This window comes from Homo sapiens, chromosome Y, assembly GCF_000001405.40.
Source record: "Homo sapiens chromosome Y, GRCh38.p14 Primary Assembly".
In the NCBI taxonomy this organism is placed as follows: Eukaryota; Metazoa; Chordata; class Mammalia; order Primates; family Hominidae; genus Homo; species Homo sapiens.
This window is the reverse complement of record NC_000024.10, coordinates 23,896,386-24,040,564: the sequence shown is the minus strand read 5'-3', so window position 1 is coordinate 24,040,564 and position 144,179 is coordinate 23,896,386. Positions and strand designations below refer to the sequence as shown.

Here is a 144,179-nt window from a genome sequence, read left to right as displayed (position 1 = left end):
CTGTAGAAAATACTCCATAGATGTGATACTAGTATAGCAGAAGTTTTCTTCTCATTGCAAGGACTTAGACAAAAAAAAATGAAAAAGATAAGCAAATGTCCTCTGATGACCCTGGTGGATATACAGAGATATTTCAAAATCTAACTCAAATGTTCAATCATACCTGAATAGATGATACATTACTGCTAAACCAACCCCTAACTGTTGCCCTAAAGCAGGCAGCTTTACAGAGAGCAGAGTTATCCATGGATGAACCACATGTCTTTTATAAAATCTTGAAAAAGGGAGGGTGAAAAGGAATAAAAAAAGTTGAACTGATAACAGAATTCTTATTCGTAATAGGAAAGGACGGAGTGCTGAAAACTCGATTGGAATCTTATTGGTCCTATAGAGGAGTGAAAAAAAAATTAGTGAGCCTACTGGAAGGCTTATAAGTGAACAGGACAAAACTTCATAATTACTCTAAACTATTCATAATAGGTTAAAATCACAGAAAAATTATAGAGCCTTTTTTAAAATCCTGAGAGAGGCTTTAGTGAAACACATGTTCCTATCTCCCTATTGGGTTAAGATAAAGTTAATCTTAAGAGAAAAGTTTATTACTCAAGCAGACCCTGACATCAAAAGAAAACTGCAAAAATGTGTCATAGGTTCAGATAATATTGTTCTTTTAACAATGCACCAAGACATAACAGCCTTTCTTTCATTTGAGATTACACTAAGAGTCTTTTTTTTACATTTAAGAAGATTAAGGACTGTAGACAAAGGAAACTGTTTGGAGCAAAAGTTTAAATAAGTGGCAAAAGCAGCTCTCTGCCAGCAGAGATAGAAGCTTGAATAAGTTGTCCACTGGGGTTTAAGGTTTTTATGGCCTAAAAAATAAAGATATATACTTAGTTTGCAAGCTGTCTTGGAGAATGGGTGACTTAGCTTTGCCCTGGCCCAGGACCTATTAGACAGCTTAGCCCAGGCACTTTGCCTGGGAGCAGTCTGAGGTGGTAATTTGCAAAGACTGCTTAGCTTGGTACAGGACCTAAAGTAAAAGCTTGTTCTGGGATGCTGGCTCAGGACCAATCAGGGACTGAAGTGATGATTCATATGGGTTGAGCAACCAGTGAAATACAAAAATAAATATTTCATCCAATACCCGCTAGATCGCACTGCGTTTATGCCCACAAAAAACAAAACAAAACAAAACAAAAAACAACTTTATTTTCTGAAAGCCCTCTGAGTATACAGAAAACAACAAGCCTATGCCAGGCATTGGTTCCCCATCTGAATCAGTGGGAGGTTTGTACAAGATTTTATCTGAATGGACTGAAGGTTCTGTTATCTGTGCTGTCAGGCACAACCTTCTGTGTTAAATCTCTTACTGGTACACACACGTTTTTTTTTGGTCTGGTTATTATGTTATGTTGGAATCAGGCCCTTACTTGTTTACTGGAGGTCTTCCAGGAACCCATTCCTTGCTGTTTACATGGGAAAAGCTGGCTAAGTTGTCTTTGTCCTCCCTCAGAAATGAAAACTCTAACTTCTCTTAGGAGATTGGGCATTGGTCTTTCTGGATACTTTCTGCTGGAGAAGAGTGTTGTGTAGAAAACAGTATGTAGGATCTACTGAGGGTTGGTTTAAGTGTTTGTAGAAGAAAGGCCTGTTAATGCATGGTTTTATTTGCATTACATTTTAAAGTGTGATAGACTTTAGGCACAAAAAGAAAACCAGTTTGGATTATTAGAAAAAGCATATCACAACTAGACAAGGAGAGTAAGAACAGCTGAAATACTTCAAGGCTGCTGACGTGCCCGTGTAACTGTGGCTACATTTACACCTGTTAAGATTTTGTTACATGAGACTTGGATTTATTTAGCTTTCTTGATTTGATCCTTTGAAACAAAAATTCTGTTACAGAAACCCTATTTTCTTTTATGACCTGCAAATATTTGTGGAATGAGTTCCCAGAATTAGAATATTGTTCTAGATTTATCTGTTACTCATATCTTTCTGTTTTCCAAGAACGGTAGCTGGACCTCACCAGTTGGTTCACAGAAAAAAAAAAAAAAAAAAAGGTTAATTAATATTGTACAAACATCTTAAAAACAACATATGAGATGAGAAGTTAGTGATAGAGGTGTGATAGGCTGTGAGACATCTATCTTTTTTTTAGTCCTAATTTTTGTTAAGAACGAATTATGACAAAAGTTGGTTGTTGGCAAAACAGACTTGTCCTACACTTAGCCAGAATATTTTTGTACAGTGCTGTGGGAAATACCTTTACATGTGCTTTCCTCATGGGCTTTTATGAATCTCTATTCTACAAGGAATCTTAAATAGGACATTATAAAGCTGAGTCCAACTATAGGTTTGACCCTTAGATACATGTTATTTGGATAAACTCCTCTATTTTTTTGAGATTCCAAGTGCATGTGGTTCCTAGGCCTGATAGAAAGTGGCTTTTTTTTTTTTCCTCTTACCGCAGATTAGAAAACCTGTATTGGGACTGTGTAAACAAAGTATAAGGCTGCGTTTCTTAGGGGGCTTTTATTGGTTCTAGAAGTCAGACGTAAGTCATTAAAGAAGGCACACTCTTCCAGTCAAAGCCTTTGGAAATCAACCAGCTTATTCTATTGGGTTATGTTGCAAATGAAAATACATTTTTGTTGCACTGAGTAAAACAATTATATTGTTGTAAGTTAAGAATAATCACACATACTTTCCGAATTTTAGAGGAACTAGGCACAGAGGAAAAAAGCATGTTTCAAGTTTTGCTAACAGGAGTATACCAATTGACAGTGTTAAAAGCTGTAGCTACTTTAAAAGAAAGTGCGCTTGACTTTAAAAAACAAAACAAGAATTAGAAATGTTCTAAAATAAAGATAAAGAGATTGTTTCATTCTTCTGTTAGTTTAGTCTATTTTAACATTTGTCCTGCTTGACATTTATAAGCATTTTAGCTATTCCTAAGTTCTGTACATTTTCCTGTTATAAAAAAACCTACAGTTGAGAACAGCTGGTACAGTTCTACAGCTAATTATAAGTCGTTATTCTTGATGAAGATTAAATGTCTGTAAATGACAAAATGTCTAGTGTGGTTAGAAACAGCATAGGCAAAGACATTTGGTTACTTCCGTGGTTTACAATAGCTTAACATAATAACTTTAAATAAAAATTGTAGCACGTATTCAGATATTAAGAACCTTAAAAACCTCATGTGGTTTTGAGCCCTGTGTTAATGTTACCCACTAAAATATATTCTGAAAAAAATAAAATATTACCATCAAAATCACATGTATTTAAATGTGCTTTATAATCCTGTTTAACTTTTTCTTTTATGCCCCAGGGGCTCTCTGAGGCATCCAAAATATAGGGTTCAGAAAATACATCCTTGAAGTTAAAATTTTATTCTGGGAAGCCTGCCAAATATTTTAGAGGATTAAGACACTTAATGTTATGAAATCCAATTCCAGATTTCCATAAATCATTTGTTTTGCCAAAATACAGTTGGTAGAAATGTTTGAAAGGGCAGAAACACTTTTATCAGCCTTCAATATTACATGATAATCTCTTTCAGAAGGACAAATTTTCCCCTTGTAGTTGTCTCCTAATGTTAACCCTAAGCTTAATGAAACCTTATGTAAAATTATTTTAACCTTAGAAAGTTTGACAAAGAAGTGAGATTTTCACAAACTTATTACAACATTTTAACAAACTTTTACAAATTTGCTAAAGAGAAGATTAATGTTTCAAGAAATTTTTGTTGTGTTTTCACTTCAATGCTTAATGGCAGAAATAAACATAATACCCTTTTCAATCTAGTTAGTAGGTTCACAGGGTTTTCTTTTGCAAGATTAATTTTTTTGCAGTATTTTTCACAATTTGTGTAAACAGCTTTATTTTAGTTAATTAAAGAAAATTCTTTAACTCTAGGCAAAATGTACATTTCCATGCCTTTCTATAATTTATTCTCACTACAAACACATTTTACTCTTCTACCACACCTGGCAATTAAATTTATATACAGTATTCTCAATTACACATTATAGTAATATCTTTTAACAATTAATAACTTGACTATAAAACCTGGTGAGTTTATAAAATTACAGGCTGGGTGCAGGTAAAGTATGATTTATTACAGCATAGTTAAAGGAGTGGTTATTTTTATACATCTTCAGGCCTTTGGTGGCTTTCGTTTTTCATAAGTTAAAGTCACATGAACTGAGAAGTACAACAGCCTTCATTTCTTTGGAAGCAAAATATTTAGCTCAACTACCTATTCTTCACTAAGTTAATTAATTAGATTTTTAAAATATATACATAACACATATGTAAACACAGAGAAAACAGAAGCTCCAGGAGTCATAAAATTTTATTTTACTAATTTTCCAATTGGATTATTGACCTCTTGCTGTGGCCCTTTAAGAAATGGGCTATGAATAGTTTCCAGGGCCTAATAAAAAAAGTCTCACTGATGCTGGGCATGGTGACTCACACCTGTAATCCCAGCACTTTGGGGGGCCCATGTTTGGGGATCAAGAAGTCAAGAGATCATGGCCAAAATGGTGAAACCCCATCTCTACTAAAAATACAGAAATTAGCTGGGCATGTTTGTGTGCACTTTTAGTCTCATCTAATTGGGGGCTAAGGAAAGGAGAGCCGTTTGAACCCAGGAGGCAGAGGTTGCAATGATTCAAGGGTGTACTGCTGCACTCCAGCCTGGTGACAGAGTGAGACCACGCCTCAAAAAAAAAAAAAAAAAAGCAGAGCTGGAAGAGACAGCCTTTCATTTTCAGAGGTATTATTCACTTCTAATTCCAAGAGCCACATAAGAAATGCAGATTTCTCATAAAAGACGGTCGGTGGTGTCTCTTCTGTTAGCCTCAAGATGTCCCTGACCATCAGCTTTTATCCAAGAACCTTTTATGCATTCACCAAAAGTGTCAAGATAGAGTGGAGAAAGGTAACTTAGTCGACTGAAAGAAAAAACATTTTCAAGGAAACAAGGTTTATGAGGAGAAAATCATGAACGTCTTGAATACATGTATAGCATAAATCTCCATTTTTAATTAATCCAATTGCTTTCTAAGAGTGTTTTCATTAATTTAACTTTACAGAGAATATCAAGAGAAGTGTCTATTATTTATTTCACCGGTTTACACCACTATATGTTCACAATCAGGTTCAACAGCTCAACTTTCCCCTGATAGAAAGCTGCTGGATTCAGGCAAGTACAGGCTTTCAAATGGGCTGCAGATCCCTCCAGTAGCAAAGCTTGATATTTAAGGAGGTGACTGTCAGTTCGCAAGAGACTTTTTTAAGGAAACACAGTACTGCTATGCTATGTGGTGTAGAAACAGATATGTCATTTTCATGGTTAACTTGATGGTTTCTGGCACCAACAATATCACTGATGCAGCTGCTCAGTGGTAAGATGCCCATTTTTTTTTTAGAAACCAAGCTAAATTTCTTCCTTAGGTAAACCACTGGATGTTGATCTGGACCTCGAGCCTCATCTGTAATTTCAACGTCTGCTTTCTCTATTTCTGATACATGGAGATTAAGTGCCTTTACTATGAAAAAACTGACGGCTTCTGCTTTAAGTAAGGTTTGTTTAACTGGTTAAATTTTTTTGAGCACTAGGTTATTAAGTTAAACATGAGTTTTATCTGCTTTAGTTTCTTCTATGAGGTGGTATAAAAGACGAGCTAATTCTCTGTACTGAGGTACCTGCCATCTGAAAAATCAAGTACTGCCCAAGAATATTCTTAACTGTTAAGAAAAATGGGCTGAATTGTTTCATGACCTTGTACATTGGTCTCTTCTGATAAGACCAGATCCAGCTACTGTACTGAAGTCTGAGAGAGCTGAGCTTTAGATGTTGAGACCCAATAGTCTTTTTATTTTTAATTTTTGTCAGATAGTTTAGCAGAGCATTAGCGCATTCCCAGGAAGCCCATCACAATCTTGCTATTATTGTTATCTCACCAGTACACAAACACATAACAGTCTCTACTTATCTAAGGTAATACTGGGGGTTTCTTTTCTATGTCTTAGGAGAATAAAGATAGCAGACACATTTTAAGAAGGCTAAAGAGCACTAAGGTTGAAGAGAAAGTTTAGTAAGTGAAATAAAAAAGCTCGATGCCAGCAGTGATGTGGTCAAAATGGGTTAACCAATGTGAAACTTGGATTTAGGGTTTCTGTGTGTTGTGAATGGTAAGAAATGCACTTCGTCTGTGGGCTGTCTTAAAAAATGTGTGACGTAGTTCGACCTGGGGCCTTAGATCCCAGCCCAATCAGAAAGCTTAGCCTGAGACCTTGGCCCAGTACTTAGTGGCTAAAGTGAATATTCATAGGGGATACTCAGTTTAGACAACCTTTCAGAAGCTGAAGTGAACCTGTGGCCTAGGATTTTATCCAGAACTAATCTGAGGCTGAAGTAACGATTCACAGAGGTGGGGGTCACAATCCAAGAAGAAAAGAAAATTGTTCCCTGGAAGGCACTTGCTCCCACTCTCCCACTCTCTTTATGTTCACCAAAGGAAAAGAAATATTTCTGGATGTCCACTGATTATAAAATGGACAAATGCATTTCTATTTCAGGCCTTGTTTTCACATTTGAGTAATCTTGAAGTTTCTGCAAGTTTCTGAGTGAGCTGGAGGTTCTTTTATTTGTGCAACTGCAGTCATGTCTTCAGACACAACTTTCTGTTCTAGTTCATTTATTGGTGCCTGCTGCTTGAATGTTTCTTTCCAGACTGATTTGTATCTTATGTGGAAATGAAGCACTGATCAGTGGGCTGAGAAATTTCTGGAGACACTTCTCTTTCTGTCTATAGAAGGCAAGCTAGCTAACTCTCTTCACTATTGGAGGAGGAGAACCCTGGATTGGAGAGAAGAAGAGAGAAACAGGCTCTAGAATTTAGAAAAATGTTGTTGTTGTTGTTGTTGTTGTTGTTGTTGTTGTTGTTTAATTTCCATTTTACCTCCAGAATTACTTGAATCCTGTAGATCACAATGGCTTGTAGAGCTGGGGAGCCATTATTCCTGCTGAACAATCTGGGAAATACACACTGGACCTGGTGACCTATGGCTCTGGGAACACTTCTACTTTCACTGGTCTCCCCCACAGGCTGGACAAAGTTGAGATATATTCTTTTTCTGCCTGAGCAATTTATTTGAAAGTGTCCTAGCTTGTCACACTAGTAGAAATCAGCAGGTGCCTCTTGGAGATTCCGGCTCTTGTAGGCCTGTGAAGAGGCCAGTAATGCCTCTTTCATTCTCTTGCGACTCCCCTCTTCTTTCTAGGTCTCCTCTCCCCAGTTCTTGTTTTAAAAGATAAAAGCCACCCCAGAAAGTCTTTCAAAGTGCTATCTGATCCCACAGCCTGCTTCTGTAGTTTTGTTCTGATATTAGAGGATGGCTGAGAAATAAAGTAATATTTTAAAATTGTGTATCCCTTAATTGAATTAGGAGATGGAGACACATGTATTGCTAAAGCTTCTCTCAGCCATTCCAAAGAATCTGTGAGTTTTTTTCTAGTTTGTGATTTCAACAAGAACAGTTCAGAGTAATTAAGAAGTCTTGTTCTGGTTCTTTCGAAGCCTGATAATATGCACAGTAGAAAGTGTTTTTCATTTCTATTCATCTGTAGGTTTACCAAGGCTTCATTTGGGGTTTTCAAACAGCACTGTTTTCCTTTCTATTGGAAATAGTAATTCTGTCTTCTTTACTCATCCATTTTCATCTTTCGCTTCTGTTTATTTTTTGACTGACTATAGGATGTCAGTTGTTCATCTTCAAATTCCTTTGCTGTCTGTACTGCTGCCTGTTTTTCCGCAGTAGTTGAAATGTGGCTTAAAAGTTGCACTGCATTTCTGCACATAAGAGGAAACAGCTGATTTAAATGTTGGAAAGCCTGTGCATGTCTATCAGGTTCATCAGGGAACTGTCTTAAGTCCAGCTTTATGTATATAAGTTTACTGTAATGAGAAGGAAATTTAAACCTTAGTAGCACCATATTCATTGTGCATTTGTTATAGGGGCACCAGTGAAGTTGGAAGTTTCCTGGGCTTGCACAACAAGAGGTGTTTTTATACAACTATTCTGAGTCCCAGTTAAAGGAGTCAGATAGGGCACTCAGAAATTGCATTTGACAGTTCTCTAGAGATTTCTCTCTTTGACTTTGGAAAATTATGTATTGTAGACTTACCTTGTATGGTTCCCAAAGGCACAGGGGTAATTTTACAATGTTTACAAAATCTAGGGTTTTTTTGAAGAGCAAAAGGACCTAGCTGTTAGATATTATTGAAATTATGCTTCTTTGGGAAGGCCTGTCCTCCTGTCAGGAACATGGCCACATGGCCACCTTGTTGCTAGTTGAATATCATTATTATTGTTTATAAATTTAGAGACTCAAGGTCAATGGAGTCCCAGTGCTTCCAAGTGCACTCAAGGGGAGTGCAGTCTACAGATGTTTTGTTGCCATCTAGAGACAGAGGGTAAACAAGGTGTCATTCAGATGACTTCCTCCTTTTGGTGTTACCCAGGATAAATAGAAAGTGTTACAGTATCCTTTTTCATCTTTTTCCTTTGTCTCATCTGTGCCCCCAAAACTGTAATAGGTGCTGCTCAGAAATGCAAGCATAGCTTTTACACATATATCTGGAGGAGCTAGTCAGAAGCACTAGCCACACTCACCTGTGCAAAGCTGTAGCTTTCTGCCCTCCTTTTGTCCTAGACCCACTGAACCCCAAAGGCTTGAAAGTTACCCCAGAGGCCTTGCAAATGTTATGTAGTAGTAAAATTTGTTCTAGACATTTTAATAGAGGAAATGTCTTCATACTAACTTTGGCTTTGGTAACTATGTTCCCAGTGAAACATCAGAATCTCAGAGAATGAGACAGATTGACTTTCAAACATTTTAAATCCAATATTATTGCAATGCAGAACAGGTGGCTTAAAACTGTAGAAACTGAATGGCTGAATGGCCCTTCATTAGATGGTGAAAGCAAAGAGGCTAAAATCTGCTCTTTAACATTGTTTTTCTCCCAATAATTAATAGTGGAGGCTGCCTGTTTAAAGATAGGATATGTGGGCTAATCACTGATGGCAGAATGTAAATGGGGAAAGAATTTCAAAGCTGTAAGTTTTGGACAATGGATTCACAAGGCTCCAGGTAGAAAAGAAATCTTATTTCACTAGGGAGTGATGTAAGGTTAGAAAGGCTAGGTTAAAATTTCTGACACAAAATTCTCTTTATTCAAAAGTTAGAAAGAGAGATTTTGGGTTAGATAGGTTGTCTCCACTAAATGCCCCCCAACAGGCAAAAATTAACTTGTCTCTTGTAACTTTTATGTGAAGGAAAATAATATCTTTGTAAAAAATTCCACATAAAGGAAAGAGTATTTACTTGCAGTCAAATCCCTCCCATACAGTGCCACGATTATCTGTTAGTGAGGGACAAAAAGGCCCTTTTATAGGTAACAATTTATAGTGAAATCTTGAATTCCCCTTGTTTCACAGAAATCACAAAAACAAACCTTTTTAAATTACACTACTAATTACTGAGACAAGGAGTAACTGTGTTAAGCAAACCTGTATACCTAGTATACCGAGGCTGTAAAAATGCCCACAACGCTGCATAGAAAAAAATATGAAAGACATTATAGCTGTGAAAAGAAAAATTTTAAATTCAATAGATAAAAATGCGAAGTCCTTGTGTTAATGGCCTGATGAGTTGTCACAGACCAGAATTAGTCTAACGATAATCAGATAACACTGAGATGTAGCCTCAAGCTGAAACTTTTAGTGTCCCTGGGATCTCCTCTAGATCTCATGTGACTGCCAGGCTCTTTATGAAAAAAGTCTTGAAATAAACAAGACATTTTTGAAATGAATTTGGAAGTTTAAAGTCTATTTTTACCATTCTGATGAATTGTTTCCTTCACAGCCCATGCAGAAACATACGTATAGTCTCACCAATGCACCAATATATGTTGCAGTCTCACCAATGCACCAAGATGTAAGAGTATCCCTTTGTCTGTAATTATACCCAAAGATCTTTCCTTTAATAAAAAAAAAAGAAGCTGAGAAACAAAGTTGAGATTAAAGAAAAAAAAGCACAAGAAGAAAGCTCTCTGCCAATCAAAAGAAGGACTCAAATGTGTTTCCCACTATGAGGTTGGGGTTCAGGGTTATTACAAACTAGCAAGAGAAAGAAGTGTTTTTAGTCAATGGGCTGCTTTGAAGACCATGCAATTTAACTTGGCTCAGGGTCTTGGCCTGAGAATAATTCAAAAGCTTAACCCAAGAAATCTGCCTAGAAATAACCAGGAGGTGTAGTCATAATTTATAGCTGCTGCTCAGCTCATCCCATGACCTATCAGGAGCTGACGTAAAAGCTTGGCTCAAAAATTTGGCCCAGGCTTAATCAGGAACTAAAACAGTAATTTATAAAGGCTGGGCTCACAGTCCAAAAGGAAACAAATGTGCCAACCAGAAGCCACCAGGACCCACTGTGTTTATGCCAAAAAAAATGGACAAGAAACTACTTCCTGGGAGCCAACCGATTATACAAATACAAGGGTATTTTTGAGCCATGGCTGGTTCTCTTATCACAATGAGCCAGAGTTTGCACAAGACTTTTCTCTGAATGGACTGAAGATTCTTCTGTCTGTGACAATACGGATCTTGAGATACAACCCTCTGTGTTAGTTATCTTGTTGGTGTCTGCAGACTGATTTTTTTTAAGGCTGCTTATGTGTTACGTGTAAATGAGAAATGAACCTGCAGAACAGTGGTTTTCCAGGGACACTTTCCTTGCTGCCTCCCTAACTCAAGCTAGCTTTCTTATCTCAGTAACACTGTAAAGAGCCTCCTGAATGTGGGTACTTCAGATTTTACAATAGGAAACATGAGGAGGCACAAAAGAAGAAGAGTAAAGACAAAAGAAGAACAGAGACTCTAGCTAATGCAATACAGTTTTGTAAAAATCCAAGTCCCTGAGTGGCACCTGCTAACTGTTATCAGTGTGGCAAGACAGGACACTTTCCCAAGAAATGCTGAGAAAACAATAGAAAGCCACCTCAACACTCTCCAACCAGTGGTGGTGACCACTGAAGGGTGTGCTGATTAATGAGGCATGCACCACTAAGTCCAGGACCAGTCTCACAAATGGTCCAGCAAGACTGAGAGTTCCTGGAGATCAATTCCCCAGCTCTAACAGCTGCCATAGTCTTCGGGTTCCAAACTCTTCAAAATCCTTGGGTGATTCTGAAGGTGGAAGGGAGGAAAGTAGACTTCCTTCTCAAAACTGGAGTGGGTGTCTTTGTTCTGCTTTTCAATCTAGGCTTTCTCTCCTCCCATAATGTGACAATGATGGATGTGTCAGCAAAAGTCCTTTATGGAATATTTTCTCAGCCCATTAGTTATAGTTGAAACGACCTTCTATTTAGCCATACCAATTTAATAATTCCTGAAAGTCCCACTTTATTACTAGGTAGAGATATTTTGGCCTATATAGAAGCCTCCATATGAATGGCTGCAGGATAAACTCTTTGTCTCCACTAAGTGGAAACTAATATTAACTAAGAAGCATGGGATGTCCAGAGAAATGTTGCTGGGCTACAACCACTGTATGTATCTGTATTTACATTAAGGATTGCACTATTTTTTTTTCTGACCAGAGGCATTATTTCCCAAACCAGAAGGTAGAAAAGGGCTAGAAGTCATTATAAATAAGCTATAAAACAAAGGCCATTTTAGACCCTGCAACAGTCTTTACAAAACCCCAAATATCAAAGAAGGTCATTTTTTAACATGCCCAGAAATCCCATTTGCTTGGACCTGAAGAAGGAAAAAGTTTAACCAACTCATAGGTATTAGGGAACCAACCCCCGATATTTCAACCTCAGTTCTTTTCTATTTTCCATAAGTGTCAGCCAGTCTGAGAAATAAAAGGATAGGTTAGAAAAAAAAGAAAGAAATTTTAAAGCGGTGTGTCTGGCAGAGACATTACATGTCAGCAGGTTCCGTGATGCCCCCTAAGCCAAAAACCAGCAAGTTTTATTAGCAATTTTCAAAGGGGAGGGAGTGTACAAATAGGGTGTGGGAGACAGAGAGCACATGCTTCAGAGGGCAATGAAAGATCACAAGGCAGAAAGGTCACAGCAAAATCACAACATCAGGGTGAACCTAGAATTGCTAATGAAGTTCCATGTCCTGCTGTGCATGCATTGTCATGATAAACATCTTAACAGGGTTCCAGAGCAGAGAACTGATCTTGCTAGAATTCTCCAGGCTGGAATTTCCTAATCCTAGCAATCCTGGGGTTGCTGCAGGAGGCCAGGGTGTGTTTCATCCCTTACCTGCAACTGCATAAGGCAGACACCCCTAGAGCGGCCATTTTAGAGGCCTCCTCCTGGGAATGCATTCTTTTACCAGGGCTGTTAATTACTAATATTCCTTACTGGGGAAAGAATTCAGTGATATTTATCTTACCTGTTTTTGGCAGTAAGACAAATATGGTTCTGTCCTGCCCAGCTCCCAATCAGTCAGACCTAATGGTTATCTCCAATGTTCCCTGAACATCACTGTTATCCTGTTCCTTTTTCAAAGTGCCCAGATTTCATATTGTTCAAACATACATGCTTTACAAACAATTTGTGCAGTTAACACAATCATCACAGGGTCCTGAGGTGACATACATCCTCAGCTTACGAAGATGATCGGATTAAGAGATCAAAGTAAAGACAGGCATAGGAAATTATGAGAGTATTAATCTGGGGAACTAGTGAATGTCCATGAAATCCTCACAATTTATGTTCTTCTACCACAGCTTCAGCAGGTCCCTCTGCTTGGGGTCCCTAATTTCCTGCAACACATCAGTATTTGGAAGTAAAACCCATGGTTGTGCTTGGTTTTAAGAGGTTTTATCAGAGGTTCCTCATGAAGAAAAGTTTCATCAAAACCAGTGTACAAAGCCTATTTAAGAGCAATTATTTGGCCCACAGTTTATGCCAATAGTTATTTTAACTATTAAATTATAGACCATTTTGCTGTCAACCCAGGCCTATTATATTTGTTTTTTACAGAAATGAACAAGGAAAATAGAAAAATTTGCTTCAAATCTTACATTGGCCATTGTCTTCTAGTCTCATTAGTTGTCTTTAGAATTTGCCTGTAGTTTAAACTAGCCCTGTTAATTTCTGTGAGCCAGTCAGAAATCTCCAGCTACAGCTAAGTAGAAAACATAAAAAAGGTTAACATTTTAAAGTATGTAACAATATTTTCTTCTGGGCAATTTATTCTACAAATCGTGCCAGGTCATGAAAGTATAGTGTGGACTCATAGTTAAGGGGTGTTTGTCTTTGTGGGGATAAGACTAAGGACGCTAAGCAAAGCCAAGCCCTATACATCTACAATTCTCTGGCATAATTATAGCCCTCAGTTTTCGGGGCATGTCAGCAGCCTCAGAATTTTTAAGCTGTTTATTGCCTCAGCTCATCTCATTTAAAAACACATATTTTTATAACCCAATTTTTTTCTTCTTACATAGAGGAAATCAAATTCCAAATGGTACTGGAAATGAAACCACTTATGAAAACACCGTGTTTCTGTGAAACCTTATCCTGACCTCAGGCAGAGCTCCAGCTGTTGCGTTTCATTGCACAACCCCTCTCCCTAGCAGGAGGTAGCTAGAAAGATCAATTCTGTCTAACAGCAGTTAGGTAGTAGGGTTGGTCTCTCCCTAACAGCAGAGAAAAGTTAGATAGTTGGGGGGGGCCCTTGGTATAACTTCTAGGAACAAAGATCCAGCTTACTGAAAAATAGGCTACAGACACATATTAGTAAACTCACACAAACCTTCAGCCCACTCACATGAAGAAACGCAGTCCAACATAGACAGAACTTTGTTCTTTGTGCACAAATATATGCTCACAAAGAGACTGATTGAAAAACAAGAACAACAAGAAAACACCCTTGTCTTTTGTATAAGCAATGGACTTCCAAAATTAGTGGCTTTTTTTTCGGTGAGGAAAGTACACGGTGGGCGACAATAAATTTTAGTGGGCACTTTTCTGGACATGCTTTGGAATATAACCTGAAGTGGTATGAATCATCACATCAGCCTCTGATTAGTCATGGGTAGAGGTCGTGAGCCAAGCTTTCACATCAGCACTTGTTTTGTCCCAAGCAAAAGTCCAAAGCCAAGCTGAGTAATGCTTTTTCCGAGATCAATCATCACATTCTTCCATCTCCCAGTACATGAGGACCCCAAACACCAGGGTGACACTGGACAACCAAATTGGGTTTCCACCGTGGAGAGCCATTTTAATTTCCTTCTTAAACTTCAGTGCTAACTTCACTTTGTGTGCACGTTCCTCAAGTTTTTGGACCCCAGATAAATAACTCTTTGTGATGTCACACAGTGAGAATTTGCTACATGTGGTGAATTGGTGAGACTACAATTGAAGCCTGAATTGAGCCCTGGGATGCATAAGTCTTACTTGATTATATAAAATCGGGCCCTGTAATGCAAACTATGTCTCTGCAGGCATTCCACCTTCCAGTGGTCGCCACCACTGGCTGGACAGAGTTGAGGAGGCATTGTTTTCTTTTCTCTGCTGTTCTTCCTGAAGAGTCCTGGAGCTTGCCAAACTTTCAGCAGTTAGAAGGTCCAGCTCAAAACTCCTGGATTTTGTAGACCTGTAATTCCGTCACTAATGCCTCTGTCTATCTCTTGCTTTTTCTGCCTTTCCTGTGCCTCTTTGTGGGCCCTGCTGTAAAAGACCAAGAATGCCACCCACAATTTTTCTACTGTGGTATCTGGGACCATAGTCTGCTTTTGTAGTTATCTTCTGATTTAAAGTTTGAGTAATAAACTTGCCTAACAAGATTACCTGTATTTTATTTAAACCAGGAGATAGAGAAGATTGTTTCAAAAAATCCACAGAATCCTCTCTCAGCCTTTCATTAAGGCTGAAATATTTTGATTTGGTTTTTATTTCAATATGGCCAGTTTTGATTAATTAAGAGCTTTGATTCCAGTTTCTTGGAAGCTTTTTAACACACACATTAGAAACTCTTTTTGTTTCCACTCATCCATAAAATCAGTAGGCCTTTAGTTATGTTTTTTAAGGGGCAATGTCTCCCTTCTTATTGGAAATGGGGCTTCTGTCTCTTTTCCCCTCATTTTTTTTTTGGTCCGGTTTTCTTCTTTGCCTGGCTATATTAAACATGCTATTTGTCTCTGAAACTCTCTGTTGCCTGTGCGGCTTCCTGTTGCTCAGCAGTACTTAACATTTGGCTTAGGAATGACATAACATGTTGCCATGTAAAACCAAACACTTGGGTAACATTTTGGAAAGCCTGTCTGTATTCATCAGAGTTATCAGAATACTTTTCTAGGTCCCAATCTATCTGTTTGAAGTCTTATAATAAAAAGAGAACCAGTAATTTAGATGCACCGTGTTTATTGGGCATTTTCTTTAGGGGTAACAATTTAATGGAGGGTTGCTTGGGAGAAATGAAGAAGAAAAGGATGATAAAGTGACTAGAGGAGTCTGTGGATGGGGGACACAGGAGAAGCTGGAACATCTGGAAGTTTCTTCTGAGGGTTTCCTGGAGGTTTGTTTCTCTGACTTTTGAGAATTGTTCACTATAGACAAGTCTGATATGCTAAGAAGGCATGGTCAACATTACAATGTTTACAAATATCTGGGTTGTTTGCAGGACAAAGAAAATACCTCAGATAATTTACCTTCCCACTTAGAGAAAATATCTAGATGTTGGATAGAATTGAGAGAGAAAATTTAGGTACATAGGATGGATTCTTGCTAAAACTACTTTGAACAAAGAAACAGGCTAAAATACCAGGCTGCAGGCAGATTTTTAAAAAAACCTGAACAAACCTGCAGCCCACTCATATAAAGGAACAAAGCCTAACAAACAAATATTTTTTGCACTTTTTTGTTACCTAAAACATGCCAACAGATAATCTGATAAAAGAAGAATATTCTGCATAAAAATATTTTTCTTCTTAAATAATGCACATACTTCCAGAAAATAGTTTCTATTCCTTTTACACAGGGAGCTTCAGTGTGCTTCAGTGAGCACTTTTCTTCTTCTTCTTCTTCTTCTTCTTCTTCTTCTTCTTCTTCTTCTTCTTCTTCTTCTTCTTCTTCTTCCTCTTCCTCTTCTTCTTCTTCTTCTTCTTCTTCTTCTTCTTCTTCTTCTTCTTCTTCTTCTTCTTCTTCTTCTTCTGCTTCTTCTTCTTCTTCTTCTTCTTCTTTTTTCTGGATATGCTTTCTACTGTGAGCTGAGCCACTATAAATTTTTACTTCAGCTACTTTTCAGTCCTGGGTCAAGTTTCTGAGTCAAGCCAACTAGTACTTTTTCAAGACTAGTGAGCACACTCTTTTCTTAATTCATAAAAACATCAGAACCTGCCGTATAGTGAGAAACACATCTGTCTCCTATCTGTGCTGTGAACAGTCATTTTTTCCCTGTTAAGTAATCAATCTGACTTCATTACAGTGAAGGAAAAAGAAAGCCTGATGATACTTCAAAGTAGCAGACTGATATGTATAGTGGCATGCCCACATGTGCAAAAGTGTGCATCGGAACACACTGAAAACCACTGGGTAAAAGAAATAGAGACTATTTTCTGGAAGAGAAGCATTTTTATGCATACTATTCTTCTTTTATCAGATTATCTGTAGGCATGTTTTAGGCCAAAAAAAGTAATTACAAAAGAGTTTATTTATAAGGCTATGTTCCTTTATATGAGTGGACTGCAGGTTTGTGCAGGATTTTTTTTTTAATCTGCATGAAGCCTGGTATTTCAGTCTGTCTCTTTGCTTAAAGTAGTTGTAGCAAGAATCCATCCTATCTACTTAACTTTTTTCTCTCAATACTATCCAACATCTAGATATTTTCTGCAATTGAGAAGGCAAATTGTCTGAGGTGCCATATATGTCAGATTTCTTTGTCCCGCAAACAACCCAGATGTTTGTAAACATTGTAATGTTGACCATGCCTACTTAGCACATCAGACTTGTCTATAGTGAACAATTCTAAAACATCAGAGAAACAAATCCCCAGGCAACCCTCAGAAGAAACTTCGAGATGTTCCACCTTTTCTTGTGTCCCCCGACAAGGGACTCCTGTAGTCACTTTATCATCCTCAGATTCTTCAATTCTCCCAACCAACCTTCCATTAAACCACTAACCCTAAAGAAAATGACCAAAAAACATGTTGCCTCTAAATTCCTGATTCTCTTTTTATTACAAGACTTAAAACAGATAGATTGGGACCTAGAAAAGTATTATGATACCCGGATGAATAGAGAGAGGCTTTCCAAAATCGTTCCCGAATTTTGATTTTGCATGCTCACATGTTATGTCACTCCTAAGGCAAATCTTAAGTACTGCTGAGCAACAGGAAGCCACACAGGGAACAGAGAGATTCAGAGACAAATAGCAGGTTTAACATAGCCAGGCAAAGAAGAAAACCAGTCCAAAAAAAAAAGTGGAAGACAAACCAAAGCCCCATTTTCAATTTATATATATTTGCTACATGTTCTGAGAAAGCAATATATTAGAATACTCAGTAGGAGTATAGGAGCACTTCTTCAAATTCTTTGCTTTACTTTTATTTCTGAGGATTTTGTCCTAAGTTTATTTTTCCTTTTTGTACTCAAGAGCAAACAACACTGAGCCAGTGTCAGCCAGTTCAAATCAAAAGGATGACTTCCAGCCTTATAAGACTCAGGTGACAGGCCAGATAGAGAGAACTTTGACAATCCCCCAACATCCTCAGTTGATGAAAACTTTGGCTCTGTTCCAACTCACTTTCCTTCACAAAGCAGCTTATGCATGCAGAGACTTACAATCGGTCTTGAGACAATTGAAAGTTTCTGGCCAAGGCTACAGCTCAGTGTTATCTAAAGCCTTCTGAACTAAGGCCAGTCAATGACAGTCCATCAGGGTGATGGCACCAGGAATTCCAGAATTTTCTATTTTATTTTCTTGCCTTTCCGTTTATGGCAATCATGTCTCTTATTTTCTTCTTTTTATGCAATGTTGCAACCAGGAAATATATTCTTATTGGGTGAATTCAGTTGGTGATTTAGTAATCAGGAATATTATTCAAATATTGCTGTTTTGGTGGTGTCTTGGAAACAAACGAAATTCGAGTTTTTAGTCTAACTTTTAACTTGGTAAAAACCTTTTTGGGAACCAGCGATAGACATTTAGAACACTGTAAAAGAAGTTTTCTTACCCCGAGGGAATACTTTCTTCTGCATTTTTTCTTCTCCTTTTTCACTGTCCTATTAATCTAAGAGGCATAGTGTAGGGAACGTTTATCAAGCCCTAACCCTTCTTTTCTAACTTTTGACAGAAAAGTGTTTGTAATCAGAGTTTTCATCTAATATTTCAGATCCTACATTGCCACTTGTTAAGATAGGATTTTTCTCTATATAGAATCTTGTCAGCCCTTTGCCTAAAATGTCTGGTTTCCAACTTTCTCCCCCTGCAATGTCTCAATGACAATTATAAGACTCTATGTCCCATCTCTAAGCAGAAAATCTCCACTTTCAACAGTCAAAAAGAAGCTGCCCTTGACAAATTACAACCTCATTGCTGATGTTTTTATAAAAGAAGGAAAGGAATGGAATCTTTTTTTTTTTTATTTTTTGAGGCAACCGTTCTGCATCCAGCTACATTAATATCTAAATAAGAAGAGAATGTTAAGTTTCAAAGTCAATCCGTCTTATTTATGAGGATGTCAATGTTTTGCTAGGACCATAGTATGGGAAAACAGGGATAATATAAAGACTCAAACTCTATTAAAGACTGTTGCTTCACTGTAACTACCGCATAATCTTTCTTAGGCTTCCCCCACGTACCTGGAACTTTTTGGGTTGAATGGACTTAGGAGACAAAGACGGAATTTTACATATATATATATATATATATATATACATATACACACACATACATGTAATTAGGAATTACACATATACACTCATATACACACATATACATACACACACATATATGTCTATATATGTATGTGTATGTAATATACACACATATGTGTGTATGTGTATATATACACACATATATAGACAGAGCATACATATATACTTATATATACACACACTTATATATGTGTGTGAATGTTTGTATATATATGCACATGTGTAATATATACGCATACATATGTGTGTGTATGTGTATATGTATATACATGCGTATACACGTACCATCTATATACACATACCAGAGTGTATAGATATACATACATAAAGTCTGGGTATTACATATATGTTATTACATACAGATATACACACACATACGTATGTGTGTGTATGTGTATATGTGTATATACACACAACTATATATATATACACACATATACATATATGTGTATGTATACACACAAACTTATATGTATATATATACACACATATACATATGAATGTGTGTACATATATATGAATGTAATACAAACACATATAATACCCAGTTTATGTATGTATACCTATACACGCTGGTATGTGTACATAGATGTATGTATATATACACATATCATATATGTTTATGTGTATATAGATGTATGTATATATACACATATCATATATGTGTATGTGTATATAGATGTGTATGTACATACACACACAGACAATTTAAAATATTAAGTAGCATGAACACAAGTGTAAAGTTTCAGCAAAATTTTAGTATATAAAAACAGACCATTTTGCCTGCAAATTTCTACGTGATCTGAGAGCTATTAATGCACAGATTAAACCAATAGGTGCATTACAGCAAGGTCTGCCATTACTGGCAGCCATTCCAAGTGACTCACCTCTCATAGTAGTAGATCCTAAAGATTATTTCCTTACTACACCCTTACATGAGAAGGATAAGCGAAGTTTTGCCCCAAAGCATGCTCATCGGTCCTACGCTATTTCAGCGTTTTGTAGGACAGTCCTTAAAGGAGCCTCATAATATATTTCCTACTGCCTACATCATTCATTATATGGATGAAATCCTTTTTGCTGCTCCAATGGAAGAGTGATTACACCAAATATTGAGAGAAGCAAAACAGGGGGACATCTCAAAATAGTTCAACAAATGGTAGAAACAACCTCCCCATACCAATACTTAGGCACTATTGTTACTGAAACAAATGTTAGACCTCAGAAAGTAGTCCTCTGTAGGGACAGATCACAAACCTTCAGTGATTTCCAACAACTATTAGGAGACATAAATTGGCTGTGCCCAATCCTAGGCATTGCTACTCATCAATTCAAACACTCAGATCATCCATGGAGATTCTTCACTAGGAGTAATGGGCTTAGGAGACAAACGCGTTGCTCCAGCAACTTACTAAGGAGGCTGAAGTTGAGTTACACCTTGTAGTGCAGATTCTTCAGTAAACACATGCCTCCCAGCCACAGCCACAAAAGCCTTTGGTTCTCTTTGTTCTTTCTATCCCCCATTCTCCAAAAGGACTTTTACGACAGATCATAGAAAAATATGCAATTGTGATAGAATGGCTTTCTTTTGAAATTCAATCAGATAGTAAAATCTCTGCAAGTTTATCTTTCTTTAACTACTCAATTTATAACAAGGGGTAGGGTTAGATCAAAAATGCTTAAGAGATATGATCCAGACAAAATTACTGTTCTCCTTTTAGAGCCAGTCTAAAAGTATGAGGAAAAATATTGGATTCCCAACAATAGTTGCATCATGGGAATTGTTGACTGTGTGTCAAATTGCTCTTTCAGATTATGTAGGAATAATACATAAACTTTATCCATCAGACAAAATTTTGAAATTTTAAAAATTCAACCTTTCATCTTCCCTGTGATTCCTCATCACAAGCCCATTTCAGGCAGCCAGACCTATTTTACTGATGGCTCTTCCAAAGGTCACAAAGCTACTTATAGTACTAACCATGCTCCTACAATAAAAAAAACCCAGAGTTTCAGCTCAACGCTCAGAACTAATGGAACTTAATCAGGTTTTAGAGCTCACTGGTTCATCTCTTATTAACACTCTCTATGATTCAGCCTATGTTGTAAATGTAGCTGGTCATATTGGGACTGCCACTATTAAAAGCACCCTAGCACCAGAGATGTTTAACTTGTTTCTAAGGCTTTAACAAGCTGTTTGCTCTCATGCTCCTTTTTATATCTCTCATATCTGCTCTCCCACACAACTCCCTACACCACTATTTCTAGGTAATAATAGAGCCAATAAATTGATTTGTTCTGCATTTCAGCAAGCTCAACTTTCTCCTATATTACTGCATCAAAACTCTGTCTTTACTCGTATGTTTCATTTGCCTAACAGCCAGGCTGCAGCCTGTACAAGCCCGTCCTACTTGCCAGCATGTCACTGGAGTCACACCCATAGAAGGCTGTAACCCATGAGACTTAGCTTCAAATGAAATCTGACAGATGGATGTTACTCACAAAGCTGTCATTGGCAAGCTCGCCTTTGTTCATGGGACTATAGACACTTATTCTCACATGCGGCATGCTACATGTAAACCAGGTCAAACAGCTGGTTATTTACAATGACATTGTCTGTCATCATGTGCTCATATGGGGGTTCCTAGGCAATTAAAAACTGACAATGGACACGCTTATGTTAGTCATGCTTTTTAAAATTTATTACAGCTATGTTCAATCACTCATAAAACAGGAATTCCTTACAATCCCCAAGGCAAGGAATTATAGAGCAGGCAAATTGAACAGTACAACGCGTGCTGAAAAAAACAGAAAGGGGAAACAGGAGACCAGTTACCACCTCAAACAAAATACATTTACTTTTACTTTAATTTTTTTTTTCACTTCGTTTAAATTTTTTGTCTCCTGGTACAGATAGTAAGACTATGGCAGAATGACACTGGTAAATGTTATAGGGAAAAAGGAAAGTATACCCAAAGATATTATGAAAATCCCCCCAAGGACGATGGAATGGCTCAGTAGATTTACTGATGTAAGGACGAAGGTATGCTTGTGTTTTCACAGAAGATGGATAAACTGTGTGGGTGCCCTCAATGTGTTTGCGACCATGTAAAGGGAGAGTGGAAAGAGCCATGGTTCCCAACTATGGATCCGGCTCCTCCGTTACAAGCCATGAGTCAGTTGAAACTGCTGGAGCACCAGGGTCAGGCAAACAACCCTGACCTCACGTTTATGGCCATGCTACCTGTAACATCCTGGCCAGTAGGTTTTCCTTGTGCAGAGACAAAAACATATTGGGCATATATTTCCAATCCCCCAGTATTATGGAGTGTAATATGGAGTGACACTCCCCCTGATATCTATCATGATCATGGAGGATGGGCACCAGGACCCCAAACACCCCCTGACAAACAGTAATTAGACTCTCAGAACAATGATTATCAATTATGCTGTGCCATTGGAGGGACTTCCTTTATGCATCACCCAGGGTACATCACTCAACTGCAGTGGCCTTGCAAATTAATCCCAAGTACGGTTAAGTTACCATGGAAAAATTATGTACCTATTAGGCCTTAGCTTTATTAACATTACTGGTGTAGATAATAACCACTCACAGCCCCATCCCCAAAATTCTATTAATTATACAGAATGGGCTCCCTTTGATAATTCCTACCCCCCTCATTGGACCCAGTGTCTTGGCACCCTAGCTAGAGAACAACAGTTCATGCTAATGGGAGACATTATTTTCTGGGTCCCTGTGGTCACTTAGATGGGAGAGATGAGACTCCGACCTCATGTCATAAACTTCGCTGACACTGGTTAGCATCTCTTCACTACATTGCACTGGGATTCAATCCCAATCTGCAGCAAGTTTCGCTTGGCCTGGAACAGGCTTTAGCTCAACTTTGCCTCAATGACATTATCAAGGAAAGAAACGTACAATTCAAGAGTCGATAGGGAAGGCAGCACTCCACTATATGAATGGCAGCATTTGTGTTCGAACACTATCTAATTATAGTAATTGTGCTGAATGCAGTTGCAATGTTACCTTTGTAGAAAATATTACCACTCAATTTACATTTTGTGTTTTTAAACTTATGTTTTTCTAGCAGCAAAATGGACTAACTCCAGTTAAACGATGCCCAATTGACTTGTGATTCTTGTCAACTGTATTATTCCCTTAACCATAGCACAGTACAAACATATAGCATATCCACCCTAGTAATTTTAGGTTGCAATCCCAGATTATGGATTCCTGTAAATCTGCCTGAGCCTTGGGTGGCCACTTCTGGTTTCCATTTTGTAAATCTTTTTCTTACTCAGCTTACTCATTGTGCTTGTAGAGCCTTAGGCATGAAAATAATTGTGAAAGTCTCCTTAGGAACACTAATAATTTCTGTTGTGGCATCCTTAGTAGCAATGTAGAGCTCCATTCAGACAGCTCAATATGTAGAAAATTGGATGTGTACAGCCGACCGGGCATGGATGCTTAAAAATAAACTTAACACTGAGATACACACAGAAGCAACAATGTTAAAGACTACAGTTCTGAGGATAGGAAAAGAAGAACAAACTTGTAGTTGCAGCAGCAATTGCATTGTCATTTTAAGCATACTCATATTTGTGTAACTAATTTGGAATAAAACCAAAGTGAATATCCATAGAAACCTGTAAAGGTCCATTTACATGGGGCTTTCACATACAATGTTACTTTTGATATTAATGATTAACAAAGTAAAATTCTTTTTTTTTCTTTTTTTTATTATACATTAAGTTTTAGGGTACATGTGCAATTCTTAACTTGAATAAGCATACTCAAGTATTTCAGCCATCTCTGAAAACTTGCACAGAATTCCAGCAAGGTGTAGAGAGCCTTAACCCTTGGACCTCCTCCAAACATCACCTCAATATCTTTTTTGTGATTATTGGAGTAATGTTATTATGTCTCTGTTTTATGCTCATTGTCAGTAAAAGCAGCTGGACCACCAAACAGCAATTGAGAGCTGCACAGCCTGCAATCACCTGTACTCAGTTAATGCAGAAACAAAATGGAGATGTTGGAGGCCAAAAGAATAAAGGTTGTGACCAACTCAGTAAAGACTGGAGGGTCTATGAGCAGAGAGCAAACTGTTCTCACGAAAGCAGCATTTTGATAACCTGACACACCACGTCTGGTGCCAGAAGGAATACTGAGGGCAGTCATGCCCCAAGCGCAGTATTTCTTGTGGTTATATATAGGAACATCTGAAGTCTGTAGTACAAAGAAAGCAATTATGTGAGCCTGTGATAAATCAAGCAGCTGACCAACAATTGCCTTTCCTCCCTGTTGATTCTGCCTAATAAATATGAAGGCCTGTAGAAGCTCAGGGCCTTTGCTGACTAGAAGAAATGAGCCCCCTGACCCCTCTTTTAAAACAAATATTTTTTGTCTTTGTCTTCATTTCTGTATTCAACCCCCTTTGTTTCATCCCATAGTAACTGACTGCCACACTCTCTCTATTAAAAATACAAAAAAATAAATAAATAAAGTTATGCTTGTTGGCAGGCACATGCAATCCAAGCTACTCAGGAAACTGAGGCAGAAGAATCCCTTCAACCTAGTAGACAAAGGTTGCAGTGGGCTGAAATCACGGCTTTGCACCCAGACTGGGTGACAGTGTGTGACTCCATCTCAAAAAAGGCAAAAAAACAAAAAGAAGAAAAAAAAATATGTTCAGGTTAAGATAATCAAAAAAACAAGGTGCAGGCTGAGAAAAATTTAGGTAACACATCTGAGAAGTGACTTTCAGTTAAAATGTACAAAGAAATAAGATGACCAAATTAATGATAGAGACCTCAGTAGATACTGCACCAAAAAAGATACGAAGATGGAAAATCTGGCACACAAAATACTGCTTGCTGAGCCCCTGTTATTTCTTCTGAAGGCTGAGGCTCCAAGCCATTTCCTGAGGAGCAACAGTGGCTGCCACAGTGACAGTGGCTCCAAAGATCATCCCCACCTACCCCAGCTCTACCCTTCCTCCAGGTTCCAAGGATTCCCCAGACATTGAGCGTGCTCACCGGGAAAGAGCCAGAAGCTGGATATTTTATTTCTCAACTTTTCTTAAAATTCTGGATACCAACAAGTATCCTTTGTTTGGAAATTTTACTTTTATCCTAACAATCTTGAGGCACTGACAAGTATTAGGAAAGATGGCTTTCAACCTACGGTTGTCTTCATAAAGAAATAAAAGAATTGGCATGGCCAGACATGGTGGTTCATACCTGTAATCCCAGCACTTTGAGAGGTAGAGCCAGGTGGATGTCCTTAAGTCAGGTGTTAGAGATCACCCTGATCAACATGATGAACAAGCTCTCTACCAAAAATACAAAAGTTAGCCGGCAGTGGTGGCTGAGTCCTGTAATCCCAGATCCTCAGGAAGCTAAGAGAGGAGAATTGCATGAATCCGGGAAGCTGAGGTTACCAGAGGCGAGATCACGTCATTGCACTCCAGCTATGGGAACAGAGGAAGACTCCATCTTGAAAAAAAAAAAAAGGAAAAGAAAAAAAATGATTCCATTACCCTTTTAGGCAGTTATTTTAGAATGCTTGGTACAATGCACTACTATTTTGGTATTCTCAAGACAGAAAACACAGTAACAGTAGTAAGTAAAAACCAAATAGCAAGTCATTAAAAATTCATGGGATTAATTTCCTCTGTCATTCTTTCTGGCTTTTATTATTTAAAATGTGTAATGTTGAAGTAATCAGACGTTTTACCTGTGATATCCAAACGCAAAAAGAAACAACAGTTAGTAAAACACTATTAAATGAATCTCAGTCTTCAACTTTGATTCTGATGCAGTGGAATGTTTTGTGAAAGATAAAAAACTAACAGACAAAACACAAGTGATTTCAAATTTTGACCTACTTTTGTAGGGGCAGATTTAAGAACCAAAACCTTCATAGTTCTAATTTTTTTTATTTTTGTCAATGATTCAGCATTGCAAGATATGTAGTGAAACTGAGATCAGAGCTTTTTGTCAATTCCAACAGAGACTAGTTTGTACTCTAGACGTTCCTCTTGCTCCCTTGAAATCCGTAAAGAAATCACTTGAGTGAATGGGACTTTTACACAATGAAAAATCACGACAATACACCACATTCTCTTATTAGCTACAGTTCACTCTTTTCTTGTAGTCACCATAAGATAAGAAAAAATAGCAAGATAAACGACTACGTGGACTAGAATAATTTTATTAGTTTTTACCAGGTAAAGCATAGAGTACTTTTTTTAAAAATTGGTTTTCTGTGGCACAACGCATGTATGCTTTTTGGCAGCAATCATAGATTAATGAACAAATGATAACAAAACAATGCTCAACAACACCTTCCATTCAGGGAAGGCAAATTAAAATAAAAGTGAGAGCACTAAACAGCTATACTATATCTAAATTTCTTTTTAAATGTAATCAGAACTGCAACAGGAAATCTCATTCATTGCCGATGGAATGCATAATGGTACAGCAACTTTAAAATATGGTTGTCTTCTTCTGCCACAGTTTGGCAGGTTTTTCCAAAGGCAATCATGGTCTCATCATATAGGCTAACAATTGCACACTTAGGTATTTAGACAACTGATTTGGAAAGTCACATCTAACCCAAAATCACGTGCATTTATGTATAACTGCTCTCTTGACAATGGCAAAATACTTGAAGGAATCAGGATGCCTTTCAATATTAACCAAGCCAGGCAAATTCATAAAATGAAATCCTATTCATCAAAAGAAAAAGAGTGATTTATGAAGTCACACAAAGCCATGGATGAATCAGGCACACATGAAGCTAAGTGATAAAAGCCAGTCTGAGGAGATGACATATTGTATGATTTTGTTTCTATTACATTACAGAGAAGAAATGTTTACAGAGATGGTAAGCAGACAAGGTAATTTACAGTTGTTTTTAGTGGGCAGGTAGTGAGTTGAAAAGGAGAATGTAGTAATGGAAAGGAGCACAAATGAGCCAGATGAGAAGGGACTCACTCTGTTTGATGAGATCATGCTGGGGATGTGGAAGAGTCAGGAGTGTGTATACCAGCATGAATAAATAAATAGGCTTCTACTCATGATAGGAGAAGAGCATCTTCTTTCATGACACATGCAACTATTTTAGGATGATATCTGAGGAAGCTTTAGTGATAATTGGAAAAACATATGTAAACAAATGTACCATTTCAAATATTTTTGAGTGTATAATTTGGAAGCATTAACTATTTAACTATGCTCAAATTGTGCAACCATTGCCACCATTTCACCATCTCACCAGCAATGTACAAGGTTTCCAATTTCTCCACATACTCTCAAAGTTTTCCTTAAAAAATAAAATAAAAAATTCCAATGGAGATAAAGTGGTAATCTTATTCTCATTTAGATATTCATGTATTAAGTGGCTAGTGATTTTGAACATCTTTTCATGTGCTTATTGGCTGTGGATCTGTAAATGATTTCTTGGCTATATCACTGAATGAACACAAAACATAAGAAAATATAGATCAACTGAACTTCATCAAAGCTAAACACTTTTGTGCATTAAAGGACACTGTCAGCATAGTGGAAAGAGAACCAACAGCATAGGACAAAATATTTGCAGGTCATATATATGGTATGTGTTCAAATCAACCACTTGGATCTCTCCCAAGGGCACTCTCCATTTTCTTACTCTAAAACTTTTTAAATAAACATCCATGTCTGCTGGGAAACTTTTCTCAGTCTCCTTTGCTACTTTATTCCCCTCAGTCAAATTCTTTCTTCTGAGGAAGTAAGAGTTTAAGTTACTGCAGACCATGATAGATTTGACACCAGTAACTCAGATAACTTCCACTGGTAACAGGTCGAGGAGCTGCTGGACAGGGTGGCGGGAGTTCATGTCTAGTATGTGGCTGGCCAGGCCCCGGGAAGTTCTGGGCTGTGGATGGACCAGAACCCCATGCTACAAGCACTCTGTGGAAAGAGAGCTCACATTGCTGAGAGAATGCTGAGGAAGAAATTTTCTCTTTTTAGTGAGGCCAATTTCCTTCTCATAATATAAAATTAACTGTTTGTTAATGAATTCCTTAGTGATCTTTAGTACATGCATATTTGTGGGCAACAACCGCATCTTAGTTCCAAATTATTTTCATCATTCCAAAAGGAAATACCCTACTTATTAAGAAGCTCCTACCCAATCTGTCCTCTTTCTGACACCAGCAACAAGTGATCTGCACTTTTTTCTCTATGGATTTACTTATTCTAAATATTTACATAAATAAAATCATACACTATGTGACTTTTGTCTTCACCTTCTTGAGCCAAAATTGCTTTGAAGTTTCCTCACATTGTAGCATTAGAGTTGTCATCCTCTTCACAGCTGAATATTATGCCATTCTATGGGCATACTACATTTTGCTTCTTACATTTTGCTGGTGGACATTTATTTGTTGTGTTTCCAGATTTTAGTTATTGTGAATGCTGCTATGAACATATGTATACAAGTTTTTCTTTGAATACCTCTTTTACATTTTTTGTATATACAGCTTGGAGTGGATGTTGTGGGTCCTATGGTAATTTTATATTTAGCTTTTGCAGAACACCAAACTATTTTCCACAGCAGCTGCAGCATTTTACTTTCACATTTTCCCACTTCCCTTCCTTTGGGCCTTCCAGAGACTACCTCAAAACACCTGCCATTCTCAAACACAAGCTACTGTGGATTTGGTTAGCTCTGGGTTGACATTTAGAAAAGCTGTGGCCTCAGAAGCCAACTTCCTTTGGCTCCTAACCTATGAGGCTGCACAATGAGCATTAAGATGGCCCGGAGCTTAGACCCAGAAAAGTTCTGGGAGAAAGGCTCAGTCCTCCCTTCTACAAAAAAGAGTGATGACTTAATACACTAGCCAGCTGCCCAGTGCCTTCTGTAACCCTAAACTTAATCATAACGTTAACCTTAACTCAGCCTCTACCCCGATCCTAAGCAGGAATCCCTAACACTAACAGCAACTCTAAGCCACAGACTTGACCCCAACATCAACCCTATGCCTAGCCACTCACCAAAACCTAAACCCTAAAACAAATCCCAACTCTAAATCCTAAATCTAACAGCTAAACCTGAATTTGACCCTGACCCTGAAAATAACCCTAATCCAAGTGTAATGCAAACATTACAGAAACCTGAACTTAAGCTCTAAGCCTAAAACCTTAACCCTGAAACACTAACCGTAAGACAAAAACACTAACAGTAAGCAAAAAAACCATCTCTAACCCTCAAAAGCTAATGTTAAGCCTAACACTAACAACAACCCCTAAATCTAACCCTAAATTCTAACTTCTAAACCTGCTTTTTGAGCATGATCATAACATTCACAATAAGTCTAATACTAACCCCTGACCCGAATGCTAAAACTCTTATTACTACCTTAACCCTACACCTACATGACAGTGAAACCTAGCTGTTACATAAAACCTAAACCCTAATCCTAACATTAATCTTTAGGTCAACCCTAACCCTATACCTAATCCTAACCCCTGACCCTAAGCCTGACTACTAACATTAACTCTAACCCTAATGTGTTACTGCAATCTGTATCCTAATGCTCATCCTAACACTAATTCTAACCAATAATTGTAACCTCAACTGTAATCATATTAATAAACATAACCTGAACCCCTTAATCTAAATTTAAACACTCACCATAACTATAACCCTAAAGCTTAATCTACTCTTACCCTAACCCTAAAAATAACATTAAACAATAATTCTAATCTGAATCCTAATTCTAACACGGTGTCCTATCTGTAACACCAACAGACCCACAACCACTAAACTCCAACCCTAATACTAACCCCTAACACTAATTCTATATCCTAAAGCTAACTCTAACCCTGAATTTTAACCTGTAACGCTGTAACCTAAACGCTGTATGCTAAACACTAAACGCATACCCTGTAACACTAAACATAAAAGTTACTCTATCTGATAACCTAAATGTAATTCTTCCCCTAAATACTAACCCTAACACTTAGTCCAAAATCTAACCTTGAAAACATAACCCAAAGCAAACCCCTTATTTTTAAATGTAATCCTAATGTTAACAATAAAACACTGAAAAACTACACCTAACCACAAACTCAACACATAACCCTAACAATAACACTAATCCTAACTGTAAAAGCATGAAACCTGAACTTTAACATTAAAACCAACCTAACTCTAAACCCATTAATAAAAATAAGCCTAAATCATTACTCTAAACCTAAAGCCTAAAACCTAACTATAATCTTAATCCTAAACCATAAACTCTAACTGTAACCTGTAACTGTATCCATAAACCAAAACCCTAACCCTAAATGCTAAACTAAACCTTAGTCCCTAACTGTAACCCTAACTAAAATGCTAATACCCAACACTAATCCTAAACCCTAACACTAACTGAAAACTCTATTCCTAATCCCTACCCCAAATCCTAACCGGAACTTCAACACTAACACCAACCCCAAATGTACGCCCTAACAGTAAGCCTAACACTAAGCCTAACCTTACCACAAATCCTAACCCTTTTACCCTCAACTTAACCCTACCCCTACATGAACACCAACCCCAAACATAAACATAAACCCTACTTTACACTAAACAGAGAATCCTAAGCCCAAATCCTAAACCTAATTATAACACTAACCCTAAACAATGCCCTAACCTTTAGCAAAACCCTAAACCCTAACTCTAACACTAACACCTCATCAAAAGCCCTACTCTAAGCCTAACACTAACCCTCAGCCTAATCTTTAGCCAAACGCTTTGACCATCATCCTAACCCTAACTCAACCACAACCAGGCACCCAATGTTAAACCACAAACTAACACTAAACCCTAATCCTAAATTTTAACAATAAACCAAACATTTTAATTATAACTCTAACACTAAGCATAACACTTGCCCTAATTTTAACCCTCATCCTGAATCCTAAACCTAACCCTCACCCAAACTCTAATCGGAACCCTTACACTACCACATAAAGCTAACCCTAATTCTAACTATAAATCCCCAAATCCCAAAAACACTGAAGGTAGCTTTAACTGCATCCCATAACTCTAAAACTCACACTAACACTAACCCTAATACCTTTATCCTAAGAGTAAAACTAACATAATTCTAACATAATCTTAACCTTAGCACCAAACCTAAAAATAACTCTTATCCTAAACACTGAACCTAATCATAACCTGAACCCTAAATGAGAAAACCTAACCCTTAACACTAACCCTAGTCCTAAAGCAAAATCTGTAACCCTAATTAAAACTAAACCCTTAACCTAAACCTAATCTTAGCCCCTAACTCTACAAAAACCTTAATACTAACACTAACAATAAATGCTAACCCCTAACCTTAACACTAAACAAAACCCTAACACTAAACCCTAACCCTAACCCTAAACTCTAAACTGAACCCTAACTGTTACCCTAATTGTGACCACTAACCTCAACCTCAACACAAACTCAGCCTTAACAGTCATGCTAAACTTAAATCAAAAACCCCAACCATATGCCCAACACTATCACTAACATCTAACCATAAATGTTGATCACTATCATTAACAATATCCCTAAACCCTAACCCAGAACCCTGAACTCTAACCCTACATGTAACCCTAAGCCCTATCCTAATGCTAAACACTAACCCAAATACTGAAATACTCTAACACTTACCCTCACACTAAACCTCAATACTAACACTAACCCCGGCCAGGACCCTGATTCCTAACCTCTAACTGGAAGCCTGTCTTTTTACCCTAAACCTAAGCATAACCCAACCCCAAACCTAACCTCTAACCCTGATTCTGACCCCTAGCCCTAAACTCAACCCTAACCCATAAACCTAATCTTAACCCTAACTGGAACCCTAATCCTACCACAACACTAAATCTTATTTCAAGCCCAGCCCTAACCCTCAATCTAATCCTGAACTTTTTCTGCAATTGTAAACCCTATCCCAATCCTCCGTTTCTATTCTATCCTTAAGGTTACACCATTATGCTTAAAAAACTTTAAATACATCCTGTATGACTCTAACCTCTAGCCCCTTATACCCATAAGAGTACAAGAAGTCATATCTCTTTTTAAGCCCAAATTAGTGTTGAATTAAACAAATGGTATCACTGGGACAAAAAACTAAATGTTACTATATCTGCTAACTATAGACATTATAATCTTTAACCAAATAAGTGAAGACATTATAAACCACGATGTTTAAGATCTTTTCTCAGAAAATCAAGTTTTGTTTTTTTTTTACCATTCTAACGTCATCCCTTTTCAACATATTATGTAAATCAAATGTTGAAATACACCACGTTTGTCTCAACTTTTATAAAAAGTACTTAAAGACAGTCAACACATTTAATAATTAAAAATCCAATAAACTGTATTTCAATTTTTTCCCATGATAAAACATCTTTATGCAAAACCGATAATAATCATCATCTAAATTGTTGGGAATGAAAGCTTTAAGATGAGGAACACAGCATTGATGCTCAACTGTATTAAACCCTGTACTAGAAGTTCCAGAAGAACAATTACATATATATATGCAAACACACACAAAGCTATTCATATGTGGAAGAGAAAAGTAAAACTATTCACAGATCTCATACACAGAAAACCATAAGGAACCATCTAGAAATTATGAAATCTAGGAAACAAATTAAGAAAAATAACAGGACAGAATATCAACACAAAAAACACCTTTTTTTTTTTTTTTCTTTTTGATGGCGTTTTGCTCTTGTTGCCCAGGCTGGAATGCAATGGCACGATCTCGGGTCACCGCAACCTCCGTCTCCTGGGTTCGAGCGATTCTCCTGCCTCAGCCTCCTGTGTTCAAGTGATTCTCCTGCCTCAGCCCCCTGGGTAGCTGGGATTCAGATATGTCCCACCATGCCCGGCTAATTTTGTATTTCTAGTGGACACTGGATTTCTCCGTGTCAGTCAGGCTGGTCTTGAACTCCTGACCTCAGATGGTATGTCCACTTTGGCTTCCTAAATTGCTGAAATTACAGACATGAGCCACTGCACCTGGCCACAAAATCTATTTCTATTCACTAGTAATAAACCCTATAAAAATGAAATTAAGATGACAACTTTATTTCTAAAAAAAAAAGAAGAAGCAGCTGGAATATTTCCCACTGCCCTGAAAGACACAGATATCAGGCAGCCGAGGTCTGGGACAGCCTTTGAGTTGAGGCTGTGCTACTATATTGGGACCTGGCTGGAATCACTGTGGGGCTAACCAGAAACTGTTCAAGTTCCTGAGAAATCAACGTCGAATTCCTTTAAAATATAATGGATGAAGAAAAGAAAATCTCTAGCGGTTTTGAAAACCCTAATGCCATGATGTCAAATAATGTCTTTTGAGTCATAAATTTTTAGAAAAAATCCTGCACAAACATCAGCAATAATGAAACAGTAGTTGAGTGGCCCAGGCCATTTTGCTGAGAAGAAAACCATTGAGGTCAATTTGAGAGACATCCCTTCATGAGCACTGTCAAGAGCATGCACATATTTTACCTACACATTTTACTATACCTACAGCTCCACAGGGATTTTTAAATTCTGATTTCACATAAAACTGCACTAGAATTTCTGACGGCTGTAAACTTTCTAGATTGTATGTAAATACAATTGATTGTGTATCAATACAATAGATTGATATAATAAAATAAATTATAATCACCTGGTAACTCTTTTCAGTGTTTAAGACTTGTAGTTGAGTTTGTATTTTTTCACAGACAGTACATTCCCTGTATGCAATGTAACTATAAAATTAATTGCTATGAAGGTTGTCTTCAGTTTTTCATAACAGAGTTGAAATTTGTTTGCAATGTCAACAAATTAAGGACATTTTCATAACTGAGAAATAAACAAATATGGCAATTCATAGGTGGTTTTGCTTTATCCTATGGATATGACTTTTAAAATGAACAATGATGATCTAGAAAATGCTGGAAACTAGAACTAATAAACATGTTTTTCAGTTAAACAATTGGGCTAAGTGTTTTTATGTGTTTAGTTATTTGTTAATAAAATTCTTCAGTTTGTAGCTGCCCATAGCATTGCTGGAGTTATTCAAATAATTGCATTATAGGTATGCTCATAACTTAGCCAAAACATTGATTTATTTTTACTGACCCTGACACAATAAATGTTGTATTGATGCCTGTAATCTCAGCACTTTGAGAAGTCAAGGCAGGCACATCTCTTGAGCCCAGAGGTTTCAGAAGAGCCCAGGCAACATGGCAAACCATTGTCTCCAAGAAAATAAAAAAGAAAGAAAAAGAAAAATAATTAGCCAGGTATTGCAGTGGAAGCTAAGGCAGACAGATTCAAAGGAGCCCGGGAGTGAGAAGCTGCAGGCTGCAATGAGCCATGATGGCTCATTGTAGTCCACACTTGACAAAAAGTGAGACCCTGTCTGAAAGACAAAGAAAGAAAGAAAGAAAGAAAGAAAGAAAGAAAGAAAGAAAGAAAGAAAGAAAGAAAGAAAGAAAGAAAGAAAGAAGGAAAGGAAGGAAGGAAGGAAGGAAGGAAGGAAGGAAGGAAGGAAGGAAGGAAGGAAGGAAGGAAGGAAGGGAGAGAGAGAGAAAGAAAGAGAGAAAGAAAGAAAGAAAAAAGAAAGGAAGAAAAAGAGAGATATGAGTTGAAATTCCTTAAGTCCTTTGATAAACTTCAGTATTGTTTTAATGTGTCTTGTCATCTCATTTTTTTATTACTACAATTCAAGGAGTTTATTTAAAGACAATTTGGGAAGGTTAACAGCTACAAATTTTTAAGAAGTAATTGAACTTTACCCAGGTGGTTGATAAGTCAACTATACAACTTAGAGTTCTTGTGCATTATGTCTTCTGGCCAATTCAAAGTACTATATTTTCATTGATTATAAAGCAAATTATCCTTTTCAACTTTCAAAACAGAAACCAAAAACAAACAAACAAACAACAACAACAACAACAAAACAGGCTGAATGTTGTGGCTTACACCTGTAATTCCAGTACTTTGGGAGGCCAAGCAGGGAGGATTGCTCAAGCCCAAGTGTTTGAAGCTGCAGTGAGCTATGATTGCACAAGTACGTTCCCACATGGGCCAAAGAATAAGGCCCTGTCTCAAAGAGCAACAACAAAAAGCCAACGATCATAAAGTTTTCAAGACGAACTTTTATCAAGGTGCAAGAATTAGACATGAAAAATTACAAAATACTGCTGAAATAAATTCCAGAAACCCTTCATAAACGTAAAGATACTCAGTGCTTTTGGATTAGAAGATGATTCTTATGTGACAATACTGCACAAAGCAAACTACAAATTCATTGTGATTTCTATGAAAATACCAAAGTCCTTTTGGCAGAAATGGGCAAGCCAATTCTAACATTCATATACATTTCAGGGGATGCTGAATAGCCAAAATATTCTTGAAAACAAAAACAAATATTGCTGCTAAGCAGCAGTCATCAAAACAGCATAATACTGGTGTAAGGACACACACAGAGGTCAATGGAACTGAAGGTTAATTCCAACTGTACCTCTATAGTCAATTGATTTTTGACAGGTAACCAAGATCAGTAAATTCAACAAATGCTGTTATGCAACTGAATACCGCATTCAGACAAAGAAATTGTACTTTTCTCACAACAGAACATAAAATTAACAGAAAATGTTTCAAAGCCTACATATTAGAGGTAAAAAAAGAAACTTTAGAAGAATATATGGGGATAGATCTTCATAATGTTGGATTTAGCAGTGGTTTCTTAGATCTGATACCAAAAGCACAGTCAACTAAAGAAAGAATTTTCTCAAAATTAAACATTTTTGTGCATCAAAAGACACTGTCAAGAAAGTGAAAAGACATGGTACAGAAAGGAAGGCTTGCATTTTATGTATGTAACAACAGTCTGCTATCGACAATGTATGAAGACTTTGCATACCTCAGTAACAAAATAAAAGACAAACAATCCAGGTACAAAACAGAGAAGTAGTTGAATACACACTTCACCAAAAAGACATGCATATGGAATACAAGCACATAAAAAGATGACCAGTAAAATATATAAGTTTTACTCCATCAGGTGTTTCCTAAATAAGCTTTTCTCATAGTCATGTGATTCCGTGTGGGAAAATTAGTCCTATCCAGCTCGACTTAAGGAGCAGCTAAGTTAACAATACTGCTGGGGAGCAAGTTTGCTTGGATGAGAAAATAAATACCTGGCAAGAAATAATATTCTGAAATGAAAACTTTCTTGCTGGACTAAAGTTTCCAGTAGAGCTGATAGTTTGTCCCTCAGCCTCCATGGGCCCAAAATTTATCATCCAGCAGGAAGTAATAAGGGAAGTCATTAAGTTAATGAGGTACATGGGTACACAAATGCCCCAAGTCTCATATCAAAGCTGTGACATAATTACATACCCTCACAGCATTTCAATATTCAAATATTAACAATTCATCTGCTTAAATATCTAAGCTTACTTTATTTACTTTACACTATACAGTTAAGGAGGTTTACAAATATTTATATGAATTGTCATGTCGTGTTCTAGGGCTTTTTTGTCACTTAAATGTATTGATGGACTACGTTACATGTAAGTACTTAAACCTAACATAACTTGGAAATAATAACACACGGTTACGGAAGATAGCAAGGTAACAGTCTGCCCGATAAATTCTTATGTAATTTCAATAATTAATAGTGTCATTAGTCTTCAGCACTGAGATGTTTTATTTACTAATTTCCCCAAACATGAACTTTCATTGCATTAACTATTATTTCCTTGATTTATAAATTGAGAGTGATCTCATCAATTATCTAACAAATAATGAATTTCTTTTTATCTTTAGAAACAGCACATCATTATCTTTTCTACAGTTAAATAGCACAAGCTCTGACTTTATTAGCTGGACAAAGCCTTGGGAAATTAGATAAGTGTGGGCACTAGGTGAATAGATTGAGAGATAGCACATAAAATTCCTGAGACACTCCAGACACTGTGTTACCACAATTAAAATCAGATGAGACTGCAGGTAGTTGAGCAGACTGAGTGGGCACAGGAAACAGGCAGGAGAACTTGGGGTCTGCAGCTATGGTGAGTTCTATGGTTCTTGTTCTAAGGTCAGTGGGAAACCATTGGCAAAATTAAATCAGGAGAGTGACAGGATGAAACTTGTGTTTGTAAGTGAATATTTTGCCATTACCCTTACCAGTACCAACCCTGTATTTCCCGATGTTGTAGTTATGTGGTGGTACCCTTGGAGAATGTCTCCACTTTTTGTAAAACCCACTGGGATATTTTGCATAAAGCTTCAAATCTGGCACAGCAGAAACCACTGGAGATTCTGGGAGAGAGGATTACTCTATACTAATAGCTATTGGAAGTTTCCTAGAAGTATGAAATTATTGAGAAATAAACTACTTTTTAATAAAAACAACCATGTCAATACCTTGTCACTAAAGCAGAGACAACAACATCAAACATCATTATAGAGGCCAAATCCAACCCAAATCCAGCTCAGTGGAAGCTCTGAAAAAAAGTGCCCTGGTAAGAGTAGGAATGTTATGACAGCATTGCAGGTGTTACATCTTTATGTTGAGAGTTACATCAGTAATTATGGGTGTTACATCATATTATGGTTGTTTCATTTGTATTACAAATGTTGTGTTAGTATTATGGGTGTTAGTATTACCGGTGTTACATCAGTATTACAGTTGTTACATCAGTATTACGGTTGCTATATTTGTATTGCAGGATGATATAATGGTATTATGAGTGGTATAATGGTATTATGAGTGTTACAGTTGTATTACAGGTGTCAGGACAGCATTATTACACAAGTGTTATGGATGTTTCATTTGTATTGTGGGTTGTATATTGGTATTATGAGCTTGGCACTTGTATTATGGGTCTTAGATAAGTATTCCGGTTGTTATATTTGTGTTTCAGATGGTATACTGGTATTATGAGTGTTTTATTGCTGTTAATGAGTGTTACAGTGGTAATACGGGTGTTAGATGAGTATTTCAGGTGTTACATTAGTATTACGAATGACACATCTGTATTATGGTTGATATATTTGTTTACAGATGTTATATTTCTATTACAGATGTTATATGATGAATGATACATTTGTGGCACGAGGCCACGGTGTGGACCTGGCATTGTGGCCACCACAAATTGCGTGTGGGGAAGGACGTTGGGGTGCACTTAAAGCCATGGGATATTTTTATGTTTAATTTTCCACAAGAAGCCCTTCTCCTGGGTCCCTGATCCTCAGCAGTCAGAGGGAAATTTTTATTTACCACTCCCTCCAGCTGTCCCACAGCAAGGCGTTGTTGCTCTGGTCTGTGCTGAGAAGAACGCTGCTCTCCCCCTCAAGCAGCATGCGCTGAAAACACCTGCACTCCCAGGGTCAGAAAAGGCAGACTCTTGCGTCCCCTGCTAGCAGCCGGAAGAACTGCAGGACACTCATGGTCAAGGTGAAGCAGCCGCGTGCGTGCGACGCCCCACCTGGCTGGCCTGCGGCACCAAATAAAAGCAGAGGTCAGACTGTTCAAAGCCGTCATTTTAGAAATTCAAATGGAAATGTTGCCTATTATCTTGGTTTCTTTTTTTATTATTATTTTAGTTTCAGGCGTACATGTGAAGGTTTGTTATATAGGTAAACTCCTGTCATGGACGTTCGTTGTACAGATTATTTCATCACCCAGGTATTAAGACTAGAACTCAATAATTATTTTTCCTGCTGGTCTCTCTTTTCCCACCCTCCACCCTCAAGTAGGTCCCATGTCTATTGTTCCCTTCTTTGTGTTCATGAGTTGTCATCATTTAGCTCCCACTTCTAGTGAAAATATGTGGTATTTGGTTTACTGTTCCTACATTACTTTGCTAAAGATAATATCCTCCAGCTCCATCCATGTTCCCTCAAAGGCATAACTGTATTCTTTTTTATGGCGGCATAGTATTTTTTGTGAGTATGTGCCACATTTTCTTTAATCCAAACCATCACTGATGGGCATTTAGATTAATTCCATGTCTTCTGTTGGGAATAGTCCGCATGAACATTTGCATTCATGTGTCTTTATGGTATAATGATTTATATTCCTTTGAGTACATATCCAGTAAAGGGAATGCTGGGTTGAACAGTAGTTCTGCTTTCCAGTCTTTGAGGAATTGCCCTACTGCTTTCCCCAACAGTTGAACTAATTTACATTCCTACCAACAGTGCATAATTTTTCCTTGGTTTCTGTAACCTCGCCTGCATCTGTTATAACTTTTCTTTACAATAATAGCCATTCTGACAGGTATGAGATGGTATCTCACTTTTTTTTTTGCTTTGATTTGCACTTCTTTAATAATCAATAATATCGAGCTTTTAAAAATAAGTTTATTGGCTGCCTGTATGTCCTTTGAAAAGTGTGTGTTCACACTTCTCACAAGAAGACATTTATGCAGCCAACATACGAAAAATGCTCATCATCACTGGCCATTAGAGAAATGCAAACTACCATGCCATGGTGGTTTGCTGCACCCATCAACTCATCACCTACATTAGGTATTTCTCCTAATGTTTTCTCCGCACTATCCCACCACCCGCCACCATGTGATGTTTTTCTCCCTGTGTCCATGTGTTCTCATTGTTCAACTCCCACTTGAAAATGAGAACATGTGGTGTTTGGTTTACTATTTTTCTGATAGATTGCTGAGAATGATGTTTGCCACCTTCTTTCATGTCCCTGCAAAAGACATGAACTCATCCACTTTTACGGCTGCACACTATCCCATGGTGCATATGTGTCACCTTTTCTTTATTCAGTCTATTATCAATGCACATTTGGGTTGTTTCCAAGTGTTTGCTACTGTGAATAGTGCTGCGATAAATGTACATGTGCATGTGTCTTTATAGTAGAATGATTTATAGTCCTTTGGTTATATGCGCAGTAAGGGGATTGCTGGGTCAAATGGTATTTCTCGTTCTAGATCCTAGTCTTCCACAAGGGTTAAATTATTAACAAACCCACCAACACTGTAAAAGCATTTCTATTTCTCCACATTGTCTGCAGCATCTGCAGTTTTCTGCTATTTTAATGATCGCCATTCTAACTGGTTTGAGAGGGTATCTCACTGTGGTTTGGATTTGTGTTTCTCTAATAACGAGTGATAATTTAATGAGCATTTTTTCATATGTTTGTTGGCTGCATCAAAGTCTTCTTTTGAGGAGTGTCTGTTCATATCCTTTGCCCACTGTTTGATGAGGTTGTTTGTTTATTTCTTGTAAACTTGTTTAAGTTCCCTGTAGATTCCTGATATTAGCCTTGTCTCAAGGTAGATAGATTGCAAGATTTTTCACCCATTCTGTAGGTTGTCTGTTCACGTTGTTGATAGTTTATTTTGCTGTGCAGAAGCTCTTTAGTTTAATTAGATCCCATTTGTCAATTTTGGCTTTTATTGCCATCGCTCTTGGTGTTTAAACATGAAGACTTTGCACATGCCCTATGTCCTGAATGGTATTGCCTAGGTTTTCTTCGAGGTATTTTATGGTTTTAATCCTTATGTTTAAGTCTTTAATCCATCTTGAGTTCATTTTTGTGTAAGGTGTAAGGAAGTGGTCCAGTTTCAGTTTTCTGAATAGCTAGCCAGTTTTTTCAACGTCATTCATTAAAGGGAAAATATTTCCCCCATTGCTTGCTTGTTTCGGGTTTGTCAAAGATCAGATGGTAGTAGATGTGTCGTATTATTTCTGAGGCCACTGTGCTGTTCCATTGGTCTATATATCTGTTTTGGTACAAGTACCGTGCTGTTTTGGTTACCGTAGCCTTGTAATATAGTTTGAAGTCAGGTAGTGTGATGCCTCCAGCTTTGTTCTTTTTGCTTAAGATTGTCTTGGCTGTGCAGGCTCTTTTTTGGTTCCATATGAATTTTAAGGTTTTTTTCCAATTCTGTGAAGAAAGTGATTGGTAGCTTGATGGGGATAGCATTGAATCTATAAATTACTTTGGGCAGTATGGCCATTTTTACAATATTGATCTTCCTATCCATGAGCATGGAAGGTTTTTTCATTTCTTTATGCCCTCTATTATTTCCTTGAGCATTGGTCTGAAGTTCTCCTTGAATAGTTTCTTCACATCCCCTGTAAGTTTTATTCATAGGTATTTTATTCACTTAGTAGCAACTGTGAATAGGAGTTTACCCATAATTTCACTGTCTCTCTGTTATTGTGCGTAGGAATGCTTGTGATTTTTGCACATTGATTTTGAATCCTGAGGCTTATCTGAAGGTGCTTACCAGCTCAGGGTGATTTTGCCCTGAGATGGCGGGTTTTCTAAGTTTATAATAATGACCTCTGCAAACAGAGACAATTTGACTTCCTCTCTTCTGATTTGAATACCCTTTATTTCTTCCTCTTGCCTGATTGCCCTGGCCAGAAGTTTCAATACAATTTTGAATAAGAGTGACAACAGAGTGTATCCTTGCATTGTACAGGTTTTCAAAGGGAATGCTTCCAATTTTTGCCCGTTCGCTATGATATTGGCGGTGGCTTTGCCATAAGTAGATCTTATTATTTTGAGATAAGTTCCATCCTTACCTAGTTGATTGAGAGATTTTACATAAAGTGGTGTTGAATTTTGATGAAGGCCTTTTCTGCATCTATGAAGATAATCATGTGGTTTTTGTCGTTTGTTCTGTTTATGTGATGTGTTACATTTATTGATATGCGTATGTTGAACTAGCCTTGTATCCCAGGGATAAGGCTGACGTAATCGTGGTGGATAAGCTTTATGATGTGCTGCTGGATTCAGTTTGCCAGTATTTTATTGAGGATTTTCACAGCAATGTTCATGAGGCATATTGGTCTGAAATTTTCTTTTTTGGTGAGGCTCTGCCAGGTTTTAGCATCAGAATGATGCTGGCCTCATAAAATTATTTAAGGAGGATTTCCTTTTTTTAGTTTGTAATAATATCAGAAGGAATGGTACCAGTTCCTCTTTGTATCTCTGGTAGAATTCGGCTATGAATCTGTCTGGTACAGGATTTTCTTGGTTGGTAGGCTCTCAGTTACTGCCTCAGTTTCAGAACTTGTTAATGGTCTATTCATGAATTTAACGTCTTCCTGGTGTAGACTTGGGAGGGTGTATATGTCAAGGCATTTCTCCATTTCTTTTAGATTTTCTAGTTTATTTGCATAGAGCTGTTTATAGAATTATCTGATGGTAGTTTGTATTTCTGTGGGATCAGTGGTGATATTGCCTATATCACTTTTTATTGCATCTATTTTATTTTTCTCTCCTTTTCTTCTTTATTGCTTTGGCTAGTGGTCTATCTATTTTGTTGATATTCTCAAAAAAACAGTGCGTGGATTTACTGATTTTTGAAAGTTTTTTTTTGGTGTCTCTATCTCCTTTAGTTCTGCTCTGATGTTAGTTATTTCTTGTCTTCTGCTAGCTGTTGAATTGGTTTGCTATTACTTCACTAGTTCTTTTCATTTTGACGTTAGTGTATCTATTTTAGACCTTTCCTGCTTTCTCTTGTGGGCATTTAGTGCTATCCGTTTTTCTCTACACACTGCTTTAAATGTGTCCCAGAGATGGTGATATGTTGTGTTTTCATTATCATTGGTATCAAAGAACATCTTTATTTCTTCCTTATTTTGTTATTTACTCATCAGTGATTTAGGAACAGGCTGTTCAATTTCTATGTTGTTGTGTGGTTTTGAGTGAGTTTCTTAATCTGGGTTCTAATTTGATTGCACTGTGGTCTGGAAGGCTCTTTGTTATAATTTGCATTCTTTGGCATTTGTTGAGGAGTGTTTTACTTCCAATTATGTGGTCAATTTTTGAATACATGTTATGTGACACCGAGAAGAATGTATATTCTGTTGATTGGGGGTGGATAGTTCTGCAGATGTCTATTAGTTTTACTTAGTCCACAGCTGATTTCAAGTCCTGCAAATCCTTGTTAATTTTCTGTCTCATTGATGGCTGCCTGTTCTTTACTCTGGAAGCTTCATCCCCAGGGGGCACCTTCAGATTCCAGCCAGTGCTCTCCTGTATGAGGTGTCTCCCAGTCAGGATACACAGAGGCCATGGATCCACTTGAGAAGGCAGTCTGACCATTAGCAGAGCTCAAACACTGTGATAGGACGTCTGCTGCTCTCTTCACAGCCATCAGGCAGTTATGTTGAAGTCTGTGATGCTGCATCCATGGCTGCCCCTTCCCCCAGATGTACTGTCCCAGGGAGACAGGGGTTTTATTTATAAGCCCCTGACTGGGGATTCTATCATTTTTTCAGAAATGTCTTGCACAGAGAGGAGAAATCTGGCAGCCTAGCCACATCAGCCTTGCTGAGCTGCAGTTGGCTCCAACCAATTCAAACTTTCCTGTGGCTTTATTTACACTACTAAGGTAAAATGGCCTACTCAAGACTCAGCAATGGCGGATGACCCTCCCCCCAGACAAGCTCGAGTATTTCAGGTCGATCTCAGACTGCTGCTGTGCTGGCAGAGAGAATTTCAAGCCAGTGAACCTTAGTTTGTTTGCCTCTGTAGGGGGTGTCACTCCCCAAGCCAGACCACTTGGCTCCTTGGCCTCATCACCTCTCTCCAGGGGAGTGAACGGTTCTGTCTCCTTAACATTCCAGGCACAATTAAGGTATGAAAACAAACAAACAAACAAACAAAAAATTCCTCCAGCTAGTTCAGTGTTTGCTCTAACAGCTGCCCAGTTTTGTGCTTGAAACCCATGGCCTTCATGGGGTAGGCACCAAAGGGAATATCCTGGTCTGTAGGTTGTGAAGACCACGGGAGAAGCACATATCTGGAATAGGGCCCTTGGTTTCTCGGGCTTCCCGGGTGAGGTGATGCCCCACCCTGCTTCATCTCACACTCCATGGGCTGCACCCACTGTCCAACCATTCCCAGTGAGATGAGCAGTGTACCTCAGGTGGAAATGCAGGAATCACTCACCTTCTGCATCGATCTCTTTGGGAGCTGCAATCTGGAGCTGTTTTTATTCAGCAATCTTGCCAGCAATTCCCCTTCATTTTTTTTTTTTTAATGGTGAAGGAGCCATTAACTGGAAATGTAAAACTATGCAAATTCTAGAAGAAAGCACAGACATAAATGTATGTGATCTTGGATTTGGTCATAAGTTTTAACAAATGACAACAAAGCCGATCAGCAATGGTAAAAAAAAAATTAATAATTTAAGGTTTCTCATATTAAAAGCTTATACTCTGAGTAAAATCTTGTTCAGGAAATAGAAAGATAAGCAACACACTGAAAATAAATATCTGCAAAATACAGATCTGGGTAAAAACTTGCACTGAAAATACACCAATCTTGAAACTCAAAAATAAGATATAATACCTAATTAACAATGAGTAAAGAGCTGAACACACCAATGAAAATACGAAGATGGCAAGCAAACAAAAAGATGCTCAAACTCATATATCTTTAAGTGACTGAAAATTACAACAATGAGTTAGCATGGCTCATCTATATTTGTTGGAACTACTAAACCATTTTTAAAACATGACAACTGATTTGCTGCAGGAAAAACAACAATTCATTCATTGTTTGTGGAATGCATGATGGCACAGAAAGAAAAAGAACTCTTTCAAACTCTCATATTAACCTGAAAGCCTGTTTCTATCCTCTATCATACACACAAGGTGCTATTTGGTCTACCTTTTGGTGACAGACTCGAGATCCAATATAATTTGTGCATCTGTAAGAAGTAGCTGGGATCCAGACAGAAGGCAGATGGTCCCCACAGTCAAAGTCATCTAAGAACTTTTTAATAAAGAGGGACTTATTCAGGGTATCTAAAAAAGATGGTGGAGTTCCCTGGGATAGTAACAGGACCATACTCTTTGTACTCCTTGGGAATGGAGAATTAGGGGAGAGAGAAATTCTCAGCACTGGAGAGACAGAGATGGTTCAGAGCACTTGAAAGATGTCATCACAGGCACTATGACCTCTCTGGGACTTGAGATGAAGCAGCCAGTCTAGGGCCACTGTATGTGGAGGCTGGTGTCCCCACTAGCCAAACCCAATCAGCAGGCAGAGAGCAAAAAAATGCCTTGATACCATCTAGAGGCAGGTTAGCAGAGTTTAATCCAGAAATCATAATTTTATAAATCTTTCCAATTTAAGCCTCCTTTACAAGTATAAAACATAGTTTTATACTGACTTAGTATGAATCACTAATACATGCAAGCCATGCACAGTGGCTCATGTCTGTAATCCTGGCTATTTGTGAGGCCCAGGCTAGTGGAACATTTTGGTGAAAAGATTGAGACCAGCCTGGCCAACATGGTGAAACCCTGTCTCTATTAAGCATATAAAAATTAGCTGTGTGTGTGTGGAGCGGGTGGGGGGGGGGGCGGTAAATTCCTGTAGTCTTACCTACTTGAGAGGCAGAGGCAGGAGAATTGCTTGAACATAGGAGGTGGACATATGGTTTAAGAGATGCATGTTTTTATTTTTATTCTCTTCCAGTTTTTCTTCCTTTAGTAGTAAATAGTCACTTATCTCTTGAACACTTTCATTCACAATATATTTGTTTTGTTATTGCCGAAGACTGTGCTTTGACACACATTAACTCAATCTGAAACTTAAAAAGGAAAATTTGCATTTGAATGATGACTTTACAGTGCTGCAAAAGTAAAAGCTGGCAGGCTCCTTTTAGCATAGCGTCACAATTTAACTGAGGTCACTGAACCGATGTCTGAATCTCTGCAATAAGACCCAAACTACAGTAACAAAAATTGTCTTCTGCCCTGCAGTTGGGGCAGAGGAAGTTTTATGGACAACATCCCATGAAGCAAGTCCTTCTAAGTAAGATTATAACCTCATTTTGCATAGGCATTGAAGAACTTAAAACAGTCACTCATCATAGCAATATAGATTTGTTTTAAATATGAAAAGGTAAGGTAAAAATGGCCAGGCATGGTGGCTCCCGCCTGTAACTCCAGCACTTTGGGAGGCCAACATGAGAGGATAGCTTGAGCTCAGAATTTCCAGACTACCTTGGGCAACAAGGAAAAACCCGGTCTCTACTAAAAGTGCAGCCGGACACTGGCTCAAGCCTGTAATCCCAGCACACTGGGAGACCATCATGGACAGATCACTTGAGGTAAAAAATTTGAAACCACCCTAGCCAACATGGTGAAACCCAATCTCTACTAAAACTATAAATATTAGCCAGGCATGGTAGCAGGTGTCTGTATTCCCCGCTACCCAGGAGGTTGAAACAGGAAAAATCACTTGAAAACAAAGGCAGTGGTAGCAGTGAGCCCAGTTTGCATCATTACACTCAAGCCTGGGCAACAGAACGAGACTCCATCTTAAAAAAATTAAAAAGTAAAAAACAAAAACAAAAAAAAGACATAATTTTCTTGGTGTGGTGGGGTATGGCTATAATCCGAGCTTCTCGGGAGGTGGAGACACAAGAATTGCTTTACCCTGGGAGGTGATGATTGCAGTGAGCCGATATAACACTAGTGCACTCCACACTGAATGACATAATGAGGCTCAGTCTCAAAAAAAAAAAAAAAGTAACATTTTGTGTAGAGCTTTTCTTTTCTTAGTATTCTCTATGTCATATTTGAATAAGAAGGCATACAAAGTTCTCACAAAAGTTCAACTTGCAAAAATGTTTTAAGTGCCTAAAATTCCAGCTTCATCTTCAGACAGCAAGCATAAAAATAAACAGAAAATTAAACAAGCAATGGCAGGTGATAAATGCATTGCATTTAGTTTTAATATGTGAGATAACACTATAATGTCAAAAATTTTAGCTGCTGCTGATGAAAGGAAAGAACAGGTTAATGTAGAAACAGAACAATAATAATATTGGCCACCTGCTATGAACTAGGCTCATACGTTAACTCACTGAATTCCCTCAACAACCCTATAATGTGGAAAACATCCTAGGGTTTACAGCTGAGGAATCTGCAATCAAAGGACCTGCCCAAAGGCACACAAGAAATTAGGACACAGATAGGATTCAAGGAGGACTCTAAGAATCAAAGCACTGTCTACACTTTCATATATGATGTTGATTGAAATTAAGAACTGTTGAGTTAACTTTAGTCATCCCCATCTTTGCCGTAGAAATGGCAGTTTAAACATCTCGAGAGAAAAATTTTGGATAAATTATACATGACTAAAATTGTGTATGTTCATTAAAATCTATTTCAAAAAAATATGCTAAACAATTCCTTGAGTTCTTACATAAAACTTACAGATTGATTGAGTTCCTCCTTTTTTGTATTACTAACTGTGAGTTCGTCTTGCAAGTAAACAGCTTTTCCTGAAAGAAATAGCCCTTTAAACACCATAATGTTTTCCTTGTGAATACAAAAGCTATTTAATATTTATGGCCAGTATGTCAGACCTAATGACCATTATTTTATAATATGAAATAGCCTGTGTAGGGGACAAAACTTTCACAGGCAAGTAAGAAATAAGCCCTGTTAGCTAACAGGTGATGTGAAGCTATAACTGTCATCTATGTGGTGAAATTCCACCATCTACACCTGCTAACCAGAGAGGTTTTAAGTTCCTTGAAGAAGAAGATCTGTCTGTTACTATATTGTAAAAGACAATATTGTTATTGTATTGTAGGTATTACTTTGTCATTTTCATTTTATTTAACTTGAATCTATGTAGATATAATATCAAGGCAAAATTTGCTACATAGATGATGGTAGTAATTTATAAAAGAAGGGTTAGTCTCCACAAGATAGTAGTAAAAGCGGAAGCCACACACTGGGTGTCTGGACATCAAATAACCACCCTTGGTGTACTCCCAATAGTCTAATTGAAAATTCCAACAAAACGTCACCTCTCCTAACAGGCAATTTCCTAAAAATATATTGAAATATAAAATATCTGAAGATTGAGACATTACTCATCTTCCAGTTTCAAGTGAAATATACACAAGAAATCAGGAGGTTATATGTAAAGTAAAAATATTATAAATAAAAATATTTTAGAAGGCCACAAAATAAGAAGCTATGTCACAGGAAACAGAGAAGTTAAAGTTTTTCCTTAAGTGGAAAAGAACATATCTCATGCTAAAAGTAATAGGCACCAGAGGCAATAAGTTGCTGCCACCTTGATAATTACAGGTTTTTCAAAATATATTGAAATAAAGCTTATTAAAAATACAGAAACAATCACTGGCCTTTCTGACTATATAAAATATTAAAAATAATGGTTTCTCAAAAGGCAGTGAAGACAATTTTTTTAATTTTACATAATTAAAATTACAAAAAATATGAACTATCGAAGAGACAATGAAACATAAAGTTTTTTTTTTGTTTTTTTAGAATATAAAACAGACCCAAATTGGGAAGCTAATAACCTGTATCAAAACTGAAAACTACAGCTACTTACCCCACCCAAACCTCACCTTTATTCTTCCTTTTCTCTCCAATCAGTCAATTAGTTCTAATGATGGAGTCATCCATTAGTTCAAGTTGTTACCTGATATTTATAATGAGTCAATATAAATTTCATAGTTATCTCTCCAGAAAGATGGTTATCAATGTGGGAGCTTATCTACGGTACAGGTGAACCTGAGGGCACTGAAGACGACATTACGTGAACTTCAATGTCCCTCAGTACTAAAGCCAGGGATAGGAATTTCAAACATAACATGTCCAGTAAAACCCTGCCTTGATGTTATAAAGCACCATCATACGAAATGGAGGGTTATGTTGTCATAAGGTTACTGAAAGCATCACTTTCCAGTTGGTCTCAGGTGACCCAAAGAGCAAGGAAGAAAAATAAATGTACACAGCACACGGCAGACTCAATCCCACATGATAATTAGACAATCACTTTCATCCCACCTGTACTATCTGCCTAGGCCAAACAAATGTAAGGACTTTTGTGCCTAGGGAACAAGCACAGTCTGGGGAACTAGGTGCTAAGAGCATTGTATCTGAATTAGCAGTACCTAAAGGCATATTTTCACAGTTTTACTTTTCTTTCCCAGCTTTTACAAGCTGTCTTTTGATTCCAAAAGGATAAAGAAACACTCCTGTGGTGAACAGTCCCCAAACTCCAACACTTGCCAAAGTCATACGAGAATTCCCAATGCCAGAAAGACACCATGCAGACCATGGAAGCTGTCAAAATGATACCAAATAGTTCAGTAGCTCCATAATGATATAAAATTAACAAACATACTTTAATACATGTATTCCTGAAAATTCAGTAACTACAGAAACTTCATGTTAGCTCTTTTAATGTAGAAACTGACAAAAAAATTGGATAAAATACATCATTTTATAAGTAAAAAATAAAGTTTCTCATGGTTAGGAGTAATATGTACCAGAAGCAGTAAGCTGCTGCCAACTTCTTGACAACTACGGAGTTATCAAAATATATAGAGAATATATTAGGAATTCAGAATCTATAAAAAAACTAGTCTTTTTTTGAAGATAGAATTTGTTTATAGAATAACCTCAAGAAAGCTTTGCAAGTTCTGTGTAATGGAATATTCATGATAAATTATGAGGAAGGCAATAAAAGGAGACCAAATAAATGCCCAGGGCACCTGAGTTGCGTCATTTCCTCCTGATACGTAAACTACAAATATTAGCTAAGAATTTTTTATGTGTTTGATGCTTTCAAACCCACTGAAAAGTGACCACATGGGCATAAGGTCTTAGCACTGAGGTATTACTCACTGATATAAAAGATCAGAGTAGAGAAAAGCCAAAGTAATCATAATTGTCCATATTTTCTTTCCCTCTATCAATTTTTGCCTCAAATAGTTAATTTTACCTCCTTTCTTTTGATTCTGGCTTTGCAGAATCATGAAGGAATACAAGGAACATGTTCACTGACAAACATTTGGACCACTAAGTGTAATTTATACATTGTTAGATATCCCCATCATTGTGGCACTATGAGTGGGGTAGAGGAAAATGTAACTGAAAGTGATTATAATTGAAACTTTACAGCTTATCAACTATGCAACCTGAGTAAATCACAATGTGCACTGCCCTTGATAAGTATTTGAGAAGACACAAGGAAGAAGAACAGAGGACGTGCTTTTCTATACCTTGTCTTTTAAAAACTACTCTAACTCAAATGTGAGAAAGTATAGGCTATTGATAAACATATGTATTTTTTTGAACACTAAAGTTTGCATAAGATGGAAACCTTAGAATACTTCCTTAGTTTTTGTTTTATGTTTCTGCCAATGTAATTTAAACAAATTACTTCTTCAAACGTGCCAAAGCATTATGCTAGAAGTTTGTATTTTAGGTTTCTGTGATAGGTCTCCTCAAGACACTTTGTATTCTGCTCCCATCTACTAAGTCCTCAGTCATGCTTTTATATTTTTCTTCCTGGAGTTTATGGGTTCTGAAATTAGCAGAAACATAAAGTAAATAAACTATAATAGCTGAGTTAACACATTTAGGAAAAGCATCATGTGGCATGTTTTTAGTTCAACAGACTAAAACTAGTACATGACAGTTACTACTGGGACGTAAAACAAAAGAACCAGAAGTCCTCAGTGTATTTTATGAACCGACCTAGTTACAATGTGTTGAAACTAGCAGAAGCAGGGGGCTGTGGCATATGACTGAGAAGAGTGGGAGGGTCTCTTACTGAGGGGAGTGAGAGAGTCTCAATGAAGAAGTGATTTCTCATAGAAGATAATTAACACTTAAACAATAGCTAAAGGTGATAAACGGTCCAAATCAATTCTGGGATGAAAGAATAATACTGTTAGTTACAAAGTCATAAAAGTGCACTTATGGGCTGGGAGCTGTGGCTCATGCCTGTAATCCCAGCACTTTGGGAGGCCAAGGCAGGTGTATCATCTCAGGATAGGAGTTCAAGACCAGCCTGGCCAACATGTTGAAACCCCATCTCTACTAAAAATATAAAATTAGCCAAGCATGATGTCACACAGCTGTAATCCCAGCTATTCAAGAGGCTGAGGAAGGAGAATCACTTGAACTCCGGAGGCAGAGTTCACAGTGAGCTGAGATTGTGCCATTGCACTCCAGCCTGGGTAACAAGAGCAAAACTTTATCTCAAAAATAAAAAAAAAGTGTACTTATGTATTTGAATCTTCTATAATGCTCTTTGTAACTCTGGAATTTAATTAATTATCTCATAGATATGTAAGGTACAATATTTGTTTTTCTCACTTAATAATCTATCAGCTTTAGTCAAGTATGGTAGCCTTCAGCTATAATCCCAGCTTTGCAGAATGCTGAGGCAGGAGAATCACTTGAGCCCAAGAGTTTCAGACCAGCCTGGACAACATAGCATGACCCTGTCTCTTAAAATCAAAACAACACCACCAAATAACCCTACAAAACAAACAAAAAAACCCTATGGATTGAATACTGATCAAGTACCAAAAGAGAGGGCAACAGATAGATGGGTCGTTCCAGGCTTCCAAATACTTAAGAATAAAATAATTTTCATAGTGAGACTTCAAGTCACCCATTGCACTGATTCCTAAGCCAGGGAGGTGGATTTACAGGTGATGAGATTCAGCCATCCTGAGAAGTTCTATAAAACACTGACTAGTCTAAGAACAGTTAAAGGCTCCAGGTATTAGCTCCCTCTGCTGGTAATCTGGAAAGCCATGGAGAGATAAACTACATTGATTTAGTATATATGCTGAGAGAAGGGAAAAGGAGTAGAGAAAATGGAGGTTAAAAAAAGTGGCACACTCTCTCTGCCCAAAAGTTGTTTCTCTTTTTTTTCTCTATCTCGATTAATTTACCTTTTCATTGTTCCCAAAAAGAGAGTAAGGTACACAGCGAGCTGAAATAAAAAAAAAATCAAACCTAGAGAAGTGAGAAAACAACATTAAATAAGATGGAGACAAATTATTTAATGAGCTAAAATCCCTAAATTATCTTTGGGTGTCAATTAACAGCACATTCCCAATAGAAAAGAAGGCTTCTTGTGCAAACCACAGACAGGTGAGATTGCTGTCAATCCCAGATAATATATGAATGATAAAACATTTCTGAGCACTTGGACAATGCGAATAGCATTGAGAAATAGTTTCATCCAGTACAAGTCAAGTCAAACCACAATACTTCCTTTTTTTGAGCACAGAGCTGGTAAAAGACGCAGGCCTGGATATTTGGAATTCAGTCACAATACATAAACACACAAAACTATCAGACCTGAAGGACTGAAGTTAACTTTAAAACATATGATCTGTTCAAGTATTAACAGTGTCTCCAAATTTTCTGTTTGATGTTACTGTAGCCTGGTGATAACACCTCATTCTGCCTTTCATCTTAACAGTTAACATTTCAAAAGCACAGCCTTCGCGTTTGTTTCTCTTAAAGTGTAAATTCTAATGCTGCGTGATACCACCTTTACAAAAAAAGAATTCTACTTGGTAATAAACATGAGAATATTTAGACATATATTTAGTAATTCTTTTTAATCTCATCATTCTGAATATCCAAAATAAACATACATACCTGCAATTCAAAAGCTTCAACTCTCTGCTTCAGCTCTGCTTTTCTTTCTCTTAACAGATACATATCTTTAAGTAAAAGAAGACTTTGAGCATAAAGTTTCTCATTTCAACTGGTAAAAAAGCATTAATTTTGGCCACTTACAGTGGCTCAACACTTTGGGAGGCTGAGGCAGGAAGGTCATGAGGTCAGGAGTTCAAGATCAGCCCAGCCAAGATGGTAAAAACTCCATCTCTACTAAAAATGCAAAAGTTAGATGGGCATGATGGCAGGCTACTCAGGAGGTTGAGGCAGGGAATTGCTTGAACTTGGTAGGCCAAACAGCAATGAGCTGAGATCACGCCAATGCACTCCAGCCTTGGTGACAGAGCAAGACTGTCTCAAAATAAACAACAACAAAAAAAGGCATTACGTTTTAGCAAGCAAGTTAATGAAAGCATAACAAATTTGAGTAAATACTCTCCTTCCTGAATTCCAAAAAACAAAGTACAGAAATAGAGAATAACAATTTCACCTTCAAATGATTGCAACTCAGCTGGGCATGCTGATTCACTCTTATAATCCTAGCCATTTGTGAGACCAAAACAGGCCGATCACCTGAGGTCAAATTTTGAGGCCAGCCTCGCCAATATGGTGAAACCACATCTCAACAAAAATTACAAAAATTAACTTGGTATGGTGGTGGGCACTTCTAATCTCAGCTAATTGGGAGGCTGAGGCAGAAGAATCTCTTGAACCTGGGAGACAGAGGTTGCAATGATCCAAGGTAGTGCCATTGCACTCCAGCCTGGGCAAAAGATTAAAACTTCGTCTCAAAAAAAGAATCCACTTCAATGTATTCCACAACTAGCTATTCCAGCTGCATAAATATTTACTTTTCAATTTCTGTTAAACTACCTTCCCATATATTTTTAACATCCCTTGTGTAATTCATGCTACTTAGTTAACTTCTCTCAGTCCCTTATGTAACTTTTTTTTTTTTTTTTGAGACTGGGTTCTCCTCTGTTGCCCAGGCTTGAATGAAGCATTGTGGTTTTGGATAACTGCAACCTCTGCATCCCAGAATCAAAGGATCCTCCTACCTCAGCCTTCTGAGTAGCCAAGACTACAAACACTGACCACCAAGTTCAGCTACATTTTGTGTAGAGTCGGGGTTGTGCCATGCTTCCCAGGCTGGTGTTGAAGCTGTGATTCAAATGAATCACCATCTCAGCCTCTCAAAGTGCTAAATCTATAGACATGAGCCACACACCTGGCCTCCTTAACTAAAATTTTGTAAGTTCTTCAGGAAAAAATAATTAAAATATACATTCAGAAATAAAGCCCAAAGGAATAAAATCCCCATGGTTTTTAGTGGTGCTGCTGTCTGAATGTTTCAGTTTATGAGTCATCATGACTGAGAGTTAGCAAGCTCATATGAACTTGTAAAAGAATGAGACAACCTTCCACTTATGTCTTCACAGAGTAAGAATTTACTAACTACCTGTCATATATCAAGAAGCATACTGGGAACTAGATATAAAATTTAGACAGATACAGTCCTCATCTCTGAAGACCTCACAGTATAGTCAGGGAGAAACAATCACACTATGATAGGATAAATTTATAACTGAACTTAATAAAGACCGCATGCAGGAATGAGACCTAAATGAGTTGCTCAGTGGCAGTCAGGGAAGGCATCTCAGGGGTGACACCAAAGCTGGGCCTTGAATGACACTATGGTTTTATCAGGGAGAGAAGGAGATTGATATTCCAGGTGAGGAAATACAGGCATGGTGGTTTTTATGAGAAGGACAGTCTTCCTCAAAGACTCAGATCCTCGCAGTTGAATAAACAGAATTCTAGTCGGTCAACTATCTTGAAGCTGAAGTTACTAGTCTAAACACAATCTAATCATCTCTAAGATCTGTGCATCCAAAATTCAACTTTATAGCTGAAGCAAGCCCTAAATTTCCAGAAATTCTATAGAAAATTTTAGAGCCGGTGCCCTTAGTATTAAAGAGCTATGTCTCATTGAGAATTTCCAAGCAAGAGTGGGCACTAGGGGGAAGCCTTCCTACTTTTAACATCTGTCAGTAGCTGTTGTAGATGTATGTTTGAAATACTGCTGTAAATCCTGTCTCTTCTAAAACACACACTTGGAAAAGGAATAAGATTACCTAAAGGAGTATATCCAATCCCACTTGCCAACTAAAACTCCTTGTCATTCCTCATCGTCTTAATCTCCTTTCCAGTTACTTTCCTGGTGATGAGATCAAATGGCCACATTGATGACCCTGGGGACTCTGGTGAATCCTTCACCCCAGGAATATTTACTCTTGCTCATTTCCATGGCTCCATCCAATGACAGCGTACTGCTTTTGATTTCCAGTCTCCACCTGAAACCTCATTCTGCAATTCCGCACTCCTGGACCATCGTTATTCTTGCACCTGTCAGTCTCTTCAGATCTAGTTCCTGATCACTGAGACTACCACTTAACCCTCCCTTTCCCCAAAGGTTACCAGCCACCTGCCCTCTCCTCTGCTTACCCTTGCTACACAGGAGAATGATATAATCTTCAATTAAATTCTCTGACTTTCTCAAGGAAAATGAATTATGTTCTGCAAAGCTCCACTTCCCAAGTATCTCCATCTCTCCACCCTCACTGAAAGGGGCAGCAGAGAGAGACCCTTAAAATTTCTCCCTAGATCTAGAACAGAAAACTCAACTATAAACATGTGGTTTTATCTCTCTCAATCCCAGGTTACTGTAACCAAAGCTGGGCCATCAGTACAGGTAACCACTCTGCTCTGCTTTAAAGAGCTGTTCTTACCTTACCCACATGAGCTACTCTGCACCTCCGAGCTGCTCCTAAAACTCATGACCTATCTTCTTAATTGGCCTGAGACGATGAAGCATTTTTATGGTGTGTTTCTCATAATTACAAGTTGACTGGTCAACTCTGCAATGCTTTCCTTTCCACTAGTCTCGAAGGACACAAATCTATGTATCCTTTTCAAGGTCCATTGTCCTTGTGTTTTTGCACTCTTAGCCACAGTCCGTACCGCTCCTCTGGGGCCTTGTTCCATCAGTTGCAACATCTCATTCCTGGATCTTGAGTCAACCCAGTAATAACTGTAGGAAATAGCCACCCAGTAAAATATTCATAAATACCACCTCTTGGTTCTTTTGATTTCTCTCAAGGATACACTTTTCCTGAAGACTGAGGGCTTCAGATTCTGCTTGACAAGCTCTCTCAGAATCACTTCAGAACATAGCTAATTCCTTCTCATACTCTCTTATCACTTCCATAAAACTTCAACTGCAAATTGATTACAAAAATATAAAAGTCCCAATCATTATACTATTAGAAAAGCAACAGTTCCTCTCTCCACCGCTAGGCTCCATATCAATGCTCTGTCCAAATATGTTATATTTATTTAATCTACAGTTTTATATCATTTACTGTATTTGTAGGACTCAATCAAAAGGGATAAACAAATCTCATAAGAAAAAATTGATATGCGCAACAGTGAAGTACCCTATTTTTTATTAAAAATTCCAGGTATTTTTTTAACATACCTAAGAGTAAATCTTTAGATGACAAACAAAAATATGACTCTTGTTAACTGTAACAAGATACAGATTACGTTTTGACACATTTCTGCCAGAAGTTGTTTTTCTATTTCTCTCTTATATTCATTTAGCTTTACTTCTAAAGACTCAAGCTTTATATGCTGAGGATAAGCATCTGCCAATTGATCAAGAAGCTGAAGGTTCTCAACTATTAAAAAGTAGCAGGCCAAATTAGGACACAGAAGCATGGTCAGGTGTGTAAGAGGCCAGATTTCTGGTTCGAAAGTAAAAAGTATACTTAGGGGAACCTATCGCTGCCTGCAATGTACTTTGAAATACAAAAAAATGTAAGATGAATAGATGCACAGATTAAAATGATAAAGCCTATATAACACAAATGTATTAGTAGAATCTAGGTGGTAGGTGTGTAAGTGTTGACCAGAATTGTTTCAACTTTTCTGTATGTTGAAAATGCCCAGGAATTTACCACCATGCACCAGGCCCAGCTAATTTAATTTTTTTTTTTTTTTTTGGAGACAGAGTCTCGCTATGTTGCCTTCCCAGCTGATTTCAAACTCATGGCCTCAAGTGATCCTCCTTCCTGGGCATCACAGTGTGCTGGGATCACAAGAATGAGCCACTTTGTCTGGTTATAGCTTTTAAGAATAAATCTTTAAAAAGTCTTTCCCAAGCATGATACAAAACCTGAAAGGAATAAGGAGTAATATTTATCAATCTCACTACATGTAAATAAAAAATTTACATATGGCATAAGATAAATATAAATAATACACTGGAAAAGTAGTTGCAATAATATGGAGGCATAACCAGGACTAAAGTGATGACATTTTAATATTGTTAAACAGCTCTTACAAATCAGTTAAAATAAAAAAAGCAAAACTGAAAAATGGGGGAAAACATGGCCAGATTGTAGGAAAAATAAAAAGTAAAATGGCTCGAAGATGAGCAAGATTATCAGATGTTGAATAAACATGAAGAAAATCATAAATGCAAATTAGTAAAAAAGAAACCATTATTTTCCCTGTAACACCACTAAGATTAAAACTTTGTTAACGCTAATGTTGGCAATGGAGTGGAAGTATAACTGTGCTGATACACTTGGAAGAGAAATGTGTCAGTGCTTATATATATTCAAAATGCAGGTGCCTTTTTATCTACTCATTCCAATTCTATGAATTCACACAGCTATATTTGTACAAGCACATAAAGGGTGCACACTGTATATTGGTTACCTCTATTGGGAAAAGGCAAACAAGAAGACAGCTAAATTTCCATCAGTAGGGGGTTAAATATTTACTTTAAAAATAATTAGTCTCAATATACTGCTACAAGTAGATATATTGGTGGATAGAAAAAGCAATCTGCCTACAGAATCTATAATATAATTTTATTCAATGTGTGTTTTAATTAGAAATACATAGAGTTTTAAACACAAACAATTCTACAAAAATAACCAAGAAACAAAATTATTGAAATTCTAGTTATCTCAGATTCTCTTTTTTGGTTGTGTCTCTGCCCGGCTTTGGTATCAGGATGATGTTGGCCTCACAAAATGAGTTAGGGAGGATTCCCTCTTTTTCTGTTGATTGGAATAGTTTCAGAAGGAATGGTATCAGTTCCTCCTTGTACCTTTGGTAGAATTTGGCTGTGAATCCATCTGGTCCTGGACTGTTTTTGGTTGGTAAGCTATTGATTATTGCCACAATTTCAGAGCCTGTTATTCCTTGATGAACATTGATGCAAATATCCCCAATAAAATACTGGAAAATCGAATCCAGCAGCACATCAAAAAGCTTATCCACCATGATCAAGTGGGCTTCATCCCTGGGATGCAAGGCTGGTTCAATATACGCAAATCAATAAATGTAATCCAGCATATAAACAGAACCAAAGACAAAAACTGCATGATTATCTCAATAGATGCAGAAAAGGCCTTTGACAAAATTCAACAATGCTTCATGCTGGAAACTCTCAATAAATTAGGTATTGGTGGGACGTATCTCAAAATAATAAGAGCTATCTATGACAAACCCACAGCCAATATCATACTGAATGGGCAAAAACTGGAAGCATTCCCTTTGAAAACTGGCACAAGGCAGGGATGCCCTCTCTCACCACTCCTATTCAACATAGTGTTGGAAGTTCTGGCCAGGGCAATTAGGCAGGAGAAGGAAATAAAAGGTGTTCAATTAGGAAAAGAGGAAGTGAAATTGTCCCTGTTTGCAGACGACATGATTGTATATCTAGAAAACCCCATTGTCTCAGCCCAACATCTCCTTAAGCTGATAAGCAACTTCAGCAAAGTCTCAGGATACAAAATCAATGTACAAAAATCACAAGCATTCTTATACACCAATAACAGACAAACAGAAAACCAAATCATGAGTGAACTCCCATTCACAATTGCTTCAAAGAGAATAAAATACCGAGGAATCCAACTTACAAGGGACCTGAAGGACCTCTTCAAGGAGAACGACAAACCACTGCTCAAGGAAATAAAAGAGGATACAAAGAAATGGAAGAACATTCCATGCTCATGGGTAGGAAGAATCAATATCGTGAAAATAGCCATGCTGCCCAAGGTAATTTATAGATTCAATGCCATCCCCATCAAGCTACCAGTGACTTTCTTCACAGAATTGGAAAAAAACTACTTTAAAGTTCATATGGAACCAAAAAAGAGCCCGCATTACCAAGTCAATCCTAAGCCAAAAGAACAAAGTGGGAGGCATCATGTTACCTGACTTCAAACTATACTACAAGGCTACAGTAACCAAAACAGCATGGTACTGGTACCAAAACAGACATATAGATCAATGGAACAGAACAGATCCCTCAGAAATAATGCCACATATCTACAACTATCTGATCTTTGACAAACCCAAGAAAAACAAGCAATGGGGAAAGGATTCCCTATTTAATAAATGGTGCTGGGAAAACTGGCTAGCCATATGTAGAAGCCTGAAACTGGATCCCTTCCTTACACCTTATACAAAAATCAATTCAAGGTGGATTAACGACTTAAACGTTAGACCTAAAACCATAAAAACCAGAGAAGAAAACCTAGGCATTACCATTCAGGACATCGGCATGGGCAAGGACTTCATGTCTAAAACACCAAAATCAATGGTAACAAAAACCAAAATTGACAAATGGGATCTAATTAAACTAAAGAGCTTCTGCACAGCAAAAGAAACTACCGTCAGAGTGATCAGGCAACCTACAAAATGGGAGAAAATTTTCACAACCTACTCATCCGACAAAGGGCTAATATCCAGAATCTACAATGAACTCAAACAAATTTACAAGAAAAAAACAAACAACCCCATCAAAAAGTGGGTGAAGGACATGAACAGACACTTCTCAAAAGAAGACATTTGTGTAGTCAAAAAACACATGAAAAAATACTCACCATCACTGGCCATCAGAGAAATGCAAATCAAAACCACAATGAGATACCATCTCACACCAGTTAGAATGGCAATCATTAAAAAGTCAGGAAACAGCAGGTGCTGGAGAGGATGTGGAGAAATAGGAACAGTTCTATACTGTTGGTGAGACTGTAAACTACTTCAAACATTGTGGGAATCAGTGTGGCGTCTTGTGGACAGTGTGGATCTAGAACTAGAAATGCCATTTGACCCAGCCATCCCATTACTGGGTATGTACCCAAAGGACTATAAATCATGCTGCTATAAAGACACATGCACACGTATGTTCATTGAGGCACTATTCACAATAGCAAAGACTTGGAGCCAACCCAAATGTCCAATAATGATAGACTGGATTAAGAAAATGTGGCACATATACACCATGGAATACTATGCAGCCATAGAAATGATGAGTTCATGTCCTTTGTAGGGACATGGATGAAATTGGAAATCATCATTCTCAGTAAACTATCACAAGGACAAAAAATCAACCACCACATTTTCTCATTCATCGGTGGTAATTGAACAATGAGAACACATGGACACAGGAAGGGGAACATCACACTCTGGGGACTGTTGTGGGGTGGGGGAGGGATAGCAGTAGGAGATATACCTAATGCTAAATGACGAGTAATGGGTGCTACACCCCAGCATGGCACATGTATACATATGTAACTAACCTGCACATTGTGTACATGTACCCTAAAACTTAAAGTATAATAATAATAAAATAAAATAAAAAATTCTAGTTATCAGTGGTGAGTGAGATTAGACAAAATGAGCAGAAATTGCTAGTTTCTTTTCACTTTATATCCTTCTGAATAGCCTGAAACTTTGTTTTAAACCGGAAGCATAAATTCTTTAGAAATCTTTAGTTTCTTGAAACTAAAATCATTAGTCAGCTCAACACCTTATCCCCATCCCCATCCTCTAAGTGAGGGGATTACAGTTAGATTGTTTTGTCACAGTCTGCATTCCATGCAGAAATCATCAGACCAAAATTTGTGAACATTAATGTTTACTCTTGGTGATGTAAACTTTATGGGTTTTGACAGTGGGTCACTTTCATTCTCTTAACAGTGTCTTCCAGAGTGATGCTTTTAATTTCAATTAAGCATCTATTTGTTTTTTCATTTATCTTTTATATGTCATATATCACAAAACTCAGGACCACATAGACTTTCTCTTGCTTTTACCTGGAAATTTTATAGTTTTGCAATTTGCATTTAGGCTTATGGTTCATTTCCCTGCGTATGAATATTCAATGGTTCCAGAACCACACTTTGAAAAGACTATCTTTCCTCTATTGAATTGCATTGCTCCATTGTTTGAAAAATCAATTGACAATATTTGTGTGAATCTATTTCTTGATTCTCTATTTCTGTTCCCATTGATGTATGTGTCTATTCTTTGCCAATTATAGATAGAATTTTAAGTTTCTAAAAGCAAAGGGCCAATGTCCAAATTTTCTTTCCTCATCCAAATTTTGTGCATATCACTATCTGTGTATCTTTATCTCTCAAAGGAAATATTAAGAGTGGGAAGAATGGGTGACTAGAATCTAGGAGGTGAGTATTGTGACTATTCAACAGCTTAACATCCCCTGAGTGTGGGTATAGTAGGATAAGATAAGATCACAGGTGTCTGAGTCAGGGCACAGAACAGAGTTCTGTACAATATATCTTCCTATAAGTTTTCTGTTGTTTAATTGGAAGCCACCACTTTTTAAAACAATTTTGTTTTACCGGAAACTATTTTATTGTTAGCTAAGTGTTCTATCCAGATTTTGGTACGAGGATGACTCATATGTTTCCTACTCATCATTTTTCTGACTTTCGGAAATTTTACCAGGATGCTAGGTAAAGCCGGTAAGGTTTGACAGTCAGACGTTTTTGTAAACCAGATATAGTCAGAGAGACTGTGTAAAGATGGAAAAACTATTTTTAAGGATAATGTAATATAGTAAGTATATAGATTCTTTCATGTTGGGGGCTCAGTCAGGCTGGTGGGAAAAATATTAGATAGTTATAGTAATAGCCACAAACCATCTTGGAAGGTCAGAGAGTTAGCATAACTTCAGTTATAGATATGGTTGAAGGTGACCTGCTTTACCTTTAGTTAAATAAATTAAAGTAATAACAAATGAATGTGGCGAAGTTATCTAGCTAGCTTGTTTACTCACGTGGTCTTAAGACTAACCTTTGATATACCATGTGTGCTTAAGTGCTTTCCACTCGCGAAGTCCACAATGTCAATTACCCCCTAGTTTCACTGACTCAAGTCTTTGTCAATTAAACTTTACCGATAAATGCGAGTCTCAATAGCTGGTCAGGGCCACAGTTGCAACTGTTCACAAAGCTCTACTGGAGTCTGTAAGTGGCTCAGAAACCCAGCTTCGGCTGGACTGGCAATGCAGAATATCTGTGTGTCAGTGTACTTCATGCATCCATTGTGGGGTCAAATGTCTGCAAAAGACAGATCCTCGAAGCTGGTGTCACCATGTAAAAAGTGCTACAAGAGCTTCCTTTATTTTCTTTCTTTATTTTTTCCTTCCTTCCTTCCTTCCTTCCCTCCTTCCTTCCTTCCTTCCTCCCTCCTTCCCTTGCTGCCTTCCTTGCTTCTTCCCCTCTTCTTTCTTTCTTTTCTTTTCTTTCTTTCTTTCTTGTCTTTCTTTCTTGTCTTTCTGTCTTTTTTATTTCTTCTTTCTTTTTCTTTTTTTTCTTTTCTTTTCTTTCGTTTTTTTTTTTTTTTTTTTTTTTTTTTTTTTGGTGGGGAGTAAAATGGCATCTAGTTGTGTCACCCAGGCTGGAGTGTAGTCATGTCATCTCAGCACACTACAAACTTCACTTCCCAAGTTCAAGTGGTTATCATGCCTCAGCCTCAAGAGTAGCAGGGATAAAAGGCACTTGCCACCACACCTCACAAATTTTTGAATTTTTGGTAGAGATGGGGTTTCACTGTTCTGCCCAGGCTGATTTAAAACGTTAGACCTTCAGTGGTCCTCCTCCTTCAGCCTCCCAAACTCCTGGGATTGCAAGCATGAGGCATTGTTCCTGGCCCATACATTATTCCTTAATATCACTTGAAGCCATACATTTTCTTTTGAAGTAACAATTAAGTAATAGATACCTGCTATATACTTTAGAATTATGCTGTTCATTATGGTAGTCACTGTGCATATGTAGCTAATTAAATGTAAGTTAAAAATTTATTCAGTTATATTAGCTACATTTCAGTTGCTCAATAGCCACATGAGACCAACAGTTACCACATTAAACAGTATAGATAAAGACATCTCCACCATCACAAAGAGTTACTCTGGATCATGCTTAGAGCACAGAATATAGAATCACTTACCATACTGAATTTCAGTAGGGATGGTCTAGTGTGCAGGCAGCCTAGAAAGTCTTGTTGTTCAATTTGTGTATCTTCTGCTAACATTATTACAATGAAACTTGGCAATTAAGTCACGGAGTCAATGGCTGGCAGAAAGTATGTACTCAAATGATTAAGTTCTGAATCAATGGATGAATGAATAAATGTCTCTGTCAGGATGATAGAAATGCATGCAACAGACAAAATCCCAAGGGGGTAGCAACACAAAAAGAATATTACTAATTCACAGATTATTTTAAAAGACCTAAGGGATAACTTAGAATAAAGTGCAAGTTGCCAGCTTATGTTTATGCTACAAAGCCCATTATCAAGTCTAACCAATGATCTGGAACCCACAGTAGTTACAAACTTCATAAAAGTTTTATATAAAGGCCAAAATTTAGTCAACTAATCAGATCTGTGCAAACATCTAAGAATAAAAGTAATATTACATATTACTAAACATGTATTTTCTTCTTTAATGACATATTAATACATTTAATACTCTATCAGTTGTACGTGAGAGGCATACTTAGTATACAAGACAATTGGCTTAAAAGTCAGTTTTTTGAGGGTTTTTTTTTTTTTTAGAAATGTTCCCAACAGTGGATATTTTTACAAACAGTATCTTTCAGTGTCTGTAGGACCCTTGGTACTGTCTGAAGTTTTCTTATTTGACTATATAAAAGTTATTACAAAAATGAAAATATGGGAACTGCAGAACATGTGAACTATTGTTTAAAAAGTAAGATATGGTCAGCAGGAAAAACATGTAATTTAAATGAACTTAAATTCCTTACTCTTCTTCCTCAAAATTAGCTTAATTCTTTTATAAGAAAAAAGTACTAGAAAAATTTTGCAATAGTTTACAAAGTTGCATGCTTCTACCTTTTTGATTTTCTTTATGAAATCCTGAGACCTGTTAAAAAAACCATTTTACCTTTATAAAGCTATTCACTTATCATTAACAAACCAAAGTAGATTATAGAAACTAAGTAATCTAACAATGATTTGTAGAAACTGGAAGTAGGGTGATTTTTTATTGAGTGTAATCAATACTGCAAAGTAAATACCTTAAAAAAATAAAAGGTTACTAATCAGACATAGTTTTATAGCAGTGTTTAAATGAAACAATATAATATGTTTATGAATATGAGATTAAGAGACAACTTTCAGAAAAAATAAGATTATGACCATGCTAACAAAGCAAAATTAAAGCTCTTTCTTACACTGTTAAATTACAAATCATATTGAGGTCAAAATAATAAAAAATTTTTCTTGATCATGTACTTAACCTCTAAGTATTTCACATCAAAGGTCATTCAGTTACAATTTTTTAAAAGTAGTGTTTAAAAATGTAAACAAACTAAATTTTCACTGTCCTTAAAATCATAATTAAACTGCACTTACAATACTGTTAAACAGACATTTTGGACAGCTGTTTATATATATTCCTACTGCAGTATGTATCAGTAATTATGTCAACTCTGAGAACACTGACGTGTTTTCAGCTGGATTTCCTTTAAAGAAAATATTTGAGTGGGTAATTTATATTAGCAGAAGCCATTAAGTTGTTTGAGTGGGATTAATTCCTGTTATAACCATTATACAATTGGTAAATACACAATAAGTAGAAGTATAGAGTGATTAGAAAGTTAGAGAAAGATGTATCAAAAATGAATTTCAGGCAAGGCACAGTGCCCCACAGTTATAATTACAGCACTTGGGCAGGCTAAACGGGCAGAATACATGAGCTCATGATTTGAAACAACACTCACCACCATACAAAACCCAGTCTACCAAAAAAAAAAAAAAAAAATAGCAGAAAGTGGTGTGCACCTGTAATCCCAGCTGCTTGAAAGTGTGTAGTAGTATAATTGCTTGAATCTGGGAGCAGATGTTGCAGTCACCTGAGAATATGCCATTGCACTTCAGTCTTGATGACAGAGCGAGACCCTGCTTCTAAAAATTAAATATGTATACAAATACATTCATATTGCCGGTAAGTAAAATTTGGTTGCTCATGAAGAAACTCAGCATACTTAAAGTTTTCATTCAAATACTGTACTAAGGCCAGGCATTGTGGCTCACATCTGTAATTCCAGCACGTTTGGAGGCCGAGGCAAATGGATTACTTGAGATCAGCAGTGTGAGACCAACCTGGCCAGGATGGTGAAAACCCACCTCTACTAGAAATACAAAAATTAAACAGGTGCTTGGGCAAGTACTTGTAATCCCAGGTACTTGGGAGACTGAGACAGGATAATCACTTGAACTCGGGAGGTGAAGTTTGCAGACCAAGATCATGCCACTGCACTCCAGCCTGAGCAACAGAGTAATACTCCATCTCAAAGAAAATAAATATGATACTAAGCTTCTCGTGTTCTTAAAACTTTGGAATAGGAAATCTTTATATAATTATAGACAACATAAAGAAAGTAAAAAATATATACACACCACCAAGAGTGAAATTTAATGTTAACTATAGATTTTGGGCAATAATGACATGTCAAGGTAGTTTTATCAATTGTAGCAAATGTACCACCTTGATGCAAAATGTTGACAGTGGGAGAGACTGTGCATGTGTAGGGGCAGTGGGTGTGTAGGAATTCTTTGTACATTTCCATCAACCTCACTGTGAACTAAAAACTTCTCTGAAAAGCAAAGTCTATGAAACATGCACACACACTCACACACACATGCACATATATTTACAGGGAAAAGTTTGCTGCATCTACCTTTAAAATAATAAAGTGGGATGAATGTTCACAATAACGATGAAGAAATATAGTTAAATAATTAGAAATATACTAAAAATAGAATGAAAGTCTTTTTATTATTTGGAAACTTTACAGGTTTTAAGAATTAAATCATTTAAGTTACTTAATTCACTTCTCCACAGCCTGGTTCCTCATCTGTGACAGACAAAACATCTGTTGTGTGTATATCACAGTGCCAAGCTCAGAGCAGACATTCAGCAGGTTGGCAGAGTCTTATCAAACAACACAGAATATAGATAAATCAATTTTAGCTCTTAAACATTTAGAGATTGTAGATCACAATTTTACCAAAGACTAAATATGATACCAAGAAATCAATTTCAAATTTACTACCCACTTGTTATATAACAAATGCATCATATGCAGGTACAATGTAAACTCAAAGAGGAATGAGAAATGGACCTAGTTTAAAAGCAATCCACTATAATGCAGCATGTTACAGTCAGCGAAGAAGAAACTGTCAATAAAAAGTTCAGAAACAGAAAAGGAAATATGTTAGCTTTTATTTTGCTGAACAATTTCTGGAAATAAAACAGAAAGTGAATAGTCATAGCAGCATCTTTGTAAGTTATCAGCCACTAAAGAGTTAGAGGCTGGTAGTAAGAGGGAGTTCCTTTGACATGAAATGGACTGAGGTTGCAATTCTCCATTCAACACAGGGTGCAACCACTCATGAATTAGCTGGTTTTGAGTTTGCGTCTTGCAAGAGAGCAAGGAAGGAAGGAAGAAAGAAAGAAAGGAAGAAAGAGAAGAAGGAAAGAAGGAAGGAAGGAAGGAAGGAAAGAAGGAAGGAAGGAAGTGAGGGAGGGAGAAAGGAAGGAAAGGAGAAAGGAAGAAAGAAGGAAGGAAGGAAGGAAGGAAGGAAGGAAGGAAGGAAGGAAGGAAGGAAAGAAGGAAGGAAGGAATAAAGTGAGGGAGGGAGAAAGGGAGGAAAGGAGAAAGGAAGAAAAAAGGAAGGAAGGAAATAAAGAAGGAAGTCAGGCAAGGGAAAAAAAAACTCAGTACGATTGTCTCAGAAGAGATATACCAGATGTAGTACATTCATTAGACAACTCCCTTTTATTTCCATAATGTTTCTAGATCCATGACCAGAAATTAGGAACCCTCCCCTGCACAAGTGAGAAAAGAAGGCCAGTGTGTTCTAGAAAAATATTTCTTTCCTCAGCTTCCACGTGAAACTGGTGGTTAACCAGACCCATTTGCAGACTCTTCACTTCACTTCCCTAGAAACCCATTTCACCAGCTTACACTTGGGATATGAAGTATAGGAAAAAATTCTGCCAGTTCATCACACCTTGTGGAATGCTGGAAAATATAACCAAAATATTCAACAACAAGGGACTGCTATGTATGTTACAAAAATTTCCAAAGATCAGCCTGTTGCCACTAAGAAGGGGCATTTCAAGAAACTTTTAAGGAAACAGAGAAATGCTCACACCATATAATTTAAATTTCAAGCGGATATATACAGAGCATATATACATTTTTAAACGTAAAATATGCCTTTGAAATGCATATTGCAATGAAAACACATTGAGCTAACCCAATTCCTAGCTGTTAATCCAAATATAAACTATACTACCAGATATGTGCTGCTCAAAGGAAATATTCAGGCATTTCACTATAGTTTAAAGATGAAAGTATTCGTTCCCCAAACTATTAAAATAGTACACTAGTATTTTCTATATAGTGTTAATGTCCCTCATCCAAATGTATTACAAACCCTTTTGTTAGTTTAGGAACCTGTAAGCCAATTTATAAAACAGGCCCAATCTTATTAAAATGTGATCATTACACAAATGCTTTCTACTCCTTATTGTCATCTCAATTATTTATTTGAATATTCTCCTTTAATGTGACTCAAATGCAACATTTTCTCAGTGGTTTCAAAGAGACTGTAATATTTCATTATAGAGTATCAAAACTGAAAATCACTGGGTGAATTTAAATGTGAACTACCTGTTACAGGTTACACTTTTAAAAGATATGGAACAGATAAACCTAAATCCGACACTTTGAGTGTGCCCAGTACACCCCAATCCTTCAACATTTGGTGTCGTTTTTTGCACAGCTCATCTTAACTCAACACATCACACATAGGGAGCAAGTTGGACTAGAAGACAAAATGGTTACAGCTTACCTGGGGGGTAGAGGGAAGGTGGACTACTGAAAAAAGACCAGTGGCCTCTGGGGAAGCCCCGAATGTCCTAGTGGGGAAAGAGGTTTTAAGGAACATCAAGGAGACTTCATTTCCACCTGTCCCCGATGAAGGGCAGTTGTGTATTCCTGAGTCATCAGGTGCCAGCTTTCTCCCATCGTCAGCTTCCTCCCAAGTCTCCTCACTCACCCGGCCATATATATAACCGTCCAATTCTAAATTTAAAACCGCCAGCTGTGCCTTGATTTTCTTTATAAAATGTAGTTCTGTGTAGCTACCTCCTCAGGGCCTCTGGGACAAGTGTTCCTTGGAGATTCTTCAAAGGACCCTATTTAAAGCAATGGAAAAATTGAGCAGACCATGAATACACACTCATGCCAATGCAGGTATGTCAGTCATGGCAGCTGTGCCTTGATTTCCTTTATAAAATTTGTCATTCATTAGCAAGTACATATCATGTTTCTTCTGATTTCATTGTGTGTATGTGAATCAGCTGAAGGCCCGGTGAGGCTTCATGAGACTTGTCTTCTAACCCACCTCAGATGTATCTTCCAGGGGTTTGACTAACTCCTTGTTTACTCAATTTCCACCCCATGTTGAGAATTTTACTAGTCACCACATATCAGTATGAATTTGGCCTTCCATGTTATTCTAGATAATATTAATTGAGCATGTCCTGTGAGTCAGACATTGTGCTGGGTACTTTACTGGAAGGTGTTACAAAGTTACCACTATTCCATAAAGGAGAAGACCAACAATAGATGATGGGCTCCCTCTGGTCACATTGCAAGTAATTAGCAGAGCTATCTGGAACCTAACTTCCTTGGATTTTAAATCCCTTGTGTTAAAAGTACACACAGTTGGGTTACCATTGATTATATCCACCCACGTTCCCACCCATCCATTATTCATCTATATTTTAATTATCTGCACTAGAAGAAATGAAATCGCTTATATTTTCCCCAGTTTCTCATAGATTTATTTCTTTTGTTAATCTGTTATTTTTTTTTTTTTTTTTTTTTTTTTTTGGTCAGGGTATTTCAGCTTACTGCTGCCTTGAGCCCTGCTGGGATCAGGTGATTCTCCCCTGTCAGACTCCAGAGTAGCTGGGACTACAGGCACACACCAACTCACCCAGCAAGTTTTAGTATTTCTGTAGAGATGTATTTTTTGTAGAGATGTATTTCTTCTTTCATGTTGTTGCCTTGGCTGGTCTCAAACTCCTGGGCTTAATCAGGCTGCCTGCCTCAGCCCTCCAATGTGCTGGAGTTACCGGCATGAGCAATCACACCTGCCCCAATCTGTTAAACTTAGTTTTAAGATCTCTCAGTGCCTCAGAATGTTTTCCTTTATGGATTATTTATTCCATCTTTTATAGAATACGAAACTTTCTTTCTTAGAAATTGGCGTATGACGAGGCATATCATAGTCTCTTTTATTAGCAAAGACATATATTTATAGCACACATAGTTCAGGGAGAAAGAAGACAAATGGAGCACAAAGGGCTACATTGCCTCTCTTTTCTCGGTGAGTGACATGAGGGACAGTTGGTTTTAGCTTCCGCCAACGGATGTCTTATGGAAATTTCTAAGGCAAGCTAATTAATTCCTTCATCTTCTCACCACTCTATGGTCCTTAACTTACCGTCTACCTCTGTTAAGCTTTTTTTAAGTGTCAGTGCTTCTGCTAACGGGTCCAGTCCAAGTGAAGCCTAGCTTACTCCACCAGACACTCAGGATCCCTTGAGCTGAATGTGCCGTGCTTTCAGATCATGAGAATGTTGTCTGTGATTTTATCTCAGAGATCTTTTAGTTTTCGTATGGAAACACATAAGATTCTACAAGAAATACCACAGTTATATGCTTTGTTTATTCCAGAAGCCACATATCTTCACTAGTATGCGGGAAATGGTGACAAGTTTAGTGGCATCATTCAGGTTTAAGTTAGAAAGCAAAACAGAAGAATTTTACACTTCTCATTAGTCACATTTAAATTTCAGTATTGACTGCTAAAAATATATACTATTTTTTACTTCATCAGGAGCCACATATTTAAGACCATGTCTAGGAGCTTCTACTTTGTAATTGTTGGCCACCATGATAATCCAGTTTTTGAAAGGGAGGTTTTGCCAGCTGGGAAGGCAGAATCCAAAGTACGTGTGGAAGCTTAAATTTCATAAGAATTTTTATTCTATTGTAATAATATAGTGTAACATAATTTAAATGAAATCCAACACAATTAAATAAGGCTTACTCTGGAGTCCCAGAGCCTGATAGAAGCCAGCTGGGGAGTATCCTATGAGTCGTTTATGTATACTTTATTTCAGCACAGACTAGCATGACCTCTGACTTTCCCATGATATTCAGTTCACTGTGTCACCGACCATGAATTGCTGCTGCTTCAGCACTTAAAAACCTAGTCCACATGTAGCAAGTTGTGGCCTTGAAATGTCATCCATGAATGTTTAGGCAGTTTTCATGAATCCCGTTTTCCCATCAGGACCTATGGGGTAAAAAAGACGTTCAGTGACCCCTAGCAGCACTTCCTGGCTGGTCATACATGCATGCTTTCCTCCCCAGTGACCACCATGGCCCTGCACAGGAAGCTCAAAAGCAGCACCAGAGGTGATGACACTGACTTTCTTGTCAACAATGTTTCCAGAAACCAGGCTTGTCTCGAGAACATGTTGCCATTTGGAGGAAACAGGCTGGTAGATTTTTTATATAAGAGCCCAGTCCTTTCCAATTTATGTTTCTAATACGTTGCTGTCATGTTTGCACTGTTTCTCTCAAGCACCTAAGTCAGATTTAATGACCTTTAAGGAACTGACATGGTAAGTTACTTGCAATGTATAATGTTAATGTGTGTGATATTTTTCAACTATTGAGGACCTGTCACCAAAATATGATAGACAGAATTATATGACAGGTGTTGTTGTGACATTATTTTTTCATATTATGAGAACACTACTCATTAAAACTTGTTTTGAGTAGTTGTAGCAGTATTGCTTTCTGGGATGCAGCTATTTGTATATATGTTCTGTGCACTCCACTGGCCCTCTAGTAAACAAAGGAGCACACATAAAAATAATTTGTTGCATATATTGATTTTATTTCTTTCTCCTGCTACCATTCACCTCGTTAAGGCATTTTCACAATTTGCTCTTGATCTTTCAGTATTGATCATTACTGTAAAAGAAACCACTGTGGGATTGAGACAGAAAAACATCCATTTATCTAAGGATTCACTTAGGTTTGTTGTGATGACATGAGTGAAGTAAAACATGCTTTAGATGTCTGAGGGATTTGGGGGCATTTGGCCACCCTCTTCCAGCCCAGGATTGGGAACAGCTTCCTTGGCGAGGAGGCTCTCTCTGTTTCCTGTGCCTGTTGTAACAAAGTACCAAAAATTTAGTGGCTTTGGACAGCAGAAATTTATTGCCTCATTTCTGAGGGCCACTGTCTAAAATCAAGGTGTCAGTGGTGCCATGCTTCCTATGTGGGTCCTCAGGTAAAATCTGTTTGGTTTATCTCTCAGCTTCTGGAATTTCCCTGGCTTGTGGCAATGTAACGCCAGTCTTCCTGTGTCATTTTTCTCCCTGTGTGCATCTCCAAATGCTCCCTTTTTCTATATACATGAGTGGTTTTATTAGGGGCCCACCCCACTCTAAAATGACCTCTTCTGAAATAATGACATGTACATGTAAACTCTCTTTCTCAGTGAGGCCACATTCTATGGTACTGCCCCTTTGGACATCAACAAAGGAATTTTGGAGAGAAGACACTTCAACCTGTAACTGAGGTGTTATTTTAAAACTATATTTTTAAAGAAATAATTACATTGGTGTAAGATTACATTCCAAGTTGTGAATTTCTTCTTCATATCATGGTCAGACAGTTCCACCTCCTGTTAACTTTAGCCATTTCAGCCCAGGAAAAGGACACCCCCAGCTCTAACAAAACTTTTTCCTTTTGATGACACAGATGACTGCTCACAGTCGGGGCTGGGCATCATCTCTAACTACGCCCAGGACCGGCTACCATGTTAACTACATGCACTGAATAAAGGCATCTGTAGCCCTTCCAAGTGTCATTTCAACTGTCTGTAGTGCTTACCTGGTGATACCTGGTGCTAATTTGCATAAAGCCCAGCCCTCTCAGCTTCCTCTCAGACCTTGAGGCCTGGTGTGAATGGCACCTCTTCTCCACAGGATATGTGTATGTGTGTGTGTGTGTGTGTCTATGTGTTCTGTGTGTATGTGTTTGTGTATCATTTATTAATTGACTGTTTCTGTTCTTTGAGTTTTAGATATGAAATTTAAAAATAGAATATAATGTGAAAACAGATCTCTCGTATGTCTCTTGACAATAACAAACACAGTAAAATTAAACTGTTTTTTTTTTTCCTGCATGCACAAAACAATCTATAGGATTTACAGAATGAAATGTTGGCATTCTTCATTCCATGTGGGTATGTTAATCTGTTGTTGCTCACACTGTCATTTACAACCACTGACGTCATCTGCACCAGTTCATAGGCCATGCTGCTCTCGACCTCATAGATGAGAACATGTGACTTTTGAACATGTACTTGAAAACTGTAGGCAAGTCCAGAAACTGGTTTGTGTCAGTATTCATTACTCCAGGGCATACCTTTACCTTTTTAGTAAAGATAATTAACTAAAGTTTGGGTTCACAAACTAGAAGAACATGTAACACAGATGCCAGGCTCTGACACTGTACACGACACAATTTGTATGCATGTAAAAGTTTCCATTTATGGGGCTACTTTTTTTTATTAGGGGAGAAAATATTTTGTTGAACAGCTAATTTTTAAACTAAGTTGCATACACACCAAAAAGTTTATCTGAATCATATCGAGGGTGATGTTACCTTATTTTGTAGTTATTTTTTCATTTACAATGCTTATATTCACTTTCTGATACAACTAAGATAATTTTAAACACAGGTAATGTATTCAACTCTTCCATCAGAAATACGTGGCACATGACCAGTTTGAAGACTATTATATCAATGAACTGGTTGCTTTTTGTTTTTTATTTATAAGGAAAATATTGCCTTATTTATGTCACATATGAGATTTATTATGCTTCATGGCAAGAAGATGGAATAAATCACATCTTTACTGATGTTTATGATTTACATATAAAAGTAAGGCATGTTCTATAATTTTTAAATTTTAAAATCTGATGATAGAATAAAGGATTCAATTTCTGTCAGGAAACTGGCCTTTTCAAGTAACTTCCTTACGCTGCACAGCTTACCTTTCAGAGGGCCTTTTCTCATCAGAACTATCTCTGTCAACTCCCTTGGCAAGCAAGTCTTCAGAGCCAGTCAAATGGGTATTTAGGAACACAACTTATGATAGTAATTAGTAGAATATTCTGGAGGCAAATTGTTTTTATATTTTCCCTCTTAGTGTTCATAGTTGATTTTATTAGCGAACTCTAAAGAGAGCAAGGAAGCAGCCTATATAAGGGAAAACTAATTAAAATTTAATCTGAAATGTTTCCATCTGCTTTCAAATAAGTTGCTGTGCTATTAATAGAGATCATGAACTGGCAGGAATTGAGTTTTCCATGATCAAATACTCAATCTAGAATAATGGTGCCACTTGTTTATTTGGTTTGTTTGTGATTTTATTGCTGTTGTTGTTGTGATGAAGTCTCGTTCTGCTGCCCAGGCTGGAGTGCAATGGAATGATATTTGCCTCACGGTTTCAAGTGTCTCTCCTGGCTCAGTCTCTGGAGTAGCTGGGACTACAGGCCCCAACACCATGTGTGCTGAATTTTTGTATTTTTAGTAGAGACAGGGATTCACCATGTTAGCCAGACTGGTCTCAAACTCCTGACCTCAGGTGATTTACCCACCTCGGCTTTCCGAAGCCCTGAGGTTACAGGTGTGAGCCACGGAGAATGTCCTAGGTGGTTGATTTTAATGTAACAATCCAAAAATAAATGTCAGAGTCAAGATTTGGTAGATAGATTTAAAACTAACATATTCTGCAGCTGGGAATGAAATGTGATAGCACATACATTCACAGTAATTCATTTATACATTTAGAGATGTTATAAAAATGTATAGGCAGTATACACAGCAGGAGTCAAGAAGCCAAGGAAACATGTGTGCTGTGCTAAGTGTTGCATATATGCTTCTGCCAGTGGCTAGGAATAGTGGTCCTGCTGATGATTTCCTTTCCCTCAGAGAGTAAACCGTTGATACTCATACTTGCAAAAAGTTGTAAGGCAGTTTTTAGGAGAGTTGCCAAAGATAATCCAGGATTACATTAACATTTGTGCTCAGCCATTTAGATGTGTCAAAAGCCTCTATTTATATATTTATATATTTATTTATTTTATATTTTTATTATACTTTAAGTTTTAGGGTACATGTGCACAGTGTGCAGGTTTGTTACATATCTATACATGTGCCATGTTGGTGTGCTGCACCCATTAACTCATCATTTAACATTAGGTACATCCCCTAATGCTATCCCTCCCCCTCCTCCCCTCACCCCACAACAGGCCCCAGGGTGTGACATTCCCCTTCCTGTGTCCATGTGTTCTCATTGTTCAATTCTCACCTATGAGTGACAACATGCTGTGTTTGGTTTTTTGTCCTTGTGATAGTTTGCTGAGAATGATGATTTCCAGCTTCATCCATGTCCCTACAAAGGACATGAACTCATCATTTTTTATGGCTGAATACTATTCCATACTGTACATGTACCACATTTTCTTAATCCAGTCTATCACTGTTGGACATTTGGGTTGGTTCCAAGTCTTTGCTGTTGAGAATAGTGCCACAATAAACATACATGTGCATGTGTCTTTATAGCAACATGATTTATAATCCTTTGGGTATATACCCCATAATGGGATGGCTGGGTCAAATGGTATATTTCTAGTTCTAGATCTGTGAGGAATCACCATACTGACTTCCACAATGGTCGAACTAGTTTAACGTCCCATCAACAGTGTAAAAGTGTTTCTATTTCTAAACGTCCTCTCCAGCACCTGTTGTTTCCTGACTTTTTAATGATCGCCATTCTAACTGGTGTGAGATGGTATCTATTTTGGTTTTGATTTGCATTTCTCTGATGGTCAGTGATGATGAGCATTTTTTCATCTGTCGTTTGGATGCATAAAAGTTTTTTAGAGAAGTGTCTGTTCATATCCTTCGCCCACTTTTTGATGGGGTTGTTTTTTTCTTGTAAATGTGTTGGAGTTCATTGTAGCTTCTGCATTCTGGATATTAGCCCTTTGTCAGATGAGCAGATTGCAAAAAGTTTCTCCCATTCTGTAGGTTGCCTGATCACTCTGATGGTAGTTTCTTTTGCTGTGCAGAAGCTCTTGAGTTGAATTAGATCCCATTTGTTAATTCTGGCTTTTGTTGCCATTGCTTTTGGTATAAGGTGTAAGGAAGGGATCCAGTTACAGTTTCCTACATATGGCTAGCCTCTTTTCCCAGCACCATTTATTGAATGGGGAATCCTTTCCCCATTGCTTATTATTGTCAGGTTTGTCAAAGATCAGATAGTTGTAGATATGCGGCATTATTTCTGAGGGCTCTGTTCTGTTCCATTGTTCTATATCTCTGTTTTGGTACCAGCACCATGCTGTTTTGGTTACTGTAGCCTTGTAGTACAGTTTGAAGTCAGGTAACGTGATGCTGCCAGCTTTGTTCTTTTGGCTTAGGATTGACTTAGCAATGAGGGCTCTTTTTTGGTTCCATATGAACTTTAAGGTAGTTTTTTCCAGTTCTGTGAAGAAAGTGATTTGTAGCTGGATGGGGATGACATTAAATCTATAAATTACCTTGGGCAGTATGGCCAGTTTCACGATATTGATTCTTCCTCCCCATGAGCATGGAATGTTCTTCCATTTGTTTGTATCTTCTTTTATTTCATTGAGCAGTGGTTTGTAGTTCTCCTTGAAGAGGTCTTTCACATCCCTTATAAGTTGGATTCCTAGGTATTTTATTCTCTTTGAAGCAATTGTGAATGGGAGTTCACTCATGATTTGGCTCTCTGTGTGTCTGTTATTGGTGTATAAGGATGCTTGTGATTTTTGCACACTGATTTTGTATCCTGAGAGTTTGCTGAAGTGGCTTATCAGCTTAGGGAGATTTGGGGCTGAGATGATGAGGTTTTCTAGATACACAATCATGTCATCTGCAAACAGGGACAATTTGACTTCCTCTTTTCCTAATTGAATACCATTTACTTCTTTCTCCTGCCTGATTGCCCTGTCCAGAACTTCCAACACTATGTTGAATAGGAGTGGTGAGAGAGGGGATCCCTGTCTTGTGCCAAGTTTCAAAGGGAATGCTTCCAGTTTTTGCTCATTCAGTATGATACTGGCTGTGGATATGTCATCAATAGCTCTTATTAGTTTGAGAACATTCCATTCAATACCTAATTTATTTAGAGATTTTAGCATGACTCGCTGTTGAATCTTGTCAAAAGTCTTTTCTGCACCTGTTGAGATTATCATGTGGTTTCTGTCACTGGTTCTGTTTATATGCTGGATTACATTTATTGATTTGCATATGTTGAACCAGACTTGCATCCCAGGGATGAAGCCCAGTTGATCATGGTGGATAAGCTTTTTGATGTGCTGCTGGATTCAGTTTATCAGTATTTTATTGAGGATTTTTGCATCAATGTTCATCAGGGATATTGATCTAAAATTCTCTTTTTTTGTTGTTGTGTCTCTGCCAGGCTTTGGTATCAGGATGATGCTGGCCTAGTAAAATGAGTTAGAGAGAATTCCTTCATTTTCTATTGATTGGAATAGTTTCAGAAGGAATGGTACCAGCTCCTCCTTGTACCTCTGGTAGAATACAACTTTGACTTTTTTTGGTTTGTAAGCTATTAATTATTGCCTCAATTTCAGAGCCTGTTATTGGTCTATTCAGAGATTCAGCTTCTTCCTGGTTTAGTCGTGGGAGGGTGTATGTGTGGAGGAATTTACCCATTTCTTCCAGAATTTCTAGTTTATTTGTGTAGAGGTGTTTATAGTATTCTCTGATGGTAGTTTATATTTCTGTGGGATTGGTGGTGATATCATCTCTATCATTTTTATTGCATCTAAAAGGCCTCTATTTAAAGCAATTTTAAAAAGTTTAGCAGACCATGAATACACACTCATATCAAGATAGGTACTTTGGTCACAGCAGTTGCTTTATTTGTATTATATATTGGAATTCTCAGTAATGCTTGTTTTGTAGGTGAAGGGAAGTCGGAGGAAGTCACAGAACCTTTATAAAACTTTTGGAATTGGCCTGTACATGGTGGATCATGCCTGTAATCTCAGCATTTTGGGAGGCTGAGGTGATACACCAGTAAAGGCTGGCAATGGTCTCCTTGTTTCCTATAATGTCTTACTTTAAAATAGGCAATATCCATTGAATATCAGGTCATACAGCCTGTGCTAATGGTGAGCACTTGAACCATTTTGTTCCATTCTGAATTATCTTTAAGCGAGTAATTGCCAATTTTTGTCTTGTGTCCTTGTGTGAAATAGCTACCAACATTTTTACCCTACTTATTTGATTTTTAAAATAAACATGTTTGTTCAAGATTGTTTAAAATGAATGTTTGTTCAAGATTAATTTTTTAAGTGCTACCCAAAACAGTTGTTTTTGTCCTATTTCCCCTGTTAGTATTGTGCAAACTAATATGATTTCTTAACCTGTTATACAGCACTCATATTGAAACAAACCAAATTCCAGATCTGTGGGTGCAGAAAAATGTAAGACACATCTGGAAATCTGGGAGTCATTTCAACAAACATGTAATTTTCCATACAGATTTTTCTGCCCTCAATGAGCATATAATCCCAAGGGTTATGTTGAAATCCAGCCAAAAGCAGCAGGATGAGTGACAGCAGGAAGATGTGGCTCAGCTGCACAACAGTGGCACATTGATAAGAGTCTTTTTTCCACACTAATGAAGTTGAGGTAGACACTAGTAATCCAAGTCCTGGGTGTGTATGAGTAAAGTTAAGTGACAAATTTCATGTGTGACAAATTTTTTGATGGAGCTGGAAGGAAAGTGGAGCATTAAGTAGGACCTTCAATGTGGGCTACAGATAAAAGTATTGCAGGCATGAAGGTTTGAAGGAGAGCACTCCTGGGGGCACATGGGTAGAACTGTTAGCTGATTGATAGGAGCTGATCATGAGGAAAGATAAGCTGGCAAAGCTGGGATCTTGCAGTAGATTTCCCTTGAAGGCTCCTTAACATAAGAACAATGAAATGAAATCAGTCTTAAAATCAGGCTCCCCTTAGCATGTGTATGTTAGTACTGAGTTGTTTATCTGCTTTCGTACTCCAAAAGTGATCCAGAAGAAATGTGCATATGAAGTTTTTTCCTCTTGCTATAGCCAGAAACTTCCCAGGATACTTCCTTTGGCATGGACATAGATACTGTCAATCCCTGTTTTGCCCATGCTGTACTTGTGATCTTTAACTTTTCAGTCACTTTAACACTCCCTGGTTGTCAGTCCAGAGTTCCAGAAAGCACTGACTGCCCAGATTCCACCTTTCGCTGGGTACCACACTGGTGTGTTTCCCTACTTATCAGTTTACTACTCTACATGACATGTTTATTGTGAGAAAACTTACATGGTGGTGTCATAATATAAAAGTGAAAACAGGTTTGTACAGAAACATAAATAGTTTTCTTCTAAGACAAGAAACAGTATAAATATTTTATCTTCAGCTAGGAAACTTTTCCCAATGATGAAAATTAACAAAAATATTTATTTGATTGTAATGGAATTGTAATTTTCTATCCTCTACTCAGCACATTGTAATTGTTACAGAAGTTATTAAATGTACATTTGTCTATTCTCCAAGTTCTGTAGTTAGCCTTTTTCTATAATCCGAACTTTCTCTATGGAAAAGCTTTCCATTCATAGCTCAAGTCTAGCTAAATATATGACATAATGTATGGAGCAACTTCTGCACCACTGGGAACCACACTTCCTTCAAACTATGGAGCATCATCTCTGGTTCTTCTGTCCAAGGTGGCTCTGCAGCTGCTTCTCACTGCTCCTGCTGCTACACTCAACACCTGCTTTGTTCTTCTATCATTTTCTATTGTATTTTTTATTAAATATTTCCAGATGGCAATATTGAGTGAGGCCAGGAAGAGAAATGTTTTGATGTAATTTTTCAAAACTCCCCTCCCTATGTGAAAGCCACCTCCCCTCACCCAGCATGTCCTTTGATACCCCCATCACTCCCCAGTTGCAGGTCTCATCCACATTCATTCCAAGCTTCAGTTAACTTCCATAGAATCAGATAGTCACCAATTGCACAGAATATGAACATCCACAAGAGGCCACAATTTGCTTTATCAAGTCTGATCATTGCAGCAAGGATTTTTTTGAAACAAACACAAAAAACCTCGAGAGCAATTCACTAAACAATGTTCCGTATTAGAGGAGACACTAAGTAAATACATGGCCTAATAAAGATGTCTTGATTCACCCTCTGACAAAGTACAATCCTTCTTAGTATTTCCTTTGAAAGTGATAAAATTAGCTTGTGTCTTGTGTTAAAAAGGAATGGATTAACTTGAACTAGAAGACTTTCCAGAGGGGTCAAGAATGTGACACAAATATTAACTATCCCATTAGTGGAATTGTCAGTTTGTATCCTCCACACACATGTTATAATTGTTAAATCAGTTATCAAATGCAAATTTGTCTTTTCTCCAAGTTCAGTAGTTAGCCTTTTTCTGAAAACTGAACTCTGTATGGAAAGATTTTTTAGTCATAGACAGCTCGAATTTAGCTGCGTGTGTGACAGACTGTATGAAGCAACTCTTTTACTACTATTGGCCCTTCATCCTCCTGGGGCTGTGAAACATGATCTATTGTGGTAGAAGTTCATTAATGGCACACAAATGATGAGTAATTGCTAGCGAGAGTAATCCTAATGATATGTAGAATGAAAATAAAAAATGTGAAGTAATTTTGGAAAGGATAAAGAAGTAAATTAAATAAGAATGCATTGCAAATACATTAGATTCATATCTAACATTATTGCTTTAGGAAATCGTTATCTTTCACCAAGAATAGAATGCTAATTGTATAAAAATCATATACATACAAAAGTATTTTCCCATTTTTCCAGGAAAAAAATCTGAGTATAAATTCTAGAGTAGTCAAGTTTCTTATTTTAATTATAATTTAAGTTTTGGTCATCTCATTTATTAGCTCTCTATTTGCATATGTAAATCAAGCAATGTTTTCAGAAAACCATTACAATTTATAAATGTAAGGTGCCATTATTGAGAAAATATATTCCTCCATGAGTGAATGTGTCCCTTCTCCCACCCACTAATGATACAATAATATAGACTCACTGAATTGTATTAGTAAAGTAATACACTGCTACAAACACTAATTCTCTTCTCCAAGTACGTGTTGATTTTCTTTATACATGTGAGTTGGTTAGAATGCATCTGCCTTATCTCTAACACTCAACAGAAAGATGAGCAAGGCTTGGGGTTTAGGTGAAGGTCGACCATGCCTTTGTGCATCAAGTGATCTGACATATCCTCAGTTGCACGAATGTTTTGAAACCCTTCCTCAAAGGCTGCTGCTGCATTTGTGGCATCTTTTGCACTTTTGACAAAGTAAGGATAGTCACTGTTCTCACTGCATAAGCTTCACTTCTTCTATGAACACCTGCCATTGGATTATGCCAGTCTAGGAATCCAGAATCACAAAAGGAATGCTCTCGGGTTCTTCTACCTCTGCATAACTTATGAACTCTTTCTTCCAGTTAGTTAAGTTCTGGAACCTTGTAAATCACTTATACTAAAAGTAAGCAGACAACTCTCAGAATGTCTGTAAAATGGCTGTCCAGGAGCTGGTTTTTTGAAAGGATCAACAAAATTGATAGACCGCTAGCAAGACTAATAAAGAAAAAAAGAGAGAAGAATCAACTAGACACAATAAAAAATGATAAAGGGGATATCACCACCGATCCCACAGAAATACAAACTACCATCAGAGAATATTACAAACACCTCTACGCAAATAAACTAGAAAATCTAGAAGAAATGGATACATTCCTCGACACATACACCCTCCCAAGACTAAACCAGGAAGAAGTTGAATCTCTGAATAGACCAATAACAGGCTCTGAAATTGGGGCAATAATCAATAGTTTACCAACCAAAAAGAGTCCAGGACCAGATGGATTCACAGCCGAATTCTACCAGAGGTACAAGGAGGAACTGGTACCATTCCTTCTGAAACTATTCCAATCAATAGAAAAAGAGGGAATCCTCCCTAACTCATTTTATGAGGCCAGCATCATTCTGACACCAAAGCCGGGCAGAGACACAACCAAAAAAGAGAATTTTAGACCAATATCCTTGATGAACATTGATGCAAAAATCCTCAATAAAATACTGGCAAACCGAATCCAGCAGCACATCAAAAAGCTTATCCACCATGATCAAGTGGGCTTCATCCCTGGGATGCAAGGCTGGTTCAATATATGCAAATCAATAAATGTAATCCAGCATATAAACAGAACCAAAGACAAAAACCACATGATTATCTCAATAGATGAAGAAAAAGCCTTTGACAAAATTCAACAACCCTTCATGCTAAAAACTCTCAATAAATTAGGTATTGATGGGACGTATTTCAAAATAATAAGAGCTATCTATGACAAACCCACAGCCAATATCATACTGAATGGGCAAAAACTGGAAGCATTCCCTTTGAAAACTGGCACAAGACAGGGATGCCCTCTCTCACCACTCCTATTCAACATAGTGTTGGAAGTTCTGGCCAGGGCAATCAGGCAGGAGAAGGAAATAAAGGGTATTCAATTAGGAAAAGAGGAAGTCAAATTGTCCCTGTTTGCAGACGACATGATTGTTTATCTAGAAAACCCCATCGTTTCAGCCCAAAATCTCCTTAAGCTGATAAGCAACTTCAGCAAAGTCTCAGGATACAAAATCAATGTACAAAAATCACAAGCATTCTTATACACCAACAACAGACAAACAGAGAGCCAAATCATGGGTGAACTCCCATTCACAACTGCTTCAAAGAGAATAAAATACCTAGGAATCCAACTTACAAGGGATGTGAAGGACCTCTTCAAGGAGAACTACAAACCACTGCTCAAGGAAATAAAAGAGGACACAAACAAATGGAAGAACATTCCATGCTCATGGGTAGGAAGAATCAATATCGTGAAAATGGCCATACTGCACAAGGTAATTTACAGATTCAATGCCATCCCCATCAAGCTACCAATGACTTTCTTCACAGAATTGGAAAAAACTACTTTAAAGTTCATATGGAACCAAAAAAGAGCCCGCATTGCCAAGTCAATCCTAAGCCAAAAGAACAAAGCTGGAGGCATCACACTACCTGACTTCAAACTATACTACAAGGCTACAGTAACCAAAACAGCATGGTACTGGTACCAAAACAGAGATATAGATCAATGGAATAGAACAGAGCCCTCAGAAATAATGCCGCATATCTACAACTATCTGATCTTTGACAAACCTGAGAAAAACAAGCAATGGGGAAAGGATTCCCTATTTAATAAATGGTGCTGGGAAAACTGGCTAGCCATATGTAGAGAGCTGAAACTGGATCCCTTCCTTACACCTTATACAAAAATCAATTCAAGATGGATTAAAGATTTAAACGTTAAACCTAAAACCATAAAAACCCTAGAAGAAAACCTAGGCATTACCATTCAGGACATAGGCGTGGGCAAGGACTTCATGTCCAAAACACCAAAAGCAATGGCAACAAAAGCCAAAATTGACAAATGGGATCTAATTAAACTAAAGAGCTTCTGCACAGCAAAAGAAACTACCATCAGAGTGAACAGGCAACCTACAACATGGGAGAAAATTTTCGCAACCTACTCATCTGACAAAGGGCTAATATCCAGAATCTACAATGAACTCAAACAAATTTAGAAGAAAAAAACAAACAACCCCATCAAAAAGTGGGCGAAGGACATGAACAGACACTTCTCAAAAGAAGACATTTATGCAGCCAAAAAACACATGAAGAAATGCTCATCATCACTGGCCATCAGAGAAATGCAAATCAAAACCACTATGAGATATCATCTCACACCAGTTAGAATGGCAATGATTAAAAAGTCAGGAAACAACAGGTGCTGGAGAGGATGCGGAGAAATAGGAACACTTTTACACTGTTGGTGGGACTGTAAACTAGTTCAACCATTGTGGAAGTCAGTGTGGCGATTCCTCAGGGATCTAGAACTGGAAATACCATTTGACCCAGCCATCCCATTACTGGGTATATACCCAAATGAGTATAAATCATGCTGCTATAAAGACACATGCACACGTATGTTTATTGCGGCACTATTCACAATAGCAAAGACTTGGAACCAACCCAAATGTCCAACAATGATAGACTGGATTAAGAAAATGTGGCACATATACACCATGGAATACTATGCAGCCATAAAAAATGATGAGTTCATATCCTTTGTAGGGACATGGATGAAATTGGAAACCATCATTCTCAGTAAACTATCGCAAGAACAAAAAACCAAACACCGCATATTCTCACTCATAGGTGGGAATTGAACAATGAGATCACATGGACACAGGAAGGGGAATATCACACTCTGGGGACTGTGGTGGTGTCGGGGGAGGGGGGAGGGATAGCATTGGGAGATATACCTAATGCTAGATGACACATTAGTGGGTGCAGCGCACCAGCATGGCACATGTATACATATGTAACTAACCTGCACAATGTGCACATGTACCCTAAAACTTAGAGTATAATAAAAAAAAATAAAAAATAAAAAATAAATAAATAAATAAATAAATAAAATAAAATAAAAATAAAGCAAAAAAAAAAAAAAAAAAGAATGTCTGTAAAATGGCATCCTCAGGCTTTGCAATATCTCTTGACCTGCCATGCCACAAATGTGCATGGTAAAAAAAAATGTCCATCCCTTTCAAATCTTATTTAAAATGTTCACATCTATTGCATGGAACAGTAGAGTATCAAACTTATCCATTACATATCTGTTCATAAACGAACTCCTCCCAATCCCACCATTTCCAAAGAGAATTACTTTAAGAAGTGATTAATTTCCTTCCACTGTTCATCTCAAGGGCTTCAAGAGCCCTAGAAAATAAAAAAGGTACCATAACATTCCTTTTTACCTACCTATTCTTCTATATGAGTCTATGAATATCAGCATTTAGCTGAAATAAAACATAGCCCTAGGGAATATGTAATAATAAGACTTGTTGTTTACTGAGCATGTAGCCGTGAGCAGGGTACTATACTACCATGATTCTCTAAAACGACTAAAAAGGGTTTACTCTTCCCCTTTCTCAGGTCACAGTTGACTGTGAAGCTGGCACTTTAGCCTAAATGTGACATCAAAGCTCTTGTTATGAACAGTGAATCTATGATAAGCCCCTCTCTGCTCATACTAAGCTCCACTACAGTTTGGTTAGAGATGGATAAAAGACCAAAGTTTGTAGGTTTCTGAAACAGCAAGGTTCATGCTTTAGGGAGTATATTTATGACAAATGTAATAGAAGTTAGTGTTGAGAGAACAGAAAACTGTATAGTTATGTCTTGGCCAAAAAGAAGAGCAAGGTTTAAGCTGTACATTTTGATCTACGCCTGTAATCCCAGCTCTTTGGGAGGCCAAGATGGGTGGATCACAAGGTCAGGAGTTTGAGACAAACATGAAAAACATACTGAAACCCTATTTCTACTAAATATACAAAAATTAGCCAGGTGTGATGGTGTGCACCTGTAAACTTAGATACTCAGGAGGCTGAGGCAGGAGAATCCCTTTAATCCGGGAGGAGAAGGTTGCAGTGAGTCAAGATCATACCCCTGCACTCCAGCTTGGGTAATAGAGCAAGACTCCATCACAAACAAACAAACAAGCAAACACACAAACAAACAAGCAAACACACAAACAAACAAGCAAAGTAGTTTTAGTCTTTTCACATAGTCCCATAATTCTTGGAGACTTTGTTTCTTCCTTTTTATTCCATTTTTCTAATCTTTTCTTCATGCTTTATGGCATTAACTTGATCTTCAATCTCTGTGCTGTGTTTTTCAGCTCCATCATGTTGTTCATGTTTTTCTCTAAGATGGTTATTCCAGTAAGCAATTCCCTGACCTTTTTTTGAGGTTCTTAGCTTCCTGGCTTTGGGTTAAAACATTATCCTTTATCTCAGAAGAGTTTGTTGTTACCCACCTTCTGAAGCCTACTTATGTCAATTCCTCAAACTCATTCTCTATTCAGTTTTGTTTTCTTGCTGGTGAGGAATTGTGATCTTTTGGAGGAGAAGGGGCATTCTCGTTTTTGGAATTTTCTGCCTTTTTGCACTTGTTGTTGTTGTTGTTTTATCTTTGTGCATTGATATTCCTTTGGTCTTTCACGTTGGTGAGTTTTGAATAGGTTTTTTTTTTTTTTTTTGGAAATCTTTTTAGTAGATGTTGATACTGTGCCTTTCTCTTACTAGTTTTCATTCTAACAGTCAGGCCCTTCTGCTGCAGATGTGCTGGACTTTGCTGCAGGTCCACTTCTGACCATTTTCGTCTGTGTATCGCTATCAGAGAATGCAGAAAAGCAAAGATTGCTGCCTATTCCTTCCTCTGAAAGCTTCATCCCAGAGGGGCAGCCTCCAGGTGCCAGTCAGAGCACTCCTGTATGAAGTGTCTGTCGATACCTGCTGAGAGGAGTCCGCCAGTCAAGAGGCATGGGATTTATGGATCTGCTTGAGGAGACAGTCTGTTGGAGATCTGCAGCTTTCTACAGAGCCAGCAGGCAGGAAGGTTTAAGTCTGCTGAAGCTGCACCTACAGCCACTCCTTCCCCCAGATGCTCTGTTTCAGGGAGATAGAAGTTTTATCTATAAGCCCCTAACTGGGGCTGCTGCCATTCTTTCAGAGATGACCTGACCAGAGAGGAGGAATCTAGGGAGGCAGTGTGGCTACAGCAGCTTGGCTGAGCTGCAGTGACTTCCCAGTGGCTTTGTTTACACTGTGAAGGGAAAACCACCAACTCGAGCCTCAGTATTGGCGGGTGCCCCTGTCCCCAGCAATCTGAAGCATCCCAGATTAACTTCAGACTACTGCACTGGCAGCAAGGATTTCAAGGCAGTGGATTTTAGCTTGCTGGGCTCCATGGGCATGACATCCACTGAGCTAGATAACTTGGCATCCTGGCTTCTCCCCCCTGTCAAGGGAGTGAACCATTCTGTCTTTCTGGCATTTCAGGTGCCACTGGGGCACCAAAAAAAAAAAAAAAAAAAAAAAAAAAAAAAAAAACTCTTCAAGCTAGCTCAGTGTCTTCCCAAACCAATTTTTAAATTTTTAATCAAAATGTACATTTTTATATCTTTTTACAATTTTTTTATTGTTTTTATACACCTTGCATGAAAATTAATGTTTAGCACTTTTGATTACATGTTATAATGAAATTTTAGCAATTTTTAACTTTATGTAAAACGTGTTAAGTTGTTTTGTTTGTTTTTCCTGTAAATGGCAGTAACACTAAACCTTTCCCCTTGGTACAATTGAATAATATATTTTTACATTCTCGTACTTAACAATTAGCATTTCTGGGAAGCTGGATTTGCTATAAAGGTATTTTGAAAAATGTCTGTTTTGTTCTAAATGTCCCCAGACAATAGACAGAGACCCGGAATCCTCTTTATGAAAGAGGACAGTTACACTGAGAAAGCACTACATGTCCCCAAGGTTTCCTCTAGCTTAGTCCTATTGGTCGTTCGAAGAACTCGACAGCAGGCTGGACTTTCTCCAGTACCAAGAGAAAGCCAGGAAAAGGTAGATCTTACCAGACGACTGAATTAGTGTTGTCTGTTGGATGTTCCACTTGGAATTGTCAAAGGGACTCCAAGACTGGAGCTATATGAGGAACAGAGAGTAAGAGAATGAGAGAGAGAGAGAGAGAGAGAGAGAGAGAGAGAGAGAGAGAGAGAGAGAGAGACAAAGGGAGAGAGAGAGAGAGAGAAAGGGAGAGAGAGAGGAAGAGAGAGAGAAGAGGAAAGAGGGAGCCAGTGTTAGGGGTGGATTCCTGAGACTTGAGGGTTTTATAGACCTGGCCTGAGCCTTGCAGTTTCCTTCAGGTCATTTGTCCTTCTCACACAAACTGCTTGAAGAGTAAAATGAAAGAAAAGTTGGGGCAGGTGGCCAGAGACACTCAGGATCCAGGAGTTAACTTAGGATAAGCTGCCACTGCCCACAGCTTCCTGGGATCCAACGGGGCCTCTACCCCCAACACTGGTCCTGGGTTTCAGCACCAAATGTAAAAATTAAAGAAAGAGGTGAGAAACCCAAAGGGCAGCATGACTGTCAACAAGGACAGGTTTATTTTGAATCAACCTGAGAGGGGTGGCTGGCCAGGTTAAGTCAGAGCCACATTCTCTTAACAGACTAAGAGATTTTCAAGATTCAGTCTCAGAGAGTTTGTCAGAGTCTTGGACGGCTTCTGTGTCTCTTTGTTGTGGTTATCTGACAGAGAGAGCTGTGGGTCTGTTTTCATACATCTTTCTGGAGTTGCAGGCATATTTCCCATGTCTGCTTCTAGCTTCCTTATCTTACTGCACCTGAAGGGAAAGGAATGTGCTTACTATTTGTAGTTAGAAGACAAGTGATTTCCTTGAAATGCATGAGGCTAAAAAGAGAGTTGGATGTTAAAGTGGTGATATTTGTTCAAGATGAAGGTGCTCCTGTTCCATCAATTTCTAGTCAGGTAATTGCACAACCATTAGTTTTTTTCTTTGTTTGTTTGTTTTGGAGTAATTATATACTTAGAAGTAAATTCTGTTGTCTGTAAATTCAAATCAGCAAATTTATATGGCTCTATTTGATGTATTTGCCTTACACAAATGCATGCTTTATATTATAGAAACATTATAACACCTGTGAGTTTTAAAAGTTATTTTATGGTAATGAAGAGTGATTTCTTGGCCCTCTGAAAAACAAGATTAAATTATTTTGTGTATTGAATATTCACAGTTATTAAGGAAATCCCCAAGGTTTATTTTTTTAAATTAACTTTTCATTAAATTGAAGGGTATTTTAGTAAAAACACTGTAACATAAAATTAAAATTAGTGATAATACGAATAATTAAATGACTTTAATTATTCTGTTGAAGTTGTGGAAGTGTTGTTGTTATTTTAATTAGAACAGCATACAAAATCTACAAAAAAATTTACCAAAGCTCTTTATTTTCTCTCTCAAATAGGAATTTGTATTTAATAATTTTCTGTGTGAGATGTTTGCTCTTTATAAGAACAGGACTCTTTATTCAAATAGAAGCTGTTTTGTAATCTTGATTCTATTACACCAATGAATACTTATTTTTCACAGAAATGTAACAACTTGAACAAGGGTGATCAGTTACTAAGAGGAGTATTTAATCTCCTGAGAAGAAAATATACAGAGCATAGCTATTATATTTACAGAAATATATTTAACTGTTTGTAACATATGCCAGTTTAGGTAAGATATTTTCATAATTTTATGTCAATTAGGTTTTTATTTTAAAATATTAAATGAGAAGCACATTTTAATCATTATAATATGTAAAGCATCCTAAAGTACAAGCAATATTCCATATACATACATACATATACATATAAATATATATAAATGCATCCCAAATCTGTGTAACTTTAATGTATTTCATGTATTCTCAGGTTATTTATGCACTTGTTTCATTTTTCTGGTAATCTTTAAGTTTAGATATTGTACCTGATTGATGTTGTCTTTCTCTCTCTCTCTCTCTTTTTTTTTTTTTTTTTTTTTTAGATGGAGACTAGCTCTGTGGCTAGGCTGGAGTGCAGGGGCAAGATCTTGGCTCACTGCAACCTCCACCTCCCATGTTCAAGTGATTCCTCAGCCTCAGCCTCCCTAAAAGCTGGGACTACAGGCATGCCACCATGCCTGGCTAATATATATATTGGCCAAGATGGTCTCTCTCCTGACCTTGTGATCTGCACATCTCGTCCTCTCAAAGTGCTGTGATCACGGACTTGAGTCACTGTGCCCAGCAGACGTTATCTCTTAGTATTGCTTTTTGAAAACTACTGGCTTCCAGGTCATATGCCACACTATCTAAATCAGAATTTCTAGAACTTGGAAAAGGAATCTATATCCTTAAGGGATCTCAACTGGTCATTTTGTTTGTCAGTTTTAAAAATGTCTTCTATGAGAAACTTTTAGAACGTATGTGTGTTTTTGTTAAAATAAAGTAAAATAAACAGTTACAATGTAAATAAATAATTTACTTAAATTTTTTGTTGATGTTAACATAAATTAAGAAATGTGATTTTCACTAAATCTCTCTTAGGGTAGCCTGATTTTTCTCACATCAACCTATTGCACAGTAGTACTAAAGGCATTGATAGATTGTCAAAAATGTAAAACAAAAATATTTGTACTGTTTTCAGTGTTAGGGCAACATTTCAAAGTTACTAATTTATGGATATAGTTAAAATTTAATTACTATTAAATTTTACATTTATATGTGATGTTGATAAATATTATGTCACACATATGAATGATTGACTCAGACAATTAGGATTTCACTTCATGTAACTTGTTAAAGTCACAAACATTTTACTATCAAAACTAAGTTCTATGGTCACACATTCCTGTAATGAAAGTGTTATTTTATTTACCTTCAAGAGGAAACAAATTTGACCCTTTACTCTTCCTGCTCTGATCATCTCTGTGCTTTCTTTTTTCTCATCCTTGCCTGACTACATCTGAGATGCTGGGATACTTTTAGTAGAGTAGGAGCATATATTCAAATATAAATACAATATTTATTTTAAATGTAAAAATATAAAACTTAAGAACTCAAAAAAAATTTGTTTTGCACAATTTAACTTGAGATTTCAGTGGCTCATACACAACACATGATTGGTTTATAATATAACCTAAGTGTAATTTTAATTGACAAGATTCATTATACATTTATACATCTGAAGGCATTTAGGCAGTGTGTTTTAGGTTTTAGGAATTTTTGAATTTGAGGAAACTGAGTCAACACATTTGCAACACATTGTGTACTATTCCTTGTGAGGCCCCAAAGGTACCCAAGAATCAAACATACTAATGTTTCTATGAAGAGAAATGAATATTCCCTTTAAGGATGAAGGGTACATGAATGAAGACTTAATAGCTTCCCTCAATTAAGTCTTTATTACATCAGAAATCAAATTACATACCAACCTTATTTTTAAAAGCCTTGCTTAATTGAGCATTTTGAATTTCAGATAAAGTGTTTTGAATCTGTCTTAATTATGATTTTGAAAATACAGTACTGAATAAACAGCCCAGGTGGGATACAAAGCTTCATAATAAACAAGAAAAATACAAAGTGACCTGCTGCCTGTTGTAGGGAGTATATGACTTAGATTTGGAGGTAAAAAGCATCTTGCAGTAAAAAATACTTGCTTTGTTAAGCTTTTTTTTTTCTAAATAGCTAGTTGGTACAGACTTAGTATTGACATAACTTGACTTTTTAGCAATTATGTGCGATATTCAGTGTGACTTGATAAACCATTAGAGGATCACAAAAGGCATAAATTAGTAACATCTCACTGGCTATAGCATAGAAAGTTTCACAATAAACCACAGTAAGAAAGTATTCAAAATTATGTGTAGAAAAAGATTGTGGGTACTCTGTATTATGTAACTAACCTGCACATTGTGCACAAGTACCCTAAAACTTAAAGTATAATAAAAAAGAAAAACTGGCAATGTGGAACATATGTGTGGACAGATTCACGAGCTCTTTATGAGTTACAATAGGTAGGTGTTGGTAATTGGATATTTGAGGAAGTGGAATAGGAAAGAGATGTTAACACCTATGTCTCTTGTGTGATTTGATATGCTGAGGGAATAGTAATGCAATTTACTGATAGAAAGAAAAGAATCTGAGCGGATTGTGATTTAGAAGCATATGGGAGATCAAATAGAAAATTGTAATGGGGAGTTGGATACCTATGTCCAGAATTTGGAATCATCTAAAACAATACATGTGTTACTACAGATGTAACAATGAAAAAAAGTCATAGAAAGGAATGTCATTGAATGGAAACTTTTTTAAAAAAAGTTAATGTTATCATGGTAGATAACATTAAGTTATCCAAAAACAATCCATAGCCTCTATAAGTAGTTAGTTTAACTTGTATGTAAGAAGGAGAGTTTTTGTTTGTTTGTTTGTTTTTTTGAGGGAGTCTCACTCTGTCACCCAGACTGGAGGGCAGGAACGCAATCTCGGCTCACTGAAACCTCCGCTTCCTGGGTTCAAGCAATTCTGTGTGTCACCCTCCTGAGTAGCTGGGATTACAAGTGTCCACCACCACACCTGGATAATTTTATATTTTTAGAAGAGATGGGGTTTCACAACCTTGGCCAAATTGGTTTTGAGAAAAATTATAATTTTAAAAAACTGTGGTTACACTCAAGACAGATCTTTAGCCTTCTTCTAGAATTCTTAGCTGTGTCATCTGCAGTAAAATAAGACTAAGATTGACCAGAATTAGTTACCCAACTCTGCTAGGAGATTAAAAGTTTTATTGTTATAGGATTGTAGAAACAAATCATAGTATATAACTGGAAACTCTATACACACACGCCCCCCCAAACACAAAATCATACACAATTTTCACTCAATAGACATTATAATAAGCATACTAAAAAACCTGATTTTCACTCAATAGACATTATAATAAGCATACTGAAAACCTGATAATAAACTAAAGGTATTATAAAGTTGTAGAACACGATGATTAAAGCCAAATCATAATCTTAAATTTTAAACAACTGAAAATGTTAGATTTTAACAATTAAATTTTTCTAATTGTTCTTTGGTCCACCATCATAGATTTCAAGCAGATTAATTAATGTTGTAAAACGACATTAAGAGTCTCTATCAATGGGGTTTAATTTATACCATTTAAAAAATAGTTTGTAGTCATATATTGTTTACTATGTAACTTCTTTTATTTGCTCTAAAGTAAGGCTAAATCACATCTTAACCTCATCTCATTCAAGGAAGTGATTACAGTAAAATTATACATGTTGGGTTAATGTGGAAAACAGTGAATGTAGATTAATGTGGGTTTTTTGCAAGAATTTAGTATTCTCCTTATTAAGATTAGCTTGAAATGTTTTGTGTAATGAATATTTAGTCTATTCAATAGGCGTTATTCAGATATATATCAACAGATATATATCAACATCTGCTATGTACCAACCACTGTTCAAGGCAGCAGATAACAATATAGGCAAAGATAATATTAATCCAAATTGCACGTGAAAACAAATGATACTATTGATAATGTGGCAAATGACTTGATTTTCACTTTATTATAATTTTTAAGAGAATAATACAATGAAATATGTACTGTCAGTGTTACAAGAAGTCTATCCATGTTATTCCTTACCTGAAATAATTAGATTACACAAATTACCTTTTTCAAAAGAAATTTATATTATAAATGCTCCTATGGCAAAAAAAAAAAAACATAGCTTCTGACTTGGAATATAATATTACTATATTAAGTAAGACACATGGTAGAGAGAAAAAAACAATTTTATTTATCTTTCATGGTAATGACAAAAAAGGTAGAAGTCTCTATTTTTTGCATTTTTAATATTGACTCTTAAGAAGAGTAAACAATTTTCAGTGTCAATATGTTGCAATTTAGCCAGACCTAGAAGAAAAATGACTGATTATTAGCAAATCAGGAAAATTTTATTGTTGCCATTGAAAATTGCTTTAGCCATCATGTGTGTGTTCTTACACTATTAGAATTGAAATCAATTTTCTACTGCCAATTTATATTGCTGTTCTATCATCATGGGATTCTTGCTTTACATTCTTAAATGTTGTCTCTGAAAAATGAGTGACTACCAAACAAGTTTTTCTTTTTTATTCAAAAAGTTAGTCTTAAAAGGCTATTCCTCTTTAATAAAAATAATGAGGTGAGTGAATATGGTGAGGCATTTCTCTAATCCCAAGTAGTTGGAAGGCTCAGGCAGGAGTATTCCTTGAACCCTGGAGTGTGAGACCTCATTGAGCTATGAGCTATCATCATGCCACTGTAGTCCAGCCTGGGCCACAGAGCATAATCCTATGTGTAGAATAAAAAATAGAACTATGAAAAGTAATAAAGCCTGACTGTTTTTAATTCACTTTTAATAATGCATGGATAGTATATTTAGCCAAAACATTTTAAATTAGTAACATGCCAAGAGATCAGATGTTTTAGTCAGATTGCTAGCTCCTCAACTGGCTAAATATGTAACATTTGGCAAAGTATTTCTCCTAACAGTAATTGATTTTTTTATTTGTTAAATGGATTTACTAGTGCTACCCTCTTAGGGAACTAACTCTGATATTAATTAGATTACCTCAAAAACTTGTTACATAATAGGCAATAAAATATTAGCACATATTAGGCAATAAAATATTAGGCACATATTAGGCAATAAAATATTAGCTACTACTAGATATTACAGATTATTTTCATCTGCTTATTTTAAAGCTCATAGTGCATATAATAAAATTCCAGCAGAGCGAAAATGACTGTTAGATACAATAGAACACTCTAAGAGTCATTATCAAAAATGAGCATATCGGTGTGTAAAATGTATGGTAGTTTTATTTAACGGTTGTTTCATTGTTTACCGTAGTGTTTTTTCTTACAATTTTGTGGAAGCCTGTGTCAGAGTTAAGAACTTTTATAGAAGAGGATAATCATGGATGATTGAAATTGACATTTTAAGCTGATACTGAAAGTTATTCTAACTTCTATTACATTTATAGTTGTATTTTCTTTCAAAGGATAATGGAAGTCTTAAAAAGAAAATGGATACTTCCCTGACAGGGGAGATACCTAGGAATCCAACTTCCCAGGGCAAGACTGATCTATTGCACTATGGATGTGCCGACCCCTGAGATTTACAAAATTGTGGGAAACTCAACTGCATAATTTATGGAAATGAAGGACTGTGTTTGCGCTTTCACGTGGAAAAGAAACAGAAAAGAAAAGAAAAGAAAATTGACTTGTTTAGTGGATATAGAAACTTGAAACTAGACCATGTACTGGAAACAATTCAGTATGCCTACAAAAGTTGGTCTCCAGCACAAAACAATAAAACATCAAATGGTTATGTCTTAGGCAGATCAAATAGTGTTAGGATGACACTTGCAAAACCTTGCAAACTGAGTCCACATGAGGGGACGAGGGGAAGCACCCAAAGGAAGCAGATAAATCTGGGAAAAAGAGAAGTCATTTTTAAATGTGTAAGCCAATGTTTATGTATTAATATTTCCCTTAAAAATATTTATTTTATTAAATGGTTAACATTGGTTTCTTTGACCTTAAAAAGTAGGTTTTCTTTTGGAAATGACTGATGTGAAATGGTCTAGAAATTACACAGCTAGAATAATTCAGATTTTTCCCTGACTTATACATCATTTGCAGGAGTTGTGAAGATGTTAAAGATGCCAGCTTTTTTGCATTTCTTAGAAGTTTATTCTAAATGAAGAAAATTAAATATAAGGTATAAAGTTACTTTCATAATAAAATTGTCAATCTTTTTAAATATTTTGAATTTGAAGCCAGATAATCAAGATTCCTTAGATGAGCGTAAGTCCTCTTCAACAGAAGATGCCACATTATGTCCTCATCCAACAGGATTTATGTATGAACAGGTAAAAATAAATAAATACATACATACATAAATTTTTATTTTTCTTTTTCAAACTCATTTTGATCTTTACTTATATGGTCTTCAATTTTATTTCCTTACATATTTGGTAACATATCAGCTGTGACTTCAAATTAAGAAAAAGAAGTTATTGAAAGAAATAAAGGGTATTCAATTAGGAAAAGAGGAAGTCAAATTGTCCCTGTTTGCAGATGACATGATTGCATATCTACAAAACCCCATTGTCTCAGCCCCAAATCTCCTTAAGCTGATAGGCAACTTCAGCAGAGTCTCAGGATACACAATCAATGTGCAAAAATCACAAGCATTCTTATACACCAATAACAGACATAGGGCCAAATCATGAGTGAACTCCCATTCACAATTGCTTCAAAGAGAATAAAATACCTAGGAATCCAGCTTACAATGGACGTGGAGGTCCTCTACAAGGAGAACTACAAACCACTGCTCAATGAAATAAGAGGTTACAAACAAATAGAAGAACCTTCCATGCTCATGGGTAGGAAGAATCAGTATCATGAAAATGGCCATACTGCCTAAGGCAATTTATAGATTCAATGCCATCCCCATCAAGCTACAAATGACTTTCTTCAAATAATTTGGAAAAACTACTTTAAAGTTCATATGGAACCAAGAAAGAGCGTGCATTGCCAAGTCAATCCTAAGCCAAAAGAACAAAGCTGGAGGCATCACACTACCTGACTTCAAACTATAGTACAAGGCTACAGTAACCAAAACAGCATGGTATTGGTACCAAAACAGAGATATAGACCAATGGAACAGAACAGAGCCCTCAGAAATAATGCCACATATCTACAATTATCTGATCTTTGACAAACCTGACAAAAATAAGAAATAGGGAAAGGATTCCCTATTTAATAAATGGTCCTGTGAAAACAGGCTATGTAGAAAGCTGAAACTGGATGCTTCCTTACACCTTATATAAAAATTAATTCAAGATGGATTAAAGACTTAAATGTCATACCTAAAACCATAAAATCCCTAGAAGAAAACCTAGGCAATACCATTCAGGACATAGGCATGTGCAAGGACTTCATGTCTAAAACACCAAAAGCAATGGCAACAAAAGCCAGAATTAACAAATGGGATCTAATTCAACTCAAGAGCTTCTGCACAGCAAAAGAAAGTACCATCAGAGTGAACAGGCAACCTACAGAATGGGAGAAAATTTTTGCAATCTACTCATCTGACAAAGGGCTAATATCCAGAATCTATAATGAACTCCAACACATTTACAAGAAAAAAAAAAACCATCAAAAAGTGGGCAAAAGATATGAACAGACTCTTCTCAAAAGAAGACATTTATGCAGCCAAAAGACACATGAAAAAATGTTCATCATCACTGGCTATCAGAGAAATGCAAATCAAAACCACAATGAGATATCATCTCACACCAGTTAGAATGGCAATGATTAAAAAGTCAGGAAACAACAGGTGCTGGAGAGGATGTGGAGAAGTAGGAACACTTTTACAGTGTTGGTGGGACTGTAAACTAGTTCAACCATTGTGGAAGTCAGTGTGGCAGTTCCTCAGGGATGTAGAACTAGAAATATCATTTGACCCAGGCATCCCATTACTGGGTATATACCCAAAAGATTATAAATCTTGCTTCTTTAAAGACACATTCACATGTATGTTTATTGTGGCACTACTCACAACAGCAAAGACTTGGAACCAAGCCAAATATCCAACAATGATAGACTAGATTAAGAAAATGTGGCACATATACACCATGGAATACTATGCAGCCCTAAAACCTGATGAATTCATGTCCTTTGTAGGGACATGGATGAAGCTGGAAATCATCATTCTCAGCAAACTATCGTAAGGACAAAAAACCAAACACTGCATATTCTCACTCATAGGTATGAATTGAACAATGAGAACACATGGACACAGGAAGGGGAACATCATACACTGGGGACTGTTGTGGGATGGGGTGAGTGGGGAGGCATAGCATTTGGAGATATACCTAATGTTAAATGACAAGCTAATGGGTGCAGCACACCAACATGGCACATGTATACGTATGTAACTAACCTTCACATTGTGCACATGTAGCCTAAAACTTAAAGTCTAATAAAAAAATTGTATCAAGCACCTACTAGAAAAAAAAAAGGAAAGAATTATCTAGGACAGCTTTGGCAAGATGATCAGAAGAAGAATACTTTTTTTTTTTTTTTTTTTTTTTTTTGAGACGGAGTCTCGCTCTGTCGCCCAGGCTGGAGTGCAGTGGCGGGATCTCGGCTCACTGCAAGCTCCGCCTCCCGGGTTCACGCCATTCTCCTGCCTCAGCCTCCCAAGTAGCTGGGACTACAGGCGCCCGCCACTACGCCCGGCTAATTTTTTGTATTTTTAGTAGAGACGGGGTTTCACCGTTTTAGCCGGGATGGTCTCGATCTCCTGACCTCGTGATCCGCCCGCCTCGGCCTCCCAAAGTGCTGGGATTACAGGCGTGAGCCACCGCGCCCGGCCCAGAAGAAGAATACTTTAAGTGTGGTCATGTTTTATTTTACCCTTGTGACATTTTCTTTGTCAATAGGTACTACCTTGTCCTAGTTCATAAAAATTTGTGATATTTCAAGAAGAGCATAAAGTAATTTATTTATTCTTTCTCAAAATGCAGAGACAGTAAAAATTAACCATTTTACGGGCTTTAATACAAAGTTTACTAAAAAACAAATACTGATCAAAATATAAATAAATACCATTTATGAACACTTCTAAGTTAAAACGAATATTTTTGTTAAAATTTTCTGGGAAGATTAGCCACAACAAGAGTAATGCAGTCTTCTCTTTTCTTTTCTTACCTTTTTTCTTTCTCTTTCTTTCTCTTTTTCTTTCTTTCTTTCTCTCTTTTTCTTTCTTTCTTTCTTTGTTTTCTTTCTTCCTTTCTTTCTTCCTTTGTTTTTTCTCTTTCTTTTCTTCCTCTCTTCTTTCCTTTCTTTCTTTCCTTTTTTTTTTTTTTTTTTTTGATGGTGTTTCACTCTTGTTGCCTCGGCTGGAGTGCAATGGTTGTGATTTTGGCTCACTGCAACTTCCACCCCAGGAGTTCAATCGATTCTCCTGCCTCAGCCTCCCAAGTAGCTGGGATTACAGTCATGTGCCACCACACCTGGTTAATTCTGTATTTTTGGTAGAGACAAGGTTTCACCTTGTTAGCCAGGGTGGTCTGGATCTCCTGACCTCACGATCCACCCTCCTCAGCCTCTCAAAGTGCTGGGATTATTTTGAGTCATGGCACCCAGCCAGGTTAATCATTTAAAAGATTTTAGTGTGCTATAACATTTAGCATGACTTCTCACCAAGTTCATGTAGCCAAAAATTGGAATTACCTAAATTACAGCAGTTGTCCAGAGTAACAGCTCTATTGCTCAGAAACCTTATTTTTTTATGCCAGAAACAATCAAAGACAGGGTAAAAATGTAAAAAACAAGCAGATTTTAATTCTACACATTCTTCACCTTTAATGTTTGATAGCTTAATTTCTTGCTGAGATAAAGATATTGCCATATTTTTAATAGGAATTCTTAAATATTACAACCAATATACATACTTTTCATATGTCACAATGTTTGGAGCATGGGAAGTTGTATTTTTTTGTGCTGGGGGCACTTTTGTGGTAGAATTTACTAAGGGATGCTTCTAAAATTTGCTTCACCTAATTCCAGTAAAGTGCATATTATCAGAATCCACAGTACTTTGAAGCACCATTGTGCCAAGATTTCTGACTGTTTTGCTAGCCAGTCACAATTTTCCTTGAAAGCAGTAAGTCTCCTAGTTTATTTCTATATTATTTTAAAGCTTTTGTCATTAGATGTAGGGTTTACTGAAGATAAAAGTGCCTTCTGATTTTAAATAATTAATATAATTTTTTATTTGATGTAATATCTCTATGCCCCTGTTGGAAACAGTAGGATATGAAGTGTGTTGCATAGTGTGAGGATCAGCAATTCATTTGTTTGAACCGGTTACAATATACTATGTTTTTATCTTTTTATAGTATATAAGCATTAGCATTGAACACCATGAATGCAAAATGCAGTCTACATTAGTCAAGACCTATAAATACACTATCAGGGCTACTGATATTGGTATATTGTAATCCAACTATGTCATGTGTCTTCCTATATGGACTATTGTTATTTGCAGTCTATGTTTCTCTTCTGGCCTAGACTTAGATTTTGGAATTTCTGTTCCTTAGAAAGTACAAGAGAAGCATATTTAGATTAATCCCATTTCTGCATTACTGCTGCACCTCTTTAAGGTTGCCACTTCAAGGGACTACATCATGATGTCCTGTTTCTAATGACCTCCCAATCATCCTGCAGAAGATTCTTCAAATGGGGATCAACATGTCCTTATTTAAGGTACCCCTTAAATTTCTACTATTAAGTGGATGCCAGGATATGATTCAGCCCATTGAAAGTCCGTGTATCACATACTGGCATCTGTTTGAAAGTCCAGTTTTCTATTGTTCACATGGCCAGGATACTGATTACTGTTTACGACTCATGAATTCAAACAATTGCCTTTATAAAACAATCATTTAACAGCATAGAGTTCAATCATTGAGCTAATTTACTCATTCAATCTTCAACTGGTCTTCATTTCTGGTCTCTATGAGAGCCTTGCAACAGGACATTATACACCCACTTTGAAACTGCCATTCATCAACTAAGCAGGTTGTTGTTGTCAATAGGGAGCTCTTCAAAGGGCATTGCCCATGTGACAGTGGGATCCAGTAATTCCTGAGGTTATTGCAAACTACATGCTAGAAAATACCAGACTGCCTGCTCTTGAATAGGATCATCATCTCATTGCACTTCCCTGGTAATATTTTCCTCTATAAAACCATCTTTTTATGTTATTTGAAAGTCTTCTGAGCACTTCCTCATTAGACTGTTTCTTTAATTTGCCCAACACTTTATACGTGTTGCAAGTTTTATAATTATTTTATGGTCTTCAGTCAAAGAAGCTGTCTCAACACTAAGGCAAGAAAACCTAGTAATTATCTTTCCAATGGCACATATTGTTTCATGGCATCCAGGAGAGCCCTGGACCACAATTTCCAGCTAATGCTGAAGAGGGGCATGTGTGGCTTTTCTGCCATGTCCTCAGTCTGCCCAAGAACATGTCGCAAGTACTTCTAAAATCAGAATTTGGATCACAAAGTCCCAATGTGTAGAGAGAAAGAGGTTTTTACAATTCAGAAATGGCCACATTTAGTGAAATTTCTTATTTAAACAGACCACTATTTATCATTTTTAAACTGATGCATTATAATTTTCCATATTTACAATGTAGAACCGTTATCTTGATACATGCACAAAATCAGCAATGACCAAATTTTTAAATGGCATACTGGTAATTGGTATATTAGTCATTTCCGACATATATGACATATTTGTTTCAAGAACTTTCCAAATCTAAACTTCTAGTTATTATGAAATCTATAATAAATTATTCATACCTATAACCTCCCTCCTATACAATCAAACTTTAGAACCTATTCTTTCTAACTATTTTTTACACATTAACTAACTCATTTATTTGCTTAATGTCTTTCATAGCCTATAATAATCTGTCATTCTATTCTCTACCTATATGAGATCAACTTTGTTATTTCTCACATATGAATAAAATCAACCAATCCTTGCGCTTTATATTTCCTGGCAAATTTCACTTAATATAATGTCTCTTAAATGAAGTATTTTGCCTCAGTAATATTTAGTTAACTTATTGAGGCTTTTATACAACTGAAATAATCACTCACCTAAAATTTACCATAACTGTTACCAAAATTCTTTGGGTACATATGATTGTACTTTGAAAACAGCTCAATGAACAAAGATGTCTTGAAGATGTCTTATGACACAAATATTGTTCTCTTTTCTATCTTCTGTCTTTATTAACTCTGGATTGTCTTCCAATTAATAAAAATATTCTGATAAATTACCTTGGGGATCAACATTAATGACCAAAAAATCAGTAATGCACTCATTTAACTTTATAAATATAAGGAAAGAAGTTGAAACAAATAAAAAACTTGCTGAATAAAATTATATACATTTTGTACATTCCTAATTTTCAAAACACTTAAATTACTTTTTATTTTTTACTCTTATTGCTCAGTTCAAACATAGACTATTATAACTGGGTTTACAGAAAAGTTATCATAAAAGATTCATAAAATAATAACCTACACTGGAGATAATATAATATAGTAAAATTTGTTCAAGCAGGCAGGAGTAAGACAAATGAGTCCTCTGCCATGAGTAACTTTGGGGAATAAGTAACTTTGGGGGAATAAGTTACTTAGTCTTTGTAGGATTCTGTATCTTCTTCTGGGAATAATGCATTTTCCAAATTACATAAGATTATTTACATGATGAAATCAGAATTATTAACACTGAATAAATATGCCTATTAACCCTAGTTTTGGAAGGATGGGGTGGGGGGCATAGAGAGAAGCTCCAAAAGTCAAAACATGATTGTAGCCATAGAGCAAAGTACAGTTGCTTTCCAAGTATCTGAGAGGTTTCTTATTGTTTTCGTTGTGTCATAGGTTTGTGATGAAGAAATAAACAATCCCCAGTTCCTGCCCTAGAGAAGCTCATTGCATAGAAAAAGGAACAAGGCAGATATACATGCCACAGTACAGTAATGAGACAACATAAATCACAAGCAACCAAGTCCAAAGGTAAGATACCTAATTTGAAATTTTATATTCTGTTTCATCTGCTTCTTGCTGTTGTGATTAACCATCTCTATATGTGTTAAATTCAACGCCCTAGGGGTAACACGGGCTATCATGTCAGAAATTACCTTCCAACTTTTCTTCCAATAGTGTCTGTTAACCAAGTATTGGTGAACATCCCATATGAAGATTCTACTAAAAGTAAAGCTACCCCAACTGCAATGCTTGGATGATATAATTTTCTGGGTCTAAGAAAGAGGAAGAAAGTGTGTGTTTTGTAATGTCTATAAATCATTAAATGCTGGGACACTGGTAACTGAAAGACAAACTATTTCTGCCAACTGAAAGGAAAAAATGAAGACATTGTAGGAAAACAATTTATTACAGTAAAACTATTCTGATTTTTTAATTTAGTTTTTATCAATATCCACACAAAAAGTAAAATTAATAATAATAATAATAATAATAATAATAAAGATCTTGAGTATAAACATTACCAAAATTTAGGTGTTCCATGTTTACTTATTTGGAGGTGTATCCTAAATAGGTGATCACCACTGTAACCTAATTTTTTACTGCTTTATGTTCAAATTAAACTTTTCATAGGCAGTGTTATGATAATTCTTAACTAATATTTTTTACAAAATCAGGGAGCATAATTTGAAGAACACATTTGATTCTTTAGCAGAAAAAGCTCTAATTTCATAAAAACATATTAGAGAATTTTAAAAATAAGCACAGCTTATGAAACACAGACAATATAAATATAACAGTCATAGTTTCTCAGCGATTTTAGCCACATTATAAAAATGTACTTACCACAAATTCTTTTAAAGAACAATAATTGCAGAGAGAAAAACCGTAGCTGCTATCAGAATCTTCAAACTATTAGTAATTAATAATTAGAATTTACCTCACTGTTCTGCTTCTCATCTTCAAACAATCATTATCTATATTTTTACCTATGCATTCAATTGCAAGAATACTGTTTTCAGTGTGGGGGGAAACACATACACACACGTATGTATATCTATAACATATATATAGATATATATGGCTGCTGGATCACAGCATTCATATGATAAGTAGCACCAGCATTTTTGAGTCCCGCAAATATTTCTGGCAGGTGAGATCTAACAGAGAGCAGATATTCCCACTCAAAAAGTGCTTCACAACCTGAGATCAGAAGAAAAAACAATGCTTGTACTATGAAAATCATAATTCTGCCCACTCTTCTTTCCATCACGTGACAAATTAATATTGATGACAACTCATTTGTCATCACAGCCATTTTGAAAGAGTACTTTGAATTTTCATACTAACAATAAATCAAGTGACCATTACAGATTTTTAACTTCAGACCCCTTAGGTACATAGTTTAATGCCATCACATCTGTTTGTTTTTTTAAAAAAGGGTTTATTTTAAAAACTGTCTTTTGAATATATATATACATATATAAACTATGTCAATTCAATTGTTAAATAAATTAACATACAAGGTGTTTTTAAGAGGGAAACTCTTCTCTTTACATAGATCTCACGAGACAAATAAAGATCTGACTTTTTAAGTGGTGAGTTTAGCTAGAAACTCCTACAATATGCTAGAAAATATACTCGCCCAGAGAAAAACGTAAACAAATAGAATTTCACATTCATCAATTAAAGATCTGTACAGAATGCTGTTGTTAACTGTATTATTAATCCTTGGTTTTCTCTTGAAATAAGCTGAATTTTGTTATCATTTGCTCATTTACTTATATTAACTCACAGGCTGAGTTTCTGTTCTGTGTAAGATTTGAACATTGATACTTACTTTGTTGGACTTATGTGGACATTTAGAAGTAATAAAATTCACTCAAAAGTTTTCTTCTCACATTATGATTTTTAAAGCCATACCTCTCTTAGAATTTAACTAAAATAACATTAAGTAACTTCGAGGTTTGGGTTATAAAAATCATTTTAATGCATACATTTTAAATATAAAATTTGGACCATTAAATTTGGCTTCTGGATACTCTGAGGTTTCAGTATTTTTTAACATGGGATTCAATAAAACCCACTTTGGTTACCAACACCAAGTATAGGGGAGCACTTAAGAAATACATATATTTTTTTAAATTTAATATTGTCTGACATAAACGGTTTTAAATATATACCTGATGGCTACAAAATGTTAAACTAGTTGATCAAAAGCAAACAAGCAAGAAAACTATGAGTTAATTCCTTCTAAATAAAAAGTAGACTTTCAAAGTAAACTATTATTCCTGAAGAAAAACAGCTTTATAATGTAAAAATTCACTAGTTGTTGCTTTCTCTCTGTAATATATTGCATTCAAACAGTCTACTATCTTTTTAAGGTTCTTTACACAGCCAATAGCTGGTGCTACAAGCAGATCAAAACCAGGATTGATGGTAATGGAAGAGGAACAGACTGGAAGAGCTGGCTCTTCTGGCAGTTTTTTTATTTCTTAGACATTACAGTTAAACTTTTGATGCAGGGAAGACAACAACATCAATTAATTCTTGGTAAGTTAGAAAAATAAATCACAGGTTATTAGTAGAAAACATATGTTATGAAAAATATGTCTTTTCAAGAAAATACTTTTATGTTTATTTGACATAATTAAAATCTCATTATATTTTGAAACAATTTTGAATTTTGTTCCAAAGAAAAATCATTTCAAAAAACCCAAGAACAGTCAATGCATGTAATTCATTTCCAAAATTAGATTATTGAAGAAATTTCTAAAACCTGAGAACTTTACCCAAAACAAAAATAGCATTCTAAATTAACCTACTTTTTAAATTACATATTAATGGAAATAAATTTATTTTCAATAATAATAAGGCATTAAAGTTACATTATTTTTCTTGAATTACGAAACATATAAAGAAAAACATCAAAAATATGATATAAAAAATAAGTTTTTGCAAGATGAATGTTTTCTCAATTAGAAATTCAATCAAGGGACAGGTGTGGTGGCTCACATCTGTAATTCCAGCACTTTTGGAGGCCAAGGCAGGCAGCATACTTGAAGCCAAGAGCTTGAGACAGGCCTGGCCAATATGGTGAAACCCCATCAGGTGTAGCGGTGCTCACCTGTAATCTAAGCTAATCAAGAAGTTCAGGCAGAATAATCACTTGAAACCGGGAAGCAGGGGGTTGCAGTGTGCCAAGATTGCACTGCTGTACTCCAGCCAAAGAGACAGTGTGAGATTCCTTTATAAAAATAAAAGAAAATAAATTAAATCAATTAAGAATTGAGATATATTACTTATTTACTTTTCAATGTAGTTTCTGGCAACTTCGAATTGCAATTACAAAAATGTCTTAAATAAAGTGTGGCACACATTTCAAAGTTACTGTAACCTCACCTCTACAAAAAGAAAGCTTTTTTTTTATTTAATGTATTCAATTTCATTTTATATTAAGTTCCAGGGTACATATGCAGGGCATACTGGTTTATTTCATAGGTAAACTTTTCCGTGATTGTTCACTGCAACTATTAACCCATCACCGAGGTTATTCAGCCCCACATAAATAAGCTATTTATTCTGAAGGTCTTTTTTTCTCTGCCTCTGGACAGACCAAGTCGAAAGCTGTTCTGTGTGTCTTTAATGTTCAGTGTGAACGTTTAATGATTGTGAACATGGAGTGCTTGTTTTTTCGTTTCTCTGTTAGTTTTCTGAGGATGATGGTTTCCAGCTTCATCCATCTCCCTTCAGAGAACATGATTTCTTTCATTTTAGTGGCTGCATATTATTTCATGATGTATATGTGCCATGCTTTCTTTATCTAGTCTGTTACTGATGGGCATTTGAGTTAATTCAATGTATTTGCTATTGTGATTAGTGCTGTAATAAACATACACATCCATGTATACTTAAAATAGAATGACTTATTTTGAAGGGGAGCTATGTACCCAGTAATGAAATTGCTGAGTCCAGTGGTATTTCTGGTTCTAAATATCTGATGAATTACTACACACTTTTCCACAATGTCCATACTGATTTACACTCCTAACAACAGTGTAAAAGCATTGCTATGTCTGCACTAACCCACTACCATCTGTTGTTTCCTGGCTTTTTAGTAATCTCCATTTTGTCTGGCCTCAGATGATATCTCATTGTGATTCTGGTTTGCATTTCCCTAACAATTAGTGATGCCGACCATTTTGAGTTAAATGTCTTCTGAAATGAAAGACACATAACTCTTTTCTTACCCCAGTGTGGCCTCTTTATATCTGCTAATCAGCACTCATTTCCCGGTGTTTTAACACTACCCTGCAAAAGAAAAAGTATTATAGGCTCAACTTATTAGATAGAGAAAATGACAGGATATTAGAACAGCAGAAAGTTAGAGAAAAATGAGATCTCATATAAAATTTCCACAAGTTTTTTCTTTTTTTTTTTTGACAGAGTTTCTCTGTTTTCATGCAAACTGTAGTGCAATGGTGCAATCTTGGCTCACTGCAACCTCAGCCTCCCCGGATCAAGCAATTCTCCTGCCTCAGCCTCCTCAGTAGCTGAGATTACAGGTGTCAGCCACCACACCCAGCTAATTTTTTCTATCATTGTCACATCAAATCTACAGCTAAGCATATGAAGAGATAATAAGTTATCAGAAAAATGAAAAATCAAGCCACAATGAGATACAAGTTTATATTGAATAGAATGGACTGTAATGAGAAATAAATGACAGATGTTTTCAAATATATGGAAAAATTGGGAAACTCATCCAATTGCTATCGGGAACATGAAGTGAGGTTGCTCCTTTAGAAAACAGTCCAGTAGTTTCCCAAATAATTGGATGTACATTCAGCATATTTCCCAAAAATTAAGGTATATTTATGCCAATTTGTATAGGAATGTTTGTAGTAGCATTATTCACAATATAAATATTTCCATCAACTCCTGATGTGGAGGTGGACCTAGGCCAACACTACCCTTGCAGTGCATTCGCATCATACATTCCCTTACCATATATCTGATACAATTGATGCAAATTCATTTATTTCATAGTGAAACCACCAAGATAAAGAATTTGGACAAAATACTGGAACTTTTTTCCATCAGTATGCTTGGTTTAAAAATAGGACAGAATATTAAACCTGTTTCAGAAATCTCAAGCTTAGGAAATGCCGGCATTTTAAAGAAAGGACACTCTGCCTTGGAAGGAGGCATTATCTTTATCTTTCATGGGTGTTTGTTATACATAGCCCCATTGAGGATAATCTACAGCACAAGGCTGTAAGTCACAAAGAGCCTCATATTGTATGAGTCCATTTATATGAAGTGTCTGTAGTAGGCAAATCCATAGTGACGGAAAATGTCTTATTGGATACCAAGGGCTTTAGGAAATGGGGAAGCTGGGATTTAATGGTAATGGGTGCAGTGGTATTTTTTTATTTATTTCAGGTGATGGAAATCTGTATTTAAAAAGTGGTGATATTTGTACACCTTTATGAATACCCAGAATATCATGGAATGTGTACTTTAAAATGGCTAATATGATAGTTTGTGCGTTATCTCTCAATTAAAAATGTGTTGAAACCTCAGTGAAAGTTTTGAGCACTACAAGCCTTAGCAGGAATGTAGATGCAAGTTAAACACACAGATATGTGTTTAAAAGCAACTTAAAAGTACGAAATGGGCCCCAGTCACATAAAGTGGAAGGGAATTGAACAACTGAAAAACAATGTGAGGTAAACTCAAAATTGGAATTAAATATGAAAGAATGCTTTCTCCAGTCTACATAGCAAAAAGTGGAGGAAAAGGCCATGTAGTTGGATGATGCTTTCCTTATAAATAATGCCTCTAACTATGCCCCTAAATGTTAAATCATTTTTTATAAGAAAGCGAAACTCAGAATCTGGAAAGAAGTCAGGAATATCAGCATTAAATTATAAATTGTTCAGCATACACCTGAAGAATTTAATTTACCTTTTAATTCTTGTTATACATAAATAGAATCACACAGAATTATCTAGTTTGTTAATAAAACCAGCAGGATAAATAATTGCTTAACCTTTTATTGCTTCAATCTCCACAGTTTAATAAGAAGACCAAATAATAAGTCTGTTGCAGAAATTATGTCTATGAATCTTTTAGAATAGAGATCATGCCAGGCATGGTTAATCACACCTATAATTGAAAGAATACAGGGGGTCCAAGGCGGGTGGACAACCTGAGGTCAGGAGTTTGAGACCAGCCTGGCCAGCATGGTGAAATCCCGTCTGTACTAAAAATGTCAAAAAAAAAAAAACATCAAAAAAGAACTGCCAGTTGGGCTGGCAGTCCCCTGTGTTCCCAGCTACTCAGGATGTTGACACAGGAGAATTGCTTGAACTTGAGAGGCAGAGGTTGCAGTTAACTGAGATCCTGTCACTCCAGCTTGAGCAACAGAGCAAGACTTAATCACACCCCACTGCAGGCCAAAAATAGGTAAATAAATAAATAAATAAATAAATAAATAAATAAATAAATAAGAAAAAAGGATCAAATTAACTGCAAATATATCAGGTATTATTTACCCCAGTTCACCTGACAAAAGACAAAAATCCACATACTGATGGAACTTATATTTTGGCTTTAGTGGAAAGTAGTGACAATATCTAGTGATTTAATTTTAATTAAGAAGGACAAGGATGGTGGGTTTATTTACGGTGGAAGGTAGAAGATAACTAAAGGGGATGAGTGAATCAGATGAGAAATGTGGATGACCTGTATCTGGGTGACGCAGGAGAAATAGGGAAAAGTGGTTAGATTGTGAACCTATTTTAAAAAGAAAACATGCAGAATTTGAGGATTAATAGAAAAGATGAGATGAAAATAAAAGCATCAAGGATGACCTTACAGTTTTAGGCCTTTGCAACAGGACGTGATTACTATCAGGTGAAATGGGAAACAATTCGGGAAGGTTATTTGGAAAAAGCATTGTTTCAGGAAGTCAGGAACCCCGAACAGAGGGACCTGCTGAAGCCATGGCAGATGAACATAAATTGTGAAGAGTTCATGGACATTTATTAGTTCCCCAAATTAACACTTTTATAATTTATTATGCCTGTCTTTACTGCAATCTCTGAACATAAATTGTGAAGATTTCATGGACACTTATCAATTCCCCAATCAATACCCTTGTGATTTCCTATACCTGTCTTTATTTTAATCTATTAATCCTGTCATTTAAGTAAGCTGAGGAGGATGTATGTCACCTCAGGACCCTGTGATGATTGCGTTAACTGTGCAAATTGTTTGTAGAGCATGTGTGTTTGAACAATGTGAAATCTGGGCACCTTGAAAAAAGAAGAGGATAACAGCAATGTTCAGGGAACAGGGGAGATAACAAACTCTGACTGCCAGTGAGCCAGGCAGAACACAGCCATATTTCTCTTCATTCAAAAGCAAATGGGAGATATATTACTGAATTCTTTTTCTCAGCAAGGAACATCCCTGAGAAAGAGAATGTGCCCCTGAGGAGAGGCCTCTGAAATGGCCGCTTTGGTGATGGCTGTCTTTTATGGTCATAGCTGAGGGAAGAAATAAGACCCGGTCTCCCATAGCACTCCCAGGCTTATTAGGACGAGGAAATTCCTGCCTAATAAATTTTGGTCAGACCGGTTGTCTGCTCTCAAACCCTGTCTCCTGACAAGATGTTATCAATGACAATGTGTGCACAAAACTTCACTTGCAATTTAAATTTTGCCCCGGTCTTGTGGTCCTGTGATCTCACCCTGCCTCCATTTGCCTTGTGATATCTTATTACCTTATGAAGCATGTGATCTCTGTGACTCAAACCCTATTCATACACTCCCTCTCCTTTTGAAAATAACTGTTAAAAATTTGCTGGCTTTGAAGCTTCTGGGGCATCACGGAACCTGCCAACATGTGAGGTCTCCCCCGGACACCCAGGTTTAAAATTTCTCTCTTTTGTACCCTTTCCCTTTATTTCTCAAAGAGGCCAACACTTAGGGAAAATAGAAAAGAACCTACGTGAAATATCAGGGGCTGAATTTCCTCCAATAGAGCATCAGAATTCAGTGTGTAGCCTTGAGATCAAATTGCCCGTTAAACATGAGTACATGTAATAGAGTCATATATGATTTGGGGTTTGGTAAGAGACTGGCTGGAATAACAATTTGGGAATCATAGTACCATGCAGAAATTGATTGTACAGGAAGACATAACTGAGAGATTGACAGTAAATTCATCAGGGATAGTTCAAGGAAGAGGGAGACTAAGAAATAACTCATATTTGGCCAGGCCTGGTGGCTCATGCCTCCAGTGGCTGCACTTTGGGAGCCTGAGGCAGGCAGACAGCTTGATCCCAGGAACTCAAGACCAGCCTGGGATAATGGAAAGGCCCTGTTTCTACCAAAATTAGCTAGTCTGGGTGACCTGTAGTCACAGTCACCCAGGAGGATGAGGTGGAAAGATCACTTGAGCCCAGGAAGTTGAGGCTGCAGTGAATTCTTGATTGCACCACTGAACTCCAGCCTGGACAACAGAGGCAGACCCTGTCTCAATAGACACACGAACAACAAAGACAAGAATTTTTGTTTTAAAACTATTATATTTGGCAAAAAGGAAGTTGATTATTTTAAATATAGTACATTTGATAGATTGTTGGGGATGAAAGCCTGAATGGTAAAGGTAAGTGGAATTTTGAAATGAGAGCATATTATCAATGGTAAAAATATTCATCTGAAATTCAAGGTAACATTTTAAATTTAGCAGTTAGGGTGTCACTGATGACCTTTGAGAAAGGACCGTGACTTCACTGATGTGGGATAAAACCTGAGACAGAATAAGAACTGATCAAAATCAAATAGCTAATAGAAATTCTGTGTGGAAATTAAAAGCAGACGAAAACATCAGTAACAAAAGAGACAGTTTTTGTTGTGGATCATAAAATATGGAGTTTGTTTTACATTTGCGATAAGGAAATCAGGGTAGTGAAGAAGAGAATAAAATAAATTACATGAAAGAGGAAAAGATCAATCATATTAATGGGTTGGGTCCAGGAGGATGTATTTTAAAATATGATAAAGGTTTTTTCTTTGTGTTTGAATAAATAAGTGCATGTAGATAAAGGTGTGATTTAGATCAGAGTAACCAACCACAGAAGTTGAGGAATTTAAAATTCTGCAGCATAAAACTTAACAAATTGGAGGAAAGCATATTTATGTTAAGTTATGAGAATCAAAGCAATGCAAAGAAAGTTCAGGAAATGAACATCTTATCAAATAAAATAAAATAGGTAACTTCTTGATTCTTCCCTCCCTCTTTTTAAAACTACTACTTCAGTTTTCCCCACTGATATATTTTAACCAATGACCAACATCTTCTGGGGAAATATTATGCTTTCTCTCTTGTAATTTGCATTAGATTCTTACATATTTCATGTGTTTTTATTATATTAACAACATTTTTAATCAGAAAAAGGTTTCTGTCTAAATTCGGTTTCAATATTTACTGTTGCCTTTTATCTTCCTTCTTATTCATGTTTGTTGAATATTGTTTCCCACAAATAATGGCTAATTGACCTTCACAATATATTAGTAATTTATCTGGCTGTTTGACTAGAAAGCACCTAATATGAGCTATTTGGCCTCCCCCCAACCCCCCAAGAAAAGAGATTTTAGATCTTCAATAACCATGCAAACTCTGGATTTCACATCTATATAAATTGAAACTTTACTTGATTCATAACTTCATAGCATTAAATCAAGCCAAGAAACAGTTTTTTATATGCAAAATGGCCATCGTCTAACAATAAGTGGAACTTACAGGGCTCACTGTTTTTTATTTCTTTCCTAATCAGAAATATCTGCTAGATATTTTTCTTAGTGTCATCATCATTAGAATTGGCTTAGACCTTGTGCTGTTTTGTTTTAGTCAATGTCAGCATCAGACAGTGGCTGAAGAGCACACACACACACACACAAACACACAAACTTATGAGAAATATACACCTTGTTTCATACTACTTGAAGACAGGACTATCATCTTGGCGTTAAGAGGTAGTTAAGGCCTCATAGAAGTTTTATTGTCTATTTCCTTAAAACACTGTTTGCTAAAGAAATAATATGTCAAGTTATTTGACATATTGACTAACTTATGACAAATGCTTTAATTGACTAAATTATGTCAAGTGGTGGTTCAATATTTCCTAAACCAGACATAGATTTTTTTATCGTGATTAGTGATCCTTATTTACCTTTTTAGATTTTCCGTGAATACTGAATTATACAGAATCTTGTTTTCTTCTGTTTGGATCTGATACCAAATTATACTGGATGCACTGACAGAAGAGTACGAATTAGCAGCATGCTGAGAATGGACACAGCGTTTGAAGAGACTAATAAATAAAGTACAGCTTTCCTTTCAGCATTCTCTGCTCAACTGTTCTCTGCTGTGGTGAGGCCACCTATGCTTTGTATAGGTTTGAAATTAATTGAAAAGCTATTGACATATTCTAATGTTATTTGCTATGAGCTTTATTATTGTGGAGGTAATTTTGGATCAAATTACCCTAAAGTTTTTCAGTAAAGACTTGAGGTGAAATAAAGCTGCATTACTTTTGTTGGCGCATTCTTCCTTTAGGACATATCATGAGGTAAGTGACACAAATATCTCTCGTTCTCTGTTTCCAACAAGTAAATAAATATGAATAGTTCACTAACAAGATTAAGATGTGATCATCATTCTTCTAATAGAAATGTGTCCCTGTTTGTTTTTCACAATTCTGAATTATTTTCTATGCAATTTTTCAGTCTTAAGGTAATGATAGTTTTTAAAAAATGCAAATGCGATTAAGTCGGTCATTTTTTCTGTTTCTTTTAATATGATTCTCATTCAGCCTAATGAGCATTCTAAATAGTTATGAGGAATAGAAATATAACCTTAAATTAATGAATGAAAGTAGAGTGAGTGAGAAAAGACTATGGTTCAGAAATAATCTTGTAGATTTTATTTGTCAACTGATGTGATTTAATATGTTAGTGGTAGATTTTCTAGACTCCTTAAATTTGTAGCTGTGACTTTGAATATCAAAACATAGCTAAGCAACTCATTTCCATATGACTTCTATCTGTTACTATAGTGATTTACATGAGTACTATAAATTTTGTAAGAACTAATTTCATTCAGATCTGCACTGACAGTTCCAAGAGAGTAAAATGTATAAAAATTATATACATTTTATAGATTTAGGAACCAATGGGGATAAGTGTTACCTTTCATTAAAAAGGTAAGTGAAGAAGTTTATAAACACATGCAAAAATATGCAACCTCACGATTTAAACTTCTTTGCAAATAAAAATTAGTAATCGCAGGGACAGTTAGTAATACTAGCAGGGCAATAAACATTCCTGCAAAGCCAAAGAGTTAATTCCAGTGACAATGCATGAAGTGATTTTGGGCCGTACTCTGGAGCGAATTTAAGTTTAATTGACTGAATCTCCTGAAAGAAAAGGATTTAGGCAGAAACAACAAAAAAAATGAACAACACTTTAGCCAGTAAACTCAACAAGTAAATAAAACTCCTGGCAATATTAGAACCAATAAATCTCCATGTAGTAAATCTCCATGTACCTAATTTTGTTGCTATACTTGTTGTTTGGACAGTGTCTTGCTCTGTCGCCCAGGCTAGAGTGCAGTGGCATGATCTAAGCTCCTGCAACCTCCAACTCCCAGGTTCAAGGGATTCTCCTACCTCAGCCTCCTGAGTAGCTGGGGCTACAGGTGCACACCAGCACACCCAGCTAATTTTTACGTGTTTAGTAGAGATGGGGTTTCCCTATATTGGCCCTGCTGGTCTCAAGCTCCTGATCTAGTGATCCACCCACCTTGGCCTCCCATGTGCCATCGTACCTGGCCAACTTTTTCTTTTTTACAAGCCTAATTTAAGAAATTTTATAAATTTCTTAAATTTACATTCTTTAATTTTATACATTTCTTAAATTTCTTAAAATAAGCCAAGCATGGTGGCTCACACCTTTAATCCCAGCACTTTGAAAGGCTGAGGTGGGCAGATCCCCTGAGGTTGGCGGTTCATGGCCAGCTTAGCGAACATGGTGAAATCCCATCTCTACTAAAAATACAAAACTAGCTGGGCACCCTGACTCATGCCTGTAATCCCAGCTATTCAGGAGATTGAGGCAGTAGAATCGCTTGAACCTGAGAGGGAGAGGTTGCAATTCTGTAATGAGGAGAAATGTTGAGAATATATATATATACAAACACAAACACACACACACACACACACACACACACAGCCACACAGAGCCCACCCCCCCACACATACACACATCTGTTAGCTGTATATATATACTTTTGAAAACAGAAGATACTTATTTTTAATTGGGTTATTATTTTCTTATTCTTTTGAATCTGTTTTTAGTTCCTTGTATATTTTGATTAACCCCTTTTCTGATGTACACTTTGCAAATATTTGCTGTCATTCTATTACTGTGGTGACTTATTTTATTTTATTTTTATTTTTTGCTGTATGGAAGTTTTCTAGTATGATGTAACCTCGTTTTTCTGTTTGTGTGTTTTCTGCTTGCGTTTTTGTCTGATCCAAAAAATACTCTTGCCCAGACCAAGATCATTAAATGTGTTTTGTGATTTGTTCTACTAGTTTGACATTTTGGTGTTTTCATTACATCTTTATTTTTAAATGTTTTTAAAAATATATTCTTATTGGTGAGGTCTCACTATTTTACCTAGTGTGGAGTGCAGTGGCACAAGTCTTTCATGCTATAGCTTTGAACACCTAGGCCCAGATGATCCTCCTGTCTGACACTCCTGAGTAGCTGAAACTATAGGTGAACACCACTCCACTAGGCATTTTAATCCATTTGAGTTAATTTTTGCATGTGGTGAGAGATAGGTTCTTATTATATTCTTCTGCATGTAGCTCTCTTGTTTTCCCAGCACCACTTATTGAAGAGACTGACCTTTCTTCATTTTGTGTTCTTGGCACCTCTGCAGTATATCAGTTGGCTATACAGGTGGAAATTTATTTTTACTCACTGTATTATATTTTATTGGTTTATAGCATTGTGACATTGTCAGTTCACTCCACAACGCCAATCCCACTGCCATCTTCAGGAGTGCTTTGGCTATTCAGGATTTTTTTGTGGTTTCATATTAATTTAGGATATTTTTCAATTTCTGTGAAAAATGCCATGGGTGTTTTGATAGATATTGCATTCAATCTGTGCACTGCTTTGGATCATATAAACATTTTAATGACATTACTTTTTCCAATCAATGAACATAGATATTTTTCCATTTATTTATGCCATTTTAACATTTTATTAATGTTTCATAGGTTTCAGAATGTAGATTTTTTTTTACCTCCTTGGTTAAATTTACTGCTTTTTATCCTCCATAGCTACTGTAAATGAGATTTTTTCTTAAGTTTTTTTAATATATATCTTGCTATTAGTGTATGGAAATGCTATGGAGTTGTATATGTTGATTTTGTAAACTGAAACTTTACTGACTTTCTGAATTAGTTCTAACTACTTTTTAGTGGTGTGTTTAAGGATTTTCATATTACATCATTAGCATATATGGAAAATTTTACTTCCTCTCCAATTTGGGCACCTTTTCTTACTTTCTCTTGTCTAATTACTCTGGCTAAGGACTTTTAGTATTATGTGAATATAAGTAGTGGAAGTGAACACCCTGGTCTTCTTCCAGCTCTTCACAGAAACCTTTCAACTTTTAACTCCCATTGAGTGGATATTAGCTAAGGTTTTGTCATACATAGCATTATCTGCTTATTTGGGTCTAGGTCATTTGTTGTGTTGAGTTACAGTTGTTCCATGCATAATTTGTTAAGAGATTATACTGTGAAAAATGTTGAATTCTATCAAATTTTTTTTCACATATTGAAATGACTGCATAGATTTTGTTCTTATTTTGCTGATGTAATGTATGACATTTAATGATTCTTGTGTATTAAAACATTCCTGCATCCCTGTAATCTCTCTTGATCACAGTGAATGACTTTCTAAATATGCATGATAAGTCATTTTCCCAGTATTTTGTTGAGGGTTTTTGCACTATGTTTTTCAGATTTATTGGCCCATAGTTTTCTCTTTTTTCTTGTATCCTTGTCTGGTTTTGCAATCAGCATAATGCCGTCCTGACGGAATGAGTTGGAACAAACAGTTCCCATATATTCATTTCTGTTTAATGATTTTGTTTTTGTTTTGACTAGATTACACAAAAAGTGGCAGTAGTTTATTTTTTGTGGTAGGTAGAATGCAGCAGTGAATACGTCAGGTCCTGGTCTTTTCTTTAATAGGTGCCTTTTTATTGCTGATTCGATTTCTTACTATTAATTTGTTTCTTGGTATCAGTTATGGTATCTCTTTTTTGGCTCCAATACACTTTATTAAGAGATTGTTTGTTTGTTATTACTTTTGAGTTTAGCTTTCTGTTTTTATAATTCCTTGATTGAAACATCAAGTTGTGTATTTAATATCTTCTTTTAGTTGAAGGCATTTATTGCCATAACTTCCGTCTTAAAACTGCTTTGAATGTATCCCATAGGTTTTGTTGTGTTGTGTTTCTGTTTTTGTCTCAATAAATAGGGTGTTTCTCTTTAATGTCTTCATTGACTCAGCGGTTGTTCAGGAGTATGTTGTTTAATTTTGATGTGCTTATGAATTAGTGATTTCAGAAGAGACACTTGATATGACTTTGATTTTTTCAAATTCATTAAGATGTGATTTTTTGGCTAATGTATGATATATCCTGAAAGATGTTCCATATATGCAGTGGAGAAGAATGTTTACTCCATAGCTCTTGGATGGATAGTTCAGTAACTGTTTTTAGCATTTTCCCTACGGGGCATTTTAATCCAGTGTTTACTTGTTGAATTCTGTCTGCATTATCTATTCATTGCTGAAAGTAATGTGCTGAAGTTTTCTAGGATTATCTTGCACTTCTTTTCTTCCTTTGGATCTATTAACATCTGCATTACATATATGCACATATTACTTATATAGCTGTATTCCAGATATAATATTGTCTTTTTTTTGTTCTGCTTAATTCTGTATCCTCTCTTTGTCTTTGATATTTGGTGGTTTGATTAGATTAAGTTATGGGAATATTTTCATTGAAATTGAATCTGATTGGAAGCCTTCAATATTCCTGTAGCAGAATATTAATATTTTATATCAATTTGGAAAGGTTTCTGTTATTATTTATCTAAATAAGATTTCTACTCTTTTTTAATAGTTTTTATTGAGTTGGAGGTTTGCTCTTGTCTCTTAGGTTGGAGTGCAATCATGTGATTGTAGCTCACTGCAACCTCCACGTCCTCAGTTCCAGTGATTCTCCTGAGTTCCAGTGACTCTCCTGACTGAGACTTCTGAGTAGCTGGGATTACAGATGTCCACCAATATACCTGGCTAATTTTTGTATTTTAGTAAAGAAACTGTTTCACCATGTTGTGCAGGATGCTCTCAAGCTCTTGACAACATATGATCCACCAGCCTTGGCCTCCCAAAGTGCAGGGGATACAGGCATGAGTCATTGGGCCCAGCTCTACCACACTCTTGAATGCCAGTGTCTGATACCTTTGCTCTTCGGATGTTATCCCATTAATCTCATAAATCTTATTTATGTTTTCTCTCTGATTGCATATTTTCAATTGACTCCTGTTTGAGTTTTGCTGCTTGGCCACTTCCGTTGTCACTACTGTCAATTGCATTTTTTATTTTGTTGTGTTTTATTCTTCAAGGTTTCTGTTTGTTTTTCCATCCTGTTATTTTAAACTCTCAGGTAAATTTCTCCGATAAATTCCAGAATTCTTTGTGTTTTGCTGAAGTCCTCTGCATTGTCGTAAAATAAATATTTTGAATTCCTTGTCAGGCCATGTTCCATGCCCATCTCTTTTGGGTCAGTCACTTCTAGCACCTTATTTTGACCATCTGATGCCATCATGTTTCTCTCATTGATCCTAATCCTTGTGACTATGCACTGATGGCTGTGCAGTGATGTAGGTGCCTAATTCAGTGTTCATGGTTTGGCTTTGTTTGGAAGCTTTCTTCTACAGTAAGCCTGTACAGAGATTCAGGGCAAGGAGAAGAAGGAAACTAAGGTCTTTAAATCTATGATTACTTCAGCCCTGGTAACACAAGGGAAAATACTAATGAGCAGAATTTCATGGCTGGAGTAATTTGACTGGTAAAGCTGACTCATTTCCAGGTTTATAACTGGGTTAACAGAAAAGTTATCATAAAAGAGTAGTAAAATAATAATCTACACTGGAGGTAATATAATATGGTAAAATTTGATGAAGTAGGCAGGAGTAAGACAAATGAGTCCTCTGCCATGAGTAACTTTGGGGGAATAAGTAACTTTGGGGGAATAACTTACTTAGTCTTTGTAGGATTCAGTATCTTCCTTTGAGAATAATGCATTTTCCAAATTATATAAGATTATTTACATGATGAAATCAGCATTATTAACACTCAATAAATATACCCATTAAACACAATTTTGGAAGGTTGGGGAGCATAGACAGAAGCTCCAAAAGTCAAAACATGACTGTAGCCATAGAATAAAATACAGTTGGTTTCCAAGTATCTGAGAGGTTTCTTATGGTTTTCATTGTGTCTTAGATTTGTGATGAAGAAATAAACAATCCCCAGTTCCTGCCCTGGAGAAGCTCATTGCATAGAAAAAGGAACTAGGCAGATATACATGCCACAGTACAGTAATGAAACAACATAAATCACAAGCAACCAAGTCCAAAGGTAAGATACCTAATTTGAAATTTTATATTCTGTTTCATTTGCTTCTTGCTGTTGTGACTAACCATCTCTATGTGTGTTAAATTCAACCCCCTAGGGGTAACACGGGCTATAGTTCCAGAACTTACCTTCCAATTTTTCTTCCGATAGTGGCTGTTAACCAAGGATTGGTGAATATCCTATATGAAGATTCTACTAAAAGTAAAGCTACCCTGACTGCGATGCTTGGATGATATAATTTTCTCTGTCTAAGAAAGAGGAAGAAAGTGTGTGTTTTGTAATTTCTATAAACGGTTAAGTGCTGACACACTGGTAGCTGAAAGACAAACTATTTTTGCCTATTGAAAGGAAAAATGAAAAAATTGTAGGAAATCCATTTATTACAGTTAAAATATTCTAATTTTTTAATTTAGATTTTATCAGTATCTATACAGAAAAGTAAAAATAATAATAAGGAGAAAGAGCTTGAGTATAAACATTACCAAAATTTAGGTATTCCATATTCACTGATTTGGTGTTATATCCTAAATTGGTGATCTGCCACTATAACCTAACTTTTTAACTGCTTTATTTTCAAATGAATACTCTTCATAGCAGTTTGATGATAATTCTTAACTAATATTTTTTACAAGTTCACATAGCATAATTTGAAGAACAAATTTTTTTCTTTAGCAGGAAAAGCTCTGATTTGAGAAAAATGTATAGATAATTTTAAAAATAAGCACGGCTTTTGAAAGATAAATATAAATACATCAGTCATAGTGTCTTAGAGATCTTAGACATATTATGAAAAAGTACTTCCCGCATAATTCACTTAAAGTAAAATAATGTCAGAGAGAAAAACAGTAGCTGCTATCAGAACCTTCAAAGTGATAGTAATTAATAATTAGAATTTACCTCACTGTTCTGCTTCTCATCTTTGGAAAATCATTGTCTATATTTTCAGCTATGCATTCATTAGCAAGAGCACTGTTTCTAGTGGAATATATATATATGTATAATATGTGTATATATACATATGTGTGTATGTATATATATATACTGCATCACAGAATTCATTTGATAAGTAGCACCAGCATTTTTGAGTCCCACAAATCTTTCTGGTGGGTGAGATCTAACAGGGAGCAGGTATTCTCACTTAAAAAGTGCTTCACAACCTGAGATCAGAAGAAAAAATAATGCTTCTACTATGAAAATAATGATCTTGCCCACTCTTCTTTCCATCTAGTGGCAAATTGATATTAACAAACATTCACTTATCAACACAACCATTTTGAAAGAGTACTTTAAATTTTCATGTTAACAACAAGTTGAGAGACCATTACAGATGTTTAACCACAGACCACTCACGTCCATATTTTAATGGCATTACATCTGTTTATTTTTTAAAAAAAGTTATTTGTTTAAAAAATCTCCTTTGAATACATATATGTTAACTATGTCAATTCAATTGTTAAATAAATTAACATAAAATGTGTTTTTAAAAGGAAACTCTTCTCTCTACATGGATCCCACAAGACAAAGATCTGAATTTTTAAGCAGTGAGTTCAGCTAGAAACTCATACAGTGTGCTAGAAAATATACTCACACAGAGAAAAACATAAAAAAATATTTCACATTTTTCAATTAAAGATCTGTTAATTCAATTAAAGAATGCTGTTAATTGGCCTTTTAACACTCAGTTTGCTCTTGAAATAAACTAAATGTTGTTATCGTTTGTTAATTTACATATATTACTTCCCACCCTCAGTGTCAGTTCTGTGTAAGATTTGAACATTACTGCTTATTTTTTTGGACTCTAGCAGACATTTAGAACTAATAAAATGTACTCAAATTTCTCTTCTCACATTATGATTTTTAAAGCCATACCTCTCTTAGAATTTAACTAAAATAACATTAAGCAACTTCAAGTTTATAAAAATCTTTTTAATGCATACATTTTAAAGATAAACTATTTGTAGCATTAAATTTGGCTCTGGTTACCCTGAGGATTCAGTATTTTTAAACATGTGATTCAATAAAACCCACTTTGGTTACAAATGCCAAGTATAGGGGGGAGCACTAAAGAAATACATACATTTTTTAAATTTAATATTGTCTGATGTAAATGGTTTTAAATGTACACCTGATGGCTACAAAATGTTAAACTAGTTGTTCAAAAAAAAAAAACCACAAACAGACAAAAAAAAAAAAACATGAGTTAATTTTTTCTAAATGAAAAATGGACTTTCAAAGTAAACAATTATTAATAAAGAAAAACAGCTTTATAATTTAAAAATTCATGAGTAATTGCTTTGTCTATGTAATATATTTCATTTAAACAGTTTACTATCTTTTTGAGGTTCTTTACACAGCCAATAGCTGGTGCTACAAGTAGATCAAAACCAGGATTGATGGTAATGGGAGAGCTACAGACTGGAAGTGCTGGCTCTTCTGGCAGTTCTTTACTTCTTATACGTTACAGTTAAGCTTTTGATGCAGGGAAGATAACATCAATTAATTCCTAGTAATTTAGAAAAAGGAATCATATATTATTACTAGAAAACATATGGTAAGAAAAATATGTCTTTTCAAGAACATGCTTTTATGTTTATTTGACATAATTAAACATCTCATTATATCTTAAACAATTTTGAATTTTATTCCAAAGCAAAATTATTTAAAAAAGAAGTAAATCAATAAATATAATTCATTTCCATAATTAATTTTTGAAGAAATTTCTAAAACTTGAGAACTTGACTGAAAAGAAAAATAGCATTCTAAATTAATCTACTCTTTTAATTACATATTAATGGAAAAAAATTATTTTCAATAAAAATAAAATGCATGAAAATTATCTTATTTTCCTTGTATTATGAGACATATAAAGAAATTCATCAAAAATATGATATGAAAAATAGGTTTTTGCAAGATGGATATTTTTCTCAATTAGGAGTACAATCAAGGGACAGGCATGGTGACTCACACCTGTAACTCCAGCACTTTTGGAGGCCAAGGCAGGCAGCACACTTGAAGCCAGGAGCTTGAGACAGGCCTGGCCACTATGGTGAAACCCCATCAGGTGTAGAGGTGCTCACCTGTAATCTCAGCTAATCAAGAAGTTCAGGCAGAATAATCACTTGAAACTGGGAAGCAGGGGGTTGTAGTGTGCCAAGATTGCACTGCTGTACTCCAGCCAAAGAGACAGTGTGAGATTCCTTTATACAAATAAAAGAAAATAAATTCAATCAATTAAGAAGTGATATATAATAATTTAGTTTTCAATGCAGTTTGTGGCAACTATGAATTTTAATTACAAAATGCCTTGAATACACTGCCTCCCAAAGTGCTGGAGTCAGGGGACAGGCAAATAGAATTCCCAAGGCAAAAAAGTCCGATGCCTATTTCCTTTGCCCAAGCAATCCTCCCATCTCTGCCTCCTGAATAGTTGAGACTACATGCATGTGCCACCAGGCCCAGCTAAATTTTTTTTATTCTGTTGTTGTTGTTGTTGCTGGGCTCCAGTGATCTACTCACCTCAGCCTCCTAAAGTGCTAGGATTATAGATATGGGTCACTACACCAAGCTAAAATTTACTTTCTAAAATTTAATTTTTAGGTCATTTATTTTTATTCAGTCTTATTTCTCATAAATGAAGTTAAGAATGTTATTGCTTTAGAGCTTCTTTTGGGGTATTCCTGAAGTAATAAATGGATTCTTAACATTTGGGGTATTCCTGAAGTAATAAATGGATTCTTAACATTCATTTTCTAAATGGTGTTAGAAAATGAGTAATTGCTTCAGATGAGTAATGATTATTTGGCCTCTTTTTGTTTTCTGGCTTCATTTCATTGTGTATGAAGAATGTACTTTTTTTTAACCTGCCTGTATATGTGAAATGAATTTTTCCTCTTTCAACATAATGTAGTACAAAACTGTTTAAACTGGTTATTCAATGACTTCATAATTTTGGTTTTCTTCCTTGTGCATATTGGTCAAATTATTGGGACAACAATGTCAAAATTAATTCGCTTATGAAAAACTTTCTGATATAATGACATAAATACAAATGAACAAAAACAAGCACACACATACCAATTAATTTCTAAAACTTTTAATTTTTTCTGCTAGTCTAGTACCTTGTATTGCATTACTCAGCAAAATCTGTCAGCTCCACTTCCAGAATTGACTTTAACTCCACAGCATATGTCTTGTTTCCTGTTATCACCTTATTCTAAAACACAGCTTATATTACATTCACCACCTACTTTAGACTGTAATTTCCTATTTTACACTCTAACTTTCTATAAAAAGAAACTACCTTTTCAAGGTCTAATTTAAGTAATTTTATTTTTTCTTAATTGAGACTTCTTTCTATGTGCTGTCACACCTTACAGCGTCAGATATGAATATCTCTATCCTATTTCAGCTGTTCCAGTTTTATTGGGGGGGGAATGTGTATATATATTTATAAATGTGGGTATATATGTATTAGCTTATTATTTGTTTTTTCCATGTGTAATATATGTTTTGCATGCAAATATTTACTAAATCCCTGATAATGGAAAGTTAACAAATCTTTTTTTTTTCCTTTTTTAAGTAAATTATTTTCTGAAGGAGGAGGGTTGGGAGGAATATATCTTAACATGGCAAGATTGAAAGAGAAAGTGGCCATTACTAATGAAAATTATTCCGTAACATTTTCATGTTTATCTAATAGCATTGCTGATGACATTTTCCCTTTTATCAGCTGTGTATGGGGCCATTCACTGCAATATACTGGCCATCCACACCAGCAACGACTTTGCTGCCATTAAGCTACAGGTGATAAAATTCATCCGTGTCGTGGTATTGCGTTCCTTGGTGGTAATCTCATGTGTAATGGCTCTGGCATTTTTGCCTGCATCTCTGAAACTGAGGAGCCTACCCTTTCTATTAATCATGTATTTTGTATTATTGTTGGCACCATGGCTGGAGTTTTGGAAAAGTGGAGCTCATCCTCCCAGCAACACAGAAAATAATTCTAGCATGGTGGGTACAGTACGGATGCTTATTTTAACCATGCTAGCATATGCTGCCATCAACTTCTCTTGCTGGTCAGCAGTGAAACTGTAGCTGTCAAATGAGGAAATAATTGATGAGAGACAGGTGGGCCATAGAATCCTATACTACAGCTTTGAGTTTTTAGAAAATGTGATAATAATATTGGTATTTAAGTTCTTTGGAGGGAAATTTTACTGAAGACTTGTGACTCATTAATTGCCATGTAGCTCATCATAACCTACCTATTAGCCATTATTTTAGGCTCCGCTTCTGTCAGTATTTGCACTCAAGGTCATCAGGCAAAGTATTGCCAGAACATACTGAAAATCATCCAGAAGCATTGTGATATTGTGTAAACATGTAGAGAAAACTCAGTTAAAAGAATAAAAATAAGCAGCTGAGGAATTACTATTATTCATGGAGAAGGGTTGGATATTTTCAATAAAAAAGTATGCAATATCCACAAAATACACATATATACTTTCACAGAACTAACAGTAGAGAAGCTGAATGTGACTTTATAAAGATACTCATAAAAAATTATAAACAGCAAAATTGTGGAAGTAGTTTCTAATAAAATTGATTTTTCTCCTGTGACTATACATTAGTAATTTTTGTTTTCTGAAATATAATTGTACAACTTATTAAACAAAACAAAACAAAAAATCCATCTGGGTCCAAAAACTGAGCACAAAAAAATAACTATAACTAATTTTTCACCTAGTACATTTTTAGAACCTATGCCTTTAATTTAACAAGTGTTTGTAATCTAGCATACACATTATCGGTGAACTTTTTTTTATTTTTCAGAATTGGTACTTACCACAGGTTTCATTCTGTACTTAATGAGAATCTGAAAGAGAAGTCTTATGAGCATGCTCCAGTTTATATTAATTTAAGGTAACTAAAGTCTTTTTCATTAAACTTTGACTAACAGAAAGCAACTCATATTAATGCATCTTAAAGCACAAACCTGTTTTATTAAAAAGACATCACCATGTTAACAATTTAAAATACTAATTTACATTCCTACCAACAGTGCACAAGGATTCTCTGTGCTCCATATTCTCAAAACACTTGTCATCTTTCATCCTGATAATAATAGCTATTCCAACATGTGTGAGAGGAGGGCTCATTTTTGGTTTTAATTTGCATTTCCCTGATGATCGGTGGTTTTGAGCATCTTTAAATATACAGTTGTTCAGGAATTAGCCGGGCGACAGAGTGCACATCTGTAAACACCTACTAGGGAGGATGAGGCAGAATTGCTGGAAACCAGTGGGTGGAAGATTCAGTGAGCTGAGATCACACCATTGCATTTAAGCATGGATGACAGAGTGAGAATACCTCTCAAATCAATCAATCAATCAATATTAAATATAGAGTTGTTGGCCAGTTGTATATCTTCTTTTGAGAAGTGTAAATTCAGGTCCTTTGACCATATTTAATAGACTTAATTGGGTTTTCTGTTGTTAAATGACTTGTGTTCCTTGTATGTATTCATTATTCGCCCTTTATCATACATATGGTTTGCAGATATTTTCTCCAAGTGTTTGGGGTGTCTCTTCACTTTACTATTTGTTTCCCTTTTCCCTTTGCTGTGCAGAAACATTTTAGTTTGATGTAACGTGATCCACTTGTTTTGTGTGGTGCTTTAGTAGCCTGTGTTTTGGGGTCATAGAATTGAGGTTTCAAAAATAAAATAAAATCAAAAATAGAATTACTACATGATCCAGCTACTCTACTTCAGAATATGTACTCAAAGGGTATACAATTAGATTGTCAGAGACATATCTGCAGTCCTATATTCATCTCAGCATTATTCCTAATAGCTAAGATATGGTAACAACCCAAGTGCTCATCAACAGATCAACAGATAAAGTGTTGCACATATACACAATGAAATATACTATGCATCCTTAAACAAAGGAGGAAGTTCTGTTATTTATTTGTGACCAAATGAATGGTATGGGAAGATACGATGCTCAGTGTAATAAGAGAGGCACAAAAAGACAAGTATAGAATGATCACAATTATATGTAAAATCTAAAAAAGTTGAACTCATTCAAACAGTGAATATGCCAGATGTGGTGGCTCATGCCTGTAACTCCAGCAATTTGGGAGTAAGAGATGGCTGGATCACTTGAGGTCAGAACTTTGAGGCCCCAGTGAGCCACTGTACTCCAGCCTGGGCAATGCAGCAAGGCCCTGACTCTTTAAACAAACCCACAAAAAGTAGTCAGAGATTGGACTGGGACGTGGTGATGGGGGTGGATAGAGAAAGGCAAGATGTTCGTCAAAGGGTAACAAATTTTAGTGAGACAGGAAGAAGTTCTGATCCATTGCACAGAATGGTGACCACATTAATACATGTCAACTTCAAAATTGCTTAATAAAAAAAAGAGCAGGCATGGTGGCTCATGTTTGAAATCCCAGCACTTTATGCAGCCATGGCAGGAGGATCACTAGAGGTCAGGAGTTGGAGGCCAGCCTGGCCAACACGATGAAACATCGTCACTACTGAAAATATAAGAATTAGCCAGGTTTGGTGGCATTCACCTGTCGTCCCAGCTACTTGAGTGACTGAGGCAAAATAACTTGTACTCGGGAGATGGCAGTTGAAATAAGCTGAGATTGCGCCACTGTACTCAAGTCTGGGCAACAGGAGCAAAACTCTATCTCAAAAAAACAGATTGTTTAAAAAGTAGAATTTATATATTCTTACCACAAAAAAAGAAATGATAAGTATGTGAGGTGATGGATATGGTAACTAGCCCAATTTAATTCTTTTGCAATATATACATGCATTATAAAATCACTTTGTGTCCCATAAATATTTACATTTGTTAGTTTAAAATAAAAATTTTAAAAGAATGAATTACAATTAAAATAAACTTGGCTTAATATACATAGACAATAAAATATGCTAAGGTTTTCTTCTATTTTGACTATTTGGCTTCTGTTATTTCTTAGGGAAGCAATCACCTTGGGAAGGGATGAAGAACAATAAAGCTTAATATTATACAATTTCCATTATTTTGTTTTTGTTGTTTTTCTCCTTTTTTTCCTACCAAAGTAATGGAGACAACTTTCTTATTCACACTTTCTTTTGTGTTTCTTTCTCAGGAGAAATCGCCACCAAAAAATAATGTTCATGTAGATTTGTGTAAATTTTTTCTGCTCCTATCTATGACCCTTTTTGCCTTTGCTTTGGATTTCATAGCTTCATAAAACACTGATTTACTTACTATTTGTCATCTCATTGTACCACTACTTCTTCACTGTACCTGCAGGATCGTTTTTTTCTTTTTATTTTCTTTTAGTCTTTTTTTTTTTTTTTTTTTTTTTTTTTTTTTTTTTTTTTGAGATGGAGTGTCTGGCACAATCTCAGCTCACTGCAACCTTGGCCCCCCAGATTCAGGTAATTCTCCTGCCTCAGCCTCCTCAATACCTGACATTACAGTCATGCACTACCATGCTTGGCTGACTTTTGAATTTTTAATTGTGACGTGGTTTCACCATTTTGCCAAGGCTTGTGTTGAACTGACCTCAAGTGATCCACCCTCTCAGCCTCCCAAAGTGCTGGAATTACAGGTGTGAGACACCACACCCGGCTTGATCATTTCCTTTACTAGAACTACATGCTGCTTGTCCCAGTCCTAGATATGCCACTATCTATTCATTTATTTATTTTATTTGATAGCAAGACTCATGGAAAGAGTTGGCCCTGAAAAGGTTTAATTTTATTTCTCTTAACTATCCTTTTTTAAGGCATTTACCCTGTTTTTTTAGAATCGTATCTTATATTTGTCACTAAATCCCATATTTCATTTATCTGTAGCATATTACTCAAACAGTCATGTGTATCTGTAAAACTGATTCCCACCCTCATTCCTGAAATACTATTTTGTTTTGGATTACATGATTCAACTTTCCACTGATTTCTCTATTTAATTGTCAGTGTGCTTTGTTTCATTTTATCTCATATATGTCTATTCATTAGACTACTAATGTAACTACAGAGAATACCTCTTTCTCCTTCTCTTTCTCTTTTTCCTTTTCCCCTTCTCTTTTCCCTTACCTCTTTTCTTTTCTTTTTTTAAGAGATGGTTCTGTCACCCAGCCTGGAGTACAGTAGTGAGAACTTGACTGACTACAGCCTCAAATTTCTGGGCTCAAGCAATCATCCTGGATTGGTCTCCTCTGTAGCGGAGACGACAGCAGTTCTAGGGAATTCAACTAGTGATATTACTTCTGGAATCCTATACATTGTGCTTTTTTTTTTTCTTATGAGCATACCAAGATTAAGACAGCTAAATTGTAAACTTCTCCTGAACTTCTTCACACTTCCTACATGCCTCTGTCTTCCACCCTTTTTTGTATAAAAATATATCATCTATATAACATAAAAACTGGAGATATCCCAAATGCATTATTTTCCCTCATCTTTTACATATTTTATCTACAAGAACTTTTTTATTATCTACCAATTACAAATGTGTTTTTCTTATTGCTCTTTATACATTCCAGTTGAGGTCATCATTCATTCTTCACTAAATGATAATATCAACAACTTAATTTACTTCCTGCTTCTGTGTTACCCTATTCAATTTATTTTTTATTGAGGGTCTAGAATTATTCTTCTTTTCAATGAATACAACACATCTCTTTCCTTTTTCTTTCTTTTCTTCTTACCTTCTGCTTTAATACTGTTACTATACGAATTGAGGAGCAATTTCAGTGTACTATTATATCCACCATTTTAAGCTAAAATTCAGAGATATAATAGCCTCTCTATAAGTGTTTAATATTACAAAAATAATGAAACTATAATTTCAGTATTAAATTTTTGAATAATGTCTATAGATTATTCATAAAACAAGATTTTAGTTGAGTTGCAGATAAGCTTATGCTATTTTTTTACTCACTCCTTCCATTTTTATCCATCCTAGCTATAAGATATTTAGAGGTATGAACCTGGCATATTCTTCCCTGTACTTGACAGCCTATTGAAGTTATATGAATAAAGAAAAGTACACTGACAATTTAATTCATGTAACTAAATATAAATGTATTATATTTAAAATCTATTTATTTTAATTACTTAAATTTATTATTACAGTTATTATTTAGATTTTTATTATTTAAATCTCAAACAATACAGGAAACAAAAATGTGGGAAAATCTCAAGTAATTCATTATTTATCTTTCTTTTTATCATAGAAAACACAGGCCATCTCCTTACTGCTTAAGGCCGTATTTCCAGAACACTCATAACATTTCACTTTTCATTTCCCAAGGAAATCTGAGGAGTTTCTTTTGAACTCCATAGTGATATGCCTAAAACTACCCAGTGTAATTGTGTCTTCTTGGACGGTATGATTCTACAAGGTGAATATGATAATGACCTAAAATATCACCCTTACATTTAATTATATAAAACACCACTAATATTAACAATATATGAGCTGTACATTATGTAGTCTAATTAGAGAGTTAATTTTACACTCAAATAGTTTAGTTAGATACTGTGAGATTAAACTGGCCAAGATGGAAATTAATTATTTGTAAAAACTACCACACTGTGATGAAATGAGTTAACTGGACTCTTTTTTTTTTTATTATACTTTAAGTTTTAGGGTACATGTGTACATTGTGCAGGTTAGTTACATATATACATGTGCCATGCTGGTGCGCTGCACCCACTAACTCGTCATCTAGCATTAGGTATATCTCCCGATGCTATCCCTCCCCCCTCCTCCAACCCCACAACAGTCCCCAGAGTGTGATATTCCCCTTCCTGTGTCCATGTGATCTCATTGTTCAATTCTCACCTATGAGTGAGAATATGCAGTGTTTGGTTTTTTGTTCTTGGGATAGTTTACTGAGAATGATGATTTCCAATTTCATCCATGTCCCTACAAAGGACATGAACTCATCATTTCTTACGGCTGCATAGTATTCCATGGTGTATATGTGCCACATTTTCTTAATCCAGTCTATCATTGTTGGACATTTGGGTTGGTTCCAAGTCTTTGCTATTGTGAATAATGCCGCAATAAACATACGTGTGCATGTGTCTTTATAGCAGCATGATTTATAGTCCTTTGGGTATATACCCAGTAATGGGATGGCTGGGTCAAATGGTATTTCCAGTTCTAGATCCCTGAGGAATCGCCACACTGACTTCCACAATGGTTGAACTAGTTTACAGTCCCACCAACAGTGTAAAAGTGTTCCTATTTCTCCACATCCTGTCCAGCACCTGTAGTTTCCTGACTTTTTAATGATTGCCATTCTAACTGGTGTGAGATGGTATCTCATTGTGGTTTTGATTTGCATTTCCCTGATGGCCAGGGATGATGAGCATTTTTTCATGTGTTTTTTGGCTGCATAAATGTCTTCTTTTGAGAAGTGTCTGTTCATGTCCTTCACCCACTTTTTGATGGTGTTGTTTGTTTTTTTCTTATAAATTTGTTTGAGTTCATTGTAGATTCTGGTTATTAGCCCTTTGTCAGATGAGTAGGCTGCAAAAATTTTCTCCCGTTTTGTTGGTTGCCTGTTCACTCTGATGGTAGTATCTTTGGCTGTGCAGAAGCTCTTTAGTTTAATTAGATCCCACTTCTCAATTTTGTCTTTTGTTGCCATTGCTTTTGGTGTTTTAGACATAAAGTCCTTGCCCATGCCTATGTCCTGAATGGTAATGCCTAGGTTTTCTTCTAGGGTTTTTATGGTTTTAGGTCTAACATTTAAGTCTTTAATCCATCTTGAATTGATTTTTGTATAAGGTGTAAGGAAGGGATCCAGTTTCAGGTTTCTACATATGGCTAGCCAGTTTTCCCAGCACCATTTATTACATAGGGAATCCTTTCCCCATTGCTTGTTTTTGTCAGGTTTGTCAAAGATCAGATAGTTGTAGATATGCAGCATTATTTCTGAGGGCTCTGTTCTGTTCCATTGATCTACATCTCTGTTTTGGTACAAGTACAATGCTGTTTTGGTTACTGTAGCCTTGTAGTATAGTTTGAAGTCAGGTAGTGTGATACCTCCAGCTTTGTTCTTTTTTGCAACAAAAAAAAGAGAATTTTAGACCAATATCCTTGATGAACTTTGATGCAAAAATCCTCAATAAAATACTGGCAAACCGAATCCAGCAGCATATCAAAAACTTATCCACCATGATCAAGTGGGCTTCATCCCTGGGATGCAAGGCTGGTTCAATATATGCAAATCAATAAATGTAATCCAGCATATAAACAGAGCCAAAGACAAAAACCACCTGATTATCTCAATAGATGCAGAAAAAGCCTTTGACAAAATTCAACAACCCTTCATGCTAAAAACTCTCAATAAATTAAGTATTGATGGGATGTATTTCAAAATAATAAGAGCTATCTATGACAAACCCACAGCCAATATCATACTGAATGGGCAAAAACTGGAAGCATTCCCTTTGAAAACTGGCACAAGTCAGGGATGCCCTCTCTCACCACTCCTATTCAACATAGTGTTGGAAGTTCTGGCCAGGGCAATTAGGCAGGAGAAGGAAATAAAGGGTATTCAATTAGGAAAAGAGGAAGTCAAATTGTCCCTGTTTGCAGACGACATGATTGTATATCTAGAAAACCCCATTGTCTCAGCCCAAAATCTCCTTAAGCTGATAAGCAACTTCAGCAAAGTCTCAGGATACAAAATCAGTGTACAAAAATCACAAGCATTCTTATACACCAACAACAGACAAATAGAGAGCCAAATCATGAGTGAACTCCCATTCATAATAGCTTCAAAGAGAATAAAATACCTAGGAATCCAACTTACAAGGGATGTGAAGGACCTCTTCAAGGAGAGCTACAAACCACTGCTCAAGGAAATAAAAGAGGATACAAACAAATGGAAGAACTGAACTTTTAATAATTTGGAAAATAATAAAGTTATATTACTTAAATGTTACTAACAAAAACGTGTATTTCTTAACTATTTGTTACTACCTGAAAGACCGAATGGCTCTCATGATAATGATGGAAGCAGCTTCAAATGAAATGTTACAAAACAGTCTGGACATGATGGCCTATGCCTGTAATCCCAGCACTTTGGGAGGCTGAGACAGGTGGATGACTTGAGGTCAAGTGTTTGAGACCAGCCTGGCTAACATGGTGAAACCCCCTCTCTACTAAAAATAAGAATATTATCCAGGCATGGTGGTGCATGCCTGTAATCCCAGCTAGTCAGGAGGCTGAGACAAGAGAATCCCTTGAGCCTGGAAGGCAGAGGCTGCAGGGAGCTGAGATCGGGCCACTACACTCTAGCCTGGGTGAGAGAGTGAGACTCCATCTCATAAAAACCCCTCTAAACTTTAAAAAGCAAGGTAAATTTAATCAAGTTTCTATTTCATGCTATCATATAAGTTCATTAGGATAAAAGGGAAGAGATACAAGGAAGATAAAATAAACCTCAGACTTGATTTTGGGGGCTCTGGAATCTAACAACATAACTCAGGGGAATGTTCAATGAAGAAAGACCAGACCTCTCCATTTGGGCAAAAGAGTATGTGGTATTTTAACTGCCCATCATCATCCACTTCATGGCTTCTAAACATTAAAAAGCAAGGTAAATTTAATCAAGTTTCTATTTCATGCTGTCTTTAAAGTTCATTAGGTTAAAAGTGAAGAGATATAAGAAAGAAAAAAAGAAAACTTCAGCCATGATTTTGGGAGCTCTGGAATCTAATAACATAACTCAGGGGAGTGTTTATTGAAGAAAGAACAGACCTCTAAATTTGGGGATGATAGTATGGGGCATTTTAACTGCCCATCATCATCCACTCCATGGCTTCATGGAAACTGTGAAGAAGATTAAATTATAGATTCAGCTTTTGATGTCTGTGGGGGAAATACAGAGCTTATCTCAAAGAATTGTGGTTGTGTGATTTAAAATGTTTGAGGTTCCCTTGAAGATTACTGGCTCAGAGGCTTTTCTTTAGCTCACCACACAGTTTTCTTGGGGGCAGAAGCTGACTCCCGGGAGGCATTTGTGGAAAGGAAATATACTAGTCAGAGCCATCTGTAGCAAGGAATAAGAGTCAGGTCAAGCAGTACACCAACAAAATACCTGGAAGGAAGAGGCTGAGGAAAAAAATTGATGTGGAAAACCAGGTTTGAAAAACCCTCAGTTTGTTGTTGTTTGTTGTGGATTGGGTTTTAAATAGAGACAGAGTTTGCGCTGTGGCCCACGTTAGAGTCCTCTGGCATGATCATGTCCAAAGCTCAACCTCCTTTGGTTCAAATGGTCTTCCCACTTCAGCCTCCTGAGCATGTTATGTCTCTGGGTTCCACCTATCCTCCCCTCTCAGTGTCTCACAGTACAGGCATTGGCCACCATAACCAGCTTATTTTTGTATTTTTTTTTTTATACAGAAGAGATCTTGCCATGTTGTCAAGGCTTGTCTCACACTTCTGGGCTCAAGTGATTTGTTCTCCTAAGCCTTCCAAATTGGTGGGGTTATAGATATGAAGCACCACATCCATATTCCTACTGATATATTTAGAGGGATATAAGTATGTCCATTTTTGGATGCATGTGTGGAGAAGACCCCGAAACTTTTCATTTTTCCTTGGCTTTGGGCTAAATACTAGAGTTCCTCAAGGAGTCCATATGCAAAGTCTGGGCGGTTTTTCTCTACTTTCTTTTTCTATTTTTTCTTTTCTTTGCTTGGATTGTTTTTTAAAAATGTGGCAATAAGAGTAGATGACCAAAAGGGTGACAGAACACAGGTAAAGTGGCCATACATGACAAAGAATTCAGACTACAAACATAGGTCTGGATGGCTCCTAAACAAGCAAACAACCCACAAACTAAGCATTTGTGGAGATCAAGGATTTGTTATCTGAATATGCTGAATAATATCCAAAGTGTTCAGTGTTCAACAATAAACTGAAAGGCATTCAATGGAAAAAAAAGGTACACCACGAGAAGTCATAACAAACAAACAAACAAAAAAAAACTACTTCCTGAAGCCCAGGCATGGTACTAATTAGGGAAATATTTCAATTCACTAAATTTTAATGTTCTCAAAGACCTAAAGGAACCCAGAAGAATAGCGATTCAAAATTGAAAATACCAATAAAGACAGACAAATTATTTTAAAAAATGAAATCAATAATCTGTAACTAGAAGGACTGAGTAGCCTGGGTGAGCATGCAGAACACAGAATGAGGCAACTTGAAGATGGATTGTTTGATATTATTCAGTGTAAGGAACAAGAAGAGAAACAACAATAATGAAAAAAACTAAGGTTTTCATGGGACACCATCAAGAATATCAACATAGTGATAATGGGAGTCCCACTGGAAAAGGAGAGATGGGGGAAAAAAGGAATATTTGAAGAAACAGTGGATGTAACTTGCCAAATGTGTTGGTAGATATAAATCTACTGATCCAAGTATCTACAAAGAAAAAGGCACTCCAGAAAGAATAAATTCAAAGATACCCACAGTGAAACACATGCACTGAATTTGATAGAAGACAAATAAATAGAGAACTTTAAAAGAAGCAAGGCAGAAGTAACTGACCATATGCAAGTTACCCTCCATGATATTAACAGCCAATATCTCATTAAAAATTATGAGGAAAGAAGTCACTGTGATGAGATCTTTAAAGTGCTGAAATAAAAAATGAAGTTGATCATAAATTCAATATCTGGCCAAACCAAAATTCAAATTTATGAGCAAATAAGTCATTTCCAAGCAAACAGAATAGATCAGCTTTATAAAACATGATAAAAACAAGTAAGGAATGAAAGAAAAATAGTAACTCATTGTGCAAATAAAGAAATAAAGAATATCAATAAAGTAATTACACCAGATTATAGGGGGTGGACCCAAGATGGCCAAATAGGAACAGCTCCAGTCTCCAGCTCCCAGCATGAGTGAAGCAGAATATGGGAAATTTCTGTATTTCCAATGGAGGTACAGGGTTCATCTCACTGGGGAGTGCCAGACAGTGGGTGCAGGACAGTGGGTGCAGGGCACCGTATGTAAGCTGAAGCAGGGCAAGGCATTGCCTCACCCAGGAAGCACAAGGGGTCAGGGAATTCCCTTTCCTAGTCAAAGAAAGGGGTGACAGAGGGCACCTGGAAAATCGGGTCACTCCCACCGTAATACTGCACTTTTCCAATGGGCTTAACAAATGGCACACCTGGAGATTTTATCCCACACCTGGCTCAAAGGGACCTACACCCATGGAGCCTTGCTCATTGCTAGAACAGCAGTCTGAGATCAAACTGCAAGGTGGCAGCGAGGCTGGGGGAGGGGAGCCCGCCATTGCTTAGGCTTGAGTAGGTAAACAAAGCCGCAAGGAAGTTCGAACTAGGTGGAGCCCACCATAGCTCAAGGAGGCCTGCCTGCCTCTGTAGGCTCCATCTCTTGGTGCAGGGCACAGACAAACAAAAGACAGCAATAACCTCTGCAGACTTAAATGTCCCTGTCTGACAGCTTTGAAGAGAGTAGTGATTCTCCCAGCATGCAGATGGATATCTGAGAACAGGCAGACTGCCTCCTCAAGTCGGTCCCTGACCCCTGACCCTGAGCAGCCTAACTGGGAGGCACCCATCAGTAGGGGCAGACTGACACCTCACACAGCCAGGTACTCCTCTGAGAAAAACTTGCAGAGGAACGATCAGGCAGCAGCATTTGCGGTTCACCAATATCCGCTGTTCTGCAGTCACCACTTCTGATACCCAGGCAAAGAGGGTATGGGGTAGACCTCCAGTAAACTCCAACAGACCTGCAGCTGAGGTTCCTGACTGTTAGAAGGAAAACTAACAAACAGAAAGGACATCCACACCAAAAACCCATCTGTACATCACCATCATCAAAGACCAAAGGTAGATAAAACCACAAAGATGGGGACGAAACAGAGTAGAAAAACGGAAACTCTAAAAATCAGAGTGCCTCTCCTCCTCCAAAGGAAAACAGCTCCTCACCAGCAATGGAACAAAGCTGGATGGAGAATGACTTTGACGAGTTGAGAGAGGAAGGCTTCAGAAGATCGAACTACTCTGAGCTAAAGGAGGAAGTTCGAACCAATGGCAAAGAAGTTAAAACTTTGAAAAAAATATTAGATGAATGGATAACTAGAATAACCAATGCAGAGAAGTCCTTAAAGGAACTGATGGAGCTGAAAACCACAGCATGAGAACTACCTGATGAATGCACAAGCCTCAGTAACCGATGCCATCAACTGGAAGAAAGGGTATCAGCGATGGAAGATGAAATGAAGTGGGAAGAGAAGTTTAGAGAAAAAAGAATAAAAAGAAAAGATCAAAGCCTCCAAGAAATATGGGACTATGTGAAAAGACCAAATCTATGTCTAATTGGTGTACCTGAAAGTGACGGGGAGAATGGAACTAAGTTGGAAAACATTCTGCAGGATATTATCCAGGAGAACTTCCCTGACCTAGCAAGGCAGGCCAACATTCAAATTCAGGAAATACAGAGAATGCCACAAAGATACGCCTCGAGAAGAGCAACTCCAAGACACATAATAGTCAGATTTACCAAAGTTGAAATGAAGGAAAAAATGTTAGGGCAGCCAGAGAGAAAGATCAGGTTACCCACAAAGGGAAGCCCATCAGACTAATAGCTGATCTCTCAGCAGAAACTCTACAAGCCAGAAGAAAGTGGGGTCCAATATTCAACATTCTTAAAGAAAAGAATTTTCAACCCAGGATTTCATATGCTGCCAAACTAAGCTTCATAAGTGAAGGAGTAATAAAATATTTACAGACAAGCAAAGGCTGAGAGATTTTTGTCACCACCAGGCCTGCCCCAAAAGAGCTCCTGAAGGAAGCACTAAACATGGAAAGGAACAATCAGTACCAGCCACTGCAAAAACATGCCAAATTGTAAAGACCATCAAGGCTAGGAAGAAACTGCATCAACTAACAAGCAAAATAACCAGCTAACATCATAATGACAGAATCAAATTCACACATAACAATACAACCTTAAATGTAAATGGGATAAATGCTCCAATTAAAAGGCACAGACTGGCAAATTGGATAAAGAGTCAAGACCCATCAGTGTGTTATATTCAGGAAACCCATCTGATGTGCAGAGACACACATAGGCTCAAAATAAAGGGATGGAGGAAGATCTACCAAGCAAATGAAAAACCAAAAAAGGCAGAGGTTGCAATCCTAGTCTCAGATAAAACAGACTTTAAACCAACAAAGATCAAAAGAGACAAAGAAGACCATTACATAATGGAAGACTTTAACACCCCACTGTCAACATTAGACAGATCAATGAGACAGAAAGTTAACAAGGATATCCAAGAATTGAACTCAGCTCTGCACTAAGCGAACCTAATAGACATCCACAGAACTCTCCACCCCAAATCAACAGAATACACATTCTTTTCAGCACCACACCACACTTATTCCAAAATTGAAAACATAGTTGGAAGTAAAGCACTCCTTAGTAAATGTAAAATACTGGAAATTTTAACAAACGGTTATAATTTCCCCATTTATTAAATGCAAAGATTCCCCATTTAATAAATAGTGTTGGGAAAACTGGCTAGCCATATGTAGAAAGCCGAAACCGGATACATTCTTACATCTTATACAAAAATTAATTAAAGATTGATTAAAGACTTACATGTTAGGCCTAAAACCATAAAAACCCTAGAAGAAAACCTAGGCAATACCATTCAGGACATAAGCATGTGCATGTCTAAAACACCAAAAGCAATGGCAACAAAAGCCGAAATTGACAAATAGGATCTAATTAAACTAAAGAGCTTCAGCACAGCTGAAGAAACTTCCATCAGAGTGAACAGGCAACCTACAGAATGGGAGAAAATTTCTGCAACCTACTCAGCTGACAAAGCGCTAATATCAAGAATCTGCAAGGAACTCAAACAAATTTACAAGAAAAAAACAAACAACTCCATCAAAAAGTGGGTGAAGGATATGAATAGATGCTTCTCAAAAGAAGACTTTTATGCAGCCAAAAGACACATGAAAAAATGCTCATCATCACTGGCCATCAGAGAAATGCAAATCAAAACCACAATGAGATACCATCTCACACCAGTTAGAATGGCTATCATTAAAAAGTTAGGAAACAACAGGTCCTGGAGAGGATGTGGTGAAATAGGAATATTTTACACTGTTGGTGGGACTGTAAGCTGGTTCAACCATTGTGGAAGTCAGTGGGTTGATTCCTCAAGGATCTAGAATTAGAAATACCATTTGATCCAACCATCCCATTACTGGGTATATACCCAAAGGATTATGAATCATGCTGCTATAAGGACACATGTACGTGTATGTTTATTGTGGCACTATTCACAATAGGAAAGACTGGGAACCAACCCAAATGTCCAACAATGATAGTCTGGATTAAGAAAATGTGGCACATATACACCATGGAGTACTATGCAGCCATAAAAAATGATGAGTTCATGTCCTTTGTAGGCACATGGATGAAGCTGGAAACCATCATTCTCAGCAAACTATTTCAAGGACAAAAATACAAACACCGCATGTTCTCACTCATAGGTGGGAATTGAACAGTGAGAACACATGGACAGAGGAAGGGGAACATCAAACCCCAGGGACTGTTGTTCGGTGGGGGATGGGGGAGGGATAGCATTAGGAGATATGCCTAATGTCAAATGATGAGTTAATGGGTGCAGCACACCAACATGGCACATGTATACCTATATAACAAACCTGCACGTTGTGCACATGTACCCTAAAACTTAAAAGTATAACAATAATAATAAGAAGAAGAAAAGTAATTACACCAGGAAATAGAAAAGCCAATATTATTGTATTTGCGGATTCTGCAACTTTATTTTTCTACTAGATTTAAATGACAAGAGGTAAGCCACAGTATCTCACAAATGTAATACCAACCAATGTGGGAGATTTCCTTGAGCACAGGAGTTTGAGACCAGCCACGGCAACAATGTGTGACTCTGTGTCTACAGAAAATAAACAAAATTATCCAGCTATGGTGGCATGCACTTCTATCCCAGGTACAGGGAGCTGAGGTGGAAGGATCCCTTGAGCCCATGAGCTTGAGGCTGTAGTGAACAAGGGTTAGCCTGTGTGACTGAAACTCTGTCTCAATAAAGTAAAATAAGATAAAGAAATAATAAAGAATAAAACAATAATTACACATCTGTGTTGTTCTCACTCATTGTATAACAAACAATTTTTGACAATAAAATAGGAAGTTACGGAGAGTACTATAGGTAAATGATTTTTGTATAATATCAACACTCAGTTTTTATAATTCACATTACATAATTACAAAGTTAAGATATTAATTATAATACCATTAATAATCACTAAGAAAAATACTGTTCAAATATACTGAAGAGAAACATGGAAGTCAAAATGGTACCCTAGAAAAACAATCAAATGCAAATTGAACAGTTTTGGGGAAATAGAAGAATAATAACAACAACAAAACTAGTAGAAAAAATGACACAAATAGGAAAATAAATTCTTGTCAGCAATTGCTTTCCATCCAAATAAACTAAAATCCAGTTAAATGTCAAAGATTAGCAGAGTAACATTTTAAATGTTTTAAAGGTGAGGAAAAAAATAGTGCAAACAGTAACCAAATTAGAGCTGGAAAAACTGTACAAATATCAAAATTGTTTAATTCATCAAGAAGATACAATACTTATGTATATATCTAATAACACATTCTCAGGATATATAAAACAAAAATGAATAGATTAGTCTTGGACACCACTCCTGGCCAAGACTCTTTTTTTAAAAACTGAAAAATATATAATGTTGGTAACTAAAAATTACACTCTTCAACAACCTGTGGTTAACTGAAGAATCTGCAAGGAATTAAATAACTTTTGCAGATAAATAAAAAATTAAAACATACTAAAACTTCTGAAATGCAGCTAAATCAATGTTGTGAAATATACACATGTAAACATATAGATAAAAAAGAAGAAATGTAAAATTTCTAACATAAATTTACACACAAGGAAGCAGAAAATGTGCAAAGTAGAGGAGAGTACTTTAAAAAAAAAAAAAAAAATGGCCTAGTAAAGGAAGCTGCCATCATTGGCCCCCAACACTAACCCCAAAGAACACACACAGAAAAACCAAACCAAGTACACAGTGCTGAGATTATTACCAGCAATAACGCAGAGCCCAAATATGATAATGAGGCAGCTCCTAGGGTGACAGAAAAGTGAAGAAACCAGGCAGATGGTAAGAAAGTTTGCCTTTTATATTCACGACACTCTTCCCCTAGTCAGCTGGCAACCAAGTGTGGAAAAAAACAAAACAAAACAAAAATCCTCTGACTCATGATTACTACACTGGATAAAATAAAGTTGAAGTGGATGACCAGCTTCCCCACGACTTTGGATTCCCTGGCAGGAGACCTATTCCTGCTTTAACCCAAGGAAGCTGGGTTACTCAAAAATACAACAGAGACAAAGTAGAAAGGCAGGACTCCCACCTCCAGCCTGGATATCTCAGTCACAGGAGATGCCAAACCCGAGTGCCTGTGCAGCATTACCATGGGGTAGGAGGGATATTTCATAATTTCCTTGATCACAAATCTATAGACTGCTTTCCCACAGATCCTATAGATCACCTTCAAGATCGCTCAGATAGGAGACTGACTGTTTCAAAGTTTGTTAAAGCTGAGACACACCTGGGATTAAGGCACCATCTACTGCCAAAACAGAGGCACCGAGCTAGCCAAAAGCAAGTAAACAAAACCCTAACAATGGTTATGTCTTAAAGAAAACTCAAAGCAATCATATACAATAAAATGCAAACTAAGACAGAGAAAACAAAGGACTAAATAATTAGGCCTTCAATAAAAATATATAGTTATATTACCACAATAAATAACACCAAACAAGAAATTGTAACCTCCTTAAATGGACAAAGCCATAAACCATTGACCAGTGCTAATTAATGAGATGGCTACCAGTGGTTATTTGATCAAGAATTCAAAATATCAGTTTTCAGGAAACTCAGATCTCTAAAACAGCAGAGAAAAGGAACTGATATACTTCTGAAAGAAATTTTTAAAAATGGACTTAATTAATTTAAAAATAAAAAATTTCTGAAACTGAGAACTATATTTTCTGAAGTAAAAAATTCAAAAGGCTTTCAACAGCAGAATAGGTGAAACAGAATAAAGAATCATTAGCTTTAAAACGAATTATTAGGGCCAGGTGTGCCAGCTCATGACTGTAACCACAGCACTTTGGGAGGCTGTGACAGTTTGATCACTTGAGGTTGGCAGTTCATGACCAGTTTGGACATCATGGTGAAACTCAGGCTCTACTAAGAATACAAAAAATTCTCTGGGCATAGTGGTGCACACCTCTAATCCCAGCTAATCAGGAGCCTGAGAGAGGAGAATCACTCGAACCTGGGAGGCAGATGTTGCAGTGAGTTAATGTCGTGCCATTGAACTCCAGCCTGGGCAACACAATGAGACTTTGTCTCAAAGGAAAAAAAAAAAAAGAAAAAAGAAAAGAAAATTAACACAGGTTATTAGGAAACAAACAGAATGAAACACAAAAACAATAAAAAATAGAACATTTACATGATATAAAAATTACCTAAAATAAGCAAATCGAAGATTTAGCACTATTCATGGAAGAGCTTAGCAAGAGGAAGGTATATACAGCATATTCACATGAATAATTACAGCTTTCAAAAATTTGAGAAACAGCTACTTATACAGCTTCAGAAAAATCCTAGACTACAAAAAACTTTAATACCCCATAAAACTACCACACAACAAATAAGAATCTAACTCTCAAAGGCCGAGAAATAAAGAAAATTCTAAAAGCAATACTGGCAAATAAACAAAAATTGGAGGAGTTTGAAATCATTCGGCAAAAGACTTGTCAACGATAGGTTTTTAAGGAAGACCCAGAATTAAAAATATAAATTGTGACGTCAAAAACATAGTTGGAAGAAAGGGTAAAAGTCTAGAGTTTTTATGTCACAAAATTTTCAGCTTAAACTACTTGATTATTAACTATAAGATGTTTTCTCTGAGCCTTTAATGGCCATCAAAAAGTACAGCAGCAAAACCAACGATAAATACAAAGGAATTAAAGCTTAGCACTACTGAAAATATTTAAATGCTAAACATTTAAAAGCAAACATCAGAGGAAGAAAGGAAATAATCAATCAGATTTTTTCTTGTTTTCTGACTCAATCAGAAAACAACTAACAAGATAACAGTAGTAAGAACTTACTTATCAATAATTATCTTGAATGTAAATGAATTAAATCATACAACTAAAAGACATAGAGTGACCAAATGGATTTTAAAAATGAGATTCAACTACATTTTAACTATGAGACCCACTTAATCTTTAAGGACAAACATAGGCTGAAAATGAATGAATAGAAGAAGTTAACCTATGAAAATGGTAATTAAAAAAATTAGGGGTGGCTATACTCATATCTGATAAAAGTGATTTCAAGTGAAAACATGTCATAAGACTGAAAATGTCATCATTTAATAATAAAGCAATCAATTCATCAAAAGTATATAACTGTCATATATACACACATATGCACTCAACATTGGAGCACCTAAATATTTAAAGCAAAGATAAATAGAAATGAAAAACAAACAATAAATAAAATAATAGTAGGTAAAATAGTACATAGCAAATAAAACAACAGTAGGAAATTTCAGTACTTCAACTGCAACAAGGAATAGATAAACTTGACAGATATTTAACAAGTCTTAACAAAATTAAGATGGCTAAAAACATATTTAATATTGTTTCAGGCCATCATAGTAGCAAACCAAAAATCAGTAGCAGGATGGATCTTGAAAAAAATCATGAACACATGAACATTTTTAAAATATTGCTCCTAAATAACCATTGATGAAAAGAAAAATAAAAATGAAAATTTATAAATATCTTCAGATAAATGACAGTGGAAACACAACATACCTAAACCTATGATGTTCAGTGAGGCAGTATTATGATGGAAGATTATAGCAATAAGTGCATGCATTTAAAAAAAAGATAGAGATTCCAAATAAGCAACATCTCATTGTACCTACTGAATTAGAAGACAAAACAACTAAATTCAAAATTAACACAATAAATAGAATAATAATTAAAACAGAAGCAAAGCAAACATAGCTAGATGAAGAAAAAAATGACTGAAAAACAATAAAAAATTAAGTTATAGAAATTACAATAAACAAACAAACAAAACAATTACAAATGATGGATGAGGAGTGATTTTATAAGGCTTTCCAACAAAGAAAAGGTAAACAACAAATGGCTTTGGAGATGAATTCTACCATATTTTCAGAAAAGAATATTAATATGCTTCAAAGTCTTCAAAAAAAGAAGTTAAATGTAATGCTTCCAAATTTTTTTTATGAGTCCTATATCATCTTGATACTAAGGCAAACAAAAACATCATGAGAAGTGAGAACTATAGGCCATTACCTCTGATAAACATTGGACCAAAAATCCCTAATAAAATATGAGCAATCTGAATCCAGCAACATGCCAAAAATATTATACATCGTGGCCAAGATTTTACATCCCTGTCATGCAAGGCTGGTTATGTATACAAATAAATCAATGTGATTCATCACATTAACAGAATAAAAGATTAAAAGCATGTATACATCCCAATTAATGTGGAAAACACTTTGGAAAATCCCAACAATCTTTCTTGATTAAAAAACCCTCAACAGTTTAAGTATAGAAATAAAGGGTTGTTTTTTTTTTTGTAATAAAGGCCATTTAAGAAAAAAAGGAAAAGCTAACTTTATCATTAACAAGGAAAAATTGATGGTTTTCCAAAGACATCTGGTACAACACGAGGATGCCCACTCTCCCCACTTGTATTTAACATAGTTCTGAAAGTACTGGCAAGAGTAATCGGGTAAGAAAAAAAAAAAGCAAGGCAGACAAATTATAGAGCAAGAAATAAAATTATCTCTATTTGCAGATGACAGACTCCTATATGTATAAACAGCTCAAATATTCTATTTAGGAAACTTTTATAAGTAATGAATAAATTTAGTAAAGTCATTGTACACATAATTACCTAACTGAAAAAGAAATAAACTCTTCTCATTTATAAGCATATCAAAGAAGTTAAATTCTTAAGAAAAAATTTATCCAGAAAGTAAAAGATGTCTCCACTGAAAACTATGAAATGTTGATAAAAGCAATTGAAGAAGACACAAATAAATGGAAAGGTGGTCCATGCTTATGGATTGGGAGAGTTAATATTGTTAAAATGTTTTTAGCATCCAAAGCAATACACAGATTCAATGCTAGCCAATCAAAATTTCAATGGCATTCTTCATAGAAATAGAAAACAAAATATAAAATTTATATAGCAATCTGGAAGTCTTTCAATTGTCAAAACAATTCTTAATAAAGAAAAATGAAGTAGGAGGAATCACCCTACCTTATTTGCAACTGGCATGAACATGGAATCCTGGCCAAATGAACAGAGCAGAGAGTCCAGAAATAAATCCAATCATATATAGTCAATTAATTTTTGAATTGTGCAGCAAAATGATATGATAGAAGGGGATCATCTCTCCTATGAGCAGTGCTGGGAAAACTAGATTTCCACACGCAAAAGAACAAAATTGGACCCACATTTTACATCATACACAAAAATCAACTGAGGATATGTTGAAAATAAATGAGCAAGACTGCATTCAATGAAAAAGCGTTTGCACAGTAAAGGAAACAATCAACAAAATAAAAATAGCCTAAATGTTGGAAAAAATGTTTTCAAGCTACATATATGATGATGGGTTAAAATCTAAAACTTATAAAGAACTTGTACAACTCAATAGTAGAAAAACAAATAAACACACTAAAAGATGGGCAAAAGCTCTGAATTAACATTTCTCCAAGGAACACAAAAATGGGCAACAGGTATTTAAAACATATTTGACATCATTAATCATCAGAAAA

General features: G+C 36.4%; 1 long non-coding RNA gene and 9 pseudogenes across 1 annotated transcript; 6 read left to right on the top strand and 4 right to left on the bottom strand.

The window, feature by feature from the left end:
• ELOCP10 (elongin C pseudogene 10) lies at positions 33,328–33,654 on the top strand (annotated as a pseudogene).
• On the bottom strand, positions 45,384–57,265 carry OFD1P12Y (OFD1 pseudogene 12 Y-linked; annotated as a pseudogene).
• Positions 69,768–77,534, top strand: TRAPPC2P10 (trafficking protein particle complex 2 pseudogene 10; annotated as a pseudogene).
• RAB9AP5 (RAB9A, member RAS oncogene family pseudogene 5) lies at positions 80,350–83,996 on the bottom strand (annotated as a pseudogene).
• Positions 93,442–93,600, top strand: USP9YP12 (USP9Y pseudogene 12; annotated as a pseudogene).
• RNU1-86P (RNA, U1 small nuclear 86, pseudogene) lies at positions 93,794–93,947 on the top strand (annotated as a pseudogene).
• On the top strand, positions 98,943–103,838 carry TTTY3B (testis expressed transcript, Y-linked 3B). Its single transcript, NR_002176.1, has 3 exons — positions 98,943–99,046; positions 101,245–101,379; positions 103,734–103,838. It is a non-coding gene; the product is annotated as a testis expressed transcript, Y-linked 3B (long non-coding RNA).
• USP9YP11 (USP9Y pseudogene 11) lies at positions 100,463–103,902 on the bottom strand (annotated as a pseudogene).
• USP9YP13 (USP9Y pseudogene 13) lies at positions 120,442–120,660 on the bottom strand (annotated as a pseudogene).
• Positions 122,071–123,869, top strand: XKRYP4 (XK related, Y-linked pseudogene 4; annotated as a pseudogene).